The sequence below is a fragment of the Gadus macrocephalus genome, chromosome 13 (genome assembly GCF_031168955.1).
Source record: "Gadus macrocephalus chromosome 13, ASM3116895v1".
Taxonomy (NCBI): Eukaryota; Metazoa; Chordata; class Actinopteri; order Gadiformes; family Gadidae; genus Gadus; species Gadus macrocephalus.
Genome location: NC_082394.1, coordinates 15,246,336 through 15,367,655, shown reverse-complemented (window position 1 = coordinate 15,367,655; position 121,320 = coordinate 15,246,336). Strand labels below are relative to the sequence as shown.

The following is a 121,320-nucleotide window of genomic DNA, read 5'->3' as shown; positions in this document are numbered from 1 at the left end:
CCTCAGCCAGATGGCTGTAGGGTGGCGGCCGGACGGCGTGTTTATATAACCTATGGTTCACCTGCTTCTAAGAAGCGACGTCCCTTTGAGCTTCGTGGGCGGGCAGGAGCCTCATTAAACGAGCCTGTGGATCCGGACGCTTGTACTGGTTTCCTAGTTTCCCACATTATCCCCTCTACCTCCCTTCTACAGTCTGTGGAAGGTGAGAAGACGGGTCTGCGCGCTGTGGTTACAGCCAGCGGACAACGCACGGACACGAGCGCGGCGTCTAGACAGCTCGCTGTTTGTACAGCGACTAGCTCTGTGACGTCTACCACGCTCGCTGAGCCTCTCCCTTTCAAGGGATGCCCCCCTTGGTCCACACACTGTGTGGAGGCGGTAGGGGCCGAGGAATACGGGTTATTCCTGGACAGCGTTCCTCAGCTGTCAGCTCGCCCTCTCTCCGACCGCTATGCATGTTGGCTAGAGCGGTGCGTTCTACCATCGTGGTTGGGACACGTTGAGATGGGGTCATCCCATACAGTTCAAGTGCCGTACCCCACCCTTTATGGGGTTGGTTGAGACCAGGCTACGGGATCCAGCGGCAAGCACGGCTCTGGCAGCAGAGGTGGCCCGTCACTGTCGTCCCCCCACAAGTCACATTGAGGGTTTTACTCCCGCTACTTTCTGGTTTCCAAGAAGTCAGGGGAGATGAGATCTATTCTGGATCTTCGCGTGTTCAACAGATTCGTTGCCGCGAGGAAATTCAGAATGCTCACTATCAGAGCGCTGCTCCGATGTGTAAGGGAGGGCGACTGATTCACATCCCCGGATCTCAAGGATGCTTACTTCCACGTCCCTGTTTGGCAGGCACACAGGAAGTTTCTCCATTTTGCGTCAGGCGTCAGGGAAAGAGGGTTCTCTTCTACCTCGACGACCTACTTATTCTGAGCAACTCAGAGGAAGCTGTGAGAAGGGACACCATGACGGTGATCTCTCTTTCCTGGGTTTTGCCATCAACTGGTAGAAGAGCTTCCCGCTCCCCGGCTGGCAGATAGTCTACTTGGGGCTTTGCCTAGACTCAGCCGCCATGACAGCGATGCACTCGCCTCCTCGGCGAGACACCATCCTGTTGGCGCTCTCCCGTTTTTGCGTCCTCAGAAACGTGACCGCGCTGTCCACCATGCGCCTGTTAGGGCTGATGGCAGCCGCCCATCCCGTGGTTCCCCTGGGTCTGCTCTTTATGCACAGACTCCAGCGGTGGTTTGCTCGCCAACGGTTGAACCCCGTGCGACACAAGATCAGGGTGCATCTCCTACCCTGTTCAGTGTCACCAGACCTGGAATATTGGGGAAACCCCCCCGCCCTTCTCAGGGGTGTTCCCCTGGGCAGAGTGACATCCAACGTAGTGGTCTTCACGGACGCCTCGTTGACGGGTTGGGGAGGAACGTGCCTCTCTCACTCGGTGGGAGGCGAGTGGCGCACGCCCCCTACAGTCCACAGAATGTGCTGGAACTCGTCGCTGTGAGGAAAGTGCTGTTGCATTTCTTTCACCTGGTGCGTGGCCACCACGTTCTGATCAGGACAGACAGTGTGTCGGCGGCAGCGTACATAAACAAACAGGGGGGAGTGCGCTCCTCTGCTCTCAACCAAAAGGCGGTCGAGCTCTGGCTTTGGGCTCATCAGTATCTCCTCAGTCTGTGAGCCCGGCATATCGCGGGCGCCCAGAACTTCGGGGCGGACCTCATGTCTCGCGGCGGTTGCATCCCGACATTGTTAGACTGATCTGGCAGAGGTTCGGGACGGCTCAGGTGGACCTGTTTGTGTGCAGGGAGAACACACACTGCAGGTGGTGGTTCTCTCTCAACCCTCGGGATCTTCCCCCGTTAGGGGTGGATGCGTTGGCGCACACACCTTGGCCGCGGGCTCTCTTGTATGCGTTTCCCCCGCTCCAGCTGATCCTTCCTGTTCTGGAACGGGTCAGACAGGAGAGATTGTCCCTGATTATAGTGGCTCCGGAGAAACCCTCAGCTCTGTGGTTTCCAGAGCTGGCGGCGCTCTCACGGACGGCGCCGTGGCCGGTACCGTTCAGACCGGATGCACTTTCACAGGCCCATGGGACGGTGCACCACCCGCCCGATGTATCGGGCGGTTGTTGGTCTGGCTCCTGAGAAGTTGATCCTGCAGGGCAAAGGTTTGCCTGAAGCGGTTATCAACACTATCCAGGGTGCTCCTGCACCTTCTACCTCTTCCCTCTATGCGGCGAAGTGGTGCGCTTTCTCTGACTGGTGTGACAGGAACCACGCTGTCCCATCCCATTCAATTCAATTTTCAATTCAATTTTATTTGTATAGCCCTTAATCACCATTACAGTCTCAAAGGGCTTAACAGGCCAAATATTTGTGACACCCCCCTTTACCCATGCCCCCACACGGGCAAGAAAAAACTCCCTTGAATCAGCAAGGAAGAAATCTTGAGAAGAAACGCAGTGGAGGGGATCCCTTCTTCCAGGGATGGTCAGGAGTGCAATGGGTGCCACAATTGACACACAGGTAAATACATGCACATCATATAAAAATGGTGATGGGGTTCTGGCCGGTTATCCATGAGGAGAGTCCAGGCATCCAGTCCAGCACCCGCAACACGCTAGAACTGACAGAATAGTGAATTAGAACGGAAAAGTACATAGTGGGAATGTATAATGTAATAAGAAAAGCACAAGCAAACGGAGTAGTCTTCACTTCGCATCTGTTGTTTTCACACTCCAAATGCAAGATTGTAGAGGTGCGTTTTGAGCTTCCCTTTGAATAGCTCCACAGAGTCAGCTTCCCTGATCGCTGATGGCAGCCTATTCCATAGAAAGGGGGCTCGATAGGCAAACGCTCTCTGTCCAGCCGATTTCTTTTTAACCTTCGGCAGTGAAAGAAGGCCGGCTCCCGAAGACCGGAGGGACCGAGAAGGACTATAAGGAATGATCAGGTCCTTCAGGTACGATGGAGATAATCCATGCAAGGCTTTATAGGTTAGCAATAGCACCTTAAAGTCTGATCTGAAAGTTAGTGGTAGCCAGTGTAGAGAGGCGAGAATAGGTGTTCCCACCATTGCGAGGTGGGAAGCGTGCTTTCGTTTCTACAGCACTTATTGGAGAAGGGTTTGGCTTTTTCCACTATCAAGGTCTATGCGGCAGCTGTTTCGGCTGGCCATGCGGGCTGTGATGGTGGACTGATCTTCAGCCATCCACTGGTCAAGAGGTTCTTGCGTGGGGCTAGACGGGTTAGGCCTGTTTTGCGCGTAATTACACCACGCTGGGATCTCCCCACCGTGTTGCGCGGGTTGTCCAGGGACCCTTTCGAGCCTCTGTCTCAGGCCCCTTTGGATGCCCTGTCCTTTTAAACAGCGCTCTTATTGGCTTTGGTTTCTGCCAAGCGGGCCTGTGAGCTGACCGCTCTGTCTGTCAGCCCGAGCTGCTTGTAGCTTAACGAGGACAGCTCCTTTGCGCTGCTCAGACCTAATCCTGCGTTCCTCCCTGAGAACATAAATAGTTATTTCCGGTCGAGAGATATTGGGCTTAAGGCTTTTCACCCCCCGCCTCATTCTAGTGAGGCGGAGGCGGAGTTGCATCTCCATTGCCCTGTGCGGGCGCTGGCTATGTATGTGAAACGCTCGGCCGCGTTCCGCTCCACACAACAGTTGTTTGTGTGTTATAGCGACGCTAGCAGGGGCTGCGCTCTCTCTAAACAGGTTTTCTCGCTGGATATGTGAGGGTGTTTGCTTAGCCTACGCTCGGCAATGCTTAGCGCCACCATTGGGCGTTAAAGCTCATTCGACGCGGGGCGTGGCCGCTTCAACGGCTCTACTCAGAGGCGTTCCGGTGGAAGACATTTGCGCGGCTGCGTCTTGGTCTTCCCCCGGCCCCTTTATTCGTTTCTACATGTTAGACATGTCCAGGGGCTCACTCGGCAACTCTGTGTTGGAGTCCGGTGCCCCTTCTACGGCTTAAGAATGAAGGCATGTTCTTTTAAGCGGCATCGTTGAAATTCCTCTCGCCGGATGGCGAGTTGGACTTGACTGCCAATATTTCTCTCCCGCCGTTTTTTCAAATGGAAAGCGGAGTAGAGGGGTTCCTATTGGCTCGCCGATTGACGAGTTGGTTTTGTCGGCCAGTATGGCACTTCCGCCGTTTTTTCAATAAGAAACGGACGAGAGAAGCTCCTTATTGGAGAGTCGAACTCCGTAGCTCCGCCCCCGGTGGTAGCGGACCTAATGGAATCCGTGTTACTCTGGTTTTTCCCTTCACTTTTCATGGATTCCATGAAGGACGGATTGGGGCCGGAGTCTTTGCAGACTCACTTTTTTCTCTTGATCATCGCCTTGCTTGATCTAGGAGGAATTCGTTTTTTATTAAGCTGTTGTGTTTTGCACATCCTCAGCTTTTTTGAGTCTTATGTGCCCTGGTGACTTAAGTTTTCTTGACTGGGGTCCAGCAGGAGTACATTGATTGGGCTCCGCTCGCAGCTTCACCTTAGCCCATAAGGCGAAGCCTAGATGGCGTAGCCTACATGAAATAGAACGATAGTTATGATATTATAGATCTAGTTCTATGATTGTAGGCGTAGCCGTCTAGTTTCCCACCTGCTGTACCCTTCAAATGCTGAAAGAATAGCGTGGAGGATGGGAGGCAGTTTGCGCCGCCTTATATACACAGTGCCGTGGGAAATGTGGGCGGTGCCCACGTTGATTGGTACTGTTAAAAATGTTCAGGACAAGCCCATAAGGCGAAGCCTAGACGGCTATGCCTACAATCATAGGACTTATATAGTTATAATATCATAACTATCGTCTTCCGCTTTGTTTTGAAACTTCCGGTCGGCTAGCTACGGCTAGATAGCTACATTGAAATACCCGGCGGATTAAGATGGAGAGGCTAATGTGGGTAGAGACATAAAACATGTCAAAAGTTCGGATGGAGGGATTGTACTTCGCCACCCGAGGTTAATGAACTCCACCGAGTGGGTGGATGACATGTGGCAGTGGCCTCAGGTGTCATATGGGGATGTTTTTAATGATTACCCGCAGCTTCTACATGCAAGTAAAAATTTAGCTTGTTCTGCACAAAGCTAAAGGCATGCAAGTTACTGATTTGGTCTCATTCAAAACCGGTAATGCTTCACATCTCATATGAGGCTTTCTGTGCAAAGACTGGATAGACTAAGAGCATTCTATTTCAGAGACATGCTTCCTTTTGTTTCAGACGAGTATAATGAAGGTCGCCTGTTGCTCTGTGAGCGTTATATGCAGTTATGCAAATGATTACTTTATACTACTTAACTACTTGTACATATTTTAACTATTTGTACATATTATTGGCTATTGCTTTTAATGTAATTCGTTTTTAGTATTATGTCAAAGCATTAACTCAATCATTAAAGGATTTAGGAAATGCCTCAAATGTGTCAAGTTTATTTTATTGACCCTCTCTGACAAAGACATTATGTTTGTGTATAAAAATACAGATATCAGTTAAAGTTTGTTATAGATTTGTTAAAATGAACAATATAAACAACAAGAGAAACAACATTTTAACCACTTAACCATTACAACTGATTTAACTTATGAATGATTGAACATCTTATTCCTCATCTTCTGGTATAATGTCCCCACGAAGATTACATAGACCTGCACAGATGCTCAGAATCTTGTCAAATTTTGGGGCAAGGCTAATGGGCACTGTTTGAGAGACTATTCTGTAGTTCTTCAGGCGGCTTATGACCCTCTCATTGGCACTCAGACGTTGTCTATGCGCCTCGTGTTGGTGGTATCTTCTTCGGACAAGGGAAGGCCTCTTCTGGTGAAAGCTGGCAGGACGAGCTTGACTTTACGTTCAAACAGAAGATCTTGGATAACAACTCCTCGGTCAGCCATCACCTCATCACCTGGAAGCAGATACTCCAGAAACCCTGAGTTGGCTATGATGAACTTGTCACTGCATCTCCCACCATATGCTGGAGATATTAACATAATCAAACCACATGGTGCAATAGCTATGAGGAACTTGATTATATTATGTCCATAGTAATGACTGTAAGACTCGCCTCTTGAGTCCAGATTGTGAGCCTTCTGAAGAGGAGTCTCAGAACAGTCGATTACGCATGTGGTTAATGGATAATGTTCCTTGAAGCTCTGTGGCATCGACTGGATCGTCTCCCTGGGCAGCCATGGAACAAAGCACCTCATCTTCTCCTCCATGAACTCCAGCCACTGAGAGATTATCCTACTGACCACAGACGGAGACACTCTGAACCTCTCTGCGATGTCGTCCTGCAATAGGTTCAGCCGGAGCTCCATCAGGGTCATCAACAGTTGATCCTTGGGATGTAGCTGAGAGATGCTGCATCCTTCTTTCAGGTCGTCGGATAAAGCCTCAAAGGCATCCACTGACATCCCAGGGTACAGTAGACACAGCCGATCATTCCGGAGAAGTTCGGTGTGTACAAGATGTTGTTCAGGACACTGTGCTGCCTGGTCATGGAGGAGAAGACAATGGAGTGAGTCACAGCATAGCAGCATAGATGTGATCTTCCATGAATTTATGCTGCCCCTGTTTAGAAGCATCACGGTGTGTCATCCCATCAGTCAACCCATCAGTCTCCTGGATTGCAGAGCTGTTTCAGGGTTCTGTAGAAATAACAGCATCAGACATTAGGAAGTTATCAACGATAAGGTTAATCATTTTGCTGCCTTTAAACATAACCAGTCCTGGACATCAAATTAGAAAGCCTCGACCTGATCTTATCTTGTAATGCTATTCATTTATAGAGGTCAAGCCAAGGCATAGTTACGGGTATATGCTGATCATACTCATTAGAAGCTAGCTGGCTAACGACTAGCGATATTGATAGCTGTTAGTGCTAAAATGTTATCTTACCTTGCAGCCTCACAAGCATCCGACAAGCCTTTTTATTTCGCCAGAGGAATAACATATCCCAACCATTTCTCGGGGTTTGGGTGTTGGTCCGATGGTCTTCCGTCCACAAAATGAAAAGAACAGAGTAGGGTTTTTTCGGAGGGTTCTTCAAATTAAGCGCCTTCAGCCACGGTCCTCATCGCTGGATGGCGGAGGATGAGGACTGAAGGTTGCCCCATAACATTCTGCCCTGGTTTTCCCGTGTACAACACAATATTGTTGCAAGGACACCCGTCTTTTATTCCAGTCGTTATGGCAGCCCCGCACGGAACAAATAATGCGGGTCATCTTGACTCAAATTGCTAATGTATTGTGCCAATGATAACGGACAGAGTTGCTCAACCGGAAGATTGAACACAAAACGGAACCAAAATGGCGGCCCTCGTGTTTACGCGCGGAATAGTTCACCGTCACAACCGTTCGCCGTTTAAATCACAGTGCCTTTCTTTTTACTCAGTAGTAATAGGCCTACTATTGCTGTTTTCGCTTGGATTTTTGTATTTCTCTACTGATTGCTTCGACAATGCAACATTAAAAGTTACTAACAGCGACTTCACACAGAAGCTCTGTCTTAGGACTCCCCTGAGCCCCTGGGCCCGTGGGCATGTGCCCGGTATGCCCGTGCGGTAATCCACCCTTGAGAACTACGATTTACTGAAGGTTGACTCTGTGTGCATCTTGGCCGCTGCTACAATAAGTACACATTCCAGGATTCCAGGAGCATCTCACTTTATTTTGAGATGATCCTGGAATCTGTTTCTTTCTAAATAACTAACTACCATTAATGACTAGAATCATTTCATCACTTCTAGACTGAATGGAATTAATGCATTCCATAGATACCAGTAAATAAAGGCCTACCAATATATATACATATATATATATATATATATATATATATATTATTTTTTTACCCAAAAATTATATTCAGGGCTTATTAAATAATATCCGGGGCTTTAGCCCCGAATAAAACAGCATAGTGACGCCATATATTTTACTCTGAATCACTAGAGTTTAGTGGTATTTTATTTTTTTTAAGATTTCTCTTATTCCTTAAGGTGAGAGACAGCGACCCTAGGGACACTAAAAGAGAGAATGTGATACAGCTCGTTGATGACTTCAGGGTCACCGGAGTGAACGGACAGCAACGTATCCTGTACTGATTGAATATGTGTAAAATGTACATATCGTGAACATTTCATAGATAGATAATATATTATAGATCAAAACTATGTATAATACTTGTCGTTTTCAAATAGTAGTGCTACCAAATATGTAGTGTTTGTAATGTATCTGCGATTCTGCATCCATTGCTGTCAGGGGTTGGTTATTAGGAAATGTGTGTGTGTGTGCATGTGCTCACAGTGGAATTATGAAAAGGCTTCCTTGATTTGATTGGTTGGCTAGACCGATGTGTGCAACCATGTTCTGTCAGTGGTGGGTCACCAGATACTCAAGTGGATTATAAAATCCCAAAACCACGGCCCCCCCATGCCCTGAATATGACAGGTGCCATGTGCATACAAACTCAATCTCAGTCTGAAACTGAATCTGAAAGTGAAAGTGATACTTCCATATTGTTATTCCTTCCAGTTCTTTAGGGCTTGGATTATTTGCACCTCATATACAAGATCATCGTAATGCACATCAAGCCCAAGAACATCCTTTTGAGGGTGGACGAGGTTTACATTCAGAGACTAGCGGCCAACAACAAACTATGGCAGCTGCCCAAATCCCCAGCGTCCCCCAGCTCCTCGTGTAAGTGAAGCCTGATCTCTCCTTTAATGATGAATCTGCAGGGTTTTTTTGTTGGTTATTTATTAATCTTTGCATACTAATTTTAGAAATACTGAAATAAATAGTTTTTTTACATTGCATGTATGCTCCTTCGTTGTTACAAAAAAAAAGCACAGGAGAGAAACAGGTGTGCATTTGAAATCCAATATAAGGAATTTATGAGTGACGGATGCTTGAATTGTGTAGTTTTTTTTCTTAAAAAGGGTTTTCTTTTTCATTTTCATATCTCATATGCCTTATGCAGCCTATTGTTTAGGAATTAATACATTTCCAACCATTTTGCATGTTTGGCTTAAATTCTACTGTACTGCACTCATTATATGCAAACAATATTAATATTATGAGATGCATACACATATGGTGTTTGTTTAGCTTTTTTATTGTGATTTATATTGTTAGTTTTCATTCAATTCAATCTGTTTTGCCAATACGGTATCACCTCTGCGGTCATCCATGTTAACCTGAGCCACAAGCATGCAGGCGTTCTCCTGATTCACTGCACTGCTCTGAAGAATGTCTCTGTGTCACACTGGGCACCGCCGGCCCTCCCGTCTGTTTCTCGGTCCTCAGACGGGCAGGGTCTCCCGGCGCCAGATGACCAGACTGAGCAGGAAGGAGAAGATGCAGCGTGAGAGGATGGGGGGTGGGGGGGGAGAGCACAGCTGGCCGCGGTCAAGGATTCAAACGCCATGTGTCATTGGCTGATGACTACACGCTGTCCGTCACCACTAGCAACGACTGCCCTTCGAAGCAGCGACGCCCGCCTGGTAACACCTTTCACAGACGGAGCATGATGCTGGAGGAAGACCTCGACACGGACCAGAGCTACCCTGACACACTGCCCTGTCCCTTCTCTCTAACAGCAGCACGCTTCCCCAAGGCCCGGCCCCGATCTCTGTTGCTGCACCAGACTGCAGAGAACCACCAACAGACATTGCTGTCTTTGTTGTTAAAAAGTCAGAAAGATGAAACATTAATACATATATGTACACAAACAAATACGGGTATATTTGAAAATACATGATATTTGGGAGTGTTAGGTCATTGGTCACTCACTTGGCTAGATAGCCGGGAGGAATAATTTGCTCCACCTGTTAGGTCTGTGTGAAGGAATAAAAGGAAATCGATAGATTGAGATTACGTGAGGTTGCAATGGAATCATGGGACATCCTAATCTGATGCTCAGTGCACACCTTGATAACCCTTAAGAACATAACTAGATTTAATTTACGGATTTTCTCTGGTCCAACACTCAATTTCAGCTACTATTAACATTTATTAACAGCTATATTATAATCTGAGGATTTCAGCACAAGTCAGTTTTAGTTGTGAGGCCCTGAAGTACAGGCTGTCTGAAGGGCCTGAAACACTTTACTTTAGACATATTAGTGCCAAGTATCGTGACATCACGCTTTCTCAAACTTTCTTCTGTAGCGTGATTAAGTGGCTTAAAGTGATTGTGGTGGGAATTCCGGAACCACGTCAATCATAATCTGTCTAAACAGGGTAGCATAAAGAGTCATCCGAACATATAACAATTATGGTCAGATATTTGGGTAATAATGGTACAATGGTACATGCTGACCTCTGTTGTACAGTCTTGATGTAACCCTTAACTATATGTACATCTTCTGTTTGTCATAGGATCATGTCAGCTGAACTCAATTAATGAAACCAGGAATGAAGTAAGATCCACTAATGAAATAAACTGTCTGCACTTAATGTTCTACCTACAATTAAAGTTTTTATTTCCTAACTCTATAGTATAGGGATAGATACAGCAATATATTCCTGTAATCTATCAGCTGTAAGCTTTGTACCCTCTAACTGGCTTCTGTAGGTATTTGCCCAGGTGTATGTGAGTCAGTTTTGTTTTTTTAATGGAATTTTTATTTTCAGTGCCATTACCCATCTTGTGAGCTGTTGAGGGAGAACAACCACAGGCTGCAGAGGGAAAATGATTCTCTCAAGGCAAAAATAGCAACATTGAAATGTAATGCAATTGTTGAAAACTTTTTTTTTTTTTACACAAGGGTTTTTCTGTTTTACATGTTAGCTAAAAGGCTATTATGAATCCTTTGCTCAGTGCTGCCAGACGTTTTGCAGAAGACCAACAGCAGTTCCAGCACCAGCAACAGAAGACCCATCACCAGCTCCAGGTCCATCATCAGCATCAGCAACAGAGGCCCTGGGCCACTCTGTAAGAATCTGTTTGACTTTATTTGTATAGGTTAAGTTACTTAGTTTCAGTTGCACTGTTTTTCTAAATGCATCAGCCGTACACTCGGTTAATCTAAATGCATATATATATCATTGAGGTAAACGCTAGTCTGCTGTATGTTGAAGTAGATTTGTGGTAATGTTATCTACTTGCATTAAAGGTCATTCCAAAAGGACTTGTGGAGCGCTGCTCCTTCCAAAGCCCCCAGAAGTTCATAAATGATCTCCTACATGGGATGTATACCAGGGAATATATGGCAGGCCATTCAGTGACTGGCCAGTCATCCAGCAGCTGCACAGAAGGAAAACCTGGCCTAGCCAAACAGGACCTTGTTGAAATAACAAGTAGGTATATAGAAATGAGAAAAGATGTTGGTTGAGTGATACCCTCATTCTCATGCTCATCTTTTGTGTATGTGTTTGTGTGTGTGTGTATTCCCACAGATGCTGCAAAGTTGAAGTTCACCTACGTAACTGATACGAACATAAAAGCATTTATACGACAAAAGCTGAACAATGCTGCCAAATTTCAGAAACAATAAATGATCAACTGTTAATGGTGGTTGTAAGCCTAATTTATGTGCAGTGAATTATTGTTACAGCACTATGGTTAAAAATGGCAACAACAAAAAGTGATACAGTTGAAAATATCCATTAGGTAAAGTACAATGACATAGTTAAAAGAACAACAAAATACTGCATACTGCAGTTATTGTAATGCAGTATATATAGTACTATGGTATCGTAATTGTAGTATTCTATAGCAAAATAAAAGTATAATAAAAGTTCTGTAATTTACTTCAGTAGATTGTAGTTTATGTAGTAAACTGTAGTAGTATATAATGTAGTATACTGTAGTAATAAAACTGCAGTTTTCTGTAGTATACTATAGTTTACTGTAGTAAAACTACTATAGTAAGGTTCAAAAACACTACAATATTTACTATAGTATATATAGGGTATACTATAGTTTATTTACTATAGTAAACTATAGAATTTTTTCATGTGGGGCCCAGCATCACAAGACGCTCCAGCTCGCCATCCACGACATCTTGCCAGTCGCAATGTCTCCACTTGGTTGTGTTGGGTTGCCCCCCCGTCACTGCAGGTTGGGGATGCCGTCCCAGGGGTCCGCATGGTCCTGATGATTTGGTCCCGTCCCGTTTCCCTGTTATGAAGATGTATGGGGGCACTGCTGGAACCAGGTGGACAGGCTGTCCACATCCCCAGCAGACCCTGGGGAACGCCCTGGGCAACCGCTCCACTTGCAGTGGGGCAGCCCACACTAGCTGTGTCAATTCTTCCGTCCAGGCAAGTGCTGCTGCCTTCCACTCAATCCCACTCGCACTCACTGCGCCGTATCTCCAAGCTGAAGCGAAGGGGAATAGTTTGAATGGCGACGGGAGCAGGCGGCCCAGTTCAGCTCCTTCCTGCTCACCATGCTGGAGCCCCAGCCGGGAATGAGGGCCACGTGTTTTGGAAATCTGTATTATTATGACATGTGTGGGTTTATTGTTTATTCTGCTCATTCATCTTTAGATCGACTAAATCCCCAAAATCTTTCATGAGTAAATAAATAAAATATTAGCTCCATTACTCCATAATAGAAAAATATTTATAATAAAACAGCATTTATATTGAAGTCTAACTCATTAACTACAATGTTCATGAGAGTTAAAGAGAATACATTTGTGTGTGTGTGTGTGTGTGTGTGTGTGTGTGTGTGTGTGTGTGTGTGTGTGTGTGTGTGTGTGTGTGTGTGTGTGTGTGTGTGTGTGTGGGCGGGTGAGTGCGTGTCACTGCATGTGACCTAGTCAGTTGTTCAAATACTCAGGGGCTCGGGCCCTATGGTCTGCTGAGCATTCTACCATGCGGACAGTATTATGAGGGAGGGAGGGAGGGAGGGGAGAATGAGAAGGGGGGGCGGCACACAAGGGAGGAGTTATTTTTCTCTTCCGCAAGCGTGAGCGCATGTCGCTGTGTGTGTTTCTGTTTGAGTGTGTGTGGCGTGTCTGTGTGTGCGTGCGTGGGTGCGTGATCGCGAATCGCTCGATAGAGAGAGAAAAAGGACAGAGAAGGTGTGCAGCAGCAGCGTTTACTCTGACCAGTGTTGGAAGCAAGAAGAAGTGCGAGGAAGACTGGGACGAGTGTCTGCCTACACATGTAAGCCTGCTCTATTTTGGACTAATAGAAGGAGTTCCTTTAAGACTGAATGTTTCTACGGCTAACTGTTATGTTTACTGGCTATGTTTAGCTTAAGGGGCAGAGCAGGGAACCGTTACGTTAGCGCTCTCTGTAACAATGCAGGGATTAGGGGATTTCAGCCTTATGTGCACCGGCCACTGAACCGACGTCAACTCACAATGTGCTGTAGATTAGGTATGCATCATAAACATGACACGTGACATGTTAACTGTGTTCTGTGGCTAATAGAAGTGGAAACATACCGTATACTCTTATATATAATCATATTGTGCAGTGTGCACCCCAGATAACTTACATCACATTTCAAAGTATCTGTAATTTTTGTAAACAAAAAGCCTTGCCTTGTGTATTTTTTTTCAACTATATGGGGCAGCTTTTTTTTGTCTGTTTAAGAACAAATAAAGAATATAATTTATTGTTTTAGTCCAAGCATATTCACTAAACTGCGATGCAATGCAATGTGCTGTAAGGTATATTACAGGAAGAATCCAGAATAAGATGGTGGTCATAAATCAGCCTCAGCATTCACTCCTCAACCGGTTGCCACGCAACTCAAAGTCCAACTCAAGGGGCCTCTCACTATCGCAATGGCATTACCGGTGAAAGGGGAATAGGTGTTCAGCCGTGCTCTTTTCCAGTTCACATCTGTAGGACTCTTGGTACAGATTGCGACGGCTGCATTGTGTTGTGATTGCTTTACAGACCCTCCCTCCCCATCTTCCCAAGATGCCTAAGCATTGTCAACAGTAACACTGTAGCTCCTGGTTGACTTCAAATTATTTCTGGGTGGACAAGAAGCATTGAGCCACCGGAAAACCAGTCAATAAGGATATTTGTGTTTGCTGATAGTGACATGATGTGATATTGTTTATTAACTGACAGACAGTCGCCAAACGACAAGGTTCCTCTTTTCACTAAGAGCTCAATTAGGCCTACATGCGATGACAAATGAACGCCGGTGCTAGTGTCCTCCCGGCATAGTAAACACCCATCTGATTAGCACGTAACAAAGGAGATAGCAACGCTGGAGATGAGCTTATTTCCACAACCATTCATTTCATGGTAAAATGGCCGCTATTATGCCTGATAAAGCAGCTTCATTCTGAAAGGAAAAAAAAAACATAGACACCATCAACATCTATCTTCCTCAGGTTTCTTTCTCTTTTCTATTGATATGTTTTCGATGTTGCCTTTAATCAGTATAGTGAGGACTTGGTCCATCTTTTTTAGCTTGTGGAGTGTTTTTCTTATATAGAAAATATGCATTACACTTCCATAACACGTCTAATTAAGCGATAACAAACAAGAGGGAATGCTGTGCTCCTGAATATCAGCAAGACTGGGATTTGATGGGAGGAACTTAATATGCAACAGCAGATTATGATTTGTGTTAATCATTTCATTGGCTCAGCCAACCCCAATTGTTCCGCAACTGTACCGGTACTGGACTGCCAAGCAAAACCAGTTTCTTTCTCGAAACTAGCTTGCTACCCTGGGTCGACACGCTACTGCAGGCCGGCTTTGTGTCATGTACGTTTATTGGTTTGTTTCCATTCATGTTATTAAAGATTATTAGCAACACCTGTAAAGCGGATTGATACAGTTATAGGTATCTCTATTCTCTATATTATTCAGCACTCATGGTATCGTGGCCTCTTTTCCAAACAGAAGACTTGGTCGGCACTTGCTGTTGTATCATTTACATTTATACCACAGTATAGCTGAAGACTGGATTCTGATTCTACTGACACGTCTGCCTTTTACCACTTCTGAATCAATGCTCTAGAAATCAACATTATCAACGATTTTCAAAAACAATTATCGATCAGAGGTTTCCATGACAATGGAAAAAAAGTAATAGATATATATTACATATTTTAATAGTTTGTCGGCCAACCTTGAGACTCTGGGAGTTTGCGTTTCTAAATTGATGTGTAGGCAGAAATTGATTTTCTACTTTCTTTTATCTTTGCCTCTCTCCACTCTCTCTGTTGTGCGCTAGAATGCTGCTGGCCATTGTCTATAGCTGTGTAGGGGGAGGAGCGGCACTGTATGCTCTCTACCACTGGATCATCCCCAACCTGGTGCAGTACCACACTGGAGCATTATTATTCTGGCACGACGACCTGGTCCCCTGGGTGAGGGACACCGTCTATGGCTCCACCCGCCCAGAGGTAGGGCTGTTGCTCTCACTCTCTCACTCACTCACTCACTCACTCACTCACTCACTCACTCACTCACTCACTCACTCACTCACTCACTCACTCACTCACTCACTCACCCACTTTTTTTCTACCCCTTTTCTGTGTAACCATTGCCTAGAACAGTGCAGTAGATGTAGTAATACACAATCAATAGTTCATGTGTTTACCCATGTGTTTCTCCTGAACAGATAAAAGACTATTGAAGCAATGAAATCTAACCTTTTTTCTTACCTATCAGACTTTTTCCCTCTCTGTAGGCTTAGTTTTGTTTGATTTTATTAATACAAATCTGATTCCAAAGCTATTAATTAACTCAAGTTAAGATTTAACTCACAAACCTTTTGTTGTAAAACATAAAAGTTTTTACACTAAACTAATGAGCCAAACATTTCAACATAAATGCAATTGAACATTGACCTGTTGAGATGTGCCACACCCTTAAGTCTCCCCCAATTGCACTTCTAGCGTATTCTGGCCGAAGTAAAGAGGAAGGCCACCAGGGGTGACGCCAGGAGTGTGGTGGACACCATCGACCAGTACTGCAGACATCAAGAATGGGCCATGAATGTGGGGGACGAGAAAGGTAAGGCATTGGTGTCTTGAATATGGATTCAGGGCTCCCTCTTCCTTGTGCTCCTTCTCAAGGTTTCTTCCCTCTGAGGTTTTGTGGAGTTTTCCCCCCTGGCCAGTCGGAGGGCGTAGAATTAGGTGATCACAGAATGTGGATCTTTTAAGCCCTTTGAGAATAAATGCGGTCACATTCCAGACACGCCACACAGTGCCACGGTTTGGAGCAGTGCTTGAAGTTGTAGCACGGCTTGGTCGGGCGACTCCATATGACAGCGCTGGTGATGGCGCTGTCATTGAAGATAGCGGTCGGAATTTATAGAGCATCGTATGACAACGGATGATGAACTTGCTTGGTTTTTTTTTTTACCTCTTGTCCTTTTAGTGAGAGTCCTACGGTGTGGGCCTGTGAAGCCTGACGAGACTGATTTAAGTTCTCAGTGGGGGCCTCTTTTGTCTGTCTCCCCTCCCTCCAGGCGCCATCCTGGACTCCATCGTGTGTGAGGTGAAGCCCAGGGCGATGCTCGAGCTGGGGACCTACTGCGGTTACTCGGCGGTGCGCATCGCCAGCCTGCTGCCCCCAAACTCAAGGCTGATCACCATGGAGTTCAACCCTGTGTTCGCCGCCATCGCACGCCAGGTCATCGCCTGGGCAGGAGTGGAGGATAAGGTGCGATGTGTACATGAAATAAAACAGACCAACACTGTCCTCCGTTTCCATATGTTTAAAGTATATTATTACTGTAAATGCAGAATATAACACAGGGTCATTCAGGAAAAGGAAGGCAAGGGTCAACAACACACATAATACAAATATAAAAAATGCTAATCTACGTAAAAATGATCTAGGTAAAATATACATGTTGGGTTAGCAATAATGATATGTAGGGTTTAACAATAATTAAGATTGCAGTAAACTTTGCAGTAAAAAAACCTCCTTCCATTTATGACGGTGAATATTTTTTGTCGTCATGGTCGTTGTCATATTTCTCTCCCCAGGTGGTGCTCATCGAGGGGCCATCCGGGGACTGGATCCCTAAAATGAAGAAGGAGTTCGGGTTGACTTCATTTGACTTGGTGTTCTTGGACCACTGGAAGGATTGCTACCTACCCGACACCAAACTAATGGAGGCAAGGCTAACAATAAGATGGCAATTTATTAATCCTGTTGTTACCGCAGCATAAGTACAGTGCAAATCGAATAAACTCAGTATAATAAACGATAGAATAACATTTTTAATGACTACTATTTGAGGGTAATTTGTTAGAAATGGCATCAGGTATTAATGAGTGAAATGCATGGAGAATATTTGTTTCAAGTTGACCACGCCTGCCACTGTATGAGACAATTAGGACTGCTATTTTCTGGCAAATCAGGGCATGTCTTCTGTGATTGGTTTGGGGAATCAGTCTTGCCTGTCCATCACATATGCGTGAAATGCAACACTTCTCAATGGTGGAGAAACTTAGGGAGGGGGTGCCAAGGGGGGGGGGGGGGGGGGTTCTTGGGTTGTTTAGTTTCAAAATCTTATTATTTTCTGCTCTCTCTTTACAACTTTAAAACCGAACCTACTGCACTTTTTAGGGATTACCATTAAATGATACAGCTCCAGCATACAGTATAACATTAGCATTGTTATTGATTTCCCCCAACATCACCACCTCAGGAGTGCGGCCTGCTCAGGACGGGCAGCATCCTGGTGGCCGACAACGTCATCTGTCCCGGGGCGCCTGATTACCTGGAGTACGTGCGTGGCAGCCCGCGGTACGAGAGCAAGTACTTCCGCTCCCATCTGGAGTACACCAGAGTAGAGGACGGCATAGAGAAGTCTGTCTTCCTGGGGTAGCTGAGCTTCCTGCCCCTCCTCTCTCACTCAGTCACACACACACACACACACACACACACACACACACACACACACACACACACACACACACACACACACACACACACACACACACACACACACACACACACACACACACACACAAAATAATGAACAAACTAATATAAATACTGATCTAAGACCCTATGAACATTCTCATAGTTGGACTCAAGAATATATAAGATTCAGGCCAAACAATGTGTGAACCTTTTTATCAACAGGCTGTTTTAGAGAATGATTTGTTCCTCTGGCTTCCTGAGACTATACTGAATTTAGGAGCTCACATTATGATATATCTTGATTGTCTCACGAGGCTGATGTTCGTCAACCCTGTTCCTTGGTATAACCCGGGAGCTACAATGACCACGGAAGCGTTGCATCATGTTTGCTTACAACTTGCTCCACTGGACACGTCGCAGCACAAGATTAAGAGGATTCTATAGGACCAATAGATAAAGCAGAGCAGGCATAAACTATGCCTGCTCTGCTTTATATGTTTTTTCATTGTTGTGAACAAGGTGATTGTGCATACAGTACATGTTAAGTCATTTAACAGAATAATGTTTTCATTGGCAATCTCTTAACCAAACTCACTTGAAGCTCCAATGACCGCACCAATTGTCCTTCAAATGTTGTCTGACCTTAAATTGTCCTTGTATAAAAAAATGTCTGTGGTCGTACAACTCGCTGTATTTCCATGTCTATGATCACATGTTGAAACTAGCGAGGTAAACAAGTGGTTCATAGTCTGAGGACAGACACATGGTTGTAGTTATATGGGTGTAGTTTTGTTGTACGTGATATGGGGGTGCTTCATGTTCCCACCGTAGGGTGCAGGTGGATGCAGGGATTGTATGCAGGAATGCAATTACAAGTCAAGATATTTGTTAACAAATTTGATAAAGAGCAGTAGTTTCCATATGCAACTACGACTTCATAGAAATAATCCATACATTTAAACAATTTGAATTGGCATACAATCATACATACTTTCTTAAAAAAACACATATTCATAGAGAGATGTGCAACACTTGTAAAGAAAGACTTAAAAAGATTTCTATCTTAGCCTCTTTGCTGCGTGTCTGTTGGGTGTCACACAGTGAAGCAGCTCTCATTGATTAGAGGGCGAGATGGGGCTACGCGATGGTCCACTTGCATGCCCAGTGTAGCAGGGGGTTAAGGTATGATGTTTGATGCTGTTTCACATCCAAAATGGATGGCATCTTTTGTTGAAATAGTTTGCCTTGATACACTAGGGGGCAGTAGTGAACCTTTTAAAATTCATACTCTGAACATGAATGCATTTTTTATAATCTTGTATATGAAAAAACATCATCATAAAATCATATTGTATACAGCAATATTGGTTGTGATAATTCCTAGTGATGTGTAATAATACATTCATACAAAAAATATATACTTCAAATATAGTATAACGAAGTCAGTATGTGCATATGATGTATATAAACAGTATTTTACTTATTAAATCGAGTAATAAAACACATTTCTGTGTTTATGTTTTTGATCTGTGTGTTACTCCCAAAATATGAATGAATCCCTTTGGTTTATTGTTCACTACATTAAGCTTTTTCTTTTTGAAAATCAAGAATTGGGTAATTGTGAACAGGTGTACACTGTGTGTGTGTGTGTGTGTGTGTGTGTGCGTATCTGTCTGTCACAAACACGTGTTAAAATATTGGTGTGTATGTGCGTCTATGCCATGTGTAGCCTGTGTCATTATGAATCAAATCACTGCATGAATCTAATCCCTCAGAGAGACGGAGCTCCGTCAGGGGCAGGGGAGGGCGGGAGGTTGTGGTGGGCGTGTGACGGTTGGGTCGGGTGATGATGGTGGTGATGATGATGATGGTTGTGGTGGTGGTGGGAGGGCTGTATACAAAATATGAGCTAGTCCACCTAAGGCTTTCTTCTCAGACGCAAGCATGATAATCCCAATCTGTGACCATTAGTGCAGCGAGAGAACATAGCGAGAAAAGATAGAGAGAGAGTGAGGGAATGAGGCAGTGAGGGGGTCGAGAGAGAGAGAGAGAGAGGGAGGGTGAGAGACAGAGAGAGAGAGAGAGAGAGAGAGAGAGATAGCCTAGGACAGAGATGCAAGCCCACATAGAGAGAGGCGATAGAGTGAGGGGGAGAGAGAGGGCTTTTAAGGGATTTGGCTGTGTAGAATGTCACTGTCGTAATGCTTTTTTCTCCTTCTCCTCTCCGATTCTGTCATGATGCCCTAAAGCCTCGAAGGTCTGCCTTGTTTTATCTTCATCTTTTTTTTATCAATCAAACACCTTTTTTTCTCGCAGCATCATCATCATTATTTTGGAATGCTCTAATTTGTTTTGAGTGACAACAACGCTGCACTTCTGACATGATAGAGGATTTACTTTTTCAGAGGAGAGGACAGTGTTGCCTCTAAATATCGTCAGACATCATCGGACCACGGTGGTTAGTAGCCCTTCTATGACTTGGCTGTGATGGATACAATCAAGACCGGTCAATGAGGAATGGACAGGTGAGCTGGAACCTAACCTCTGCACCCTATGCTTTCAACGTTTCCTGTGACTTGAGGAAGATGCAGGGAAAAAAATCACTAACTTTATTTTCAGATTTAACACTACTTCGAGGTTTGAACATCAGCCAAATTTGCATAATTTGCATTTGTTGTGTGGACCAGTATTAACGTCTGATAGTTGCATCTACTTAATACTGTGGAATAAGGGCAATGGGTTTTTGGTTATTTCAATCATTCAGTGTTATGGGATCTCTAGTAAGATGCATAGACCATGAGCCATTATTACGGTATGCTTATATGATCTCATACTGAAAGGTTTTTTCATGACTATAGTTCCCAAACATCTGGCAGTATTACAATGTACAGAGCAGGGTTGGGTAGGGTCCCAAAAATCTTGCGGCACCTTGTATTGTTATTCCATGGAAAACCTAGCACGTACAGGATACCTCTTTCTCTCCTCTCTCTGTCTCGATCTAGCTCTCTCTGTCTCATTCTCTTTCTTTTCTATGTCTAGTTCTACCTCTCTCTGACTGTCTCTCTAACTGTCTCATTCATATGCTTACAAACTAACACTCTCACTGTGCAGGTGTTTGTACACACACACTCCCCGACACACACACACACACACACACACATTTTTGAACATTTTTTTCTGAAATGTAAACCTTCTAAGACAATGCCACAGTTCATGGTAAGCTATACTGCTTAATAATAACCACCACATTGCATTAAGTGGTGGTTTTCTATGTATGTTGGATGAAGTCAATCTTAAGATCACGTCATCCTCTCATCCTCATCAGCATGAACATGCCTGATGTCATGGCATGTTCCCAGGACTCACTCAGCTCTCCCTCTCTCATTGGTCCTCAGGGGTGGCAGGTAGAGGCAGAAGCCTGCTGTGATTGGTTCCTTCGGCGGTCATCGCCATGACGCCACAGGAACTCTACTCGTCCCCGGCGCGGCGCCGGCGTCTCGCCGCCGCGCCGGCGCTGGGCTCCCCCACCGGAGCGGCCCCTCCGCTCCTCTTCTGGCTGCTGCTGCTGGCGGGCCTGGCCGGGGTCCCACGGGCCCAGAAGGGCACCCAGCCCCACTCCATCAAGATCGAGGGGGACATCACCCTGGGGGGGCTGTTCCCCGTCCACTCCCGGGGCCCCGCGGGGGTGGCCTGTGGGGAGATCAAGAAGGAGAAGGGCATCCACCGCATGGAGGCCATGCTGTACGCCCTGGACCAGATCAACAGCGACCCCGACCTGCTGCCCAACATCACGCTGGGGGCGCGCATCCTCGACACCTGCGCCCGCGACACCTACGCCCTGGAGCAGTCCCTCACCTTTGTGCAGGCGCTCATCCAGAAGGACAACTCGGACGTGCGCTGCTCCAACGGCGAGCCGCCCATCATCCCCGAGCCGGAGCGGGTGGTCGGTGTGATCGGAGCATCTGGCAGCTCCGTGTCTATTATGGTGGCCAACGTCCTGCGGCTCTTCGCGGTGAGAAGTCCTCGCGGAGCCCTTTTGTGTTGATGATGTGACACAGCACCCCGATGGACAGTGCGCAGCAGAACGTCCCTTGTTAATCATCACGTTCCACCGTAACACATGAAACACGTTAGAGCATGCCACCTTACCGCGTGAAATGCACATTAAAATACAGCATGGTATACAAAATAACATGCCTCCTTAAAGCACGGAATACATATTAACATACAGCATGATATACAATATACCATGCCACCTTACAGCATGAAATAGGTATTAACGTACGTCCTGATATACAATATAACGTACCGCCTTACAGCATGAGGTTTATGATAACATGCAGCATAAAATACTTTATCACATGCCACCTTAACACATGAAATACATTTTTACTTACAGTATGAAATACTTCATAACATGCCACCTTACAACATGAAATACAAAGTAACATATCACTTTTGGGATTTACCTACTTTGTTTTCTTACCACCTCAACATGAAATGTATTATAACATACCACTTTGCAGGATGATTAACATCATAACACACCACCATACAAGCGTGCATGTACTTGCATTACAACATATCCCCTTACAGTATAATACTATGTGTTATACTGTAAGGGGATATGTTGTAATGCAAGTAGTATTGCTACTTGCATTACATTGCTCTCCAACCTAAGAGCAGGACAGTATGGTCTCTAGGGTGTTAGCTGACCCCTATCAGCTAGGGGTCAGCTAACATCAATGTACCTCTGATGGACAAATGGTCCCCCTACCTACCACCCACATCCATATTCACTATGTTTGGCTCTGGAGCCAGACGTCTCCTGAAAACCCAACATTGTAATTTTAACCAACAGGATGCAATACCTTGTTACCGATCCATGGTGTAGGAGTTAATTCTATCAGATCGTTTCACAATCGGTTTCGCTGTTCATTACACAACGAGAACCCACACTCGTCGGGGTGGAAAACAATCATTTACATTTACATTATGTCATTTCAAATGCTATTATCCAAAGTGACTGGAAGTCGCTTTCGGGTAAAAGGCTGAAAATGTAATCAATACTGTCCATAATCAATGTTGGAGCTGCACCAAATGTACGGCACGATCATGTTGCCCAGAACAACCCGATATGAGTGCAAGATAGCAGAATGAGGAGAACCGATCAAGGGTTAGTAAAAGTATCATAAAAGTATGATATGATCAGCAATAACGCTGCAATTAAACACACATCCAAATGGGTTATTGCAGTAATCCTGTAAAAGATGGTCAGGTGCTATTTGAGGCTGAAAGGACTGATATTGTAACTGGAGAGAGAGAGACCTAAGATGCTTGCTTTCCACACGCATGTAGGCCATAGGTCAACCCGCAATTTACACTGATAGAGAAACTGTCTCCATTAATTGCTCTTCAGTCTACTTTAAGTTATATACTGGACACTGCACTCGATTTGGACACCGAATGCCGCGGCCACGGCCCCCCACCGAAACAGAATCGATATCAAAGTTGGGTTTAAATATTCAGCTAAAACTCTTCCCCTCTGGTTTCATTAAAGTGCGATTGACCCGGGGCCATTGATCACTCATGACGGAGATGGGAAGCTGAGTATGTGTAAATCCGGCATCATGTCACGTTTCCCCCTGGCCATTGATATGTATGGCCCAACTCACCTGCGGCCACACCCGAAACCCCCCCCCCTAGACCCAGTGCCTCTTCTGGCCCAAAAACAAACCCTAGATAGATGTTTCCTCCTGTACACACTGCTGTACGGACGGGACTTGCTGGTGATGTTCTCCCCCACCCCCCCTCCCTTGTTAGGGATATGGGTTGAGAGCTAAGGAGTCATCCTGCGTAGCGGGCAGATGTTAACTACAGAATTACTGATCCCACCGTCCATTAAGCCCCTCTCAGCAGCTCAGCACACCGGGGCTGAAAATAGAGCATCGTTCCCAGGATATGTGGAACTTGTGAACTGGGACGATGCGGGCGGATTTATCCAGATGCCGGCTGAAGTGGCGTTTGTGTGGACGTACCGTATGAGGGAAAGAGTGTCTCTTATAGGACTGCACCCTCTCTCAGTGAGTGATGCAGGGGATTCAAACCGACGAATTGTTACAAAAGGGGCCCTCTCCAGAGATCTTTGAGTCGAAGTGAATTCATATTCTTCATCCATTCATTGAAGAGTCTCACCGTTGTTGGAATTCCAGTCAAGACTTTTATTTCTAAACTTCTCCAAGACCTTAAAACAGCAAAGATTTCGATATATTCTTTATTGCAGAATTTATGCAGATTCACTTGAATGAGACCCAAGTCAGGGGATTATACAATATGGGGGAAAGAAATGTTAGGTGGATAACGAAACTAATGTAGGAACACATCCTCACCACTGTTATATTTGAATTGTCTGAATCCTATAATCGGGATAATCCTAGATACTAAATATTTGATGATTCACCAATATCTCAAATATCAACCGTAACAGAGCCTTTGAATGACGTATGCTGACCCACAGAGGGCGTCACTACTCGTCCGTTACAACACGTAGGTACTCAAACACTTCACCATAACGGTGAAAAGCCAGGACATCTGGGGACACTGAAATCACCAGTAACCTGGAGAATGGTCCATTGTGGTGCAGTATGAAAAACACAAGCCGTGACCTTTTCATCCAGCGTTTGCCCAGAAGATCCTATGTGCTGTAATGTGTGGGCTGGGCCCTATATTGAGCCTGATAGGCTGAGCAACTAACTTAAGCCCCGACACGTGGGCCACCAGAATTAAATATATTGTATGGCTTACAGCTGAGGAATACTAGCCTTTTCTACTCTCCTGATCTCTGTCTCTCTCTCCCTCTGTGCTTAACGTAATTTGACTAAAACCTCTTTAATCCTTCCAGATAATCGGTGAAATGGTTCTCTCTCCTTCTCTCTTCGCAACCCCTTGTGTTTTTTCCGTTCAGAAGAACGAGTGTTTGAACATCAGCTCAGGTCAACCTTACCTGCCGGGGTGGGGTCCACTGCAGTCAGTGTAAACAGTCATTTAGGAAGTAGCACACACCACTAAATTATTATTCTCATGCCGTCGCCTGGTGGTACCATCTTTACATGTGCGTCCCGGTGATGCTGTCTATCGGTATCCATACCAGCAGTGTGCACCGCTGGATGGATCATCTACTCTACCAAGTTGTGAGGATTAACGGCTCGCTTCATCAGGGAGCAAGGTTCTCTCTAATAGGAACATTTTGAGTGAATTAATTTTTGGCAACTTGTCATCTCATGGTATTAGCACTTTCCGGCATTGTTACGTTGTTGTCTAGACAATGGCCTGACTAAGTGGTCTATTTTTGAAACCCGGTGTGCAAACCTCAATAGCACTTCATGGAGTCATCTGTTGAAGTACCATCCACCCTCTCATCCAGCGGCTTCCTCCGTGTCTTGTCCTGGCGATGACCTGTGGATGAGCACTGGTCCTGGCTCTCGGGTCAGCAGCCGTCTGCATCTAACCGTAACATCTTCCCTGGGTTGCAGAGAGTGACACCATGATGGGAGTGGACTCAATGAATTGACTTGGCTCTTGCTTCACATGAGCTCATCCTCCACCAAATCCCTATCTATGAGCGTTGTCTGCACCTGTGCCCATGCTGAGCCGTGAACTTCTCTCTCCCCACAGATCCCCCAGATCAGCTACGCGTCCACCGCCCCGGAGCTCAGCGACAACAGCCGCTACGAGTTCTTCTCAAGGGTAGTCCCCCCGGACTCCTACCAGGCCCAGGCCATGGTGGACATCGTCAAGGCCATGGGCTGGAACTACGTCTCCACCCTGGCCTCCGAGGGCAACTACGGAGAGAGCGGCGTCGAGGCCTTCGTCCAGATATCCAGAGAAACGGGTGGGTGTGTCTGGCGTCGTCATCGACCGTCGTCGTCATCGACCGTCGTCGTCATCGACCGTCGTCGTCATCGACCGTCGTCGCCATCATGATCAGCATCAGCATCATCTCCATTGTCTTCGTCACTGGCATTCAAATGTGTATTCATGATGATTCGAGATGGGTTTTGTTTGATTTGTCTGTTTGTCAAGGACCCGGCCTGGCCTTTTGTCTGTATACTCAGAGACGTTTTTCAAAAAGTAAAAGGTCTAATTTCCATACAATCAATAATTTGTGTGTGATTGTGTGTGCATTGTTTGTTTATCTGCTTGTTTGTGTCTGTGTCAAACAGGGGGGCTATGCATTGCCCAGTCGATAAAAATCCCCAGAGAGCCCAAACTTGGGGAATTTGATAAACTTATCAATAGGCTCATGGAGACGTCAAACGCACGTGGAGTGATTATCTTCGCTAACGAGGACGACATCAAGTGAGTGGGAAAGCGAGAAGCATTCATTACTTAATGCATATGAATGAATGTGAACATAAATTGGCAATTAGGAGTAAAGATATATTCATGCCTGAAGTTGAGTTGCTCTTATCTCTTGATCCAGGCGGGTGTTGGAGGCGTCCAAAAAGGCAAACCTCACGGGTCACTTTGTGTTCGTGGGCTCGGACAGCTGGGGGGCCAAGAGCTCCCCGATCCAGGACCTGGAGGACGTGGCGGAGGGGGCGGTCACCATCCTGCCCAAGAGAGCCTCCATCGATGGTAGGAGGAGGGGTCCAGAGCAGCAGCCCCTGATCACTGAACCCGGTGTAGATTGCGACTACAAGGGAATAAGAACAATGTGGGATCTGGTGGAGAGAGGATCTTTGATATAAAAGCGTATAATGATAATTATTCTGAGGAAAATTATTTGATGAATCTATGAATCATAATGTTAAATCCTTCACTGCTTTCATGTCATGAGAAAACAACAATGTACAAATACAACTGTGCAGGATAGCCCTACTTTCTGGCCCTGATCTACATAATTCCCTCTCAATTATCTTCATTGTTTCAGGCTTCGACCAGTACTTCATCTCAAGATCTCTGGAGAACAACAGAAGAAACATCTGGTTTGCAGAGTTCTGGGAGGACGACTTCAAGTGCAAACTGACCCGGCCTGGAGTCAAGTACGACTCTAGTCGGAGGAAATGTACAGGTGGGTACCACGGCGGCTGGTTCAATCCAGTCGTGCAAAACTGTATTTTATTTGTAGAGCTTTCTTCTAGGATTGGGATCTTTGAATAAAAGTCACAAGTTCTTTCTGAAAACATTACTTTTCAGCACACAGCACATAACAATCCATCCCACTCTTAAGCCTCTAGCTTAATTCCCCCAGACTCCACTAGTCAATCCCAGATCAAAATGCACAAGGGAAGAGAGACCAACTCATATTGGAAACAATATCAAACACAGGATCCACTTTTCATTTCTGACAATATTTACCCATCCACATTACACACAACAGTTCGCCCAGTGAGTAGATAGATCTAGTTCTTTGTTTCAGACTCAGAGGACCTCCCCAGTAGACACAGACATAATTCCCTCCGGTTGTTTCTCCAGGTGAGGAGAGGATCAGCAGGGAGTCCTCTTACGAGCAGGAAGGCAAGGTGCAGTTTGTGATCGACGCGGTGTACGCCATGGCCCACGCCATACACAGCATGCACATCGATCTGTGTCCTGGCTACATGGGCATCTGCGACAAGATGGACCCCGTGGAGGGACGCATGCTCCTCCAGTACATCCGCTCGGTCAATTTCAACGGTGAGAGGACACGCGGTCGTCTGGGATGGGAGCAGCGATGCTTCCCATTGAGGGATTTTTATTACCTAAGAAAATGAACGGTTCCGGATGCTCCTTGAATTTGTGATGCAAAAAAATTATCACATTACTATTGTGGACCTCAACGTGTAGCTAATGGAATATACTTGGCGCTGGAGAAACCGCAACAAAACGTTGCTATTCATGTGTTTTTGCCTTTCGAGAGCGAAAGGCAGGTCAGTTGGAACACGGCACTCTGCGCCAGGCTTCAGAATCTCTGGGCTAATGTACCTCGCCACACTACATACCGCATCCTTTAAATGCACCCGGGTCCCCGGGGGCCACCCCCCCCCCCCCCGCACTCTCTCTCTCTCGCTCAAACAGAACACTCCTCTTTTCATCGTCTTTCATACGAAAATAAAACAAGCTGCTGTCGGGAATGAAAGAGGCTTTCCATGAAAGCCCTCCCATTTACCTTCCTCCTCCAGCCGGCTGACCGTGGCTTATATGGGTGGCTTTTCAGATTGAATGCCTGCGGGGACGTGGGAGAAACATTCAATCACGTTAGGGCAACAGACCAGAGAGAGTAGTGGAAGAATGTATGCGCCCGCTAAAGAGCACCTTGCACTCAGCTCTGACATGGGAGAAAAACACAAGCTGTCTCGGACCGTGTGTGGGTGTTCTGCAATGAGGAGGGGGTGCAGCATGTCCATCAGTTCAAAACTTTTTGGACCGGGGCACAGTGCTGGGCCAAGGTGGCAGGGGGCAGGGCCTGCAGACTTGGTGTTGAATTAGAGATGGTTATGTTTAGTTTTAGGATAACATGGTGCCAAGGTAGGCTTTTGATTGCTAAAGTGTAGTCAAGAGTTCTTGTTGGGCAGAGTAAAAGTCTGCAGTACATCATGGGAAAGCAATGCATCATGGGAATAATCGCCAGAAGGGTCACCTCAAGTGGGCAGGAAAGTAGTGGGTTAACAAGATTCATGAATGACATGTATCAAGTCAAATAGTCAGTTCATCTGAAAGTGACTGCTCAATCACAAAATACCAAACAAGAGTTCAAACCGTGTGTGTCCGGTCAATAGGCAGTGCCGGCACCGGGGTGATGTTCAATGAGAACGGAGACGCCCCGGGACGCTACGACATCTTCCAGTACCAGATCTCCAACGTGACCAACCCGGGCTACCGGGTCATCGGCCAATGGACCAACCACCTACGACTCAATGCAAGTACTGCGCCTTTCCTTTGTCCCGCCTACCCTGTTTTGCCTACGGCTGCCTTATGTTACCTCCCAGTCACTTTACCTCCCCGCTTCCTCCTGTGTGATTGAGTTTCCAAAGTGAGGATAAATACAGTCTAATCTGATCAACATCGTCTCATGTGAGGATGGACTGCGATCCTCTCCAGATCAATTCAGCTTCTGATCGTTATTTATGTCCATTCATAATTGAATGCAAGTGGTTGTTTATGCAAGATGTTTTTTTTTTGTGTGTGTGTCAGCACTTGCATGGGCCTCTCTGTATGCGTGTCGGCCTGTATGTGTGTGTGTGTGTGTGTGTGTGTGTGTGTGTGTGCGCCTCTACATGTGTGTACAATTCATTGTAAGTAATTAAGTCATTTAGTAAATGAGTAAGAAAGTGAGTAAGCAAAATGTATTTATATAGAAACTTCCACCAACTATAAGTCCCAGTGTGCAGAAACACAAATAAACCCCCCCAGGAACAAACCCCATTCTGCTCCGCACCCCGCTAACCACCAGGAGGACGAGATGCAGTGGAACGGCGGAGACGTGCGGATCCCCGACTCGGTGTGCAGCTTCCCGTGCGAGCCCGGCGAGAGGAAGAAGATGGTGAAGGGCGTGCCGTGCTGCTGGCACTGCGAGCTGTGCGACGGCTACCAGTACCAGCTGGACGAGTTCAACTGCGACACCTGCCCCATGGACATGAGGCCCCTGGTCAACCGCACGGGCTGCCGGCCCACGCCCATCATCAAGCTGGAGTGGAGCTCGCCGTGGGCCATCATCCCCGTCTTCCTCGCCATCCTGGGCATCCTGGCCACGTCCGGGTGCATCTGCACCTTCATCCGCTTCAACGACACGCCCATCGTGCGCGCGTCTGGCCGCGAGCTCAGCTACGTCCTGCTCACCGGCATCTTCCTCATCTACCTCATCACCTTCCTGATGATCGCCGAGCCCAGCTCTGGGGTGTGCGCCTCTCGCAGGATGCTGCTGGGCCTCGGCATGTGCATCAGCTACTCGGCCATGCTCACCAAGACCAACCGCATCTACCGGATCTTCGAGCAGGGCAAGGTCGCCGTCTCCCCGCCCAAGTTCATCAGCCCCGGGTCCCAGCTCGTCATCACCTTCATCCTCATCTCCGTGCAGGTAAGGGTTGGGCGTGTCCGTGTCCGTGTGTGTGTGTGTGTGTGTGTGTGTGTGTGTGTGCGTGCGCATGTGTGTGTGTCTGTGCATGTCTTTGTGTGTGTTTTGCTACATGAATAACCGTTGGTGTCTGTTTCCAAAAAACGGGTTTGACTGTTGCACCACGGAACGTTCTAACAAACCAAACCCCCCCCCCCCCCCCATAACCCCGACCCCCCCCCCTCTCTCTCTCTCTGCGCAGGTCCTGGCCGTGTTCATCTGGTTTGGCGTGGACCCCCCCCACACCATCATCGACTATGAGGAGCAGAAGCCCCCCAACCCAGAGTTCGCCCGCGGGGTGCTCAAGTGTGACATGTCGGACCTGTCCCTCGTCCTGTGCCTCAGCTGGAGCATCGTGCTGATGATCACGTGCACGGTGTACGCCATCAAGAGCCGCGGGGTGCCCGAGACCTTCAACGAGGCCAAGCCCATCGGCTTCACCATGTACACCACCTGCATTGTCTGGCTGGCCTTCGTGCCCATCTTCTTCGGAACAGCGCAGTCGACTGAAAAGGTATGGGGGGGGCGGGGGGGTGGGGTCGGCGATGCGGTCGGCTGCTGGTAGCGATAGACAACGTTTTTGATGTGGTTTGTTGAGATTGAATGGGAGTGATCGACTGGAAGTCGCTGCACCATTGAAGCCTAGCAACTTTACACAAACCCACCAGGTCCAAATGAAACGAACGCAAGTGTAAATATACGATTTCACTACTCCTGCTACTGTTTAATTTACGAGAGAGGCTTTCCTCCAAAGTGACGTATAGTGAATACAGAAACATTTCCGGAGCAGCAGGCGGCTAGGCACCTCTCCTTGATCGGTTGCTTGGCTTAAAAGATTTTTTTTTGCCCAAAAGTGTCCCTGCATATTTGATATGGCACAGAGCTCACGACCATCGTACTGCATAGCAAAGCGCTCCATTAAGAACTTTAGACGGTCAGGCAGAAACAGACAATGATGTGCTTTTACCTTGTTATGAAATAACACAACTTTCAGTCATTCCTCATTCAAATGACTGGATTGGGTCTGGGTGATGTGCTCCATCACCCAGATATATTCCTTGCTTACTCGTGAATGTTATGCATATTCTGCATCTAAATCCCACAACTCAGACCACAGGCTTAGAAGCCGTTGGTCTGAGTTGTCTGAGCAGACATTATTAAAATAACCATTTGAAAACCCCAAGTGAACGCGCAAGAGAAAGCTATTGCTGAAGCTATTACTCCATCAATACATATATTACTTTGCTAAGATACCAATGCCCTCTGTGTAAGTTTTCAGTGGTTCACATTCAGCTTTGCTATTAACACACACAGATTTGTTGATCTGCTTCCTAGGAGAGCCCCCTATCATGGTATATAGGCTATAGGCTGGCTCTCCCCTAGCCTACTCATCTATGGGGCCAGGCGTAATACAGATGTTACATTAAAGGCGCTTGCTCTATGGTCAGCCAAGCATCTCTGTTCCTATTCATTGACATATGGGCCATTGAGTTGAAGCAACAAAAGCCCCCACAAAACGGACAAAATCTATTCCAGTGTGCTTACTGGACCATGCTCAACGTTGCCTATAGGTTTGGTTGTGAATTGGGATTTTCTTGTGTAATTATGGTTTATTTATGGAACATAGACATGCTTTTTGAGTTATTAATGACACATACATGTTGACTTATTGATGCCACGTAGGCCTACAGTTTGCTCTTGCTAATGAGTCTATAATTCATGACATAAAGCCATTGTAGGAAAAAAAAACGGTTTCTTCTGCTATCACGGCTGTCTGAGTATTGGGCTTACAATGGAGAGGGACCTGAGAGGGCAGCAGAGTTCCAGAACCATAAATAGAGCTCCACCTCTGAGTACATACACCCGTCTCCATGAATCATTCATACAGAAAAAGGGGGAAAGATGTTGCCTTTCGTGCTTCCAAATGATTACATAGGCTTCAGTCAAAACCCCTGTGAGATTGCAGTCTGTTCTCTCTTTGAATGCAAATAGAGGGATCTGTGACGGACCTCCGACATGACTAACTTCATGGGGACCGACTTATCATGATATTCTGGGGACGGCGGCTAACTGTGTTATATCATCCCACAGATCAATATTCAGAGTCAAAGAAGGCGCATATTTTGATAGACTTTTTTTCCGGCATAATAAGCAACCACTTTTCTTTGTGGGATGGGGGGTTTGTTGCAGATGTTCATCCAGACCACCACGCTGACGGTATCCATGAGCCTCAGCGCCACCGTGTCGCTGGGCATGCTCTACATCCCCAAGGTCTACGTCATCATCTTCCACCCGGAGCAGAACGTGCAGAAGCGCAAACGCAGCCTGAAGGCCGTGGTGCAGGCGGTCACCGTGTCCAGCATCAAGGAGAAGGAGAAAACCAACGGCGCCAAGATGGTGCCCGACCGGTCGCAGTGAGACATGCTGGGCGGCGCCTGCCTGTCACTCAACCGTTCTTATCGTGCTCACCCCCTCTCCCCCCCCCCCCCCCCCCCCCTAGCCCTAAACCCACACCTCTCCCCATTTTCATTCCAAACACACAACTTTTAACGGTTACAGAAGATGGAATAGAGGAGCACACTTAAAACGAGTTTTGGGGCCTAATGGTCCTCGGGGTTGCTTCTCTTTCCTGCTCAAGAGAAACTCACCTTGAATATCCATAGAACCGTGCATCAAGGGTACGATGAAACGCTGGGGCACAACGTAGGCCTAGTGCCGAGGCTTACGGCGTTAACTGGTATTTATCTTGGAATGGAAGTGGGCCTATCGAATAATGAGAAATTGCCCGGAACAAACACTTCCCTAGCGAATGGATTACAAGGAACCCAACAGACTATAAGGACAGTGAGCACCTTGATCCACAAAGGGCGTTTCTTTTTTCCATCAATGATGTTGATAACCCTTCCCCCCTCCCCCCGTTAGGCGAATGTGTTTACAAGTCCCAACACTGCATGGATTGTGTGCTAGTGTGTTGTAGGTTATGTGTTGACCTTTTCTACTCCAGCGGTAGGGACCAGGAATGCACCTCCCTCTTGCCCTGTATTCATTATTAATAATTATGGTCCATTGGAAAGATTGTAATACTCGCTGAAGAACTATAATTTACACTCACTCAGTCACTGATTAATCACTGGTATTTCTAATTGATTTTAAAGTTATGACAAATATTTAATAACCCAATGGTACGAGTGCAAGCAATAGGCCTAAATCAAGCAATTTTACAGGTTTATCATGCTTTGGTGGGGGTTTAGAAAACTGTTTTTCTGAAGTTATGTTTATATAGGCCTATAAAAAACGTTTAGAAGGTAGGATACCTACTCTTGTGGCATCAGTTTTTCTATATACTCCCGATAAATTTAGTTTTCACCACTTAGCTTGTTTAAAGAATTCAGTTTCTTCGGGAAATATGGACTCACATGTATTTGTACAATAGAGGGCATCCGTCTATTAAACATATAATTGCCAATTATTTGAAGTGAACTTTTTTACTTCAACACAATGTTAGACTCGGGTTATACAAAAATCGGTATTTGTTTTATCTTTCATCTTGTAACCATGGACGACCAACACATTATTTCAGAACAAAATATGCCTGCATGGATAAGAAACCGTTGTCTATACTGCCAAGTCAATTGACGCAAACCTTGCACAAAACATTACATAAAAAGTGATTAAAAAAAATTTCTAAAAAGGAAATTGTTTATTTCAGATACAAAAAAAATACAACCCCAGCATTAAATCTGTGGTATTTAACTAGTCAAGCGATTAACTTGCACCTTGCAATAGTATCAATATTCTACAAAAAATATATACATACATACACAGAACAGAGAATGAGTCATGCCAGTATTGTGAAATGCAGTCATGGTAATTATTAAACGGACACTTATTCTCTTTCTGCCATACACATTTAACACAAAAATCTACGTAGACCAGTAGATCCAATTGATGAGACTTTAAGATAATTGGCAATAACTGCATTGCAAAATAAGGTGAAATAAATTAGTTTTGTCGTTATTAATAAATAAAAAGATGCTCCCTTTCATTCTTATTCCACTGTGGGCAGAGAATACCCTTTGCTGCCTAGACCTGACTAATTAAGTAGACTTTCTTCACTCAAGGAAATTGTCCAAAGTGAGACAAGAGGAGATCTTTCTGATTGCCGGTCTGGTCACATTCTTCCTCTTGGCTTTCATCAGTGGACGAAGGCTGGAAATGGGAGACTGGGGTGGAAGACTTGGTCAAGGACTCATACTTAAAAAAGTAGAGGTGTCCTACTGCTGAATGCAGCAAACGATAATCTTGGACATTACGTGTATTTAGAGGTGTTGATATTTGCATTATCGGCGTCACGATAAATCAAATTTAACAGATTTAAAACAATATTCCATAAATCGTGTTTATTTTTTTACAATTTCCCCTTAAATATATATGACTTAAGAGTTCCTGGCCTTCCATTTTTTCAATGTAGTCTTTTCTCTTCAGGACAAACCCAAGCGTAGTGTGAACTTTGTATTCGGGGAATATGCATGATCAATAAAATAACCACGATGTAAATTCGACATCGGTTTCTTAATAAGTGAAGGATACAGGTTGAATGAATTTAGTCCGCCCTCCTAATCCATCGTACCCAGATAGTACCTGAAACGAAAACAGCGTCTTAAAAATCATAAAAAAACAAAACGAGATACAACTGGTTGACTGTTCTGAGTGGAGCCCTTCAAATTCAGCAATGACATTTAGATATATTTATATTGCTGCATTTAAAAGGACCAACTAACCAGTAAAGAGAAAATAGTGGATTGTGTTAAATTATGTTGCCCCTAAAGCTGAACAACACCACGAGAGCAAACACAGATAGTAGATAGCAGAGACAGTGGAGGGTGACTTGAGGCTAGGGGACGGGCTGAAAGACTTACGGTTCCTGCCTTGGCCCTCTGGGGCTCCAGCATGCTGCCAAATGTCTTCTTTCTGAACAGCAGAGAGGACCGGAAGAAGGGCTCCGTGGAGCAGTCGGCGTCTGGACCCTGGAGACGCACAAAGAGTTGAGTGACCGAAATAACAACACAAATAAACCAGGGTTTTGCAGGCTAGTAATGGTGTGTTCCAGATGCCTCGAACACGACCGCACGAGGTGCAAGTGGGGAAATCTTCTAGCCTTCTTGCGGCATTTCATGGGGCAATGAAATGCCGCCCCCCCCCCCCCTTTTGGGTGGTGTTCCTCGGTCCCACTCGGAATTCTGAGAGTATACTGAGTTCAGAGAGGCTGACCGTTGAACGACTGAACGACTCAGCAACAAAAATGGCTGCGCCCATAAAGTCAATTATTGTTTTTTTGTATTTGTACCACGTTGGTCATATTAATGTTGATTTCAAATGTTCTTACACACTTGATTACATTGCTACTTAATTCCGGTCACCAATTTATACATTGCACAATTGCTGTGCGTACAATGTAAAGTTGTAGTTTGTTATCGAGCTAGTTTGCTAACGAGGCTAATGTAGCTAACATAACAATGACTAGCCAATGACATGACACAATCACAAAGACAAACGGAAACTACAAGCCAGGAAATTACGTCACAAGAGCAACTCGTGAGGGTGGCGTACAAGGCATCTGGAACACACCATGTGTTGATGTGTCACAACTTTTACCTTGGTTCCGGTAGAGCTGTTTTCTTTGGGTCTGGCAACTGACGGGCTGAAAGAAAAAACATGTCTTTGTTATAATCAGTTCTTAGATTTACATGTCATGCCGTAGCAGAGAATAACACCAGAGGAACGAGAAGGTATAAGCAGATATCCTTTGATCAGCCAACACAGATTTTCTCCACTCACCCAATAGGGTCCAAGCGCATCTTCTTTGAATGAGTGTGAGCGTGTCTCTTGTTGGCATCATCCGGTGTGGTGATGTCAAAGGTCATGTTGAGGTCTATGTCCCGGCAGTCTGATGGCTCTTGCAGCCTGGGTTTCAGCTCCAGAGGGGCGGGGCTTTGACAGGAGGACAAGATTGCTCATTAGTCAGCCAGTCCATCAATCAACGAATTTGATTAAAGAAGGAATAAATTGTGATATTTGAAATAATTACAAATTTATAAATTCCAGTACAGTACAGGGTCAACAAGCCCAAATGAAATAGTTTTTTTGTAGTTCTTTAAAATTCAAAGGAATAGTGCCAACCAAACAAGGAGGTTTGTAGGTAAGGTAACAACATGCTAGAGTTTAATCAACTGTATTGGGAGGAGCTTCTCTTCTTCACACAGAATAGGATGTAAAACTGTGAGTGTTGCAATAGTTTACGTGGATGAGCTCGTGGATGTGCTCAACATACCTCTCAAAAACCAGTCGGCTGATGGCTTCGTTGGTCCGTGTCGGCGTGCTCAGCGTTCTCTGGAGGATCTCCACCTTTTTCTTGAGACTCTAAAAGAAAATATACAAAAATAAACAAGACCGATAGACAAACAAAATAATCAGTGTCCGTTTTTGGTCTGTTAGCCTCCAACTTCGGAGGATCCGTTGCCTTACGGAGATCTCCTTGTCGGCGTTGGCTAGATCCTTCTGCAAGGCCTTCATGTCCTCTTTGGTCTGGGACATCTCCATGGAGGCTTTCTGCAACTGCAGGAACATAAGGGGGTAGAGGAGATAAGAACTAACATCACGTGGCTCAGACGACACACAATATGTATCAGTTTAAATGCTTATTTTCGCTCAATGAATAAGACCATTGTCAAATGTTGTGTTACCTTGTTGTTTGAGGCAAACATCTCTTTCTTCAACTTCTCACACATGTCCTTTGAAGACCTGAGGCCTCCCTTTAAGTTATCATATTCTCTAGAAACAGACATTATTATAATACGTACAACTGTTAATAAAATAATCAAGCACTATGGGTTGTGAATCAATGAAGTGCTGGGTGATTTGGTGGTGATGAACCATATATGGGCTTGCCTTACTTCTTAAGGGAGATGCAGTAAATGGAGAGCTGCTCCACAGCTCCCTGACTGACCCCCATGTCTGAGATCATGGACTCCACCTCCTCTCTCTGGCCCTGTAACAGACGGTCCAGACTGGACATGCACAACAACATCAATGCACTCAAGCATCCTGAAAAGAGTACAAAAGGAAAGCAACTGCCATTGTGAATGCTTACTAGTAACTGTGGTTTGAAGAGTATAAGAGTCACATTTATCAAATGCACAGTAAAACACACTAGACCTTTGCAAGGAAATCGTCCAGGACATTTCAAATGATTTCACTTCATATCTATCCACAGTACACAAACACATCATACATGTAAAGTATCATCGGTTACCTTTCATAGGTCTTCATCTTGGTCTTTAACCTGCGCGCCTCCTCCTTCGCCGACTGAGCATCGTTCTGTTGGGTCTCCAGGTACGTCATCTGTTTCTGTATCCAACAATACATATCACACATTAGGGCTGTACGATTAATAAAATTTTAATCACGATTCCGATTTTTGCATCAAACTATCTCCAACCTAGAAGCTGTCAAGATTTTTTACCCTAAACCTTTTTATCATAAATGTTTTATAAAAATTGCTCGACAGCTGGACACATTCGTATTTTTTTTTTTGTTTTACCATTTTCTATTTCTGTAATTTTTTTTAGGGAAAATTTAAATGTTCTCAGTTACAAAACAGTTTTTCTGGAGTGAAATGCTGAATAAATGCATCACGTTTTCAAACAAAAATTTATCATTTGAATAATCGGGATTTCAATATTACGGTAACCAAAATGATCGTGATGATATTTTCCATAATCAGGCAGCCCTATCACACATCACACATTATTGTTGGTATAGATGTTTGCTCAGCGTTACAAGAGCTGATATTGTCCATTGGATTGCAACCGACAAAGCAGAGACCTTACCCTTAGAGCAGTACAGAGCATGTCCTTATCAACCATCTCCTTTCGCACTTTGTCATGGTCTCTCCGCTGCTTCTCCACGGTGCTCTTCAAGCCTTCCAAGGCCTTCAGTTTCTCCTTGTAGTCCTTATCTGGAGAGCCAACACAGATAGGCATCACCAAAGGGGCCAGTCATGTTTTATCTAATTTTAAAGAATCTTATTTATCATTTTTGAAACAACATTATCATTATATCGCCTCAAGAGAAAAGGTCCGTTTTCATTACATCTCTCCCACCTCTTGTACTTAGAGCGGCTTTCATACGGCAAACTTCATTCTGCAAAATTGAAAATAATATGAATGAAAACGCTGAAATACAATTGGTGTATCAAATTAAACTAAGTTGATTATTTGGCTGTTGGTTGGATGTTATTATTACCTGTAAGCTCTCTGGATCCACTGGCGCACCCTCCTCTTCTCCACCAATGTCAAAGAACAGCTTGGTAATGATATGTTTGGTGCTAACCTATATACAAACAAAGACAGAGATCAATCATAGTACATTGTTCAGGTGAGAGAGCTTTTATTTAAGAGAAAAAAAGTGCATTCATCCATGTAGAGTTGAAAGTAATGTTACCTGTTTTCTGCATTGTGGGCATGTTTTGTTAGGGGCTGCTTGGAACCACTGAAGGAGACTGAGTGGAAACAAATGTGAAACAGTTAATGATACATGAATAAATACGAGTGGTATGATTGTTTTGGATACATAAACCTCTGTATACCCTTACCAGTCATAGTGGAAGGTATGCCCGCAGTGGATAGCAGCGACGTCTCTGTGGTGGTCAAAGAAATCGGAGCAAATGGTGCAGTAGGCTCGGATAGGCATCTTAAATAGGACCTCGAATGTAAATAGACAATCCTGGAAAGAACCACAAACAGCACAGAGCACGACGTGGTTTTATTAGCTTATTTTAATGCAGGTGTCCTCTCAGCAGGAACATAACACCAGTAGATAGATATCGAGAGTGCCGCCGGGCCGAGTGTGTGGAGGTCCAATGCTAGCTAAGATATCTCCCGTGAGCGGTAACGTTATGTCACATACAATATACCCCCAAAAGAGAGACAAATACTTACCAAACATTAAGGAAAATGCATAGTAACATGCGATTTTATCATGGTATCATCTTGAGTCAAACCGAATGTGGCAATAGTGACAGCATATGGTCGTGTTTACTTCCACAGTAGCAACATATTCGTTCAACGATCTGCTGTGGCTGCTTGAATGCGTCCTAGTTTCCGCGCTACGCGTTCGAAACGAGGCCATGCCCCTTATGTGGCATTCAAGTGATGTCAGTAAACTCGTCAACTACTAAGTCGAATTACCCGATCGCACTAACCAAATAAACTCGCCCACCATATTTAGTTTATAATTGTTAGTTTTCAATGTTCAGTAGTTGGGACATATATAAGTGTTATCAAAGATTTTGAAACAATACGCTCTCGTACAAACGTACATAAACTGAAATTGAAGCCTTGAACTAAAGACGTTTGTATCCCAATAATGACAAAAAATGGTTGCCCGTTTGGAAGCATTTAAACACTGTTAAAACGGATTGAATCCACATGTTTAAACATCATATTGGCCTCGTTTCAGTCGTTTGGTTAAGGTTTTGGTTTGGGATTTGCAGTGAACGTGGTCAAAAAGAACATCATTTCCCACAAATCTTACTTCCGTAAATCCCAGAGCCTGAAAGAACAAAGTATTTACTTCAAGTTTATTCAGTCGTCAACAGAAGGAAGCGAATAACCGGCAACTACAGCAAATGCCTTCATTTCTTGATATGCATGGTATTGACCCATCGAACAAAATATACACTGGCAAGGTGGGTTTTTAATGCTGAAGTATGTACAACAATGAATACGGCATGTCACGTTACTTTAGGTATGTGCTAAGTTAGCAATGACAGCCAGTGTTTGAGAAACTCTGATCAGTGACAACGCATTGCAATATAGCAATATTTTGTAACATTAAACTTATACGCTATTTATAATACAATTTAGTATTTTTTAGTTTTTAAACAATCTTTATTGTCTCCTGCCATGCAATAAGAACATAGCTCATTTCTTATTTCACTAACTTTGAAAATACCTAAATAGGAATTCCAATAAAAAGGGGGTATTTTTTGTCTCTCTGTTAGGTGTGAGAGCCTGCTCTGATGCTCGGTGATGGAAGGAGACGTACGCAACAAGGCGAGAGCCTCATGGGACATGGGGTCTTTGCCGCCTGTAGAGTGCCTTCGCATTGAGAGGTCTGACAGCCCCACTCCGGACCTGGTGGAGGGTACAGAGCCAGGTGAGGCTGGCGCATACCCCCACTCATGATATAGTAAATTGCTTTTGCCATATCTATATATTGTTCAGATGTAAAATGTTATTATAAGGGATGTGTGATTGGGAACAGTGAATATAGAAAAGTGGTTTGTAATCCTAGGTTTTAAGAAATGTTTTTCAAACATGTATTTAAGAAACAATACAATTGCACAAAAGTAACAAAATGGTAAAACCAATGTCGTTTGTGGCCCATTTTGATTCAATGATCATTAATGCTAATCATAATGTTGTTCATGATGTAAATGTCTGTTGTAAGTGACTGAGCATGTATCAAACCTGACACATGTTGTATGACATGTTAGGAAGTGAAAGTGTTATCATGGCTAGATAAAATGAGAGTATCCCCTTTTCTATCCGACTTGAAAGCATAATACAAGATGGCTGAATCTAACCATTCATTTCCTTGTTTTGCATAATGGACCCAACGTTCAAGGGAGAGATTGTCCCAGACAGAGACTTTGAATAAATAAATAAACAAATAAATAAACGGCTATCATTTAATCTGGCAACATAACCTTCATATATAGATGAACTAACAACATATCCCGTATAAAAGACAGACTGTAGAACCATGTTTGCTTAATTAAGTATGCAAGAATCATGTAGTTGTATGAAGGGTTTTTCCAAAGCTGCTTTTATGAAATTGGTAAAAGGAGTTCTCTTTAAATAACGGTTGTGCCACTAATCTGGCATGTTATCATGTGAACAGAGGCACAAGCACTCTGCTTTCTGAAATAATCACATTTGGGTTCGTGGACTTTGTTGGCTGCCCACAAGGAACAATTGTGAACATTTCAGGCTCTTTCAAGTTTTCTTACGATGAAGTAAGCACGCCAAATGGTACGATGAACGTCAATGTAAAGATAATAAGTCAAGAAAATTAACATTGCCACTCAATCATTTCTTTCGGATCAACACCAGAAAAAGCCTGTACCTGTAGTTTCAGGCCAACGTGTGTGTGTGCGCGTGTGTGTGCGCGTGTGTGTGTGTGTGTGTGTGTGTGTGTGTGTGTGTGTGTGTGTGTGTGTGTGTGTGTGTGTGTGTGTGTGTGTGTGTGTGTGTGTGTGTGTGTGTGTGTGTGTGTGTGTGTGTGTGTGTGGTTTAATCCTCGGCATAGAAATGCCACTTGTTCCTTGACACCGTGTCCTTGACCCATTCAGGCGCAGGTCAACAGGCGGCCATGTTTGTCCACTCTCGGTCTGTGGAGGACTTGCCGGCCGAGGCGGACGAGGATGCGGAGTCTCGGGTTGAGCCTCAGCCCGTTGCCGACGGTGACCCCGGGTCGTCAGAGACCTTGGGTACCTCAGAGAACGGGCTGCAGGTGGAGGAGAACATCATTGAGGTGGCGCAGGCTCCCAAGGAGAGCTCCTGGGCAGGGAGCCGGACCAAGGAGGAGGACATCTGCAGTGACGGGTGGCGCAGCCACAGGAAGCATGTGTTTGTGCTGAGCGAAGCGGGCAAGCCCATCTATTCCCGCTATGGGACAGAGGAGGCACTGTCGAGCACCATGGGCGTCATGATGGCCCTCGTTTCCTTCGTGGAGGCGGACAAGAACATCATCCGCTCCATCCACGCTGGTAGACAAACACGCCAAAAATATCCTCTTTGACCTTGATTTATTCTATTATTTTGTACGTGATGGGGGGGGGGGGGGGGGGGGGGGGGGAGAAGATATAAATGGTATAATATCTATACCCTCATTTGTTTTGCACTGTTCTGTTGCGCCTGTAACAACTGCATTCCAAGTGTTAAAAGTATAAACTTAGCTCAGTCGGTGTGAGTTTGCCATCGTCATGTATTCAATGTTATACAACATCATGATTAGAAGGCTTTAACACCGTGTCGATCCCCCCCAGACGGATACAACGTGGTGTTTCTCAGCAAGAGCCCTCTGGTGCTGGTGGCCGTGTCCCAGACCCGCCAGTCCGACAAGGAGATGATCCGCGAGCTGCAGTACATCTACTACCAGATAGTGAGCCTGCTCACCCTCACCCAGCTCAACCACATCTTCCAGGCCAAGCAGAACTACGACCTGCGGCGGCTGCTGGCCGGCTCCGAGCACCTCATCGACAACCTCCTGCGGCGGCTGGACCGCGACCCGGGCCTGCTGCTCAGCGCCGTCACCTGCCTGCCCCTTCCCAGCTCCAGCAGGGACGTGGTGTCGGCCAGCCTGCAGGCCGCCAAGGCCCCGAGCCTGGTGTTCTCCATCCTGATGGCGGGGGAGCGCCTGGTCACGCTGGTGAGGAAGAAGGACCAGTACCTGCACCACATGGACCTGCACCTGGTCTTCAACCTTGTGTGCTCCTCCTCCTCCTCCTTCAGGGAGGGCGAGGGCTGGACGCCCATCTGTCTGCCAAAGTTCAACAGCGCCGGCTTCTTCCACGCGCACATCTCCTACCTGGAGCCGGCGTCAGAGCTCTGCCTCATCCTGGTGTCCACCGACCGCGAGGAGTTCTTCAGCTTGTCTGACTGCAAGCAGCGCTTCCTCGAGAGGCTGCGCAAGCGCAATGCCTACCAGGCCCTGAAGGAGGCAGTGAAGACCCCCAGCTACTCGGTGGACCTGGTGGGCATTCCGGAGCTCCGGCACTTCCTGTACAAGTCCAAGAGCTCAGGGCTGTTCACCAGGTAGCTCACGCTTTTAAAGAAGTACCAAAAAAGAGGTTAACCCCTAAATGTTTTTTGCAAATCGAGAATGCAATCAGTCCGAAATGGCGGCCTCTGAAATAATGTCTTCTTTATTTTCTTAATATATATATTTTGCATGTTCTTGTCATTTTTTGCATTGCTGTCAATGTTCGTACAAAGTACATTCTTTGAATATAATTTTTGAGGTCCCGATTGAACTGCAACACAGATAACTTGTAGAAAAACAATCCACGGTGCCCTGAGGTCTACTAAGTAAACGGGTGTTTTCATTCACCAGTCCTGAGTTACCGGGCGTGTACCAGTCTGAAGAGGGGCAGGAGAGGCTGATGGGACTGTACCAGGAGCTCCACAGCCGCCTGCACCACTCCACCAGACCCCTGCTCTCCATCTACCGCTGTGGGGAGACAGAGAACTTCATGGCCTGGGTAAGCCTGCCGCTGCCTCTTACAATGCCATCCTTGAGGTGTGTGTCGGTGTGTTTTTGGAATAGTGTTGAGAAACTCTCAATCATTTTTGTAAAACTAGATACAATGGTAATGTAAGTAAGATGTAAATAGATTTTGCTTTTGTTCTGTACAATGAAATTATTTGGACAAGGAAAGGGTCATCTATAGCCTGGTCCTACCAGACTCTCGTACTTCATTTCATTTGCACAGAGAGTCTGGACCTACTCAATTGACTAATGTTAACTCACTTGAAGGCGGGGGTCTTTTGAAGTTAAAAACTATTGGATCTACCGAGTGCCACTCTGGATCTGACACAACCAATCGCTAACGATTGGTCGTGACGTATGTCATGCACCGGGACCGGCTGGGAATCACGTTGCGCGCAGGCTGTAAACAAACCAAACACTGAGTGAAGATGTTGTGGACCTGAAGATGTCCGTCAACGAGAGCTGACTTTAACGTCATTGTTCTCAGCCACTCCCTCTGTTCGCTGATTAGACGCACAAAATTTGGACGGAGAAATCCTGCGAATAAACCACATACCCAGACGTAGTACTGAAGGGAAATGAAAATTTAGCGGAAGTACTTAGGCGGGCGGAGCCAGGCTAGGTCATCTATGTAGTAGAAAGTAAACACAAATAGTCGCAATAATAAATGAAGCAAAAGAAGCAAAAGTTAACAAAGGTGTTGAAGTGCATACTTCCCTGTTGTAATCTTGCTGGACACAAATTTCATAATGTTTCCTTGGATGTTCCGCGTGAATCATTTTATAATGCCACCAACTAGTGTTAACAAAATGTATTTTCAGACCCCGATCACACCCGAAAGCTTTTTATCTGTTGTGGGCAACTATTTTGTCATTGTTGTCAATAGAGAACCAGTAGATTTCCTCCTTTCCTTTTTTTTCTACTGGAAAACCTTGCATATTGGGTGGAGCACGCAATACGCTACGAGTCTAAAAAATTTAAGCAACCAGCGAGTCTACACAGTGTGGATTTGAAATCTTTATAAACACTTCTTTTCAGTTTACTTCTGCCGGCCTAGTGAGTGTTCACCAATGACGCACTACCAGACCTCGACCTCCGGAAAGACGATTGGTCGAAACAAATAAGCAGCATCCAGTCCCCCAGATCTAAGCCCGTCCTCCATAGGACTTCAGATATGAATCTAAAATCTGATTTTCTGAACTAAAGGCTGTCCTTCCACCTCCCTCCTTTTGACCCAGTTGACCAGCGGCTTTGAGCTCTACCTGTGCCTGACCCCGCTGGTGACCAAGGTGCAGGCTGTGTCTGCGGTCAACAAGCTGCTCAAGTGGATAAGGAAGGAGGAGGACCGTCTCTTCATCCTCAGCCCTCTCACCTACTGAGCCTGAAGACATGTGCCATGACCATGGGTAAATTAGTGTTCCCAAGCCCGCCTGAGGCTACTATTAGTGCCTTATTAACATAGGACTCCCCTGGAGCTGAACGTAAGCTTCCCGGGACCAGAGGTTATTGTGTCCATGATGCTGTATTGCCAGTTGTGAATGATGGCCATTAATAATAAAATGCTAATGTCAATCCAGAACTTGCATTTTGGTGATTTTTATTTTATTTCTTATTAGTTGGTGTCCCTGCAATGGAATAGTTGAAACCATTCTGCCATGATTTCAATCATTTTAATATCTGTAATATTAAGCCCACGCCCAAAAACATAACGTACAATCGTTAAATTGTTTCTGTACAATCGCGAACATGAAGCAGCATGCAGGAATTTGCAGCGCCATGATGAAACTTCAGGGTTGCGTTGACTTTCACTTCTTGGCCAGAGACGTGATGATGATGTGGAGAGGGGCGGGGCATTTACGCACGCAGTGGAGTGTGGAGACGAGACGCTTCATGATGTACACCGAGCTGTTGTCGAAGCTATGCTGGGGCACACTTGGTTGCACTTCACTCGAGTATTATTTTTTCTGTAACAAGGAAAAACATGCTCGATTATTCCCACGTAGATGTCAAAGCTCTTCGGGAAAATACGGTGCTTTTCATTGTTTTAGAAAAGAGCCTGACCAGTGTTTGCGTGGAACAGCTGTCTTCAAAATATGCCTATCCCCTTGACCTGTACAGGTAAGCCCCATCTTTAACAGATTTGAATGTATTGTATCGAAGATTTCCAACAGCGTATATCAACTATTACGAATGTTCGTTTTGTTGTTAATTGTCTCCTCTTTACTTTATTGAAACGGTCAAGGAATGGCAGTGAATTGATTTATTTCCGACTGCAACAACGTTCTCTGATGAAATACATACATCAAAGCACTATCAGTGTCCTATTCCACATTGATACACATTGTGATTATGAATATAACCGAGATGCATTAGTATCAATCCCTTGAGTGCTGTGAAGTTAATTTAGAACAATGTAGGGAGAGTGGGGTAAGATGAGCCAATGTTTACTCATGTTGTCCTCTAGGCAAGGAAAAATAAGACAGAAGTAAAATGAAAACATCTACCTTTATTTCAGGATGTCCCCTGCTACATCTTTCTATAAAAATAGGACTTCTCAAAATATGACTTCTCAAAAATTGACCAATTTACATTTTCAAGTTGAAAACATTTTCCTTTCCCGAATAGTCATCTATTTTTGCTTAAGGTAACTTTAAACTATATAAAAACCTGTCAATATTTCTGTATTTTATCAGTGGCTGTGCTCTCCATCTCCGTTCTCTCTCTTTCTTGGCATGATCGATTTTCTACTATGTTTAAAATATGTAAAACCAAATCACAATACTACATTGAAATACCACTTTATACCTTGGAGACTTAACTTAACTTCAGTGCATCATGGAGGTGTAAGTTGAAAGACTGGCTCTACTACGATTTTGGAAAAAAACTGCCTAGTTTATCTATTCAGGCTAATCTTTAGCTAAATTACTCCCATGGTTTTATACTTTGGCAAATTACCAGCGTGTATGACATATATTTTTACGCGTGGGTAAATTTGCCTTGACCTAGTACTTATTCATATACATAAGTACTAAATAAATAGATATAAATGTCGGGTGATTCCTGAATTTATGGTCAAATTACAACAAATGTGTACAGTTGCCTGAATAAAGGGGTCGGGTCAACGTACCCACTGGCTTATCTTACCCCACTCTCCCCTATAGCAATACTAAATTGTATAATATTAGTTGGCTACTTAACAGTCCTAAGCAAACAACACTTTTGTAGAATTTGAGTATTTTTGTTGGCTGCAGATAATCCCTAGAAGGAGAATAGATTTTCATCGATGTGCTCATGAGAAAAACAGAAACTTGATTGGACAATGCATGGGGAAAATGAAAATCTGTTTACATTGTATTCAACAATATATCCCTAACAATTCTATCCATGATACATTAATGATGTTGGTTATTGTTGGATAATAATAATCAAAATTATACTGTGACATAGCCTATTAACTTAATCTCTGACTTCACTAATTCACTAAATATGTTAACTTTATATATCTGTTTATATCTCTTTTTGATTATGTGTGTTTGCTTGTATATTGAAACATTGTGTATCCTCATACCTTATCCTTTTCCGTTTAATACCATGCATGTTATATCTAGTTAAATATAGCAGATATTGATAACTAAATATTTACTTTATCTTGTACATTGTTACTGGCCTTTGCATATGGTTCAAAATCCGATTTAGACTTTACCCTTTAAAATCAAGTAACACTAACCCTAATTAGGTACACTTGCATGCCTCCTAACCATCTTTATGTTCTACTGCTGCTGATACTTTTCTAGCACAATGTGACCTGGTGCTCTTTGTAGCCATTCAATGTACAGCTACAGTGTAAATAGCACTATAGGGAAAACAGCATAAAGAAATGGAAATGCTTGAGTGCCATGAAAGAAGGAAGGGAAAGGAATCAAAAGTCTATTACAAGCCTTTGCTTCATTATCCATGACCATTGAAAAAGTAAATCAGTGCCATTAATATGTGTACCCATGTCTTGTTGCCCTAAAACTCTAACTGCACAAGTTTTTACACGGAGTACAAAATGTTAAACTGTAACACTCCATTGGTGGGATTCCATGAATTATTGATGCAGTGGAGATAGAAACGCACACAAACACACAGACAGGTTCCTTTCATAGTAAGCTGTTTGATCTAGAATATTTAGGGTAACAGTTTAGGATGACGGTTCCTTTCACATTAACACATTTTGAAAAGTGCTGCTGTCTGCTACTTCAAACCTACCTGAATTGAACGACTACTTAGAAATTCTTCATCAATGTTTCCGAATGTGCCCTCTCTACACCGGTGGCTATATGAGATGCATGTTGCGTGACCTTCAACCTGTAAACATCTTTCCCCCAGGAAGGCACGTATAGGTTGTGACAGGAATACCAAGTAGGGAGTATAGGGCCGTTAAATGTGTTGAGCAAATGATCCACTCTGGTGCTTCTGTCGGGTGGGAGGACAAGGATCAGAGGAGACAAGTTTGACTGTTTTGGATCATGTAACAGGTTGAACAAACCATAACAACGACAACCCAAATGTTGTTTCATCCTATATCCACAATAGTGAACCGTTACAAACATCATTGCATTTCCAATCGCTTATCAATCACTATCACATCTTCATTTAACCTTAATATAAAGACTTGGAGGAAAACTAAAGCGATAAACTATGAAACCTTTCTATATGTCTAGTCTGTAGAATCTCACGTGGCGTAATATTTCATCCACATTAAAGTTTAGGATGCCTTATTGCAACAGCGATCATCCTCTTTCATCAAGTCAACCTTTTGAGTTGTGGTGAGTCAGTAAAAGCTTTTACATTACCCACATTATGACCACATCAGCTCTGTCATTCCACTGGGGCAGGGCCCCAGGGGAATGGAATGGTGGTTTTTGTTGCTGGAAAGAAATATCAGTGAAATGTTGGTGGTTTTAGCCAAAGCCTCTTACTAACTGTCTGGTAACAGCATCATGACCAGCTTTATCTCCTCGTTATATTTCTGTATTTCATAAAACAAACAAACCTAATAAACCTAAACAAAATAGATGTGAAAGTCAAAATGAATATATACTTGATGAGAACATATCCAACGAAGTCATAGCCATATCTAAGTGAAAAATATTGGTACAAATATTCAGAACTTTTGTTTTTTCTTTTCTAGGCTTTAGTTGGTCTTGAGGATGCAATCGGGCCAGCACCCCAGCAAACGCTAACCTGTTGTCCTATTGGCCACCTGCACCAGCCAGAGGAGATGGTCCATTGGACCACGCGTTGGGGGACATATCTGTGGGTCCAGACGCTCCTGGCTACTGCCACGGCTAACTGTCCCTCGCTGGTTCCTAGCCCCACCAACTTCTCTGTGGTTTACACCATGTCCTTCTTCCAGGCCCGCAGCCCCATCCAGAACATCGTCAATAACTCCCTATACCAGGAGGTGTACATTGCATCCCAGAACGTCATCGAGGCTGTGAACCAGAGCTTGGAGAAGGTGTGGGAGCTCCCCACTGGGCCCGTGGGCAGCCCCGAGTGTGAGATATGCGACATGTGTGACGTTGACAAGGACCCTAACTACCTGGAGGACACAGACAATCAGGTGCTGCTGCTGGACACGCTGTTCATGTATTTGTACTCCTGTGGAAGCTCTCAGTACGGCGTGTGCTACTTCCACCAGCTGAACACGCACGGGGCGCCGCCCTCTCCCTCCAAGTGTCTGTTCCGGAAGGAGTCGAACTCTGCCGCCTACTGCCCCGACTGCCTAGCCAGCGGCCTGGGCACCAAGGTGACCCTGGTGGAGGAGGGGCAGACGGTGTACTTCTTTGTGGCGGTGACGGTCAACGACAGCGTGACGCAACGCTACGGCAGGAAGTCACTGTCGGTGCGGCGGCCGCTGGCCACCGAGGACGGCTTCTACAGGGACGTGCGCGGCCTGACGGTGCTCCCGGGCCTGCGGAGGACGTACGGCATCCGCTACGTGTACAGCTTCTTCACCCAGGAGTTCGTCTACTTCCTGTCCGTGCAGCGGGAGAGCCCCGACCAGGAGTCGTCCCCGTTCCAGACGCGCCTGGGCCGGCTGCCGCGCAACGAGTGGGAGATGAAGCGCTACCGCGAGGTCGTCCTGGAGTGCCGCTTCGAGCCCAAGCGCCGGCGGAGGAACGTGGCCAGCGAGCCCTACAGGGACGTGGTCTACAACGTGGTGCAGGCCGCCCACTTCGGCCGGGCGGGCCGGGAGCTGGCGGCGCAGCTGGGCGCCGAGGAGGAGGACGACATCCTGTACGGGGTGTTCGCCGTGACCGGCGACGACGGGGCGACGGAGGACGACTCGGCGCTGTGCGCCTTCCCCGTGGACAACGTGAACACGGCCATCGACGACGGCGTGGACGACTGCTGCAAGTCGGGCCCGGAGCAGCTGTCCAGGGGGCTGTGCCACTTCCAGCCCTGCGAGAGCTGTCCCCACGAGGTAGGCCCCGACCTGTCCCCCCTGGTGGTTTGCCAGACCACCAGGGGTGTGTGTGTGTGTGTGTGTGTGTGTGTGTGTGCAGGTGTGCTTGTATGTGTGATTGTGTGTCTATGTGTGTGATTTCTATCAGAGTTCCTAGAAATCAAAGGTGAAACACACGTGAGCACAACCAGTAAATGTGTAACCGGCGGGACGGAAGGAAGTGTGTTTCTGTGTTTTAGGAGTCACCTCATGTCATTCACAGCGGATGTTTTCTATTATTTTAGTCATACATTCCTCTGGAACCTCCTTGTGAACCGTTTCATTTCAGCAGAAGCATTGCCTTAAAAATACATAGTTTGAGCCAATACCATTGGCTGCTGACTCGCTGTACAAATACTGTGTTGGTGGCCAGACAGTGTGAGGGTATTACTAAAGTATGACATTGTCCTCCATTTCCATATGCTGTAAACCATCTTCATCTGTTCATGTCTGACCAGACAGTCTGAAGATGCCAATGGAGAATACAATTGCAGTGGCTTGTGGATTTGTGTTATTCAGCAATGGGAAATGAAAGATAAATATGTAAAAAAAATCAACCAGCTGTTGAATGACTTGACCAAAGCGATCATAAACTAAACAGTAGGCTCACAGAGCATCGGTGAAATAGGACAATGATTCGAAAAGCATCCTGTTTAGAAATGGATTAATTTCATGTAGAGGGGAATAAGAGTGAAAATAAATGTTGCTGGTTTCGAACCCAGAATCTTTTGGCTGCCTGTCGCCCACTATGACAACGACGACCCTTCCCTGCAATAAAACACACACTGAAATGAACACTCCCTTCAATGTTCAATAGACTTCTTCAGGCTGAAGAGTTACAAAAAGATTATTCTGTTTTACTTTGTATTTTACGAAGTATCAAGATTGCCTTGTTAAATTGTTATTTTGCTACATAGAGAAATATATTAGACACTGAATTAAAGACTCGACCAGGGCCCACATTTCTCATTCATTAGCATTGATCATTTAGAAGTGTCAGTGCTGTGGATATTGACCATCCAGGACCATGATGGATGAGGGGTCAAATGAGGAAAACCCCAGGGGATGAAGGATTATGCAAAGATAAGGGTTTGCAGGAAAGGTTGTATGGTTCCTTTTGTTTATTTTCTTCCTTTCTCTCTATACAACATATATCTTAACACACTGCAAATATCGCATGAGATAAAATATACTTATCTTAAATATTTAAGTTTTCAGTGACTAAAGTGTAAGCATTGAATAAATCCATTTAGTATATGAACAACTCTTTGTTCAGCTACAATAATGACTAGGATTTAGTTAAACTTCTACCTACAATATAGAAAATATGACAATTCATTACCATTCAATTAAAGTAAAAAAAAAACATGTTCAATGAAATTCTGTTTTTCATTAATACATATAGCCACACTAGTGGCATTTTACTTTAATTGCAAATACATTACATTCTACATTTTTCTGGGCTGCTTCCAGGTTTAGACTAACCATCCAAGTGGAATTCCCAAGAATCTGAAATCCTGGTTATTCCACGTCTGAACTGTGTCAAAGAAAACCGCTTCCAGAAAAACACAGTGCCAATAACGACCACGCCATTACAATGTCACTGAAATTTTCCAAAGCATGGAAAAATGCAAACCACGTCACGTAGTCCCGGCCATGATTCAAGCTCAACAGAAGGTTGTATCCTCTTCATAGTTTTGAGGATTGGCTTCCATATCCATGTGGTAATCATGATTTAAGGCTATAAGGAATAGGGATGCATACCAAATGTAGTCCCTGAAAATAGTTAGTCTTTATTCTTATTCATAATTTCCCCCTCCAGTACAATAGTAATCATAATCTGTTGTCTTGTTCCCTTGGCGATACGTTTTGCTGAAGGGAAGTGCTTTATTTTTTAACTCTTTTTTTTCTACTATATATCTTAAAAATATATACCTTTTAATCTTATTTTCTTAAGCTGAGACTTTCTGTGTGAGCTTGGTTTGAGCTGAGCCAATCGTTCAGTTCCTCTTGGGACTGTCTTGGTGGATGACGAAATGCGATAATGTAATTGCAATGGCTACCACAGTCAATATTGGGTTTTCACAAACAAAACCTTTTGTGTTTCTCACAAACCTTCTTTCACAAAGAAGGTTCTACACTATTGATACCGGCCAGTGAGTTTGCCCCATGTTTTCCCCTCCTCTGCTTCAATGTAAATTAAGCCAATTGGTTGATATCGATATACACAATTAAAGCCATTAGTCCACTAAATGATTTGTAACAGCAAGATTATTTGTAGCAACAATTTAATTAGCTCCAAATTCAATTGTTACCCATGGACAAGAGGGTTATAGCTCACTCTCTTAACTGGACTGAGAATCTTCCCATTCAAGTGTAAAGATTAATGCTTTTTGTATTTATGGAAAATATCTTCTGAATTAGTTTTTCTGTCTCTGTCTGTGTATGTGTGTGCATCTGTTGTTGTGTGTATGTGTCTGTATGTATGCCCTTGTATGCATGGGTGTTTGTCTCTGTATTTATTTATTTTTTTATGTGTGTGTGTCTCTCTGTTTTTGGTCTGTCTTTTTTAATGTGTCTGTATGTCTGCCTGTCTATATATATATGTGTGTGTGTGTGTGTGTGTGTGTGTGTGTGTGTGTATGTGTGCGCGTGTATATCTCTGTGTGTGAGCAGCAGAGCATGGAGCACAACGCCACGTGCCGGGACCAGCCCACCATGGTGTCCAAGCCCTACTACAGGGTCGACCTGTTCAACAGGCAGATGCAGGACGTCCTGCTCACCTCGCTGCTGGTCACCATCATAGAGAACAAGACGGTGGCGCACATCGGCACCTCCACGGGACGCCTGCTGCAGGTACGGCCACTCATCATCTAGCACACACCTTATCTAACGGGGACCTACAGTCAATATTTAGACACATGGCATTACAGAGCAGGGGTTAAATAGTGAATCCAGAGTCATGTCATTGAAGAGCAGGTTGGGGTTAGATATTGAATACAGATACTTGGAATTAAGGAGCAGGTAGGGGTTGGATAGTGAATACATAGACATGGCATCAACGAGTATTTAGGGGTTAGATAGTGAATACCGATGCACGTCAATGAGCAGGTAAGTGTTAGACGGTGAATACAAAGACATGGCTTTAAGGAGCAGTAAGGAGTTAGACAGTGGATACAGATACATGTCAGAGCAGGAGCGGTTGGACATCCTGCCCCCCTCGGACATGTGTTTCGTGTTGGCTGATACTGGTTGGCCGTCAAGCACTTGTAACAATGATTCATCTTCTGTGTGTGCACGTGTGACCGCGTTTGTGTGTGTGTGTGTGTGTGTCCTGGGTTGTGAAAGCTTGTGCTCACCAGATCCAGCCCAGTTGTCTTTGCCAACTACTCGTTGGTGGAGAACCAGAGGGTGTCTTCCATCGCTGCGGTGTACTCCTCAGAGTATCTGCTCTTTGTGGTCGGAGACAAAGTAAGGAACATCAGGGCGCTTGTGTGTCTGATAACTACATGGGTATAAGAACACAATGAGGTTTCTGACACACCGTCCCATTCTTAACTGATATCCTTCATATTTTAAGGTACTGTTAATGGGAAAAGTATATTTTAGTAGAGAATTACCATTGATATCAAAGGGGAAGAGGAATCAAATGTTAAAGTAACACTTTAGGAAATCGGTCACATTATCACCAATCAACTTATTGTTGTTAATTTGAAAATATATACTTAGCTTAATTTGTTAAAAGCATAAATTAAATTAAATTGTTAAACATTAAGAGTGCTGTGAGTTGTTTACAACAAATTTGATGGTTCTGATTGGTCAAGGAGTATCTGGCGGACATATCAACACATATCAAGCGTTAGTTTCAACAGTCAATAATCGTAAATGGCGTTTCTTTTGTAGTACAGCTTAGTAGCCACTGCTCCACTGCGTTTGAGAAGCGCTGTGTTTGAGAAGCGCTTCGTTACAGCAACAACAACAACAACAACAACATGTTAGATGTCCTTCAACAACCTCTCTTCTCTGGTGGTCCCTAGATGTTCCAGGTGCCCCAGCGGGGCCCCGGGTGCCAGCACTACCTGACCTGCGCTGTGTGCCTCATGGCCCCCAAGTTCATGGGCTGCGGCTGGTGCTCCGGGGAGTGCAGCTGGGAGGACGAGTGCAGCGTGCGCTGGAGGAACGAGTCGTGCCCTCCAGTGATAACCGGGGTGAGCCCGGTTAGACCTGCTCTGCTGCACAGGGAAACGCTGTCAATATTTATAATGCCTTACGCTGCCCGGAATGCAGTTTTGGCTTCCAGGCATTTTTTACATCCCATATTATTTTTTTTTAAGAAATGGGTCACATCCCCAGTACTTGTTGTTCGATTTAAAAATAAATGCTGAATCTTTTGTTTACCGGCACAGTTCTTCCCGAAGACGGCGCCCCCTGATGGTCAGACGGAGCTCACGGTGTGCGGCTGGGAGTTCCAGTGTCCGTCCAAACCGGACATCACCTCCAGGACCCACCAAGTCAGGATCGGGCCCGCGGCCTGCGCTGTGCAGCCCTCCAGGAGTAACAACACACAGTGAGCATCAGAAGCAACCTCCTCCCATTACTTTAGGTAGCGACTGTTCAACCCTGGAGCATGGTTCCCTCGTGCCTTCTGTCCTACGATAGGATCAAAGATTAACGAGTCAATGTCTTTATTCGTGACATGACCGTACACGTACTGGAGTGCAGGGACTACACAGACCGTACTGAAGAGGATTGAGAAAATATAGGAGATATATTTAATGTACAACCTTATATCCATCACATAAATATGAATAATCTAGCCTTCTATCAATCTATCAGTCAATTATTCAGAGTGCAAAAAAGGGCCAACCCATTGCCCTACCCCACTGGGGGAAAAAAGTCCCTCACTGTTAGCCTTGAAGTTGTGAAGGTATTTACCTTCTATTTTTTCGCGTTGACTCTCTTGCCCGGGCTTGCGCTGCATTACAACAAGTAATTATTTTTTTGGATGTGAGGATGCTAATTACTAAATGTGGTTGATTGCTCTGCTTTGCTGTGGCTTCCCTTAGCTTGGTGTGCAAGATTCTCTCTGGGGCTATGGAGCTGTCTAAAGCCCTCACGGTCAATGTGGAGGTGCATGAGGGGAAGGTGGACTGGCGATACTCCATCCAAGGAAAAGCAGAGATGCCTGGCTTCATGTTTGTGGTAACGCTGAATCACTGATCACTAATCGACAACGGTGGGATGAGGCTCAATGTCGATCTCTCGAACACGGCCTCTTGTTTTCTAAGCTTAATTGGAGCGTCTAGCGGCCACAATCTCTGGAAGCAAAGGTCGACGTGATTGCTCTTTCTGAATGGCCCATGTTGAGTGATGTCACTCGATGCCGATTGAGATCAGCCAATCAGAAACGAGAACAAATTGACGAGGGATGATGTCTCTCAACACTGACAGATGACGGTGTGTGAGATCGGCTGGTACTTAGTTTGGCCAATCAGAAACAGCGGTGGCATCAACTGTGTTTTGTGCTGTCCACATTTCTTGATGTGATTCCCTCATTCCTATTGACTTCCTTGCAGATTCCGAACGTCACCCATATCCAGCCAAACTACGGCCCCCTTGTCGGGGGCACGCTCATCACCATCACAGGGCCCCACCTGGATGCGGGCAAGACTAGGCGTGTCACGCTCAACGATCAGCCCTGTCCTATTAAAAGGTGCTTCACTGCAACTGAGTTCCATCTCGTATCTCTCTGCTCTATTTGGCATGACGGGTGGGGCGCGGTCACCTCTGGCGATGCAGAGGTTGTCACCTTGCAAGGTTGTCACCACTGTTGATGTGTGAACAGGTGATGAATTCAATTTTAGTTTACTATTTTGTCCAAACGGTTTTGGGTTTCTTCCCAAAGCGTCTTCCACTTAACTTACATAGAAGAAGCAGGTTGGGGAGAGGCATCCCGCTCATTGCTGGCAGACTGTGGATATGGGGATCGACCGCCTGGGCCGACTATCAAGAACTGAAAGTGCCGGAGTTGCGCCCGGTTTTCCATTCAGCTACAGAGATATAAGATATAAGAGAAACTCAATCGCGAGTGGCAAGATAGAGCTTTCGCCTTTCAGAAGAGGATTTTAATAGTGATGCCAGTCTACACAGTGTTGAATAAAAACAGACACTTTGTCTTGCAAGAATCATGCAAGATTAAACTTGTTTTCCCACCTGCTGCTAGAAATGTTACTACTGCTGGCTGAGTTTCTGCTCACTTACCGTTCCCTGCACCCAGCTCCATGAGTGTTTGAAACAAATATGAATTGAAAGAAAGTGAAAGGCTGCGACATTTGAGCTTGTCTGCTATCAGACTCGGATTAATCGGATCCAGATCCAAAGTCTGATTTGTGAGACTTGAGACCTTGCTCCTGAGGGTTATAAAAGCGCTCTATAAATGTGCTCCGTCGCCTCAGTGGATGTGTGACTGACCTTGTTTCCTCCTCCCTCAGTGTCACACCCGCTATAGACGGCGTGTCCTCCATCATCTGCCTGTCCCAACCCATCTCGGAGGTGCGGGACGTGCCCCTGAGCGTGTTCATCGACAGGTCCCCCGTGCCCACCACCAAGGTCTTCTACTACAAGGAGAACCCCGAGATCACCGCCGTCCTGCCCGACTGCAGCTTTGACAGGTGAGGCCCTGGAGGTTTGATGCGTCCTCTTGCTGCTGCCCAGCCCAAGTTTGACTCTCCCTCTTCAGTTGCTACTTGACGTCTGGGGGGGTTAATGGGACTTCATTTGTGTCTCTTTGCAATGCCCAAAAAATAACAGTTATTACTATGGTGACGGTTTGAAGGTTGAGATCAGTTGAGATCAGCTACTACATATTTGAGAAAATCGAATTGACAAAGTGAGTGATGTCACTCGACCTGAAGGCAAGTAAGATCAGCTAGTAATTAGTTTAGCAAATCAGACACAATGGCATCACCTGTGTATTATGCTGTCCAAATCGCTTGATGTTACTACTTCATTCCTGCAGACTTTATTTTTGTGTCTTTATACAATTCCGAATCTACTTCAATGAAAAACGAAATGTATAGTTTTTGTAGCCCAATACTTTCTCCCAAAATAGTAAATATAGTTTGCTCTCTCTTTTTTGTTCTGTAAACTGCAGGGGGTCCAAGATCGTGATCGAAGGGAAGAACCTGGATTCAGTTTACCGGACCGCTGTCCGCTTCAAGCCTGACGAGAGTCACCTGAGGCCTGTGTTCAGGGTATGATCTCTAGCTCAACGTGGCCCTGTCACTGCCGGCCCCTGTTCCATTCCCACTTGGGCCGCCCATGATCAGAGTACCCTCACGTTATTGTAAACGCGCCTTGGATGAAGGCTTCCACCAAATCAAATTTATATATCTTTTTGGAAATCATCTCATATGTGAATAATGAATGGAGGATGGCACATTTTTCATATCCATACTATCGTTTTTCATCATTTTCCCATTCATCTGTGTCACATAAGCTGTTTTTTACTCTCTGTCCCAGGAGTGCAAAGGGAAGTCCCTGCCTACCAAGATGGAGTGCCTGGCTCCTGAGTTCCCCCAGGACGAGACGGAGAAGGGGCAGCTCTCCTTCGACATGGACGGAGCGGTGGGGCTGTGGAACGGAGAGTTCTCCTACCACCCGTACGGAGAGCCCATCCCCTTCGAGACCGAGGGCCACGTGCTGAACCTGTACCCGGGGTTCGACGAAGTGTCCCTGCATGTAAGGCCCAGGCACTCATACAGGAACACACACAGGAACACACACACACACACAGGAACACACACACACACACACACACACAGGAACACACACACACACACACACACACACAGGAACACACACACACACACACACACACACACACAGGAACACACACACACACACACACACACAGGAACACACACACACACACAGGAACACACACACACACACACAGGAACACACACACACACACACACACACACACAGGAACACACACACACACACACACACACACACACACACACACGCAGACAAGTACACACACACACACACGCAGACAAGTACACACACACACACACACACACACACACACACACACACACACACACACACGTGCAAACCTTGAAATTATCATTAGATTGCCCTTTACTGACGTCTCATTAATATTTGTCATAATTTAGATATCTTTAGTACATGAATAATTCCATACTAATGAATGCTTAATCTTTAAGTTTCTCTGCATTCGTATGTGATGTTATGTACTTGTGCGGAATAGAAAATCTCTGGGTGCCTCAAGTCATTAGTCAGTTACGTTCCTGACGTAATGTTATCCTTACATTTGGAACAGAACACACTGAAAGGCTCAGTGTTTAACATGAGAAAGCCAACCTCGGCTACCCACACCGCCACTGTACACCCACAATTCAAAATACCAGAGTTTGACATGTCGGATTGCTATGAAATCCGTCTACCACCATCTCCTGTACCCAGCACCAGAAGCTGAACCTGGTGAGCTCCTGCATGACCATCATCATGACCATGGCCGGGGTCAACTGTGACGCCAAGGTCCTGGACAACGAGATCACCTGCAGGATCCCCAAGAACATGACCATCCCCAGCGAAGGGCTGCCAGTGAAGGTGACCCCGTCGGAGAGGGGCCCTGTGACTGAGAGGACAGGCAGCTACACCCACCCTCTTAGCCCAGTGTCAAAGTTACACAAATGACACACAGTTATGCTTCATATGCACGATTTTTCAGCTCGAGCCGGCGTAAAATTACATGGATGACAGACAGATATGTAAAATATAAAAGACGTATCAATAATTGTGACCCAGTTGATTGGTGTCAACAAAATACGTTTTGTTTTTTAATATTTAAAATGGGCTTGTGCCTTCATTGACAGGACAGTGAAGAAAGACAGTAAAGCAGGTTTGAGAAGGGAAGAATTTACACGTAGCATTGGACTACAGGTAGAATGGGACCAGGGTTGCTAAAAGGTGTATAACCTACATGGTTATATTGCCTTCAATACTGAATATAATCCATTTAGGTAACACTTCAGAGCTCCGGTTTTTCCGACATCAAACATAGTGGTTAATAGGAATGAAATTATCGTAAAAGTGATGTTGACGTGCTTTGCACATATTGCAAAGCACATTATGCAATATGTGCTTTGTAGCGTTTTATATTTTCCTCTGAATACGGCAATATGTGGAATAGGGCAACTTAATTTTATTTACAAGCCAGTCTTCATGAATCTCTGTATCTCTTTATTTTTGGTATTCAGCAGTGAGCCACAATATGCCTAACTTGCGTTGGGCATGCATATTTTTCTCCTCTCGAGTTACCTTGCAGAGGGAACTCAATGATGTCGAAAAAAATTGAAACGTCCTTGTTTTGAGTTGTTTTGAACGCGGTAATAGCGCACTAGATCCATGTTCCCTGATCAGAACCGACCACCTAGTGAGTTCCTATGGAGTACTGGTTGACCAAAATGAATCCCACGTTCAGACTGTGAAGTTCTTCTGAAGTGACGCCTATCACAGCACCACACTCACTGTTCTCCCACCCCCTGGCTGTTCCAGATCTCCATCAACGGACAGGTCCACAACGTGGGCACGGTGGTGAGGGTGAGCAACCACTACATGGTGGGCATCGTGCTGGGCATCCTGGCCGCGCTGGTGGCCGGCGCCGCGCTCGCTTTCGCCGTCATGAAGCACCTGAGGAAGAAGAAGAAAGGTCAGTGTGATGCAGTCAGTGAGCCCCCGTTTCATGATCCAGATGATGATGTTGATGAGTCATTGCAAGCCCTTCCACAATGTGCCCCTTAGCGTCGTCACACATGGCAATGTCGACCTAGATGTATGATGGTTAGATGAGCCTGCCAGCCTAGCCAATGGACTGTGCCAAGTGGAAGTGCTGATCTGTTCTGATCTATGTGGTTGGACCTCTCTCACTATAGGGTCGATTTGAACATAATTAACATAGCATATTTCATTTAGACATAAAATCAAGGGCCTTTAAAACCGACGTTGTCCATGTTGTTCTTCTCTTTAGAGTGACCCTTGAGGGACAAATAAAGTATTTGAATTGAATTGACTTTGACCAGAGCAGCTTTGGCCGTCGCCTGTGATTAGACGAGGACCTTCCTGACTGGAACATCCTCTCTGACACTGCCAGGAGCGTGGGTAGGCGGCAGAGACTTGTACTTTGGTTAATGATTGCTGATGCACTGCAATATTGTTTCAGCCTCCATGGTGGAGACTCGTCTGGGCCTTAACCCTAACCACTCTGGCACCAACAATGGGGACATGTCCCCCGTGGGAGACTACCGCAGAGGTTAGACACCCAACACACATTGTCAGCAGCCATTTTAATCATTCAGCAGATGTTTTTGAAGGCCTCAAAATGACCGCTTTTTTACGAAGGAGTATGGGAGTTAGGGCAACTTGCTTGAGGATGCAAAAATGTAGGCAGCGGACATTGGGGATTGAACCCAGAACATTTTTGCTGAGAGTCTAGGAACATAGCAACCTCACTACCACCCTGCTCTTGTTCTTTTAAACATATTTTCATTGGTGAGAATGGACTATTCCAGGGTATCAGGTCACCACCTCCCACCCTGCTGTTGTAAAAATGTAAGGGCATGACCCTCGCTAACGTGAGTTCGCTTATTATCACCACAACAAAGAAGTTACTTTTACCTCCTGAATGTGGACTTGTGAAACATCATCACAAAATAATTAAACTTGACGCTAATAATATCAGAATCAAACATCTTCAAGCTTCATCAGAAACAAGGCTCCCTCTATCTTATGGCTCCTACCAGTGGCCTCGATCGCTCCTTCCTCCTCCATGTCTGGCACCGTGGTCTTCTCCGGCATGGCCTACGCTGCAGGCGGGGTGGACCCCACCCTGGCCCCCCTTATGCCTGCAGAGAAGATCTCCATCTCCAGCTTCAGACCGGAGCTCCTGGAGGAGGTGAAGGACGTGCTCATCCCGGCCCAGATGCTGGTGGTCCAGCACCACCGCATCATAGGGAAGGGTGAGGAGAGCTGGCATGCTCCTAGCTACCAACGCACATACACAACTATGAACACTGGACACTGGCAATTCTCTGGATATACACTGCTTTTACTTCAATCACTTATCAACTACATTGACCTGTGCATTTTGGTTTTATTCCAAAAAATAAAATAAAAATCAATTAATTTATTACCTTTTGTCTTAGCATGAAAATGCAATCTTACAGACTACTTTAAAAATGACCATGAAACACTATGACTTCGAATAAACTATAAAAATTAAGAAAAGTAAAGTTAAGAAAATCTCTGGGGCATTCCCGTGGATCGCTGCCGGGGACCCTTGGGATACAGCTGGGGGCTGTCAACTGAAAACAGGATATTCCAAATACGACAGCAGTATATAAAACCAGTATGTTCCTTAAGCGTCTATTTTCTCCGTCACTCCTCCAGGCCACTTTGGCACTGTGTACCACGGCTACTTCACCGACTACAACAACAGAGAGATCCACTGCGCTGTTAAGTCTTTGAACAGTAAGTATCGCCTGCCTGGCTATTGTCTAATGATGCAAAAGAGGCACAGGAAGCACTGGGCAAGTGTTTGTTTAGTGGCAAGTGTAGAGATCACCATGGTACCATCTGAGTAAATAAAGGCACCACACGCAGACCCCATACACTTCTATCATCTTTTGGAAATTGTTGAATGTGTGACACAGAAAACAAAACAAGGGAATGTGCATGAAAACATCTCTCTCACTTTCTCTGCTTTCTCTCACTTCCCCTTTCTCTTTGACCCCGGTCTTTTCCTGTCACACTCTTTCCTCCTTTTGTCTCGCTGTCTCTCTCTGTTGTGATCTGTGTCTCTCCTTTAGTGTGACAGTACTAAAATTACCCTCGCTTTATTTGTGTGCCTGCATGTGTGTGATTGTGTTTGGTGTGTGTCGACTTGTGTGTGTGTGTATGTGCATATGCGCATATGTGCCTGCATATGGGCGTATGTGTGTTTGGGTGCCTGGGTGCATGTGTCTGTTTGTGTTGGGCTTTGTGTGTGTGTGTTTGTGTGTGTGTGTGTGTTTGTGTACCTTTGTGCACACACACCCACACACACCTGTTTATCTGTGTGTGTGTGTGTGTGTGCCTGTGTGTGTGCTGCGGTATCAGGGATCACAGACGTGGAGGAGGTGGAGCAGTTCCTAAAGGAGGGCATCATCATGAAGGGCTTCCACCACACCAACGTGTTGTCTCTGCTGGGCATCCTGCTGCCGGAGGAAGGGCTCCCCCTGGTGGTGCTGCCCTACATGAAGCACGGGGACCTGCGGCACTTCATACGCTGCGAAAAGAGGGTAGGACTTTTGTTTTAAAGGCACCCAGTGCAACTTTATGTAAACATTCAATGAAAAATAAACATTCAATTTCTAGTCTTTTTTACACGTAGTAAGTTTCAATAACTCCATACCATTACATATCGACATTCAAGGAGCAAAGATGAGACGTCGTTGTGTGGTGAGAACTGATAGAAAATCGTAAACAACAACAATCGCCGGTGGGGAGAAGCCATTTTTCCATTGACTGGAAGCCTGCTTTATTTATTGTAGGTTACAAAAAATAAAGAAAATGGCGGCATTGTTGTTGTTATCGATTTTGTATCAGTTCTCACCACACAACGACGTCTCATCTTTGCTGCTTAAATGTCGGTATGTAATGGTATGGAGTTATTGAAACGTACTACGTGTAAAAAAGACTAGAAATTGAATGTTTATTTTTAAGCCTCGAAAGTTGCACTGGGTGCCTTTTAAAGCATTTTTTGTTAAACTCTGAACTACTACATAACCTGTCCTCTTTTGAACCAACAATTCTTGTTTGTTGAAGTCTTGTTATCGAGACAACACAAGATACATTTATGCATGAGAAATAAGGAAAATAGAAGACATCTAATTCATTACTTATTTATACGATTTATTGTTTTTTTTCCCAGAATCCAACAGTGAAGGACCTGATAGGCTTCGGCCTCCAGGTTGCCACGGGGATGGAGTATTTGGCTCAGAAGAAGTTTGTACACAGAGACCTGGCCGCACGCAACTGCATGTAAGTCAGGGAACAGATATCCGCAATGAAAGTGAAAATATGAGCAGGGTGTGGGCAGGACAGTAGTGGCTCGTGGTGTTTGACACGAGGTTCTGGGATTTATCCCACAAAGAGTCTGCAGCCTAACATGTAAGGATCCTGAGTTTGGATGCCTTACCTCTACCTCTATTGTATCTTAATCCACAGTAGTATATATTTCTATATTTTATATTAGTCTATATTTGAATAGAAGCCACTTCTAAATGGCTGAATACTAAATAGCAATGATTGTTTTGATTTGTCAGACCTTTAAAAATGTGGAAATGATTAATTGGATCCCCTATGAATGATACTTCATGGTCAGGTTGGACGAGTCGTACACGGTGAAGGTGGCGGACTTCGGCATGGCGCGGGATGTGTTTGACAAGGAGTACTACAGCGTTCAGGACCACAGGAAGGCCAAGCTGCCGGTAAAGTGGATGGCCATCGAGAGTCTGCAGACCCAGAAATTCACCTCCAAATCAGACGTGGTGAGCCGGTCGACACCCACCCTATCCATTCTGTCGCAACAGATAGATTTGAGTTGTCCATTCAACCACACACTAGGAATTGTATAAAACACACTCGTAATTGTTTTTACACATGCTATTGTTGCTATATCCAGTTTATATTATATCCATACATGAGGTTTTATGTCATAGACTGGTCATTCAATACATAGTATTACATTGCAGGATATAGTACTGGCTAGGGTTGGCTTCATCTCCCAGTGTCTGCAGTCTACCTCGTAGGCATCCAGGCGAATGAACCTCTCCTTCAGGACATAGAACTCAGTGTAAGTCATAGCAGATGTAATAACTTAATGGTACATATGGTTGCCTCACGCAGTGGTCGTTTGGTGTGCTGATGTGGGAGATGCTGACGAGAGGAGCTAGCCCTTACCCGGAGGTGGACCCCTATGACATCACACACTACCTGCTGAAGGGCAGACGGCTGCCCCAGCCCCAGTACTGTCCGGACTCACTGTGAGTGTTCATCAGCCAACCACAACACTGTGGAGCACAGAGTCCACTGCAGCCACTGGCGGCCTAGTGTTCTATTAACATAAGGAGGGAGAGAGCAGCTCTTTGAGGGTCGGGACCATCGACCTGCAGGGTTTAAACTGTAACGCGTTGCGTCTGTGCGTGGTTAATGATCAGTGCTATCATTACCGCCAACATTACATGCACACACGCTTTTCTACCTCGTATTTCTGGAAAATAACTTCAGTGCCATTATAATCAATATATCATTAGTCAAAACTTTATTGTTTTAGGAATGACCTTCTATAAATTTTTTCAACTGACCCCTGAGAACAATTTCAAATGGAACATTTTAATTCATATTCAGTATCTGTATCTGCCCAAGTTAGTTTCCCATTGTCCCCTCTCTCTCTCCCCTACTCTATCTCCCTCTCTCTCTGTCTTTTTCTTTGTCGCTCGGCCTCTCTCTCTCCACCAGATACTCAATCATGCTGCAGTGCTGGGACCCGGACTCAGAGCTGCGGCCCAGCTTCGCCACGCTTGTCTGCTCGGCGCTCAGCATCCTGTCTGTTCTGGAGGGAGAGCACTACATCAGCCTGAAGGTCACCTACGTCAACCTGGACCAGCCGCGGCCTTACCCCGCCCTCACCGAGTCTGCAGACGAGTGCAGCTCCTCGGACGATGGAGACAAAGGCTCTGTTTCCTCCTAGTATCCTCCTCCTCCTCCTCCTCCTCCTCCTCCTCCTCCTCCTCCTCCTCCTTACCTGCTCGTAACCAAACTAGTGGGGTTGTTCAAGCACCTTGGAGTTACAGGTCTTTATGCTCTGGCGGTGCTAAAGAGATCAACTAGCTGGGGATAATACTGTGTGTGTGTGTGCGTGTGCGTGTGCGTGTGTGTGTGTGCAACTGTGTTTGTGCGCGTGTGCTTGTCTGTTTCCATGTGTGTGCAAGTATGGGTAAATTCCGGGTACTCCATGCATATGTTTGTTTGTATAAGTGCGTGTGTGTGTGTGTGTGTACATATTCTTGATAGCTCATACAAATGTGTGTGCATGTCAGAATTTGTGTGTATGTGTGTCTGTGTGCAAGTGTGTTTGTTTGTGTTTGTGTGTATGCGCAAATGTGTGTGTAAACATGTAAGCATTTGTGTGTCTGTCTGAGCATGTATGTGTGCGTCTGTGTGTGTGTGTGTGTATGTGCATGCGTGTGCCTGAGTGTGTACATCAGTGTGATTGTGTATAGGAGACAGCTAGTCAGTCGAAGACATATTCCTAGTACAGTGGATCACTGAAAGCTAAGTAGAGATTTGCTGCAATTAACATCACAACATAGTGACCTGTTACAGTCGCACATACCATTTGTATCTCACCATTGGATATCCCCAATGCTGCTTGTATTCGGTACAATGTCTTTACCATAGAGTGTAATAAATGAACATATTTATTTGTTTATATAATCAAGTTTGTGGTGTGACACCCAAGGACAATAAATGATTTACTAAAACTCTCACATTACCTCAGGAATAACAGGTCCTCTGATGAACAGAAGGTTGCTCATTCAGTTCATGGTTTAATTCTGCCTCAGTCTTAAGAAAGCATGCTATCTATATCTGCAGGGGGTTGACTTGCTTCAATGACAATGGCGTCTGTGTTCATTTGTGTCTTATAAAGGTCATACCTTTGTGGCTGTAAAGTTTAGAAAAACGTATAATATATATATAAATAAAAAGGTATAAATAAAATGTACATTATTTGTGTGCAACACATTTTCGAAGCAATTAAAACATAATGTCCAACTGCCAGAGGGAAAGGTTAACTCCAGTTTCCAAACCGTCCAATAGAGGTCAGTATTTATTCACATTGTCGCTACACCGATCACGATGGACACTTCAGAAACGTCTTCCTGACATTAGAGCGCGACCACACGAGAGGCTGTGAGACGTGTCTTTACCCACGATGGTGTTGTAAAACCAGGGTGGCAAGATGTCTTTGAAGTCGAATATGCATTTTTAAATACAACCCTAAAATTAATTCATAAGCCTTTCTTATCTTTTCTTAGTTAGATTAGTTTTACAACATTTTAATGAGGTCCCAGGCCTTTGATTCTTTGGTCCTATTCAAACATATTGTTTGTGGCCTCACAGTGTAATATCATTTTAATTTATGTTAATAAATAACCTGGAATCGCAGCCCACCAAAATCCCTCTACTCCACAATATATTAGAAATCCTCCAGAACAAGTTGGTGAGCTGTAGAATACCACAAAACAAGCACATTCCCCCTCAACAAAACCAAAATAACAGGGAGGAAGGGAAACAAGTAGAAAGTTTTTGCTCTGGTTTTTCATCGTCAAACAACAAAAGCCCATCCCCTGGTGGCGAGGCCTTTGATATGCCCTGAGAAAGAGAGTGTGTATGTGTGTGTATATGCTAGTGTGCAAGTGTGGGTGTGCGTGTGTACCGTAGTTATATATTGTATGTGTGTGTAGTTATATTGTGTGCATGTGTCATGTGTCTGTGTAGTTCTAGTGTGTGAGAGTGTAGCATCTCTATGTGATGTGAGCGCAGGGCACATTCCTCAGGGTGCATACCCCTCTCTCGCCATGTCTCTCTCTCCCTCTCTCTCTCCTCTCTCCTCTCTGATTCTCTCCTTATCTCATGCACTCCCCTGCTTCCTCTGGCGCCGTGGTGCAGCCCCGGTTGTAACAGGGCAGCACCTGTGAAGACGGCGGCCAGCTGTGTCCACCCTTCCTCAGCCCACATCCTCTTGATGGGTTCCATAAGGGGTCGGGCTTTCTTGGGGCCATGGGATGTTCATCTGCTCATCATTATTAGCAAAATTACACTGGCTTGTGTTATTTTGCATTGAATTGGTGGATCAGCAGATGCTTGAGATACTGCGGCCACCTTTGGTCTCTTGGGAAAAGCAATGCAATCTCAGATGTGTGCCTTTTCCTGCTGTGCTTGTGATTTGTTTTTGTCTTACAGTAATTCTAGGAAGATGGGATGTAATGCATTTGCATTTTTGGACATCTGAACTATATCGTAGTTAATAGCCACAGAAAAAATAATTATTAGATTAATTGCAAACTGTTGGTTTGTAACAGAGAGACTTCCAGACACATTTTGATTGAATCGAGTGTTAAAATTTCACTCTTTAAATGGTTTTATAGCAAATCTCCAGACAAAGTCAAAACTCTCCAGACTCTTCTTCAGGTGTAAAAATGCGAGGGAGGAAGAGATATCCATATAGTCCAAATCCATCCTGGCTTCTTCAAAATAATTGCCTCAAGATGTTTCTGGAAAGGATTTGGTTTGTGTACGCTACCTTTGTCCTTATAGGAAACGTCGCGAGGTGTCAAAATTGCAGGTGCTGCCGGATTATTTTATGTTGATCTTGCCGATCGAGGCAAGACAATGGCACCTACTGTTGCCTGGCAACTTTGAGAAGGTGGTATTCTAGGTGTGAAAGAGTTGGTATGCTTATCCTTTTCTCATGACAAAAAAAGCCCAAAGCAAAGCGATCTCCTGATGTACAAACAAACAATTTATTTCCTTCTCCGTATGATCGGCAGGCCAGAGGCAAGGAGGAAGAGGATCTATTATCTCATAGCTGTTGGCTCTCAGTCTGATCGCATACTTGACATCTTGGGACATAATGTGCCTCTGCTTCGGGAGGCTACATAGAGTTTGTTGTAGGTTATAACTAGAAAACTAAGAAGCTGAGAACAGAACATAAATAAATATGAGGAAAGATGCAATAAAAGATGCATGTGCATATAGTACCTAGTTGCATGGAGCATATATTAATATAACAAAGAGAGAAAAATGTGATTAGGATTAGTAACTCTAGGAACTCTATCCACTCCATATAGACATGCTCAACTCAACATTTGTAGTAGCTTGTATGTCAAGCTAATGCTACTGCATGCATGTATGTAGGTATTTATTAGTGCTTGTAATTAACGGATAAACCACTGAATGGAACTCTCCCTCCCCAGCCAGAGTTAAATACTTTGTTCGCTCGCAGTCAGATTTTTCTATTGCCTCGAAAAATAACAACCGAAAAATGCTCACCTTAGAGAGTTCTGGTCCGCCTCTTTGATTCAAGCCATTAATAATTCACCAAAGGCATTCAATTCATCGTCAGGGACCAAAAAATGGAATAGTATAAAAATAAAAGATAAATACCTTTTTTTCCCTATAGTGAGGGAGATTTGCTCTGACACACTGGTATGTGGTCTGCTGCTTTGGTGATGGACTTGAAACATTATGTTGAAAAAATCTGTTTACACAGGACCATGCCTGATACCTTTTTAAACAGTTTTTTAAGGTCAAGGAGTAATGCCCTATCTGAGGTAAACTAAGCAAGCAAATACTTCCTCTTCCCTTCATTTACATAAATTAACTCAAAACGCTTTGGGGACTTGCAACTACTTCTTTCTTGAATTGTTAAACATAATATTTGACCCTCTCCAATTTCCAGCTTTTACACTCCAACCCTGATGAAAATTGGTGTCGATTGGCCAGTTCTGGTATGAGGAAAAATGGTGGAATTAATGCCATGTTCTGGATTTCTTGGGGCTTTATTTCAATCCCAGGTAGAAGATTTGTGTGTAGATTGGACATTTTTGGTGTAAAAGTTTAGATTTAAATTGGAAAAAAAATCTGATGCAGATACGACATTTGGGTGTAGATGTGAAGTATGGATTTAGATGCTAAATTTTGCTTGTAACTGGAGATTTTGGTGTAGTTGGAGAATGCGGGGCAGAAGCTATTCGGCTGATCTTCTTGGCTCGCTGGCCGTCGGTTTTCATGGCCATGTTCTGGTTGAAGACGGAAGAGCGGACTAATGATTGCCTGGCGTCGTTCAACTTTGTTCATCAGGTGCCAGGGCTGGCCATGCGACGTCCCTGGGTAGCAGTACATTATAAACAGGATGCAGTCTTGATGGAGCCCTTCAGGTCCACTCACATCTCCCTCTGTGTGGGAGGGCTGAGAGCTGCCGTTTAAATCAGTGAGGTGTGAGCTCCCTGTGACAGGGCCCTGAGGGGCACTTCGGGGGACTTGTTTGCCATGATGGAGCGGCCCTGTGGAGAGCCCCACACTACCGGGGCTTCTGACACCATCGCTTTATGCACTGACCGGAAGGCCAAGAGGGATAAGATCATCAAGTATTTAACTATTTAGTCATTTACGGGACACTTTCATCCATAGTACCCTACAATAAATGCATGATTCAGCTGCAGCTCATCAAGGCGCAGTGATAGGCTTACACACCGCACTCGAGGGGTGCTACAGGTAGGCTGCGGACATTGGGGATCGAACCTGGTCCCTTTAGCTGAGTCATCCAACACGCTGGCCACTACACTGCTCTATTTTACTCTCAGGTGTTACTGATCAGAACTTAATCGCCATGCATTGTCAAGCGAGGTTAGATACTAAAACCATTAAAATGATAAATCATCAGGAGACCTTTAGTTTATTGACTGCAGTTGGATGTTGGAGAGAAGTGTTTGTTACTCAATGTAGCATATGCCTGTGACTGACTTTCAATGGTACCTCTCCAGGATGCTACTGCTGCTAGATTCATTAAGGTGTGGTTGGTCCTGTGTTGTCTGTGAGGCAGGTTCCTCTGAGCTGCTGCATCGTCAAGTTTCCTCTCTCTCTCTCTCTCTCTCTCTCTCTCTCTCTCTCTCTCTCTCTCTCTCTCTCTCTCTCTCTCTCTCTCTCTCTCTCTCTCTCTCTCTCACACACACTTTGGTAGTATATGGATCCATCCCTGCTGGAGAACAATACTTTGCACATATTTTTGAAACACAGAGTTTATGATGTAGCGTCTCTTTTGACATTTGAATTTAGCAAAGTTTCGCGGTATCATATATTAAAGGCATCTTTTATATCGTTTTGTTGTGTTCTCGTTGCCTTAGAATGAACCTTTTAATGCCCATTATGTACATAGGGAGAGGGTCCTTTTCAACCAAGGCCGCAATGTTGCCCCCCTATGTTACAGTTGCCCCTAATGACAGACGGCATTTAAGAGATTGCTTTGAATTTCTTTGAAAAAGAACTGCAGGAAGGAGAGGGGCATGCTATTCCCATGCCTACAACCCATTTGTGATTCTTTTATAGTAAAGTTCTTGTGTAGGAATGTTATAATGATCAATTATGTATATGAAATGTGCCATTCACAGTGGCATCATGCTATGGGCCCTATCTTGCACCCAGGGCAATTGACTTTCTACACCGACGCATGTATCGTTGCTAGGTTGCACCCGGTGCAAAGCTGATTTCCCCCCGCTGAAATCTCGCGCCACTAAACTTGCTTGAGGCTTGTCGGCAAAAAGCAGAGGCGTGTTCCGGCGCAAATGATACATGGTGCTATCTTACAGATCGGTAAAGCAGTTGGTGTTGCTATTTTGACGTAGGACTATGGCAGGTCGGAACTGCAACATAAGCTTACACCCCAGTAGGCTATACACAGCACAAACATGCATACGATTTGCCTACTTTTAAATCAATGCATCTGCAAACACCGTACGGCAAACACATATTTTCTTGACACAGACATCTGCAAACACATGCAAACTAAACACATAACGCATAATACAGTCCATGGCAATATATATTAACGGGGGGACACATGCATATTAGGAAGACAAGTCTATAACGATAATGTGTACAATGCTGGTAAGAAACGATGTTTGTTAATTTATTGCTGCATATCATTAAATAGGCCCAAAGTTGCTGCCACAGGACCGCATATCATATTGTAGCGTCGGCCAAGAAGAACACAGTCAGGTCTTAAGGAAAGGTAATTCCGCGCCCCATACACCGCACGACTCAGAGAGCTGCCTCTATTTAACACGACGAACATAACAGAAACACGGCACACCTGACCAACACACACAAAACTCTCACTAATGGTCCCGATCCCACTACACATCACAGTTAACACACAAACGATAAAGACCCCAAACCCGTTAACCCCACCCTAACAACAGAAACAAGTTGACAAAAGGCAATAAAACCCCTTTTCCCCAACCAGCATCTCGGATCCCCAGAATCCCCGGCGCAACCCCCCGCAGGAGTCACCACAATATGTGTGTTAAGTTTTCTTTGCTGAAATGTACATGACAACTCAGTATTTCTGAGTCGTCATGAATGAAAACTCTATTCCATGTGGGAATTAGACCATTAGGCCATACACTGAGCCATTTGAAGTTCACGTGGTCATGTCTGTCTGATCGGAGACTGCAGACGCGCTTTCAAAATATCAACTCGTCAGGTTCAAATGCGCTCATGGCTCTTAAGCTGGCACTCTCATTGGTTTATTGCACGTTACGCCCAAACCACACCTACGGGTAATTAGGCTACTTCAGGGCAACCCTTTAGATTTGCATCGGGCGCAAGAGTCATTTATCCGCCGCTATGATAGCAACATCGCCGTAGAACCGCCCACAAAGCTACTTGCATTTGGCGCTTCTCACTTGCGTTTCTGACCGTTAAAATAGGGCCCTATAAGTGTCTTAACCCTGTCTCGGATGCTAGCAGGTGAGGACTATCTTATTTCCATCCTTTCACAAACAAACAAAATATCCTATGACTTAACAGGTTTCAAATATAAATTAAAGCTGCAAGCGGCATTTTAAGGATGCCAAGCCTAAAGCAGACCAATACGACCCTGACAGACCATTAAGACCCTGACGCAGACCTTGAAGAATCCTGATAGACCATTAAGACCGTGACGCAGACCATAAAGGCCCTGACGAAGACCATTAAGACCTTTTTTGTTTGTATACGGTTGACAACGCTGGAATAGCCTCAGCTTGGATCTGGTGATGGGTGAACAAACTTTCATGACCGTATGTCAAAAGGCTGAGGAGTTAATGGTCTTTTGATCGCTTTAGCGCCCCCTATCTACTTTGATGAACTTTAGCCTGGTTAACCATGACCAATGCTTCTTTTAGAACACCAAGTTTGGTGATGATTGACTCAAGTTAACCCAATCTTTAGTAACCTAACCTTGATTGGGCTAATATGGACATCCATCCGGCATTTTGTCACAGGTTCTTGGTTTCCTAGGAACATGTCCTCAACATTATGAGAGACAAATTTCTACAGGATTTCATGACAGTAAGTGAAAGGGGTCAGAAAATATGGCCGTCCAAAGTATGCATTTTCAGAGAGGTTCATGTTGACCAATGTGCCTTTGACTAAATTAAGTTTGATGGTGATTGGTTTAAGTTAACCATGCCTTTTGGCATTAAGTTACATTTTGACGATTTTGAGCCTCTGGAGGCCATGTTGTTTTTTTCAATCGTCTTCATTTTACTTGAGCCGCTGAAACTTTGGTCCCCTCCCCAACAGCCACTAAGTTGGTCCCTATCAAATCAAATATTCTGTCTATGAACTGTGGTGATTTTAGTCACAGGCCATGGCAATTTAGATGCCACGCCCTAGTGGAAAATACGTGGACTTGATCTTGTTCAAAATTTGATTCTCAACAACTTTTGTATTGGATCAAGATCATAGGTGTCCATTTTCATGTTGATGTAAGCATTTAAGTCTTTACACGTCTTAAACCACACCCTTTTAAGAAGTCAATGGCTCCTGGGTGCTTTTATCTTTATTGCACAGACTTCGGTTTATCTCAGATTGCAGACATTGGTCCATCGATGATATGTGCTAAAGGATTTTTGTCAAAGTCAAAAGACCTAGGATCCTTAGGGAATTGAGTTTTTTTAATAAAGTTAAAGATGGGCGTAAATCTATCCAAAGAAAGACATAGGTTCTTGAGGCAGATTTGTTCACCATGATGATATGCATGTGTGGGCAAAGTTTCATGACTGAGTGTAAATCAAAGGGGTCACGAATCCTAAACAACAATGTGCTATACACACACACACACATGCTCAGCAATATCTTTATGTGTTTCCTGACATCCGTATTTCATTAATAAGCCAATAGCTGCCTGCAGCATCTGTGTCATGAACACGTTCACATGTGATGCTATTCAATCCTATTGCTGAATAATTGATCCACTCTTGCATTTACAACATCTCATTGGCTTCTGCCTGGCCTAAAGGTCTAACATGCTCTTTTGTTTGGCCAACAGTGTCCGAATGGATTCACTGAGAACGCATTCCAGGGAACTAATAGGACAAGGAGAGCACTCGCCACTGCGCAGCTTGGGCCATTTTCCTGTTCAGCTTGTTATTGTATTTTCCTATTATGCTGCGGCAAATTATATGATAAGTCATCTTCAGTCCTTTTCGGTAAGTTCTGCCTAAGGTTTGAATAGGAGAACCCTAGCCTAGGACATAATGGCAGCAGAAACCTCTGGTATTTGGCTGTGCTTTATAATTGCCATAAAAGAGTATTCAAAGCCTTCATTGACTGTGGCATTTGCTGAGGCAGGATTTTCACTCTTTTGCCCTCTCTGGTCAGAGAGATTGCTTGATTAATGGAGAAGCACAATCTGCTAACATCCATATTATCATGGCAGTTTATCGCAGCCAAAGCGTGCCTTTTTTAGCATATTAGACTCTGGAAGCATTGCTATTGTCACTGATTCTTCGAGTCGGAAAAGCTTTTGAGGCTTTACCAGGATTTGCAGAACACAAGCCCCAAATCACTGTGTAACCCCAGTGGGAACTCAAAGATCCGGAATCCAAATGCATTTAGCATTACAGCCGTTGTGGCTCTACAAGGTATGAGTTTCGCTTTCACTTTAATCAAAAGATGAGCAAGAAATTATGTGTATAACCCTTCCCTTCTCTAGCAGCAGGATTATATGCCCCCTGCACAAAGGAAGACATAGCATATACTCTTCCCTGAGGGGAATATCCAATGGTAGGAATATACCATACACCGACCTTATACAGCCCTATACATTAATGTATACAGGCCCATTATTTCTCCATACGTATTTTGTGGATTAGATCTCAACAATGACTCATTTAGCCTTATCGCTACTCTGTATTAGGCGTTGATTACGCCGGGGACGCTGGGGACGTGTCCCCACCAGATTTCATCAAGATTCATTTTGTACCCACAACAAAAAATAAATAAATAATCGAGTTGAATAATTATTGATTATTACACGGGTCCTCTCAATGCCGTGGAACGCTCCGTTCACTTGTATGGGCTCTTCACAACTTCCGGCTGTGAATTATATTTGATAATTCACCGTTGCTAAGTATAATTGACCGCTGTCAAGGAAAACAAAGGACTTTTTGCCTCTATTGACATCTTCGGTATCACTCCTCAAGTAGTCTGGTAATTTTTCAACCCCAGCGTCTTCGGTTGCTAAGCGACGTCAACATCTTTGGCGGTCTATTTCTCAGCTGATCAACACTACGAATGCTGGTAACAAATAAATTGTAAAAAGACACACCATGTGAAGTTCTTTTTTCGTTTTGGCAAGTAGCCGTGTAATAAGCGGGATAATGTATAGAACGTCGCCGGTCATTATCAAAAATAAGCCCCTTCAGGGCGAAGCAAGACATCTTTGCTGCACGTCGGTGTCCTGTTCGCCCTGTCAGGGCTTATTTTACCGATAATGACCGGCGTTCTATACATTATGCCTTACTTATTACACGGCGCTTCTCAATGCTGTAGACTGCTCCATCCCCTCCACTTGCATGGGCCTTCCTAACGTTCAGCTGTCAATTATTTTTGTTTATTACATGGCTCTTCTCAATGCAGTGGAATGCTCACGTCCAGCATATTTGACCGCTGTCAAGGAAAGGGTTTCTTTTTGCCTCTGATTCACGTCAACTGTATCACTCCGCAGTCTGATAACTTATCAACCCTATCGTATTCGGTTGCTAAGCGACGTCAACGACTTTGGCAAACTATTTCTCTGCTGATCAACGCTACGAATGATAACAAATAAATTGGAAAAGGACACACTTTGTGAAGTTATTTTTTCGATTTGGCAAGTAGCCATTACTAATAATACCAATACTCTTTGGCTGGGATGATGAGGCATCAGAGAATCAAGTCATTTTAGCCTGAATACATAGGTAAAAAGCACCAGAGCAGGTTGCTAGTACCATGGACAGTATCAGAACGATAACCTGTTGAACTTAATGGATGTGGTAGGTCACACCACGGGATGCATCTGCATACAACTGCCACATAAATAAAGGTAAGACGCAATATTTATTGCTTAAGATTAGCTGGTGCTGTGGTGAAGTCTTTAGTGTTTTTTGCACTCAAGTGGTCGGCTGTTTTAACTTACAATTGATAGTCGGTGGAGTCAGTCTCTTGTTGACACAAAGTGACTTTTGATCATTCTTGCTTTGCTTGAATTCTGGAATAATTGTGTGTGTGTGTGGGGGGGGGGGGGGGGAGGAGTGCATGAGTTTTGGTCAGAATGCCTGATGTAGGCTAGTTTTGATGGAATGCGTGTAGTGAATTAAGAACAGCCAGCTCATGAAGTGGCTGTTCAGCTGTGCAATAAATATTTTTTTCTTTTTCAATCGTGACGACTTTTGTAGTGCTGTGTGTAGCCACATGTTTGGCCCTTCTGAACTTAAACAAGCAGTTAATTTCCTTTCCTAGCTCATCTTGTTTATGTTGTTAGCTTAGCCATGTCATGTCACGTGTCAGAACATAGTGGGTCATATGTCCGATGCTTTTCGGAAACGTTTTCTTCATAAACATTTACATTTACATTTAGGGCATTTAGCAGACACTTTTATCCAAAGCGACTTACAATAAGTACATTTGTCATAAGAAGTGCAACAATATATCGCTGTCGGTACAGAAAGGATGTTCATAGAACCAAGTGCAAGTACAACAATCGCTAGGCTAACCAATTCCTCGTGTTACAGCAATGATAGCAGCTACTGCAGTTGCTACACAGTTAAGTACTATAATACAATACAATAAAACACTATACAATACAGTGTACAATGGTGGCCAGAAGGGGGAGGGTGGCTATGCAGAGTCGAGGTGGACTCTGAACAGGTGAGTCTTGAGTCTTTTTCAGAAGATGGTGAGCGACTCTGCGGTCCTGAGAATGGCAGGGAGCTCGTTCCACCACTGAGGTCCCAAAACCGAGAAAAGTTATGACTTTGCTGAACGGCCTTTGCTAGCTCTTAGCGATGGCGGTACCAGACGTCCAGCTGAGGTAGTTGAGCGGAGGGATCGAGCTGGGGTGTGTGGCTTTAGCAATGCTTGGAGGTAGGCAGGGGCAGTTCCATCGACTGCCTTGTATGCCAGTACCATCGTCTTAAATTTGATGCGAGCTACTACAGGGAGCCAGTGGAGGTCCCGGAAGAGGGGGGTCACATGGGAGAACTTTGGTAGGTTGAACACGAGGCGCGCTGCCGCATTCTGGATGCGCTGCAAAGGTTTAATCGCAGAGGCAGGAAGTCCAGCCAGGAGTGAGTTGCAGTAGTCGAGGCGGGAGATGACCAGTGATTGGACTAGAAGCTGAGCTGCTTCCCTTGTGAGGAAGGGCCGGTTTCTGCGGATGTTGTAAAGTGCAAATCTGCAGGATCGGGCCACCGCAGTGATGTTTGCGGTGCAGGATAACTGATTGTCCAATACCACACCGAGGTTTCTGGCAGTTGGAGAAGGAGATACAGTGATGTTCTCAACGGTGACCAGTAAATCCATGTGTGGGCAATCTTTCCCTGGGATTAGGAGGAGCTCGGTTTTGTTGAGGTTAAGCCTCAGGTGATGGGCAGTTGTCCAGGTGCTGACGTCCGCCAGACATTCCGATATGCGTGTAGCAATCAGGGCTTTATCAGATGAGGGGAAAGAGAGACATTGCTGAGTGTCGTCAGCAAAGCAGTGATAGGGAAAGCGGTGTGATGCAATTACAGAGCCCAGAGATCTGGTATAGAGGGAGAACAGAAGAGGCCCCAGTACAGAGCCTTGAGGGACACCAGTTTCAAGCGTGCAAGGTTTGGACAAGGAGCCATTCCATGTCACTTGATAGGTGCGGTTCATCAGGTAGGATGTGAACCAGGAAAGAGCAGATTCAGCGATGCCAAGTTCGGCAAGAGTGGCAAGGAGGATCTGGTGGTTCACCGTGTCAAATGCTGCGGACCGGTCGAGGAGAATGAGAACCGATGAGAGGGACGAGGCACTGGCAGCACGGAGGGACTCAGTCACCGCGAGGAGAGCCGTCTCAGTGGACAGTTGGTTAGTGACGGCACGTTCCAGTGTTTTAGAGAGGAATGAAAGAAGAGATACCGGTCTGTAGTTCTGGATGGCGGTGGTATTTAGAGTTGTTTTTTTGAGGAGAGGCTTTATTCTGGCAATCTTGAAAGACGCTGGAACAATGCCTGAAGTGAGGAAGGAGTTGATAAGTGAGGTGAGAAATGGCAGGATGTTGCTTGAGACATCCTGGAGGAGAGAGGAGGGGATAGCATCAAGGGGGCAGGTGGTGGCATGGTTAGATGTTATTATTCTGTTGACCTCGTCAGAGGTGAGAGGGCTAAATTGGGTAAAGACAGAGGAGGGGATGGGTGGAGGGAGGATGGAGGCAGGGATAAAAGAGGAGCTAATGTCCTTCAGTTTCTGGGTAAAGTAGGTAACAAAGTCATCAGCAGTGAGGCAGGAATGAGGGTGGTGGTGGTGAGGGTGGGTTGAGGAGGGGGGATGAGAACAGGGAAAACAGTTTCCTGGGGTTTGAGGCGGAGGAGTTGATTTTGGTCCGGTAGAAGGCAGATTTGGTTGTTGACACGCTAGAGGTGAAATCAGAAAGAAGGAAAAGATAGTGAGATAGATCATTAGGACAGTCTGATCTCTTCCATTTCCTCTCAGCTGCCCGCAACTTTGTTCTACAAGTCCGCAGAGGATCAGACAGCCAAGGAGGGGGGGGTGAGGATCGCGCTGGTCTGGAGTGGAAGGGACAGAGGGAATCCAAGGAGGAGGAGAGGGAGGATAGCAGAGTGTCTGAAGATTCATCTGTAGAAAGTTGAGAGAATCGTTCGACAGAGGGTAGTGAAGACAGAACAGTAGAGGCAAACGTAGAGGGAGAGAGGGATTTGACAATGTGGGGACTAGAGAGGAGGGGGGGAGAGGATTTCAAGGGGAGAGAAAAAGTGATGGTCAGACACGGGGGACGGGGTAACGGAGAGAGCAGAGGTGCCGCAGGACCTAGTGAATATGAGGGTCAAACTGGTTCCCGGCCCTGTGTGTGGGAGGAGAAGGGGATAGTGTTAAGTCAAAGGTGGCGAACGTCACCTTTGTTCAGGTGAGTTAGTTCAGGTGAGTGCAACTTCTCTGGCAGGATGTTGAAGTCGCCGAGGATAACGAGTGGTGTGCCATCCTCAGGAAAGCAGCTGAGGAGGGCATCCATCTCGTCGTAGAAGTCACGGGGAGGACCTGGAGGACGGTAGATCAGCACAATGGAGAGCTTGATAGGAATGGTGACAGTGACAGCGTGGAGTTCAAACGCAGATCTGGCCAAGTGTTCTAGTTGAAGGACCTGGTAGGACCACATGGGTGAGATGAGGAGTCCGGTCCCTCCTCCTCGCCCGGATGGTCTAGGGGTGTGCGAGAATGAGTAGACGGTGGAGAGGGCAGCAGGAGTAGCAGAGTTCTCTGGAGGGATCCAGGTCTCTGTCAGGGCCAGGAAGTTCTTGACCGCCGACTGGCAGTTCCAGAGTCCTCCCATCACCTCAAGGTCAGTGTAAGCAATGGTAGTTGGATGGCACAGATTAGACAGGTTACTGCGCCGAGCAGAGTAGCCCTGGTAACGCCGTCTACGGGTAGAAATCCTGACAATGATTGAAGTACGACACATAGCTACAATAGGGCAGGTGGCCTCTCCGGGCTTCCTCGAGGGACTCCCGCAGAGAGACTCCCTTAGTCTTTGTTTCCGGGGTCTTGACTCCCACAGAGAGAGTCCCTTAGTCTTTGTTTCCCGGGTCTTGACTCCCACAGAGAGACTCCCTTAGTCTTCGTTTCCCGGGTCTTTGTTTGCTGGGTCCTGACGCTACAGCTGACGCTACTAATAGCTAGCCCTTAAATAGGCATGGTAGCTCAGGCAGACTTGGCTCCGCCCAGCTATCAAGCCTTTTGTTCCCCCCTTAAGTGGCAGAAACTAGCAAAAAATAATACCTCTTAACTGATAACAACAGCACAGGTCTAAATCACACTGCAGTAACAGATGGAAAGTTAGAACAAGCAATCGTAATTCTAAACACTAGGAATCTTAGTTACCAAACTCACCTACAGCCAGATATGAGACAACCTACTTGTAAGACTAAATGTATTATACTGTCTGGCACATAAAAGGTGCCAGACAGATTTTGTATACATTTTATTCCTTAGTAATTAGCTACATGGGTATGCCGTCTTTCAGAATCTTGCATTACAGGCACTAAAGAGAGAAAAAAGAGTGCATCTACATTGTACCCTGCACTTCTGAAAATGCACTTCCCAATGCGTCTCTGTCCCCGGCACATTTCAAACCAAACTGACGCCCATTGAGCTGACTGCTTGACAAGCAGAGGCTGAAACACAGTAAAACCATCATCTATCACCTACGTCTCCTCTTGGAGGGGGACTGGGCTCACTCTGTCTCACTCGCCGTAATTGATGACCCAGAGAAGCCCGATATTCCCTACGACAACGTCAATGTGACTGCATGTTATTAGTATGCTTGTCATCATCATCATTATTATTCTGTTGTCCTTTTCATTGGTTTGTGTGGTAACTGCAGAACCACGCTGACATGCCTCTCTGCTTCGCCGTAACGGCATCCATTTTTAATCGCGGTATCTGGCCCGGGCGCTGCTGCTCATCAGGTGCTTCAGAGTCCTGTCAGAGTGTGGGCGTGCGCATATGGGGGGCGGGTGGGGGTATGGAGGGGAGGGGGGGGGGGGGGGGGTGTATGAGAGCACTTACCGCTGTTCTATGGAAATAGATTTGCAGCGGGAAACTGCCTACCTTTCCCGGGCCATCTGTGGAGTGGCGTGCTGGATGAGCATTACGTAAGGTGTTTCAACAGCAGACCCTCGCTTTTCCCACACGATGTGAACATGCCCTTCAGATCCTCATCGTCATTCCAGTTTATCTCTGCTTTCTCCATGGCCGGTGTGCTGTGGTGGACCCTAGGGGGTGCAGCTCTTATACAGGGTAGGGGCGGTTCAGATAGAGTTTGTTTCTGTGTTAACTGCATATCTTAATGTCGTATACAAAACACTTCAGCCCCTGCAAACTTTTGCCATCGCACAACAATTGTGCGAAACACTTTTTTATGATTGGGTTCACACTGCAGGTTCCACTTGTTTGAGAGAAAAGACAACCTTGTGCGTCACTGGGCATATAATTACAGTAAGGAAATGATGCATTATCTTTACAATAACACATCACTAGACACAGGAAGCTTCCTTTAAACGTGCAAGCCCGAAGCAAGTTCTCTGTGACGGTAGTGTCGAGTGAAACCTCTGCTAGGGAGATAGTCATGCATTAGTGAGTGTAATTACAAAGAGTTGTTCACTCAAAAGGCCATCCAAATTGAATTTCTTGTTTAACGGATCTGTAATTCAGAAAAGAGAGGCAAGCAAGCAAAAAACGTAAGTTAATAAAATAAATAGATTCTATAATGTCACTGCTTATAAATATTGATCGTGCTTTTGTTCCGTATTCTATTGTATTGGTTTGATTCCATTATTTGAGCTTTTGTGTTTGTCTCTCCTCACTTTTCTACAGAGCCTGAATGTCCAATATCGTTCCATAACTTCAACTTGGTTTGACGAGATTGATACACGATCGATCAACAGAGGACTCCTTCGTAGTTTTTTAATCACATTCGGTTGTTGATTTGTCGCACAAACAAAACAACACAGAGAGTTAGGGCAGTAAGCCATGCTAACAAACAATGCTTATTTTTTGTGGTCAGGATTCAACTCCCAGTTGCTTTGCTTACTTCCTGGCTCAGGACTCTTTATATAAGGATTTTCTGAAACGTCAGTGACGTTAATGGATGGGAAATTCACTGAAGCTGCTCAAAGAATTGGGCAGACACTGTTGAGCTCTATAGTGTTAAAGTTGGTTGGCTGGGGCTGTACTGTTGCATCTCTGTAGCAGATATGGACATGCACAAATGCGGATTATAGTAGCATCATTTATGTATGCTAATTCTGACCAAACCAAGGGAACAATCTGTAGCACCACAGCACAAACAAAACAAAACTCAAAATACAAATAACCCCCCCACTATCACCACCACCATCACAACCCACATGGACAGATATGCTCACACCAACATGGCCTTCTATGTCATTTCCATCGTCTGAACTCAGAGAATGGTGCATTCTGTTCTTTGTTGTTTTCCCAATGGAGACTAGGAGAACAATGGGCCCATCACAGCTTTGTGGAGAGCAACATTGGAACAACGGCAATGTTTCATTTCCAAGGCGAAAATTACCACTTATCGGAGCCGCTAATGAAGTTCTGAAGCTCCTTAAAAGCTCTAATTGCAATTAACATAATATTTAATTACAACATTGCATGACAGTGTGGGAGGACAGGCTAAAATAACCCCCTGCCATGCAGTTCTGGTTCAGTGTTGTTAAGACAATATGGCTTCTGAATTCCTGGGCCACTATTGGTTTGGGTTTACATCCACTGCCTCTTCTTCTGTTTACCATAATTACCTTTCTCAGGGCACATCGCAAAGATGTGCAGGTAACTCAAGTTTGCATTTAAATAATTTTTTCTTTGCCTGGAAAGAACATGGGGAAAAGAAAAAGATTGCCCTGATTATTATTAAATGTATCTGTCAGTTATCTTTCTGGCCTGACGTCAGAAAAAGAGTTGGAATTTTTTTTGGTTGTACTTTGAACAGTTTTCAATTGCTGACTTAGTATTGCATCATGGAAGCTTCTACACCCCATAGCAACAGCTCCTGGAGGCAATACATCCTGAGGCTCACCAGCCTGGTTCTTCACAGCATCATGATCATTCTAGTAGCAATAGAGCTCTTAAACATGCGTTAGTTTCCACACAGGGTTCATCATCAACCCTGGAATCCACACAGATTCCATGGACATTAAAACCAGACTTGTCATTAAAATGGCTGTACTGTTTCACCCTTTTCACACCTTCAGCACTTTCAAACTGCAAGGTTGAATTAAGTTTGAAAAAGTGCTACTACGGAGGCATTATCTTATTAGATACACAGAGTGAAAGCAGTACACTGTTTTCATTGTAAACAAACAACACCTACAAAAGCTGATGTTCCCCAAATTTTCAGAATGCCAGATTTCCTTCAAAGCAAATAAATGCTATAATAGGAAATCTGCATGAACCCATTCCTCTTATTATGCATTAAAATATGCAGTAGGTCTGATCTCAACCAATTGTCAAAATCTTCTTAAACACCTTGTTGCCCATAGCAAAGAGGAAATTCCTAATGGATCACAAAATAGAGAAATGTGATTGACTTAGTAAGCTGCCTTAAGGCATGCCTACATTTTACCCATTTATACTGCAATATTTGACCCCTGCATTTTGTACTGCTTTCTGCTCTAGAAGAGGTTATGTTGGCTACAGCAGAAGATAATAAGAATAATATATGCAAACATTATTTGTGAGTATGCTGGGGTGCAGGGATGGAAAGGCATCGGCAAAATGTGGGTTTTAAGACACACCTTGGAAAAACAGTCAAACAGTCTCATTTATTTATCTTTTATATATAGGAAATTTTTTTTTTTATTAATGGTTATAGATTGATTGATTGGTCGATCACTATAATATATTGAACGATGGCCACGGACAGACCGATTCAGAATTTACTATTTACGGCCTCTGGGGTTTCTTTAATCAATACAGCAAGCTGGTGGCATTTCCATGGACAAAATTGTTACCCTACAAATGTTGTGTTTATGTAAACGCTCTGGAGCACTCGCAGGGGGGATTTGGGTGCCTGTAACCTTTCACTGATTCTGACTCACTGGTAAGGGGCAGCACTGTTTGAATCATCCATCCTGGGCTCTCTAATGGACTCTGCTACCGTCTCCAAGCCTCACCTGCCTTCATGTCTGTACCAACAGAATACCCTTTGGATGATTTCTCTTGCTTGTTTTTTCTTTTAAAGAGAAGACTCATCCTTCATGAACTGACAGTGAGCCAGTTACACCCCCCTCTCCTAAGAAATAAAATAACATAACATTTTAGAAATCAAATCTGTACAAATGATTTAATATGTTGCCTGAATAATCGATGTGATTACGAACTCAAGCACCTGATATGTTCTCTAGCCTCAGTGGATGATGAGATGCCATTTGAGATAATGTTGCCTTCGGCCTGTCGCCATGTAATATGCAGTTAATGCACCCACCCATATCACGCAAATAACACACAAGTGACAGCGATATAGCCAGCAACAAACGTTTTAATGGCTTTGGTGCAAAAACATACAAGACAAGACAAACCAATTGGAATCAATTCAAGTCATTTCTATCGGAAACCATTCAGTGCAAATCAACGCTATTCTAACAAGAGGCCAGAATCAAAGACCTGACTGGGTGTGGGTGGGTGGGTGGATGCGTGCACGTGCACGTGTGGCCCATGTTTGTAACTGCACTTGTAGGTCAGGCTAGCAAATAGGATCAGGGAAATTAGTAAATCTCTTGTCAACTGTCACCAGAGGACAGATCCAGCCCTGATGGATCTGCTGGATCTGTTTGGACACCCAGGCGTCCGCCCGCCTCGCCGCCACAAGCTCCTTTCTTCAGCTCGGGTCCGACGTCACGTGAACACGGCCCTCATAACCTATGCATCATCATCTCATACATGGTCCCCCGGGTGAATGGGCTTCTCCATATGTTAATATGCAGTTCAAATAGTCTGTTGATTATTGTTTTAATGTGGAGCACAAGAACAAAGATCCATTATTTGACCGGTTGGCCCGGATCCTTAAGCAAGCATGCATTTTCTTTCAACTAAAAAAATCTATAAATCCATGTTGTTGACATGACATAGATTTATTGATTGAAAAAATAATTGTGTTTTGTAACCAAACATTTTGGGATTCATTAAGTAGAACAGACAGTGACTACAACAGATGTGCCAACAGTATGAGTTTTAGCAGCATATGACACACAATGCACCACTTTGAAACGATCGGTGTGGTGTTAGCAGCAAAGATTGGAAATGCAAGTGAGTTGCTCGCACAGAAACTTGCAGTTTCACAACAAGGTATTGCCTTACTGACCCTTTGTTCCCCTAGCCAGCACATCTTCCTTGTTGTTCTCCTGACAAACAGCATTAACAAATCCCATTGGGAAACCCACTGCAGTCTCTTTTCTGTTTGAAACCCACGGGTTGCATGATCCCACCACTAATTAGTTGTAGATGCAGCATGGACAAAGCAGACCAGCCTTCAACACTCTATCTTCAAACCTCTTAAAATCGACCTCACAATTGTCATGCCTTGCCCCGCTTCTTAAGTAATGTATTATTTGTTTAATTCTTGTGTTCTGCCATTGTTTTCTGTGTTAATCTTTATTTACTCACAACTCCTCTGGTTTCAGATCCATCCCGCCCTCCTCGTGTTTCCCGCCTGTGACTGTCCTCCCTCACCCCACTTAGGTCCAATCCCATTTCTACCCCTTACCCCTTCCCCTTCCCCCTCCTCCTTGTTCTGAAGGGGAAGGGGTCTAAGGGGCCTAAGGCCCAATCCCATTTCTACCCCTTACCCCTTCAAAACAAGGGGGAGGGGGAAGGGGAAGGGGTAAGGGGTAGAAATGGGATTGGGCCTTATGCCGCGTTTCCACTGCAGGGTGCGGAACGGATCGGATCGCAAAGGTGCGGTAGGGAGGGGGCGGTATAGCCCAGCTCAGTTCCGAGGTCGCGTTTCCACTGCCGACAGTACCCTTTGTGGTAGGCCGGATGTCGATCGCCGCGGCAGCTACTTAAACATCGTAAACAACGTCTTCCTCCCCAAGAATGCAGACGAACGTCTCCACCTCCTTGTTCGCCCAAGCAAGCGTTTTACGCGACATGTTAATTGTAAAGAATAATACCTCGAGGCTACTGTTTGCATAGATATATATAGAACACTAGATACGCCACGCCCCTCTCAGCCGCGGCACACGGAGCCGCCATCTTGTGTGGGTCTTGAGTAGGTATTCTCAGACTGTCAGACAGCCATAGATATATATGTTCACAGCTCATTTCTCAAAAAAAAACAATGCCAGTTCATTGTGCTGCTTTCAAGTGTGTACACCGTCGTTCAGTACAAACCAGATCAGAGGGAATCACTTTATAATTATATATAGTTATATAGGCCTATAACTATATATATATAGTTACATATATACATATATATGTGTATATATATATGTGTATATATATATATGTGTATATACACACACACATATACATATATATATATATACACACTTTTTAACATATAAATGTCATGTGTTAAAAAGTGTGTTTCTTGTATAACATAGAGGAAAAAAAAAAAATCTTACTACCACTTAAAATCAAACATGGAATATCAACTATGATGTTTTTAGTGTCATCCACTGAGCCATCACCGCACAAATTTGCTACATCTTTGTATGAATTTTCCATATGGTGTAATGCACTAGACAGCGGGTTGACCCATTCAAGATGGCCGCCGCGGTGGCCGTCAGCCGACCGGAGCTCAACATTGCCGTGACGTATCTAGTGTTCTATATATATCTATGACTGTTTGTTTGTTTTTATCCCCGCGTCACCCGGAAGTGATGATTCTGTCGACCAATCAACGGAGGGGGGGGTGTAGCTAGAATTTCCCGGGACCCTTTCAGGCGTCTCTTCTCGTTTTCGGTACCCCAACGGAGGAGTCCCGAGAACGAGGCCGGAACGGGTACGGCAAAATCCGGGTCACGCCCACTTTTGGCGGTGGAAACGCGACCCGATCCGCACCTTTGCGATCCGATCCGTTCCGCACCCTGCAGTGGAAACGCGCCATTATGCCGCGTTTCCACTGCAGGGTGCGGAACGGATCGGATCGCAAAGGTGCGGTAGGGAGGGGGCGGTATAGCCCAGCTCAGTTCCGAGGTCGCGTTTCCACTGCCGACAGTACCCTTTGTGGTAGGCCGGATGTCGATCGCCGCGGCAGCTACGTAAACATCGTAAACAACGTCTTCCTCCCCAAGAATGCAGACAAACGTCTCCACCTCCTTGTTCGCCCAAGCAAGCGTTTTACGCGACAAGTTAATTGTAAAGAATAATACCTCGAGGCTACTGTTCGTTTGTTTTTATCCCCGCGTCACCCGGAAGTGACGATTCCGTCGACCAATCAACGGAGGGGGGGTGTAGCTAGAATTTCACGGGACTCTTTCAGGCGTCTCGTCTCGTTTGCGGTACCCCAACGGAGGAGTCCCGAGAACGGGGCCGGAACGGGTACGGCAAAGTCCGGGTCACGCCCAGTTTTGGCGGTGGAAACGCGACCCGACCCGCACCTTTGCGATCCGATCCGTTCCGCACCCTGCAGTGGAAACGCGGCATCAGTGTCTGTGGCCAGCGGGTGTTCCTCCCTCTGTGCCAGTCCGTCTTGGTACCTCCATGTCTAGCGTCCCAGCGTTCACCTCTCTGTGATCTCCTGGATGACCTCTCACTGCGTCCTTACCCCTCAACTCTTCTTCCGCCCGGCGTATATGTACCTCGATTGTCTCCAGTAAAGACAACTCTCTCGATTCCCCCTGCCTGTATAATATTTTACTACCTGTCTGTATAATCTTTTACTTAGCAGTTGCTTGATTGGTGCGCACATACTGTTCACTATTCAATAATGACAAGGATATTTTTGTGGACTTGGGCAACGGAAAATAAAATAACCGATTGTACTTTAATGAGAGCAGTGTAAGTCGTCACATGTGCTTAGAAAGCAGTATTTCTTGACACACACACACACACACACACACACATACAAGCAAACATTTGTCATCGACCAATACATTTAATTTTACATTCAGAACTTCTTTTTGTTGATGTTTTAATAATTTACCATGTGGTCGATTCTATTAAAATCTTTATTTTCATCCTTACATAACTAAAAAAATTTTTGTTGATCATTGTATTGAGCCTACGTCTAGTCAAGTCTGTATAATAGGATAACAATATCAGGTGACGGATTCAGCGCATTCAATTCTCATAGGGCTTAGAAGAAAAGGTAATAACAATAATTTCAATGATGACGTTAACGTCACAGCAGTTTCTCGTGTTGGCAACTAAAGTAATATGTTCCTCTGTGCTGTGTCTGTGGGCTACATCTGTTTGTTGCAACGTGCGGAAGGTTGGAAACAATAGTAATTTGATTTTGGATGGGAACAGGCTCAGCCAGGCAAAGGATGATCGCTGTCCAGGTTCTTCCAGGACAGTGCAAATGGCACGCGGCTTCTGTCTGGGCCTCCTTATTATGATGTGGATACTGACACAGAAACAAACACACATATGCAGGCATGCACACACCCATACAGAAACACATCGGAAATCAGCCAGACCAACCTGAACACTTTGTTTTTATTATTTTACAATGTTTGGCTTTTCCAAAGGGAGGAACCAAGTTTTTTTCCTGTTACAATATTTTAGATATTAATATAATAGCCTACATTGCATTAATTTAATAAAAATAACCCTATCTGCAATATGATATTGCTAGCCGTTTCTTCAAATTAACAAATTCTCTTTGTTCTTTTGGTTTGAGGATTCTTTCTTAAAAGTGTTTATCTTTTAGTGGCTGATAAGATATCTGAATCGTACCTTGATTATATCTGTGATTCTTTTTATGAATGTGTTTGGTGTGGCTAACATTTAATCATGCATATTTAGTCTCATATTGTTCATGCTTGTTCACCATGGAATGCCTGATGTAGGACAAAATACTCACTATTATTCTGAATTCATGCATCAAAAATGTAATGATGAAATCAATTATTTTAGCAAAGTAAAAGGCCAAGGTTACCTAGGTCAAATTGCAGTGGAATTGTATTTAACTATACCATATAAAATCTCCCATTTCCGTCAAACAAAAACCGCAGTCTCTGTCATTACCTGTCTTAAGAAGCCCTATGTACTTATTCTACAATTTATTATTGCAAATATTAAGGTGCTCACTGCTGTCTCTGTCGTGAGAGCATATTTTTGAGAACATTCCTGAAAAAAAATGACAACTCAAATGCCTGAACTGCAGCGTAAGCTTGTTAGAGAGCGGTCTTCACGGCGGCGGCTGCGGAGATCAGAAGATGAGTGGGGCTGCACGCGTAATGTCCTTTATTACGTAAATCCATCACATAGCAAAGCCTGCCTCATACTGCACACCGCCGTTTGTTTGTCTCCTAAGATGCCCTTATTGTAGTGCGCTTGTTACCAAGGTAACGGTGTTTTCACAATGAGGATGTGAAGGCTGCCAAAAGCAATGCCAAGCAATGGGATCAATATAGATAAACCCGGCTTTTTGCCGGAGCGCACAGGCAACAGGGATTTGTTCAAGCAAATAAATAAGTTCTACAAATGGGAACCAGAGTTGTAGTAACATCAAACACGTCAGTCGTTGTGGGAGGGAATTTCGCCTTAAGTTGACAACATGGCTGTTCTTGTTGCTACAGCGAGTGCAGTAGAGGTTGTGAATAATGGATTAGAATCCATACACAAAGCGATGTGCTGACCGCATGCTCAAATCAACCCAAAATGATTTTATTTTCCGCTTATGTTTACATGCTTATGGCTATTTTCAATTCATTTATATGGATTAAGCAGCAAATACTTTTAAAATAATAATTCATCTAAACACAGAAACCATGTTATGTAATTCTGCAGTACGTCTTTTAACAGATGATGACAACTTCACTACTCCATTGGTCCTGCTTTCCCCCAGCTGGTTCATCTGCCGGGGCCTCTGCAGTAGGGTCTCTACCCCTACTGGAACCCGCGGCCCGGTCGTCCTGGACCTGGGGCCTCGGGCTCCTGCGGGGCCCTAACCAGACGAGATTGCTCCTTACCTCAAGCAGGGGAGTGAAAATCTGAATTATTCAACTCAATCAGGCCGGTTTAAACATTAATGGGCGAGTGGGTGTACCTCTTGGCACCTCCTTGGGGACAGCCACAGTTGAGAGGCCACTCTAATTGCTTACCCTTGTGCAGCCAAAGTCTTTAATTATAGCCACCGAAACGAGTGCTGGAGCTCTCTGCTGCTTAACCTTTGCAGAGAAGCCGAGAGTGAGAACAGGGGCCTCACCAGTCCCTTCAGTAAGAGAGGAACACCCGTAGCCCATGTCTTATGTTATATCGTATTGCTCTTTAAAAATACATGCCAGGAATGCCCTTAACCATAGGAAATTTTAACGAGCTAACATTGTGAATATCTGAATCAAAAGTGTCATATTGGCTGAAATGAGAGAGAAATCCACAGAGACATGGTGTTTGTTTCCAATTTATTTTTCTTATCCTGAATCGTTCAGTTTGACTGGGTTGTTTACTGTTTGATAAAAAATAACCATTAGCTTACAATGTCAAGCCCTTCTAAACCAACTGTTCCATTAAAAACAAAATGGCCACCACACTCACAACGCACAGACTGAGCACGAGTCGTCGTTTATGTAAGTGCGTGGTCCGACCTGAGTAATCACAAGCGGGAGTCATTAACCGAGTCACAAGTGCAATGAAGAGCCCTCACGTCACACTCCCCAGCACGGAAAACCAATAACAAAAGAAGAAAGAGAGAGATAAAAAAAAAGCCCCGGAATACGCTTTAATACCGTGAACTGACGTCTGATCCCCAACAACTGTCCGCCCACCAGCCTCCCCGCCTCGCCCACCCCACTCCACCATGAACTTGTGACCCTGTGCACTCAGCAGTTGTCACGACAGGTCCGATTTCATGTGTGTATCGTGGTCCAGAGAGTGTGGCCCAATGGGCAGCTCACTACAATTAAAGACAAGCAGTTGGTCGTGGTCTTCCTTTATGGATGCATCGTCAGCATAATCATCATCTTCATCACAACCGTCTTTTTCATTATTTTCATCATAATCATCCTCAACATTATGATCTTCATCATCCACAGGGTCATATTTTTCATCATTGTCTTGCATCACCATCATTAATCTTTAGAATCTTCATCATATATATACATGTTTATTTCTCTTATTTGTCTTGGCTGTGATTATGTTGTTGATCTTGAGCTTTGTTTTAGTGGCCACTCCGTTATATGGACTTAAGTGAGAACCTCTTCTTAAGGCTGAGAAATCCATCAAGACGAATTGATGCTTTGGAGACGCTCAATGACTGAAGAGCACTTGATTACCATCGATTCTTGAGAGCAGCCACAGGACTACGAGTGCAAAGGGTAATATTCACACCGGCTAAGATATATCCACATATAGGCGAGTAAGGTAAACCGTAGACAACCATATCATTGTAGTTAGACAGATTCGATATTTCACGATTCTAAACACAAATGTATTCATATTCAATGTTGGCATATGTCAAAAAAAATGTAAAAATAAATGAAAGCTCACATTTTCAGCAGCAGCAAGAAGAATTACTGAGCTTTTGGTATTTATCTCACGTTCTCTGCACACAATGATGTTCCAAAAAGAACCTCTGACCTGACAATCCAGCAATCCAGCCATTCAATGTGTGGATTTTGGTCACATGGTGAAACATTTTATTGAAAAAGTGCTCAGTTTAAGCTTGAGTTCATCTCAACAAATGTGTTACTTGTGGAAGTGGTTGTTTCAGGTGTTGCAACTATTCCTTATCATTTGGATACCTTATGCTCTGTTATGCTTCAGCTCACACACAGCAACAAGGTTTCAATCAGACTCGGCTATCAGTTTTAAACAGAAACCAACCCAAGCCATTGGACACTGCATGGCTGAAAAGGTCCATTGTCATTCCAGGATTAGAGATGCGTTGGACAATGTCCCCCTACTGTTTCAGCAATTGTACCGGCATTGTTGCCAGGAATGCGTTAATCTGTAAATGAAATACTGAATGGACCGCTTCCAGAACACCAAATCAGGCGTTAGATAAAAAAAAAAGTGAGCTTTGCAAATCTAGTACCCGCTGCCTTTTGTCTTCATTCTGGCAGGCGGCTATTAGCATACACCGCAGACCGTGTGCAAGCTCCACGCCGCGATCCTGATTTGTTCATTTATTAATAATTTCTCCATTCAGCTGTGTTTTCTTCCGCTGCCTCCCAACAACTTTGGCAACCAAAGACCCGAGAAAGAGTCTGGGTCCGTTGTAAGAACAAATATATATTTTTCATGAGCAGATGTTCACTGATGACTTTTGGCCGTTGGAGAGCCAGTCCTTCTTGCCAGTCAAGGAAGAGGCTCTCAAAGAAAAAATAAAGTTAATGTACAGACAATCTGCCAACAAGCAGACGTCAAGCACATCTCACCACCTACCAGAGCTACTTGTAATGCAGAGACTATGTGTGTGCGTGTGCGTGGGTGGGTGTGTGTGTGTGTGTGTGTGTGTTTGGAGCTCTAGAGCCAGCAGCATGCTAGCTCTAGAGCCTGTATTCACATCTCAGCTCATCTCCTACTCTCGGCCGAAGATGACTTCCACACAGCCGGAACTGATGCGAGCCTTTGGTTTGAAACGGCCAGCCACTCTGCTCATCTCTTGTCGTTGCGGGCCGTTGCCGTCAGTTTTCATTTCATCTAGATATGCACTGTATTCTGTATTCTAACCTTGATATGAGTGAAGCCGTTTAGATTGTGAGTTTTCATACACACATCCATGCTTTCAACGTTCAGTCTCTCTCTCAACCCCCGGATCTGTAGCAGTGCAGCTGGCCTAGATCCTCGTCACTGCAGCCCCAGTGAAGTTGGAGGGATCTGGTGACCTAACCATGCAGCCACTGATGCACATCAGAGACCTCCCAGTTTGCAGGGGGGCTGTGCTCATCAAAAAAGTGACGTTCCTGGCGGAGCCGTCGACATTTTGACAGTGAAATGCCCTTCATGCTAACGCCCTCTGGGGGCCATCGCAGGGAGCCTCCCTTTATATCACATTCACGCCCCAAGACAGAGCCCCGCCCCCCTGGGGGGATGTAGCATTTACCTGTTGTTTTCTGTTGCCTGGGTCAGTGGCATTTCACCTGCTGGAGCCGAATATACAACGGAAGGGGGGGGGGGGGGGGGGCAGGTGTGGCGCAGCTACATCGGGCTGGTGTCAGTGGGGGGCGGAGAAACTACGACGGGGGGCATGGGTGTCAATAGCTGTAGCTAGAGGCAGAACAGCCACACTGCTGAGACCTCGACATTTACCTGCACGGGCTGAGGGGGGATTTATCAATGTGATGACGTTTTCATGAGGACATAATGATATGATACATTATATGTACGTTGTGTTCATAGGCCAATGCTGAGTGGGTGGACAGTATAAAGGCATCCAAGGGCCTCTGAGGTATCTGGTGACTCATGTGTTGGTATAGCGCTTGTTGTGTTTACGCTTTGTTTCCAAACTATCATACGGCAGCATAAATATTAATGTCACGTTAAATATTTTACTGTTTCCTTGTTGCAGCACTAGGGGCGGGTTTATACAAATCTCCTGCCGCAACAACATCAACACCCACCAACAAAAGTGTTTTGTATTTAAATCCACTGTTTACCTCCGCATGGAGAGCAAAGACGTTTACGCCGGATCAGCTTTGAGCTGATTATTATTTCTGGAAGCACTCAAAAAATGGGTGGAACAAAAACAATATTAGAAAAGGACTGGGTGGGCCGGTTTGCTGGTCTTTAATAAGAGTGTGCAATGAAGAAAAAGAGGAAGACACATGGTAGGGTGAGGAGGTTGAACATTATTCCATTCAACTATTTCAATGTGAGTGGAAGGGGACCGCAGAGGCCCCCCCACTGGGCTGAATTATGTTCCAAAGTATCTGATGAAAGCTCTCCATCTCCAGCACTGTCTTCTCCCATTTGTCCTGCCTGTGCAATTGAATGACAGCAATAAGAGGACGCGGATGTATCGGGAAGAAGATTGCATTACTGATTCATGGTTGAACATAATGAGGTGCTGGACGTGACCAGGCCCACTTATGTTTTAATTAGCTAAGCTGTCAAGGCGTCGGCCTATCCTATCTGTTAGCTGTTTCTTTGGTTCCCGACCGCTTTTTAAGCGTAAATGTACAGCCCACCATGTTCGAATCATAACACAATGTGTCTCGCACTGTAGAGGCTAAAAGTAACACTAATGTTTCGTTTTTTTTTGCTTCTTAGTTCGGAATTTTGGACATAGGGCCTGATTCCCAAGTGAGCATTGGTATTCTATATCACTGGAGACAGTTTTCAACACATTTCATTCAGTCCTTCTAGTTGCAGAGTTCGCTCGTGCTAGGCTAGCGCACGGCAACGGGCAATGCTAGCCTGCTATTAAAAACAGTCTTACCCACTCCACAGTACACCCGAGGTAAATCAATTATAACGCCAGACTATAGATTTAAATGTCTGTGTTGATAGAATAATGTTAGAAATAAAACTAACCTTGCATCGCATGAATCATCGAGGGACTACTTTCTCAGCAGAAGCGGAATTTTACTATGCGCTGGTTAGGTTTGTAACCGAATCACGACAGAAGAACGTAAACAGAGAAGCGTGGGACAGAAGCGCAATTGAACGACTAGGCAACATGATGGTTCAGTGTGCTTTTAGAAATTGTAGAAATAAACGGTACAGGGCCCCGTTTCCCGATATCGATGGATCTTCGCTCGTAAGATGGTTCGAAAGAGGGATCTTTCGAACCATCGATAATTTCTTTGGAGCGTTTCCCGAAACTCCTCTTAACGTGAACGCGCATTCGCTGCACTCACGACGATCGTAGGATTGTACCTGTCCACTGACATGGTGCTGAAACGGTCTATGACGCAGGGGGAGACGCAGGAATGTCGGAGGAAAATGGGGTTAAAAAGGGTTAAAATATCTCCCCATCAAGGCCAACCGCAGAGTAGCCTACGAGAAGAATAGATTGCAATAATATGAATGCTAAAGATATTAAAACACAATTGATTAAGCCTAGGCCGACATATATATCAGTCCTAATCCTGAGCGCACGATCGGGAGGTGGAAGTTGCGCTTTAGATGCCTTCACAAGTCCAGCGGAGGGCTCCAGTTTTCGCCGGCCAAGTCATGCGCTGTGATATGTGTGACAGCTATGTTGCACAACATTGCAGCTAAGGGGGTAGCTTTGGTTGAACCGGAGGACATTGAGGACGATGACGACGAGGAAGATCGGTGTGAGGACGGCCTCCCTCATAACTACGTGGCTGGTTTTCATGCACGTCGAAGAGTGATTGAGACTTTTTTTTAACCCCCTCCACCCTCCCACATGTCACTAAACATTCCCGTCAACGTGACCAATCCCCACCATATCCCAGCCTTTTGCCTGCTCCTTTGCATTTTTTTAAATATTTTTATAAGTAATATTTTTATTATTTTATTTTATTTTTACAATATTTTAGGCTACGTTTTATGAGTAGCCTATGTCAGTCTGCACAAATCCCCCCCACTTTCTCTCACACATTTTAAGTGCCCTGCCTGCTCAAACATTTCCTGGACTGTCTCTCTCAAACTAAGAACATAATGGCCCACATTAGGCTCAGACGCACGTGATACACCATTACCAATGTGTTATAATAAAACGCATCCAATACTAGGAATGTCCTCTGGTTACGCCACTGAGGCTATAGTAGGCTAACGAGGCTCTTAGCGTCCTACGAGTACCCTGGAGCACTCGTTAGCTACGAGCGTTTTCAAGACGTTCGTTACCAAAGATGCTTTCGGGAAACGGTGTGAAAACTGTACGATGCTCGTACGACCCACTCTGCGATCCCCTTAGGCTAAAGATGCTTTCGGGAAACGGGGCCCAGATGGGCACCACAAAGTTTCCACCAATTTCCAGTGCGAGATCCAGAAAGGACTCAACTGTGGCTTGTTGCTGCTGGCTTGGACATCAAAACACCGGCTCGTACATGTACGGTTAGTTGGATACAACAAATTCCTCATAATCGTCTTCAAAAGCAGATGCATCGCTAACTCCTCCAAACGTGGGCATATCTTGTTAATTGAATACGCTTATATAATTCCTTCGTTCACTGTACTCTGCGTTTGTAGCAATGACAGCGGCAGGTAACCTAGGTATCAGTCCGCCGCTGCCGTAGCCTACGTACAGGAATATAAACACTGCTGCTGAGACCCCGCAATTCCCTCAAAATGCAATGCAATGCAAGGTTGGTTTTATTTCTAACATTATTCTATAAACAGACATTTAGATTTATAGTCTGTCGTTATAATTGATTTACCTCGGGTGTACTGTGGAGTGGGTAAGACTGTTTTTAATAGCAGGCTAGCATTGCCCGTTGACGTGCGCTAGCCTAGCACGAGCGAACTCTGCAACTAGAAGGACTGTATGAAATGTGTTGAAAACTGTCTCCAGTGATATAGAATACCAATGCTCACTTGGGAATCAGGCCCTATGTCCAAAATTCCGAACTACCCCTTTAAGTCCCAGGGGATGCTAAACTGTTTGTGTCCTGCGACCTGCGGGCAAGCTGACAGGGAGAGGGAGCAGGGAGAGGTGTGGGCCATTATGTACTCAGTAAAGCCCAGCCACTCTGCAGCCACACTATTTTAGAATGTTTATAACTAGTCAGAGCGGACACATCCATCCAAAGCAAGCCACAGGGAAGTGGGGGTGAGACGTCTCGCTCAAAGATGGTTTGAGTAGTACTGGTAGAAGTGCGGACGTTGGGGATTAAACACAGTACCTTTAAACTCTGTTTATACATATATAGGAGACGCAGATTTCCCTTTCGTAAACGGTCGTTGCCATCTGAAAGGGTCGATGCCATTCAACGTCACGACGTAAGGTCGGTCCTGTTATTATTATGAAAAAATGACGGAACATAGCGGTGCTAATGACTCAGAGGGTTGTAAGTGGATAAAAGCGTCAGCTAAGTGTAATGTAATAATAATAATAGATTCACAAGTAAGATATGAAGTAAATTGATGTTGGTGTATGTATGTGTCTTTATAGTGATGTTGTTATTCTGTTCGTATGCAGCGATCCATTCGTTGACATTAGGGATGCAAATGATCGAGTAATTCATTAATCGATAGTTGTTTCATCTTATCGATCGGTGATCGATTAATTGATAAGCGGCCATTCTTCTGAGAAGCTGAATTTCCTTCTGTATGTGACACATTTAGGTGATAATTCAACGAAGTCGTTTAGTTGTTGTACTTTAAAATACATTTACATTTAGGGCATTTAGCAGACGCTTTTATCTAAAGCGACTTACAATAAGTACATTTGTCATTTGTCGTCATTAACCAACTTAAAGTGGCTCCATACTGCACTCCGTTTTGCCCTCTTCATCGTGTCAGTAGCTGTGTTCGAAATCGTTCCCTATCATGGATGTGGTGCACTAAATAGGGTGCACGCCATTTTGTAGGGTGTTCGAATTCTCAGTGGTCCACTATATAGGGCACTATATAGTGGACTTAAAATAGGGTACATACGATGTACCCTACATGATACTCCCGTATACCACAATGCAATGCGGTCGTGTTTTCCCGGAGGAAAAGAAGAAGCTGAATAACCTCGAAAACGAATAACATTTAATGACGGCTTTCGTTTACAAATGTCAACAATTTATTTGGGGTTTAACATTAAATATTTAACATTCAAAATTAATTAAACAAGGAAATGTAACATTCAACATCAATACAACCTCCAGCTTTCGTCGTGAGTGCCCGGTTTGTTTACATGATGTGGGCGCATCTGTCTGCGTCACACAAATACCCGGCGCATTTACTGACGCAAATGACGTTTAGAAATCTTAAGCGTAGTGTTCGAATTCTCGTTTGTTCGTTCCCTAAATAGTGCACTATATCATGAACACCATATAGGGAATAGTGAGTGAGTGGATAGGGAACGATTTCAAACACAGCTAGTGTCCCGCTTTTCGTTTGTCTTGTTCTGCTTCGCTTGTGTTCCCGCTTGTGTTCCCGCGTGTGCGTCAAGTACGTCTGGCGTCAAGCGCGCCCTCACGTGGATGGTTGGAAAATTACGGGTTAAAAATGCGATTAATTGCAAGTAATTTATTTTAATCGAGTAATCTCTTATCGACAATTAACCGATAATCGATTAATTGTTTGCATCCCTAGTTGACATGTTCCTTTTTTAGTTCAGTGACAACGTGGGCTTTCCATTTATGATCTGTGCCGCTGACGGACTTTACTTCGTAAAAACAATCTTCTGGTAGTGACGCAAGAACATAATTATCGTTAATCGTTGTTGTATTGTACGAATATTTTGTATTTATATCTTGAATTGCCGACTCTATAAGTTCTTTCATTCCGTTTGTGTCTGCCATCATAGCCAGTCTTTGTGTCATCATAGTAACCATAGTTACCACGCTGTGATGTACGCGGTGTATTTTGACGCAATACGTCATAGTCGGGCATCGACCCTTTCAGATGGCAATGACCGTTTACGAAAGGGAAATCTGCATAGGAGACCCCTATAGAAGAGATGCAACACCGCCCATGGACCAGATCATGCTGATGAGTCGTTTCTCGCCATGTGACCCGGTGATGAGTTTGGTCTCGCCATGTGTGTGAGGAAGAAGCTCTCCGTTGTGACGTACACACGCATGCTGTTTGTCGCATGACCACATGGCGGACAGCAGAAATAGACGGGAGGCAGGGCCTTGGAGAGGCATGCCAAGCACGCGCGGGGAGTTCATGCAACGCAGGAGCAGGGAGAACAACATGCCTTCCCTGGTATTAACAGCTTGCAGTATGGATGACTTTTGTGAAGCCAGGTTCTGGCATCTTCGACCAGAGAGCAATAGGGCTGAAATTAGCCATATAAATCAATGGTTGCTGTTTGGCATGGTCTTCTATGTCTACCGACCTAAAATTAAAATTCTATATGCTCTTATACAGTTTGTCATCCAGACTCCTGTTTATAGATGCATGCAACCATATCAATGAATGGGATGGACTGAGATCATTCATATTATTTTTGGACGCTTGTAAACCAAGCGATGGTGTTTACTAGTTCTCTGCCAGCAAGTGTGAGGCTGGTGAATATAATCCTTTCTAATATGAAATCTTTGGAAGTGTGCGTGTGTGTATGCAAGTGAACAAAAGAGAAAGACGACACGGAGAGAGAGAGGGAGAGAGGGCCTGGAAGAGAGAGCAATGATGAAAGAGAAAGAGGGATAAAGGGAGACTGAGAGGGAGAGGAGATAGATAGAAAGAGGAAGTGGGAGAAGTATATAGGGAGCCAGAGCACTCAAGATAAAATAACATAAATTAATCGAGAGAGGGAGTGCAAAAACGAGAATGCGAGCCATGGATGGAAAGAGGAGAAATAAAGAGAGGGAGCGAAACATGTATGGGGGGGGGATGGAGAGGAAGTGTGAGTAATGTAGTGGGAGTGAGAGAGACACAGTGAAAGAGTGAGAGAGAGAGAGAGAGAGAGAGAGAGAGAGAGAGAGAGAGAGAGAGAGAGAGAGAGAGAGAGAGAGAGAGAGAGAGAGAGAGAGAGAGAGAGAGAGAGAGAGAGAGAGAGAGAGAGAGAGAGAGGAAGCATGAGAGATGAATAGAGGGGGAGGGAGAGAGAGCTATAGAGATGGATTTACACGGATAGAGAAGGGAATGGATGGAGAGAGCTAGAGAGGAAGAGCGATGGAGGGATGGAGCGTGAGTGAGAGTGAGAGATATGTGTGATAGGTGAGAGCAATATATAGCGAGTGGCAGAGAGGATGCGTGAGAGAGGGATAGAGGGGGAATGAGAGAGCGAAGGAGAGAAGGAGCGAGAGACAGATAAAGGGAGGGAGAGGGATGATACAGCAGTGGTGGAGAGAGAGAAAGAGAGAGAGAGAGAGAGAGAGAGAGAGAGAGAGAGAGAGAGAGAGAGAGAGAGAGAGAGAGAGAGAGAGAGAGAGAGAGAGAGAGAGAGAGAGAGAGAGAGAGAGAGAGAGAGAGACAGAGACTAAGCCACCAAGGATTCAGTTTGTAATGTTTCAGAGAGAAGCGTGGGTATATCAGAAGGATGCTAGCGCCTGACATTGATTACCCAAGGGTTTTGTTTTAACCAGGCCACTGTGCTGTTAAGCCCTCCCCCCACCGCCCCCTCAGGGGAGGTGTTGTCCATAACACACAACCAGCCACCGCACACTTTATTGTTACCCATTAGCTGGCACTGCAGAGGTGAATCTGAGAGACCAAAGGGAAGACACACAAGCCTTTTCATCCGTGCGGCCGCCGTAACCCCTCCTCCCACTCTGATTCCATGGGTCAAATGTACATGCATTACAGCAGACAGCGTTTTAAGGTTTGTTTCACGCAGATGTCTGACACCGGCTGATTACCCTGTTTTGACAACGTTTAGAGTAAACACAGCAAGACTAAAACTCATTTAAATGAGTGGCAGCTGTGACGCAAACAACACAGTTGTTGTTATGTTTTCAGATTATTTGATATTCGCTTGTCCTTTTTATATAATCGCTTGCGATTATAATGTGGTGAATAGATCTTTACTATATTTTGACAGTGTGGACGTGTCTATCACAGAGAGAAGCTTCTAAATATGATTCTTGGTATTTCATCACAGCGTCTCTTATATACTCACAAACAATATCATTCAAATGAATATCTATGTATATCTATGCATGTCTATTTAATATATTCACTAGAATACATTAAATATGTAGCCTCCAACATCTCAGAGGGAGAGCGAGAGTGTGTGTGTGTATGTGTGCGTGTGTGTGTGCGTGTTTGTGTGTGTGTGTGTGTGTGTGTGTGTGTGTGTGTGTGTGTGTGTGTGTGTGTGTGTGTGTGTGTGTGTGTGTGTGTGTGTGTGTGTGTGTGTGTGTGTACGTTTGTATTTGTGTACGTTTACTGCACCTGCAGTCTTCCAGATTATCTGCGTTTTACCTCCGGGGAAAGTGTTTGTGAAAAGGATAATTTTTATGTATAATGTATTTCACGATTTTGATTCTCATCTTGTTGAATCTGTTACACATGGCAGCCACTTTACTGTTCAGTAGTATTTGTTGTATAATCAGATTTATTGTCTTATTGTTATATTTCACCTTTGGAGAAACAATGGAATAAAAATGATGAATGATGAATAATGTAATAGGGAAAATAAACCCTATATATGGATGGATGGATAAAAAGATGAATACATGGTTGATGCTAATTATTATTATTATTATCATCATTATGACATGATTATGATGATTATTATGAGTCATCTAAAACGTCTGCAAGCGTGGGTCTGGCTTGGCTGGTCTGTGTGTGTGTGTGTGTGTGTGTGTGTGTGTGTGTGTGTGTGTGTGTGTGTGTGTGTGTGTGTGTGTGTGTGTGTGTGTGTGTGTGTGTGTGTGTGTGTGTGTGTGTGTGTGTGTGTGTGTGTGTGTGTGTATGTGTGTTATCTCCCTGATGGTGTGGCTGACCGTGTCGTTTATCATTTGTATCGTGCTGGTGGGGATTTTGTGTGTTTTCACTTGTATTTATGCAGTTACTCCTGCTGTAAAGCTGTAAAGCAAATTGCTCCCCTGGGGCTCTGAAGCCTTTGCTCTGCTCCACTTGGAAGGATCCAAAACAAGGGCCACATTGGAATTTCAGAAAAAGGAAATGTTCTTAATGATTTTCCATATTTGGACATTGTTAATTACCTCAACGAGGTGGGGGAAATTAGAAAAATACCTCCTTTAAACGCAGCTGTTGTTCTGCACCGCTACTCAACATTGCTGGGGGAGGACAGTGACAAGGTTGTTGGCAACACGCATGGCACTCCACCGGGGAACAGCTGAGAGGGGCAGGGGATGGTGCCTCTCTTCTCTGGATGTCATGTTCTGTTCAGTTCGGGAAATGGGGGTTAGCAGAAGCACTAGGTTGTCCTGGGATGGACAGGAAGAGTGCAGTCACTGACACATCTCTGCATGAGTCTGTGAGTGTGTGCATACTACACTTAGGTGGCTTCCACACAGACTTGCGTGTTCATACTGAGATGTTATTGCATTCGTTTGGGGGGGGGGGGGGCAGGAAGCCAATCCGAAAGGGACCATAGTGTTGTGCAACAAACGAAGCATCCGTATGAGCAATCTGGGGAGTTGTGGTTGCATATGTGCTGCTGTAGAGTTGTAGGAGTTAGACTTTGGCCCTGGTCGTCTGCTCTGACGACACAACCCGGGTGATCCAGTCACCAGTGATCATTCATTCGACCCGAGGCCAATTGGTTTCCTGGTGCGTCACCCTGCCCTGTGGCTTGACCCGCGGGGTCAGGGAGATGCTTCATCCCGCGTTCTGGACTTGCAGACTTCTAACGAGCAGCTCCAAGCTAACATCAGGACCACATGACCCTGGTTACCATCCAAACAGCTTCTTCCACTAGCAGCCGGTACCCAGCCTTAATGACCCCCAGCCTTTAACACTGGTGCTGCTTACCAACTTGAAAATATGTATTTAATCTGAAGTATACACATGCGCACGCACGCATGAACACACACACACACACACACACACACACACACACACACACACACACACACACACACACACACACACACACACACACACACACACACACACACACACACACACACACACACACACACACACACACACACATTGCTTTTCTCTCTTAAACATGCAGGCACCCACACAACCTATACTGTCTTCCTCTTTCTGACGCACACACACACACACACACACACACACACACACACACACACACACACACACACACACACACACACACACACACACACACAGAAACACACAGACACTTGCGTAGGTACATGCAAACAGAAGATTCACCCACTGCTGCAAATAGTGTCAACGATAAATAGGAGGGTGGACTCTTAATTGCATCTTTAAAAGCTTGTTAGGTTTTGCAAACGCACCAGCTGGAAGAACAAAAAATAAATAAACCCAAACCGAAAGTGTGGAAGAGAGATGTGGGCATGAGCATTCTGGATACCGAAACAAGAAGAGATTAAACATACTCCAACTGTGGCGACATAAAGCACCATCCAGCCTGTGACTTGCTTTGAGTGGCTTTTTGTTCCAGGATTAAGTCAAAAGTAATTGCTCCCACATTGAAGAATTGAATTGGTACATGTTTCATATATTGAAATAAACTCTCTCTCTCTCTCTCTCTCTCTCTCTCTCTCTCTCTCTCTCTCTCTCTCTCTCTCCTCTCTCTCTCTCTCTCTCTCTCTCTCTCTCTCTCTCTCTCTCTCTCTCTCTCTCTCTCTCTCTCTCTCTCTCTCTCTCTCTCTCTCTATATATATATATATATATATATATATATATATATATATATATATATATATATATATATATATATATATATATATATATTTAAATATACAGATAGATAGATAGATAAATAAATATCTACATATGTATAAATCTTTGGGTTTTCAGTGTGGATGTCCGATAGTATTCAATTGATTTGTTATTCGGTCATTTATCCAGTGTACCAGGGGAACCAAAGCCCTCTCAGGTAAGTGCAAAGAGTCTCGAGGCCAATGCAGCAGGCCTTGCTTCGGTCCGCGCCTCGGAGGCTACAGCTACTTCTTACAACCACCCTGGTTAGGGCTTCCATTCCGACCTGGGGCTTCATCTCCGTCTCCCTTTAAACCCATTCTCCGTACAGTCTGTCTTCACTGTACTGTCCATAATATTCTCACACAATCACGATTTAAAAATCCGCCAAGAAGACTTGGTGAGCACGGCCGCTTCATAATGTTCTGTCAACTACGGTGTGGAGGATATTGTTACACACCGCAAGACAGAGAGACAGAATGACAGAACGAGAGAGAGAGGGAGAGAGAGAGGGATCGGGAGGGTAGGGAGAGAGGTGGTGGAGACGGGGATAGGCGTGAGATGGAGGAGGAGATGAGGCTGTGTGAGACGTAAAGAGGGACTGACGAAGTGTGAGATATATCAGAGAACAAGAGAGAGCGGCCCAGTTAAAGGTGTTAACTTGTAAAACACGGCTAATATTGTTTTTGTTAATAGCGTTTATTTGATGCACACATTGAATAACTCAGGACGTGTAAGCAATTCATTAGTTTTGCCTGCTAAATATTTCAATTTCTATTATGCACATGAATATAACCACCACCACACCACTGTCTGTATGTATGTGTATGGGAATGACAGCATCAATTAGATCTAATTGGCATCATATCAATCTTCGAATTGTGGAATCCATTGTATAAATCCATAAGTGAAACATTGTCTCTTTACTCATATTATTATAAATATTATTATAAACAGAGTATTACTTTTGACAGGGCACTCACAAGGGTCAAGGCAGATCAGCAGATGAGAATAATTAAGAAGGTTTATCATGGCTATTGCAGCCATACCTTGGCTGCTTTATTTACTAATAGATATGATACCCGTTGAGTTGACTTTACGCTCAAAGTGTTTTGCAATAATCATGCTTTTCAAATGGTTTTCATGTTACTCAGTGATGTGTGGCGAAACGCGTAAAAGGCGTCAGATTGATTCGTTCATGTTCATTTCATTTCTGGCCTCAAAGACTAGTTTTGTAAATCCTGAACGGTATTCCATGGTATTTGTACGGGCTCAATCTCTCTATTGATGTGGCCCCATTAGAAATGTCAAAGTAGGCTTGGGAGTGGAGTGTGCAACTGTTATTTTGTTGTCCCTGAATCCGATTGAAAAGATGTCTGAAGCCCAACCTGCTTACAGTAGAATGCTTTTAATACTTGAACCCTAATACTTGAACTTGAGTTTTAATACTTGTAGACACAAGCATAATTTCTATAAAGTTTTGATGAAGCATTTGTTCAGACCTGTAATATTTCCCACCGGCGTGTTTTTTTTTTTATGATTCGCTGTATGCTGAATGCTTAACGGTCCTTTTCAGATCACAGTCACTCAGAATCTGCGATCTGCCTTGACAGTTCTGTGGCAGTTTGTCAGCGCTGGCATCGCACAGAGAACGCAGTGTACACAGGAAGCAATTGGATTTTGATTCACAAAGAAATAATTAGCCTCGGCTTGAATAAAGCTTCGTCATTGTGCAAAAACTGACGTCCAAATCGTCCAAAGAACAGCGTTAGCAGAGTTTGTCCATACCAGCTTATTACTTATTGAATAGCTGCCCCCCTCACCACCTCCCCTTTCTCTTTTTGATCGCTCTGAGAGAGAGATCTCATCAAATTATGTTGCCATGGAAACCATCTGTCTGTGCACTAACCCCTGTTGTTGCAGCATGTGCCTTTTTTTTTACCGAAACTAGTTCAAGGCGTATGGAGACCATTTTTTCTAATTGCACACTCATAATAAAAAATCCTATAGGATCCTTGCTATGGTACCAGCTGTGCTAACACACTATCTTTCTATTGTAAAACAAACCGACTGACAGAGAGTCACTCTTGTGTACATCTGATCTCATCAGGGCTCACTAAGGGAGGATAGGGTGGGTGGGAGGAAACAACATTTCCACTCAAATCATTTTAAACAAATAAAATTAACTCTTGGCTTCCTCCCTCTAAATCAGAGCTGACCTACAGCCGGAGACAAACATTAACATTCAAATCGTATCCTTTGAATTTGACCAGGTTTGTCTTTGCTTGGTTTCTCTGTCACACTGAATCATTTAGACTCTAGCTCAAAGCCTCAGCTCTCTGCATGACATGCCTGGGCTGCCACTCAGAGGTAACCCCCCCACCCCTCTACCTTGAGGGGCTCGATGGCGGAGCGGCCATTAAAGCAGGAGAGAACTCTTCGTCGTCTTGCCCCGGGCTTAATCACGGTGGGACACCACACAGCAGAAGCACACCTCTCCCACCATCTGGGCCGGCTCACTCGGAGGGAATGTAACCTTCAACCTGCTCTGACGTCGTTCTCCGAATTTGCCTTGATTGCCCTGCAGAGTACTCTGACATGCAATGGTGACAGTTAGTATTTCGTCGTTTAGCACTTTACGTATTTTTATCCAGTGACTCAAAGGGAAATAATGTTTTCTATAAATGGCATATAAGCCTAGGAGGTAGACAATGGGGTTTTAAACACAGAACCTTTTAAGATAGAAATGAAACAAGTCATATGCATTTGCATGGGCATTAGAGTGGACAATATTTTGGTTTTAGAAGTTTTGGACTGACATACGGAGTTCAGGAGACAGAAAGCATGGTGGTCATGATGTTTTATAGATCGTCTGATGTGTGATGGTTCGACTGGTCCAACAGACTGTCTGCGTGTTGCATGAGTAACCAGGCCCACTTCAGTGTCTCCACTTGGCTCACTGCGAGTCCAATTGTAGGCGAGTGCAGACAGGTTGCAGCAACACAGAGCTGTGTTATGTAAAAGACCAGAGGAAGGGAACAGTGGCTTCAGAACAATGTAGGATGTTACTGCTCAGGGCTCTGTTCCAGACCATAAACCTGCTTGAGCAGGCTTTTAAACAGAGAGATAGACAGAGAGAGAATTAGACAAATTTGTCCAAGTTGTCTAGCCGGTTCAACAGGTGATGCTGCTGTGAAATTGGCGTACAATTTTATTAGCTATTTTATTAGCTATATTTAATCTTATTTTATCCTGTCTAGTGAATCTTGCACCGCAGAGAGGGGTAGTAGAAAAGAGGAGATGGGAGCTGTCCAGGGTGCTGAATCATCCAGCGTGACGTTGTCTAACTCCGTGCTGGGATAACACGAAAACTCAGACTCAAATCAAAGGTAAGGCATCGACCCAAAGTGTGAAAAACTCTATAGTCAGAGGTCTTGAGAGGTCACGCCCGTCCTTTGTTGTGATCATCTTTTAGTTTCCTTCTAAGAAGAGCGGACATTGTGCAGACGGTGTAAAATAATCAAGGAGGGGGGAAAGTTACGTTGAAAACAGCTGTGGAAATTGAAAGAGAGCCAAGGGCAGTTGAGCTGGAGGGGCGGAAGGGAGACGGGTTCCAATCCTTGGTTTAGGGGGAGGGAGTCTGGTCTCATTCACATGTATCTGTTGCCGTCTTTAAATAGTCGCTACAACTGCTCCATTGAGTTCTACGGAGCAGGCTCACTTTTATGTCTGAGTTGTGATGAGAAAGGAGGGAGCTTGGTATGCTAGGATGACATCGGAGCTAATGAACCAAGGAAATGCAACAAGGCAAATTTCAAGTAGTGTTTCAAAGATGAATCCATGTCTGTATTTGTTAATTACAGGATTATTCATTCATTAAAGAACAATGTTGCGTCAAAGGTAGACTAGAATCTAAAAATACAAACTACATCTCACTGAATGCGTGCACATTTTGGCAATACTCCATATAGACATACATGAAACTGCACCCACTAGATTTACATATGTGCAAAATAGCTATACACACAGACACACGCAGACACACACATACACTCACACACATACATACACTTGGGCACTATTCTTTAATAAAAAAATATATACTATTAACAATTCCACTAATATGTCTTGTTTCGTTGATTGTAATGCTCCCTAATTACAGGGCTTAAGATGAAATCAAAGTATGTGGCGGTGTTCGCCGTGATAACAGACTGTCCCCCAGCGTATATAGGACAAGCTAATCGTACATTTCAAAGCCTCTCTTATCAAACCAAGTGTCTTGTCTCCTGCCATGCTGCCTCACCTTGCATTCAGGAGACAACTGCCACTGAGTTTCATCGAGCGTATTATCCGTGCCAGCACAATAACAGCCATCCCTGATGTCGGCTGTTTCAGAAGAGAAAGCGCTGGGGTTCCAGCGCAGCATTTAACAAACGAGACATTCCCCCTTTTTGTGGACTCCTCTCTTTCTCTCACTGTAAAGAGCCACTGGGGCAACGGGCTGGGTGTGTATTTAGACATGGGGTGGGCTGTTACTGTGTGCTAGGTACAAAAGCGGCCTGGAAGCAGGAGAAGCCAATTACCCAGGAGCGAGCCCTTTGTGAGTGGGATGGAGATGAGGTTTGGTGGAACCTGACAATGCATCGCTGTATCGACTTTCGCTTTTTCCGGAAAATCTCCTGTTGTTTTTTTATGTCAGAGCTAAGAACCGTTATCCATGAATAATTTGTACGTGACTCTTATTGTGGGCTCCTAAGGCACCTAACAGTCGTTGACTAGATTTATCTGTACTTAAGAACTTCACGGTTATCGTCTTCGGATCAGCGCCTTAATAATACCTTATATTTATTTATAATGTGAACGTAGGCTTAAATTATTGATTTAAGCATATTGTTTTAACGTTTCGGCTATCAGTTATTTATTGCTTGTATTTCAATGATTTATAACAATGTAATGTAATGTAAGATTCATCATTAAACATTGGGAAAGTCTTGCTTTTCTAAGTGGCAGGGTGCATCTGTATGCTGGCCATGGGTATTCATTTGTAATCATTTCAGAAGAAAGCTTCAGAGCGCCATAAAATAATGTGGTCACTTGGCTATTTCAGGGAAGGTACAATGTATAACAATGGGTAGATAAACTGTATGTTACAAGTCGGTGACTTGTAACATACTCTAATGGTGTCATTTTGATGTCCCCATGGAATTATGATGTATACATCATGATGTATATTATGATGTATACATCCTAGGTATAGTATACATGGGTTTGACCTTTTCTGTGCTGATAACAAACCCGCTTGTTGGGGGACATGCCTTGTTTAAAGTACACAGTTTCAGTTCTTACTTATGTTCTATGTCAATTGTCTCTGTTTATTCACACAAAATAAGCCAATACTGAACGCATACAACTGCTAATGACACCGAAAACATTCTAAATCCCATGTAATGTACCACATTTAAGCCAAAGTCTCTCTTCAAAACATACAGAGCTTTACAACCTGTAGGCAGAAACACAAGCAAGTGTAGAAAACACTGCAGGACTGACTCTAGTGAATATTGCAGACAAGATGGGTAAAATATTCAAGCCTTTCTCAGTGCAGACACGATGGACAGAAAACACAGCAGACATTGAAATGTGTTGTTTAATAGTGTGTGTATGTGTGTGCGTGTGTGTGTGTGTGTATGAGCAAATGTGTGTGCATGAGTGTGTGTGCGTGTGTGTGTGTTTGTGTATTAGTGTACATGTGTTCTTGAGAGATAGAGTTTGATGATTCACTACATTGGAGATGAACTATGATGAAACATGAAATATGAAACATGAAATATATTTATCTGCTGCTCAGTGACTTATGTGACTGCATGCTGCCTGTATTTATCGCATGAGAACTACCACTGGACATGATTTATATGTTTTCGGAGCGCGGCAGCGTCTACGCAACGCACTGACGCACTCTGCCGCGTTTTTAGAAAGAAAGCCAGGCCTGCTAATGTGGGGCTTCACAAGGTTAAAAAAATCTTTTCTCTGTCATCTCCTCAATATGTGCGTAAACACTGAGGAAAACACACACACACACACACATACACACACAGATTCTATGATCGACCGTTGCTATAGTAACTTCAGCTGGAGCACCGTAAAGCTACAAGGCCACGGGTGCCGTTGTGAAATCACACGTTTGAAGTCAAGCGGCCGAGTCGCACTGTGACCAAGAGCAGCCAAGCAGCCGGTGTGACGGATCTTTGCCTCGGTGAAAGAATATGGCGAAATATTGTGAAAAAAAGCCTCACCATTTACGCCTCGGCATTCGACAGCAGCAGTAAAATGAAAGCAGACATTCCAAAGATCAGAGATAAACAGTGAGAGGGCTGCAGCAGCAGATGAACCGAGGGTAGGGGGGAGCACCCCAGACTGCAGAATCAGATTTATATTGGATGTCGTTATTCATCTGCTTTCATATTTTCTGGAGTCAAAGGCCTACGGCCTGTTCCCGAGGGGTCAAACCCATTGGGGTTGGCCGCACCCTGGCCCCTACGCTTCAAGCATACACCATCCACAAGTGGAGGAGACACATTTTCTTATGCTTCTCTGTGTGTGTGTGAGAGTGTGTAGAGGGAGAGTGAGAAGGTAGAGGTGACATGAAAATAAATGCTTCTCTGAATGTGTGTGTGTGTGTGTGTGTGTGTGTGTGTGTGTGTGTGTTTGTGGTTCTGTTTGTTTTAATGCGTGTGTGTGTGTGTGTGTGTCTATGCATTTACGTGCATATGTGTGTGTATGTGAGTGGGTGGAAGGGGGCGAGATGGAGAGATGGAGAAGGTGGTGCCTCCAGAATCCAGTGCTGGCACGCTAGGGTGCCCTGCTCCCCGCGATCCCAGGGGTCTGTCCTCCTCCCCTGACGTCAGCAGCTCTCAAGACCTGCGAGGAAGAGGAGGAGGGGGAGGAGGGGGAGGAGGGGCAGGAGGGGGAGGACGAGTATAACACACACTATACGGTCATCCCTTTTTCCTCCTCATTCTATATTTGATGTTGCACAGTAAGCATATAGAGTAGCGTTCCTTACATAGCGAGATCTTCTGATGGAGATGTAGGCCTCACTCTGCTCCAGGGTGCACGTGATGGTTACGGACACACATCAACAGGCCTACACACAATTTCATCCCTACGCCATCTTTGAGTTGAACGAAAATTGATTTGCTTAGCATCTGCCGCCTTATTTTAGACATGTTGCCCGTATTTGTTACTGAGTAGCGAGGCTCTGCGCGCCTTGTCTTCCGTCACGCTTCGCGCCTGATGTGGCACAACATGATGAAGCAACAAAGATCAGATGCTGCAGCCACGGCACTGGAGCCGGGGCGAGTTTCTAAACCAAGTAATGCAGGCCTATTTAAGTTATGTTCAGGTGGGAAACAGGAGTGGCTTTGGAAGGGAATAGTTTATTTTGTAGTAGGTTGTTTTTCTGTGGATGGATATAACTTGTCCAAAAAGGTTCCGGGAAATACAACTGTAAACTTACTATATAAACCTAAAACTGTAGACCTACTATACTTGGCTTACTAGTGTTGTACCAGTTAACACACTGCTCAATAGTGTGAACAAGTAAAGTTAAGCCCACTGCTCAATTTATCAGAATAAATAAATGAAATTAGTCCAACTTTATTTCATTTATTTATTCAAAGTATTTATTCAAAGTATAGGCGAATACCATTCGATGGCACAGTTGTCGTTTATACACTTGGCCAGTGCTAATTGCCACTCAATATCAAAGTACTTAAGTTACTAGGTATGTTTGTTAAATTGCCCCTCCTCCCCATAGTAAAGGAGATCTGGTCTTCTCCGAGCGCATCTCTTTGTGTGCGTTCATCCTATTCGTTGCGTTAACTCTCCAGTAATCTCCCGCCCTCTCCTCTCCTCTTCTCTCACACAGCGGTGCTCGACGCGCACATCCAACCCTCCAAGTGTTTGTATTGAACCGTGTTGTGTCGAACAATATTTTAAAGGGAACGCTCAGAGGAGAAGAGACTCAACTTTCCCAGTTACTGGATCCTACATTTAGTGAGACATTTTGGTGTTAAGGTAAGTTGTCACTATTTGGAGCGTGTTCTGGTTTAGATTTCGATATGAATGAACTCTATAGTGTTTGTATGTACCTGAAGCATGCGGCAAATTATTTTCCAGCGTTGGAGGAAAATACATCCATCCAACAGTTTGCAGTTCTCGGAACCGCTCGAGTCCAGCCGTCAACATTATAAGTTGGTTGCAGTTGGTTGAGTGAGATGGGATGTGATCACAACTCTTAGAACTAGGATTTGACGTCAGCCGGACTTGGTCAGTTATGGTTCCAGTTGCTGCATCATAGATATTTTTGCGCGTGTAGTTGAACGGCTTTTTCCTATTTTAATCACGTTCATGATTATATGAAACGCAACGCCACTGGGGTTTCACGACACAGAAACGTGTTTATATGCATTGTGTATTAGTAACATCCAATCATTTGCCGTTAAATAACAGTGGGATGGTTTGTCTGTTTAAGTAAACAGCGTGCTATGTTGCATTTAGAACTTTTTTTTTTAATTGCCACGTCGTTATACGACTGACATTGTCACCGAAAATATTGTATTTTTCACACATCTCTTAATGCTGTTTCGGGATGATCTTGGATCGTGATCGTTAATTTCCTTAGCTGTAATTCTACTTATTGTATGCGGGAGACAGCAGAGTTTGCGTCCGTCCATCAGGTGCTGATGCTGCACAACTCCAGCGCCTCGTGAGTCGTGCTGTTGATCCTGATCTCCAGAGACATAGCCACAGTCAAACGTCACGCATAGAATTGAAACATGCCTGACTTTAACACAGTCTCAGTGTTATAATCCTCCCTTTAATTTCCCTCAAACACATTAAAGGGGAGACGCTAAAATGAATTGCCGTAGTCGTATGTGTTTGGTAATGTAGCCTATTTCGATAGGTATATAATTGCCGCCTATCTCCAAGAGATGAGGAGTAACTACATCCCAAATGCATCCCCCATAAAGGCTCTACCATTATAGGCCTGGAAATGGGATTTACTGAGATCACTTTTGATAAACCCAAAAAATGGGCAGTCATGTAATATAGGCTACATGTTATTATTCAGGTGAATGTTACTGCTTAAAAGCTTAGTAATAAAGGACATCAATTTGTCTGTTTAGTGATTTCAAAAACCTTTCTGGGAAGACAAATTGCGCTGTTAGTTTGTTAGCACCCCAACAGGTGCTTGCATAACACTTATGAATTATTACAGCGTGGGTAAGTGAATATCATCGCCTCTATTAAACTGCACTCTGGTAGACAAGCAGTAGCCTACTTTTGTTGTGACTTGCTTAAAGCAATGGTGACAAAAGAATCCACAAACCATGGCTCCTGCTGAAGTCATACAAGTCCTCGCTACGCACTCCCTGGCTCACAGCAACATTGAGAGATAGACATGTGTGTGTTACCAGTTGTATTTCAGCCACTGCTCACTTCTGTGTTAATAATATTCATCATTATGTTGTGTACTAATGGTCAAGGCCATGGGAGTAGTATGTTATCCAGTGTCAACAGCCATTAGCACCCTTGAGGTATAAGCCCTGTGACATGGATCTTAATTCTTTGTAAGCCCCTTAAAGTGTCTCCTGAATGACCAAAGAGAGAGTAGTAGTTATAGCAGTTGGTGATAGTTAGACAGATATTATTGTTTATTGTATAATAATTGTAAAGCAGCAGTAGTCCCTGGCTGTATTAGTAACGCTATTAACCCCTCATAAACATACATGCATGTGTACAGATCTTCAAATGCTGTACACACACACACACACACACACACACACACACACACACACACACACACACACACACACACACACACACACACACACACACACACAGACACACACACACACACACACACACACACACACACACACACACACACACACACACACATACGCACGCACCACACACACACGATCCCATCGCTCACTGGTCCCTCAGTCTCATCACTGGAACTGACCAGCATCCATGATGGAAGCCGGCTCCCCGGCCTACTCTGGTTCTGATGGAGCCACTTTCATGAGCCTCTCCAGGCAGTTGGAGTGGGCACAGGAGGGGGACGCTGGTGAGCCATGCTGACCCTCCTGTTCCAGCCAGAGAGAGAGAGAGAGAGAGAGAGAGTAGGAACTACTATCACAATGAGCTTCCTGGGGGGAAGGGGCTTCTGTAGCTGCTGTGTTGTTTCCCTCCCTCCTTCCTGCTCGTTTCTTCATGGGGAGGGTGGGGGTCGATCCACAACCGCAGCATAAAAACTAGCAAACACAACTAGAGGAGTGTGAATAGGGAGAAGGTTTTTTGACACGTTGTGTGTAAAGAGATGTGTGTGTTTGTTTTGTGATGCGTTCAAATATTAACTCAGGTTATTCAGCTTCTCTCATCTATCGTTTTTGATTTGACCGATATTTCGGTTTAGCCAAGTATATATAAATATTGTCCTTTTTTGGGGATCTTTGCCCTTTGGTTGCTGTTTTACTTTTACAGTTCCTATTTCCTCCTACCTGGGCTTTAGCATGACTCTCCACAGTGTTCTACCGCCCAGATAATGTCCCTATTAGCAGTGGGCCACATGTGTGCTCGTTATAGTGAATGCTGTGCGAGCTACTCCAGCATGTATAATCCCATACCTCACCAAGCCACCGCACAGAGGTATTCCAGTTGTCTCCTCCTTTGAAGTACACGACACGCTCCAGCACTTCCACTACAGCATTGTATGTTAAACGCCATAAATATGCATTCAGCGTTTCACGCATATGTTTAATCAACAGTGCGTTTTGCACTTATGAACTAGAACTAGAACTAGAAAGATTTCCTATTTTTTCTTTGCTCTACCGGAATGCAAATGACCAATTTAAACTCAGAAACCAATGGCCGTGTGTTTCGTAATATGTCTTCTACAGTGTTGTGCGACTTAAATCTTCAGATGTGTCTCCAGAGCATACCGTCATAAGATGATCAGTCATTCTTCTGTATTTACCTGCTTGATGTTTCACATGCAGGCTGTACAATCGAAGACTTGTAAAATGCCAAGGGAGGTGTGAATTGGATCGAGGAAGAAGACAAAACATTATATCATTTGTCATTTATTATTATCCAACACAAAATACATTGTTTTTTTGACGTTGAGGTCAGTTAATATCTTTTACCGGTGGAGTAAATGGTCCTGTCCCTATTCATGTCTACACAGGCCCATCAATGTAATTTGCCTTCCCCATTGTGTGCATACGTCACTGTTGGGCCAAACACACCTGGCACCTCTGCAGATGGACAGTGGATGGGCAGGAGAGAGATGTGTTTCCCGGGCTGTTTCGTCCGTCAGATGCCCGTCCATTGATTTGACCCTCTCCCGTCGCTATAAAAGCCTGACTTCCTGTCTGTAATCGCATGAAGGTCATCTTCTCTTTAGGAAAATAAATTGCATGTCTTTACACTGAAGCTCAGTGAGTGCCAGCAGGACAAGACACTGGAGTTGGAACTGAGATGCTTTCATTCTCACAGTATATTTGATTTTAGCTGGAGCGAGGGAAGCAGTGCCAGATAACAAGAATGGCGCTAGACACATTCTAAAAGACTAGTCTAGGGTTTTTAGGGACAACGCCCATTCATTCTTTTTTGGATCTTAACTAATGACATTACATGGTTTTTATGAGAAGTGTTGTGTTCTGACTGAGATAATAGCTCGGATCGGATGCCGTATCTGAATTATAAAGTCTGTTGCATTGCAGTGGGTGACAATACTGAGTTTATATAACTCATAAACAAGGAAACAGACCCCCCATTAATACACCCAATTGTATAGTATAGGTCCTTATACCTTATTGCACAATCTCAAGAGTGATAAAAACGTGACATTAAGTGCTACATTATGTCAGATAAACCTAGAGTGGTATACTTCTCCACCGTTCTATGTGCTGATTGGGTCTTTTCAGGTGCTTGTGCTGCAGATATTTTACATAATAATACGAGGAAAGCCGCCTAAGCCTTTGAAAGAGCTGACCTCTCCACATATAGGAGACGAATTGTGCAACTTCGAATGCTCGCAGGTCCTACACCATAACTATATATCAAGGTGGAATGCCAATGGATTGATGGGATTAATTATAACGCTTCGAAAGGAATCAATACCTGTTTAGACAAAACATAAACTGATAATTACCCGCCATTGAACCTGCAACAAAAGCATCAAAGACATTTTCTTTCCAAAATTAAATGAGTGACTGAAGCAATACATTTACTTATTTTTCTTCTTCTTCTTCTTCTTCTTCTTCTTCTTCTTCTTCTTCTTCTTCTTCTTCTTCTTCTTCTTCTTCTTCTTCTTCTTCTTCTTCTTCTTCTTCTTCTTCTTCCTCTACTTCTTCCTCTACTTCTCCTCCTCCTCCTCCTCCTTCTTCTTCACATGCTGTGATGCGTCTTGCATCAGGCTCACCTTTTCCTCTCTGGATCGATAGCCTTGCAGTGGTACACAACCAGGAGGCTTTACTTGAATGTGCAAGAAGTGTGTTGGTACCTGGCCATTAGATGTACTATGGCAGAGAGGAGGAAAGGGCTGGTCTCTCCACAGCAGATAATCCCATCCCGAAGAAGAGGCTGCAGTGTTATTTATATATTTCTTAAGTATGTTAGGATGTCAATGCACTGCAAAGCTTCCAGCGTTCCCGTGAAACAGGGCACAACGTCAGTCAGATGCATCCCTTATTGACTGTGTCATTGGCTTGTGAGCCCACCGCATCCGCCCCCCACTTCCCCCCCACTCCAGCCCACCCCGCACACACACTGAGACGTAGAGCACATCAGTTACTTCATTATTTACCATGAGGAGACTGCAAATGTCAGTGTGTTTTAAGTGGTGGCAGGTAGCAGTTGGCATCGTGCACTGTCGTCGTTGTTATTCTTGCCTTTCAGGATGCCACCATGTGTAGCTTATGTTGCGCCTTAAGTGATGCATTAAAGGAGGTTTATTGGAGACCTCTGCCTGTGATCTGCATCAGAAAAGTTGCCTCTCAGTGCTACTGTACAGTACTTTGCTATGTTTTCAGTTCATTTCAGGTCCCAGAAGTGATACTTGGATTCATCCTTGTCGATATCTAATTTGAAGTCATTGAAAAAAACACAGACCCTTACCCAATTTTCACTGTGTTCTCACAGCTTGAGTGTCAATGGAAATCGTTGTACATTACAGTAAAATAACTGATGACAGGGGGACGCGGGGAGAGGGACCGCTGACACAGGGCCATGCGGGGACCTGATGGAACAGTAGAAAGGCTGTTGAAGAGAAATGTGTTCAGATAGATACCAGGAAACATTGAAGAGCTGCCGTTCACTTACAGCTCCATTTCACAAAGAAGAAATGGCTTTTTTTGGGCATGTCATTTTTGATCCGTCGAGAGGGGCAGCTAGATAAAGAATAAAATACTTTATTGATTTAAAAAACAAGATTGCCCCCATCTATCGCATCCCAGAGAGAGGGAGAAACAGAAAGAAAGGGAGAAAGAGAGGGGGAGTGAGAGAGCAAGGCACGGGGTGATGGTGAAGTGACTGATACAAAACAGCAGCAAAAGGCCTATTCTGCCATTAAAAACTCCCACTCTCTACAGCGCGGATAACTTGTGAGCACTGTGCCGCTTCAAAGCGCCGCCCCGCCTGGCATCCACAAATAGCCAATTTAAAGGGGAATTTTAAATGGAACTAGATTAATATTTCACCTCAGCATTGATTCATGCTGCCACTGTAGACATTTTCCTCTTCCAGTGAGTTGCTTATGCAAAGAGCAGCGCTGTCGTCCCTGGCCCCTCTGCGCCGCGGTGCGGGAGGAATAATGGGCCTGCTGTGAAGCCCAACGCAGCCGTCTCCAGTCACATCCACTCAGCGACGGGGTTTGCCGGCTCGCTCGCTGCTGCTGCCTGCTTGCTACATTCTTCACTCTCAATTCATTCACAACCGGTTGAGGGATAGGTCCAGTTATTAGTGCCGGGCTAATAACAGAATAATTGATTTGGTGATTTTTGCCCTGACGTTGAGCTAGGGAAATGATTGTTGTTTGAATCGGGATCATGTCCTCAAGCAAGCAAAAAAATAGGGTAAATTCTGAGGTGACGCTTATCACTGTAAAGACGCCATCTGATTGCTTCTGGGGCATTTGGACACACTGATAAAAGACTCCCTTTTTCATTGCCCCCCCAAGCTAATGTTTCCCTCTATTAAGTCTCAGTGAGGAGACACCTCGAGTACAGATGACGTGAACCTTATCCAAATGGAGAGCATTAGGCAGTACCATCAGGCCCAGCGGTACAAACCTTCTTAGGTGCTACCGTCGCTCCTTTGTTGGTCTGCACTCACGACAGTTGAGTACACAAGCTGCCCAATTTCACCCGGCTCCCCTCGGGTGTTGCCATGGCTGCTGCTGTCTGTGCTCTGACGCGACGGCGCGGTTCAGGTGACGGGCACGGCGGGGGGGAATCAATGTTGACTAAAGTGGCGTGAAGAGGTGCCTGAAGGCACCTAAGGTTTGAGGTGAGCAATCAGAAGTTTGGATCCGATCGATGGTCCTTGCCCCCCCCGGGAAAATGCATAGTCCCTAGCAATGCTGAGCTTAATGTCAGTAACCCCATGCATCACAGAGGAATGGGGATCTTTTCTGAAGCCATTTCTGAGGGGACATTTGAGGTTGAATATACATATATAAAGTCATACATATACATGCATGTGTATAGATATTCTATTTTTTGTAAATGAGCTATTTGATTAGGATCGTCGCATGACCAGAGATGTCGTTCTCCTAGAAAACGGTGTGAAACGAATATTGACAAGCAGTTTATTTATAAGGCCCCCTTCAAACACAAAGCCTATTCAGAGTGCTTCTTTTTGAGCCAGCGTTTTACATCACCATGTCCCAGATACCGTCGTCTGAGGGCCTCAATTGAACCACCATCTGCAAGGAGCCCGGCCAAAAGAAAAAAATAGAGGTTTTTTTTCGTGGTGCACGCTGGCTCATGAATTCACATGCATCCGATGAGGAGATGAGTGGGATCCAGGCTTTAACACACCGAGTGGCCTGACTGGTTACCGAGGTGAGGTCAGTACGCCAGAAGACGGCGTGTGTGGAGAGACAGACACACAGACAGGAGATCACCGCTAAACCCCCCGGGAAGAGAGAACAGTACAACACAATGCCGTTGCTCATCAGCCGTGCGGCAATGCGTGCGCTCATGAATGTTTTATCCCCCGGGGGTGCCTCTGGGTGACACAAACAACGCCCCACTCTGGAATCCGAGAGACAACCGAGGAGAGAGCAACGCTATCCTAAATGGAGCACTATGCAGCACAGCTCCCATCCAGCGCCTCCCCCAGAGCGAAGGGACTGCGTTCGCTGCATTCAGCAGGCAGCCGTACAGTACTACTAGATCCCCCCCCCCCCGTACGAGTGCTTTGTTACCAAGGCAACAGACAACAGGTGTGCTGAGGATAAGCAGATTAGGTGGTGGAAATGTGGGGAGCGGAAAGACGTGAGCGTCGCGAATCACCTACATATGTCGAAATGTTATCTGGGGAAATGGGAATGGGGGCGGGAGGAGACCAGACAGCAAACAAAAAATAAATAAAATAAATGGCTAAAAAGTGTTTGTCTGTAAATCGGTGATAACAAAAATCGGACACTCAAAATGTGTGATTCTTGAATGTGAAAACACCTCAAGCAACACATCAACACATGGTTCTTTCTTGCGACCGTCCAATGAGATCTACAGGTAAAAGAGCGACATCTTTTCGGAGTACAGCCTCCATACTGTAACGGTGGTGCTTCCTTCAGCATCCGGCCAGGGAAGAGTTCTGCCGGTGGAGGTGGTGGTGGTGGTGGTTGAGGCCTCCATTAGCGAGGAAGATTCACACCTCAGTCATTCATCTCATCACCTCCCACAAGGCTGACCCCGATCGTCACATGTTGTGACTCACCCGGCTCCGCTCCCTGCATCCCCCCCCCCCCATTTCTCTCTCTCTCTTCCTCTCCCACACGCTCGTTATCTCCCTCTCCCTCTCTCTCACACTCTTGTGTGCTCTCTCTCACACATTCTCTCCATTGCGCTCTTCGCACTTTCCCTCCCTCTCGCTCCCTCTCTTTCTCTCTCAACTTGGAGTATCGGCACCAACACACGCCAACTGCATGCACGACGTATAAAGCATTCAGGTTGAAAGATTAGTTTCATACAAAAGGGAGCATTGGGCTAATTTCGGCAGAAAATGAGACGCTAATGAGCTCTCGGTTGTTTCAGGTGTCCCACACCTCTGCGGCCTATTATCATCAGCGTTCTGTCAATCGGTCAATCAGCAATCAGTTGAATAGCATTCCCATTTTGACATCCAATCACACTGAAACAATCCTTTTTAGCGACTTTCATTGACACTCAAAATTGCCGCTATTCGCTCCGTCCCCCGTGACAATGGCAGTCAATCTCTTATCTCATTTATGTATCGTTTCTGAGATGTATGTCCACCCTTCCTTCTGCTTATCAGTTCCAACTCCATACAGCGTATATCTGAATCCCACGGTTAGCAGTAGAATACTATGTGTGTTGCGTGGTTTGCATCAGTGGTCAGCAGCACACAAACCCCAAACCCTTTCAAAATAAATGTCCTCATTCTCTAATTGCTACTATTGACTGGCAAGAAACCGATTAGCATGTAGTATTTCCCAGCCCTAGACGACTCGAGAGACGGAAAAAAAAAGAGAGAAAAAGAGAGAAAAAACCCCACAGTGGAAGTATATTTAGATGCAGACTGCTACTATTGACTGGAGAGACCTCTGAGATGTGTGTTTGCGTTTGTGTTTCTTCCATCCATGTGGGAGGAGAAGAAGCCGGGTTCCAGCTTTGTTGGTGTGTATTGTAGGGTTTGTTTTGGTGTTTTTTTTCTGTTGTGAACCGCTAGCATGTTACATCAGGCCGTATTAAGGCCGTGTTTCCTGCACCCTTTATCGTTGCCCGGCCTTTATGTACTGAAAGAAACACACAAACATACATGGGATAATGTATAAAATTCATTATTTATGAAGTAGATTTATCACAAATAATAACACAATCATAGACATAAACACGCAAAATCCCTTACCCTCCTTCCCCAAGATAGGTGTGTCCCAAAAATATATATGTGAAGAGCCATTTTAGTACATCCCCTTAATAAGACCATGGTATTAGTTGTATTGTTGTAGTAGTAGTTGTATTATCATTTTACTTTAATTGAGAGTCACTTACTTTAGATTGAGTTGCATATATATTTTAGGTTTATTCTGTTGTTGGTTTGATGTATGAATCAAGTTTATTTGTGGTCATATGCAAAATTATCAATAGCCTACCAGATAATTATTCCCTTTATCTCTTTCAATTGGTTAACCATTTATAATTATGAAGTATTTTGTGCAAAAGCTGCTTGTTGTGTTAATTCTATTCTATTTACTTTAATGTATTTAGCATCAGCAGCTGTAACAAATGTCACACGGGAACCGGAACCGGAATCAGAATCTGAATTAGCTGTAGTAGTAGTAGCAATGGAAGCAGTCGTATCAGAAGTAGTAGCAGTCAGGCTAGTCACATAGTGGGGGATGAACAACCCCCTACTAGGCTGTAGGCGATGAGGCGTACAAAGGCTGCGTGTTTGCTCTCTTTCCATAGCCGTTGACATGCAATGGATGGTTTGATAGCGTGAGGCACGCGCGGGCGATGCATGCTGACTAGTTTAACAATAAAACATTTAAATAGCAATGACAAGCGAGATAAAAAAGCAGGTCATTGAGAAAAAGGACCAGTGTTGGCTTGGTGTGTGTAGATACAGTTAGTTTTGTTTGGTGTGTAGATATACAGTTTGTTTGGTTTGTTGTGTGTAGGTATACAGTTTATTTTGGTTGTGGTGTGTGTAGATATACAGTTTGTTTGCCTTGTTGTGTGTAGATGTGCACTTTGTTTGGCTTGGTGTGTGTAGATATACAATTTGCTTTGGAGAAAAGAGGGGCGACTGACTCCCTGTCTCTTTGGACACTTTAATCGCCATCACCAGGACAAATGTAACCAGGCTTTAGGTGGGATAAGTATATGCATGTCAACAATAACAACAAATGTGTGTGTGTTCAATTGTCTGATTTCATTGGCTCTACAGAAAGCCTTTGTAGCACATCCTGCACACGATGGAAAGATACAAACACAGAGCAGCTTGTCTTGATTTCAGTCGTTCAATATGTAAACAGTGTGGTTCAATTCTGCCATTCCTTCCACTCTAGTGCGAGCTGTGTTAACCTGCACCGCAACTACTATGCTGCACTGTTGTTTGTTATCTGATATGCTGCAATATGATTAATGCACCCAATAGCACACAGTGGAGCGAAAGCGGTGGTTTTAATGAACAGTGCTGAAGTGCACATCCCTCGCATCGCGTCGCGTCTTACGATAATAATAGCATGCTTTGATAACTGTGTAGCCATACATGCTTGAAGTATTAAAGGGTCGCTTTAGATTCATCGAACACCTTAGGAATCGCTTACGTTGCTGACTTATGAAATATAACATACCCAGCAATGTTCCGTTGAAGTTTCTTTCCCCAGTCCATGATTTTCAGATGAATTCAGCTCCACTCAACATGTGGCTAACTTCTAGTGCAAAGATTTACAGATAAAAGAACCCCTTAGACAGCTCGGTGGACCAATTAATCTTAATATATTTTTCTTTTTCCCCACCCATATCGAACTCGTTACGATGTTGGAATTGATCCAGACAGACCAATGATAACGTACAAATCCATCCTTTATTGGCCCCCGTGGTAGAAGGATTATGGACTGGGACAAAGCGGCTTTCAAAAAACTCTGAAATTGATGCGATCAGCATAGCTTACTGCTGGCGGTGCACATGCCTTTAAAGATTTCCTCAAAGTCTCTCAGATCTATTCGGGCCGCTGCTCCTGTAATGTTTGACAGGGTGTCAGATATGACCCCGTTTACAGTTTGACATTGTAGCAGTTTAGCCGAGCGTGGTTTGCGCGTGGCCACCAACGATCTGTCGGGCGCTCACCGCCCGCTGATCACCT

At 44.7% G+C, this 121,320-nt stretch overlaps 5 protein-coding genes, 1 long non-coding RNA gene and 1 pseudogene across 7 annotated transcripts; 5 read left to right on the top strand and 2 right to left on the bottom strand.

Moving 5' to 3' along the window:
- Positions 1-5,428: 5,428 nt before the first annotated feature.
- Positions 5,429-7,231, bottom strand: LOC132471220 (uncharacterized; annotated as a pseudogene).
- A 3,618-nt stretch (positions 7,232-10,849) lies between these two features.
- Positions 10,850-11,517, top strand: LOC132471034 (uncharacterized). The gene is made up of 3 exons (XR_009528744.1): positions 10,850-10,940; positions 11,122-11,305; positions 11,405-11,517. It is a non-coding gene; the product is annotated as an uncharacterized LOC132471034 (long non-coding RNA).
- A 1,401-nt stretch (positions 11,518-12,918) lies between these two features.
- comtb (catechol-O-methyltransferase b) lies at positions 12,919-17,954 on the top strand. Of its 2 annotated transcripts, none has more exons than XM_060069490.1 (6): positions 12,919-13,123; positions 15,168-15,339; positions 15,835-15,952; positions 16,413-16,606; positions 16,936-17,072; positions 17,604-17,954. In XM_060069490.1, the coding sequence occupies exons 2-6, from the start codon at positions 15,169-15,171 to the stop codon at positions 17,746-17,748; spliced, it is 765 nt and encodes a 254-aa protein (XP_059925473.1). In that variant the 5' UTR covers positions 12,919-13,123; position 15,168; the 3' UTR covers positions 17,749-17,954. The 2 variants fall into 2 exon arrangements, with proteins under 2 accessions (XP_059925473.1, XP_059925472.1); XM_060069489.1 differs by having other exon boundaries at positions 12,921-13,123; positions 16,936-17,067.
- A 1,750-nt stretch (positions 17,955-19,704) lies between these two features.
- grm6b (glutamate receptor, metabotropic 6b) lies at positions 19,705-33,384 on the top strand. The gene is made up of 11 exons (XM_060069483.1): positions 19,705-20,346; positions 21,217-21,833; positions 25,496-25,712; positions 26,044-26,179; positions 26,304-26,458; positions 26,754-26,894; positions 27,299-27,499; positions 28,582-28,715; positions 29,250-29,879; positions 30,118-30,429; positions 32,106-33,384. Exons 2-11 carry the CDS (start codon positions 21,273-21,275, stop codon positions 32,331-32,333), a joined length of 2,715 nt encoding a protein of 904 aa, XP_059925466.1. The 5' UTR covers positions 19,705-20,346; positions 21,217-21,272; the 3' UTR covers positions 32,334-33,384.
- A 212-nt stretch (positions 33,385-33,596) lies between these two features.
- traip (TRAF-interacting protein) lies at positions 33,597-39,385 on the bottom strand. Its single transcript, XM_060069487.1, has 16 exons — positions 38,915-39,385; positions 38,569-38,699; positions 38,418-38,475; positions 38,220-38,306; positions 38,078-38,117; positions 37,805-37,932; positions 37,228-37,322; positions 36,869-36,982; positions 36,659-36,746; positions 36,441-36,530; positions 36,247-36,335; positions 35,754-35,906; positions 35,571-35,616; positions 34,835-34,942; positions 34,506-34,556; positions 33,597-34,138 (listed from the first exon to the last, which is right to left on the bottom strand). Exons 2-16 carry the CDS (start codon positions 38,664-38,666, stop codon positions 34,028-34,030), a joined length of 1,356 nt encoding a protein of 451 aa, XP_059925470.1. The 5' UTR covers positions 38,667-38,699; positions 38,915-39,385; the 3' UTR covers positions 33,597-34,027.
- A 108-nt stretch (positions 39,386-39,493) lies between these two features.
- On the top strand, positions 39,494-44,829 carry mon1a (MON1 secretory trafficking family member A). Its single transcript, XM_060069486.1, has 6 exons — positions 39,494-39,663; positions 39,979-40,133; positions 41,332-41,748; positions 42,028-42,796; positions 43,095-43,242; positions 44,489-44,829. The coding sequence occupies exons 2-6, from the start codon at positions 40,007-40,009 to the stop codon at positions 44,627-44,629; spliced, it is 1,602 nt and encodes a 533-aa protein (XP_059925469.1). The 5' UTR covers positions 39,494-39,663; positions 39,979-40,006; the 3' UTR covers positions 44,630-44,829.
- A 126-nt stretch (positions 44,830-44,955) lies between these two features.
- mst1rb (macrophage stimulating 1 receptor b) lies at positions 44,956-65,363 on the top strand. The gene is made up of 21 exons (XM_060069481.1): positions 44,956-45,368; positions 48,427-49,722; positions 52,420-52,599; positions 53,092-53,214; positions 53,781-53,951; positions 54,150-54,310; positions 54,810-54,945; positions 55,320-55,456; positions 56,235-56,414; positions 56,897-56,996; positions 57,265-57,483; positions 58,237-58,383; positions 59,332-59,485; positions 59,996-60,085; positions 60,576-60,791; positions 61,222-61,302; positions 61,930-62,111; positions 62,744-62,853; positions 63,197-63,362; positions 63,721-63,857; positions 64,333-65,363. The coding sequence occupies exons 2-21, from the start codon at positions 48,517-48,519 to the stop codon at positions 64,562-64,564; spliced, it is 4,128 nt and encodes a 1,375-aa protein (XP_059925464.1). The 5' UTR covers positions 44,956-45,368; positions 48,427-48,516; the 3' UTR covers positions 64,565-65,363.
- The last annotated feature ends 55,957 nt before the right edge of the window (positions 65,364-121,320 follow it).

Excerpts from the sequence above, each read along its gene's own strand:
- comtb (XM_060069489.1), top strand. The coding sequence starts at position 15,169 with ATGCTGCTGGCCATTGTCTATAGCTGTGTAGGGGGAGGAGCGGCACTG. Across the intron at positions 15,953-16,412 it reads GAATGTGGGGGACGAGAAAG|GCGCCATCCTGGACTCCATC; the intron begins GTAAGGCATTGG and ends CCCTCCCTCCAG. Across the intron at positions 16,607-16,935 it reads GGGCAGGAGTGGAGGATAAG|GTGGTGCTCATCGAGGGGCC; the intron begins GTGCGATGTGTA and ends TTCTCTCCCCAG.
- grm6b (XM_060069483.1), top strand. The coding sequence starts at position 21,273 with ATGACGCCACAGGAACTCTACTCGTCCCCGGCGCGGCGCCGGCGTCTC. Across the intron at positions 26,180-26,303 it reads GCTAACGAGGACGACATCAA|GCGGGTGTTGGAGGCGTCCA; the intron begins GTGAGTGGGAAA and ends CTCTTGATCCAG. Across the intron at positions 27,500-28,581 it reads CCGCTCGGTCAATTTCAACG|GCAGTGCCGGCACCGGGGTG; the intron begins GTGAGAGGACAC and ends TCCGGTCAATAG.
- traip (XM_060069487.1), bottom strand. The coding sequence starts at position 38,666 with ATGCCTATCCGAGCCTACTGCACCATTTGCTCCGATTTCTTTGACCAC. Across the intron at positions 38,307-38,417 it reads GCCCACAATGCAGAAAACAG|GTTAGCACCAAACATATCAT; the intron begins GTAACATTACTT and ends GTTTGTATATAG. Across the intron at positions 34,139-34,505 it reads GGACTAAATTCATTCAACCT|TCTCCCATTTCCAGCCTTCG; the intron begins GTATCCTTCACT and ends CTTCCACCCCAG.
- mon1a (XM_060069486.1), top strand. The coding sequence starts at position 40,007 with ATGGAAGGAGACGTACGCAACAAGGCGAGAGCCTCATGGGACATGGGG. Across the intron at positions 41,749-42,027 it reads CATCCGCTCCATCCACGCTG|ACGGATACAACGTGGTGTTT; the intron begins GTAGACAAACAC and ends GATCCCCCCCAG. Across the intron at positions 42,797-43,094 it reads AGCTCAGGGCTGTTCACCAG|TCCTGAGTTACCGGGCGTGT; the intron begins GTAGCTCACGCT and ends TTCATTCACCAG.
- mst1rb (XM_060069481.1), top strand. The coding sequence starts at position 48,517 with ATGGTCCATTGGACCACGCGTTGGGGGACATATCTGTGGGTCCAGACG. Across the intron at positions 52,600-53,091 it reads CCACGGGACGCCTGCTGCAG|CTTGTGCTCACCAGATCCAG; the intron begins GTACGGCCACTC and ends GGGTTGTGAAAG. Across the intron at positions 56,415-56,896 it reads CCCGACTGCAGCTTTGACAG|GGGGTCCAAGATCGTGATCG; the intron begins GTGAGGCCCTGG and ends TGTAAACTGCAG.